Source organism: Pseudophryne corroboree, chromosome 1, assembly GCF_028390025.1.
Source record: "Pseudophryne corroboree isolate aPseCor3 chromosome 1, aPseCor3.hap2, whole genome shotgun sequence".
NCBI classification, from domain to species: Eukaryota; Metazoa; Chordata; class Amphibia; order Anura; family Myobatrachidae; genus Pseudophryne; species Pseudophryne corroboree.
In genome coordinates, this window is record NC_086444.1 from 833,231,833 (window position 1) to 833,376,011 (window position 144,179).

The window sequence follows — 144,179 nt, forward strand, 5'->3', positions numbered from 1 at the left end:
ATACACGCAAATGTTTTGCAGTGTATGTTCTTGCTCCCCTAGATCAAGTGCCGGCAGTCTTATGGGCAGCAGGCTGATCATAATGTAGTTGGTAGCAGTATGATTTTCATCAGACAGGTAGCCTTATTAACTGTACACAGCATGTAATCACATACTTACTGTGTATATCACAAAGCACACTTCGAATCATCAGCAGATATAACATACAGTGTAGTCCCCAATAATCAATTTTCCACAGTACCTGGGAGATACATTACTGGATATGCAATACCTTGATCAAATTTTTTCGTGAGACTCACCAACTGCGGGCCGCCTTCACGGAGCTACAGCTGCTAGCCTTAAACTGCTTTGACTGCCTGGACAGCGACAGACTAGGAAGGAGAGCAGGTGTGGGGAGAGGTGTTCAGACCGGAGGGGGCCGGGCTAAGACGCTGCAGTACAAGGACATTTTATTTTCCTGTCTACAGCAGCTTAGAGATCTGCAGTGCTGTGGGCCTATGTGGTCGGTGGGCCTGGAGCTGCAGCTGCATGAGGCACATTGTTAATCTGGCCCTTCCGTAATGCCCATTACACATAATGCCACACACCATAATGCCCATTACACATTATTCCACACACCATAATGTTCATTACACAAAATGCCACACACTGTAATTCCCATGACACATTATGCCCCACAGTAAGGCTTCTAATTGCTTTTAAATTACCTGCACGTTGTCAGTGGTCTCATGCTTGTTGTCAGGGGTTTCATGCTCTGGGTTCCATGCTCGTTACCAGGGCTTTCATGCTTTGGGTTCCATGCTCTTTGCCAGGGGGTTCATGTTCATTGCCAGGTGTTTCATGCTAATTGCCAGGGATTACATGCTCAGTGCCAGGGGTTACATGCTCATTGTCAGGGGTTTCATGCTTGTTGTCAGGGATTTCCTGGCACTTCCCTGTAACGCTATACCGCTGTGCTTCCCTGACAGATGCCAGAGTTCAAGTAAGACCTCTAGCATCTGCCTCCTACTAGGCAGTGGCCATTTTTGGAGGGACACTTTCAGCAAATTACATGCGGATGGCTAGACCACATGAAACCTGCATAAACACTGCATCAGCACCAGAGCCACCAAGCCACCACAGGGGTTGATGCTACGCCACAGGTGCAGGTAGTGAGGGTCGCACCTGGGTGTCATCTGCCAAGGGGCAACACCAAAATGCTGGCTCACTGAGGAGGAGCCAGGTGCCGCACTGTAACATTACATGCATCTCTAGGTCTGCCACAGCATAAGAGCCGGCTCTGCAGACAGCATCTCCGGGATGAAAAAACAATTTGTGTTCCCTAATGCACACAGAGTGAAAAATATTACTACATAATAGTCAGATAATACAGAGATCTTAGTTGCGTATATCTGCAGATATAGGGTTAAGCCCCCAGGCCGATCGACAAGGCTTCTCCGTCACTGGGGGGTCCCTAATACTAGTTATGGGTCCGGGGTGCAGGACCCCATAACGTCGGCACAGGCCGGCTACCCAAGGTCAGCACACAGGTGAGAATTAATAAGGGTTAATAAGAAGCACAGAAGTGCTATGTAAGTGGTGTGATTAAAATAATACAAAAAAATATATACAAAGTGATAGGGAAAATAATAAGTGTTAATAAAGTGTTAGGGTGTGCCGACCTGAAGCCGCCCAGCCATACCGACAAAGGGGCCACCGCACCCAACACCCACCCCATAAATAATTACAAATATGTCTGGGTTAAATTCCCAGTGTAGGGCCACATGATAATGGCTCCTACAGCATCTGAGAGCCAGCTTACCTGGAGATACCCCTAGCTTCTCCAATGGCACTCTGGAGTCAGCAATCCCTCCTAATGCTGACCCATCCATGCCTCTCTAAATACAATGCACAAAATGGTAAGCTGCTCAATCAGGTCAGCACACCCTAACACAGGGGCGGCCAGACTTTTGGAGTCGGTGATCTACTGTGAAAGCAAAAAAGCTTTTGTGATCTACCTAGGAGGAATAGTAGCGCGCGTCGTAGGCGCGCGTGCTAAAAAAGGGGTGTGGCAAAAAAGTGGGCGTGGTATAACAAAAAAGTGGGCGTGGTAGAACTAAAAAAGGGACGTAGCCTTGCTGCGCAGAGTGTAATGACTGCCTCATACGAAATAACACATTGGCCCCCACAGGTAAAAACCTCAAACACATGCCCCCACAGTGCCATGTGCCTACAGTGCCAGATATGCCCCCACAGTGCCAGATACAGATATGCCCCCACAGTGCCAGATATGCCCCCACAGTGCCATGTGCCCACAGTGCCAGATATGCCCCCACAGTGCCAGATACAGATATGCCCCCACAGTGCCATGTGCCCACAGTGCCAGATATGCCCCCACAGTGCCAGATTACAGATATGCCCCCACAGTGCCAGATATGCCCCCACAGTGCCATGTGCCCGCAGAGCCAGATATGCCCCCAGTGCCACATATGACCCCACAGTGCCAGATATGCCCCCACAGTGCCAGATTACAGATATGCCCCCACAGCGCCAGATTACAGATATGCCCCCACAGTGCCATGTGCCCGCAGTGCCACATATGACCCCCACAGTTCCAGATATGCGCCCACAGTGCCAGATACAGATATGCCCCCACAGTGCCATGTGCCCACAGTGCCAGATATGCCCCCACAGTGCCAGATACACATGCCCCCACAGTGCCAGATACGCCCCCACAGTGCCAGATACAGATATGCCCCCACAGTGCCATGTGCCCACAGTGCCAGATATGCCCCCACAGTGCCAGATTACAGATATGCCCCCACAGTGCCAGATATGCCCCCACAGTGCCATGTGCCCGGAGAGCCAGATATGCCCCCAGTGCCACATATGACCCCACAGTGCCAGATATGCCCCCACAGTGCCAGATTACAGATATGCCCCCACAGCGCCAGATTACAGATATGCCCCCACAGTGCCATGTGCCCGCAGTGCCACATATGACCCCCACAGTTCCAGATATGCGCCCACAGTGCCAGATATGCCCCCACAGTGCCAGATACAGATATGCCCCCACAGTGCCAGATTACAGATATGCCCCCACAGTGCCACATATGACCCCACAGTGCCAGATATGCCCCCACAGTGCCAGATTACAGATATGCCCCCACAGCGCCAGATTACAGATAAGGCCCCACAGTGCCATGTGCCCGCAGTGCCACATATGACCCCACAGTGCCAGATATGCCCCCACAGTGCCAGATATGCCCCTACAGTGCCAGATACAGATATGCCCCCAGAGCGCCAGATTACAGATATGCCCCCACAGTGCCAGATATGCCCCCACAGTGCCATGTGCCCGCAGAGCCAGATATGCCCCCACAGTGCCACATATGACCCCACAGTGCCACATATGACCCCACAGTGCCAGATTACAGATATGCCCCCACAGCGCCAGATTACAGATATGCCCCCACAGTGCCATGTGCCCGCAGAGCCAGATATGCCCCCAGTGCCACATATGACCCCACAGTGCCAGATATGCCCCCACAGTGCCAGATATGCCCCCACAGTGCCATGTGCCCAGTGCCAGATATGCCCTCAGTGCCATGTGCCCACAGTGCCAGATATGCCCCCACAGTGCCAGATATGCCCCACAGTGCCATGTGCCCGCAGAGCCAGATATGCCCCCAGTGCCACATATGACCCCACAGTGCCAGATATGCCCCCACAGTGCCATGTGCCCAGTGCCAGATATGCCCTCACAGTGCCATGTGCCCACAGTGCCAGATATGCCCCCACAGTGCCATGTGCCCGCAGAGCCAGATATGCCCCCAGTGCCACATATGACCCCACAGTGCCAGATATGCCCCCACTGAGCTATGTGCCCCCACAGTGCCAGATATGCCCCCATAGAAGAGCTCACCGTGCTGTGTGTGGAGAGCGCAGCGCGCGCTTCTCCTGTCTGCCGCTCTGCCTCCTCAGTCTGATCTCCGGCGGTGACGGCAGCGTGTATGGCTCAAATCAGGTGCCGGTCCGCGAGCTCTCATTGGCTAACGAACCGGCACCTGATTTGAGCTATACACTCGGCCGTCACTGCCGCAGACCAGACTGAGGAGGCAGAGCGGCAGGCAGGAGAGGCGCGGCTTCGGGTGGCTGGGCGGCGGATCGCGATCGACTGGTCGCATGTCCGCGATCGACCAGTCGATCGCGATCGACTGTTTGGCCACGCCTGCCCTAACACTTTATTAACACTTATGATTTTCCCTATCACTTTGTATATATTTTTTTGTATTATTTTAATCACACCACTTACATAGCACTTCTGTGCTTCTTATTAACCCTTATTAATTCTCACCTGTGTGCTGACCTGGGGTAGCTGGCCTGTGCCGATGTTATGGGGTCCTGCACCCCGGACCCATACCTAGTATTAGGGACCCACAGTGACGGAGAAGCCTTGTCGATCATCCTGGGGGCTTAACCCTATATCTGCAGATATACGCAACTAAGATCTCCGTATTATCTGACTATTATGTAGTAATATTTTTCACTCGGTGTGAATTAGGGAACACAAATTGTTTTTTCCTACACAGAATTACCCCTCCCTTTTAGCACCTGAGTGACATCACAATCTGATTGAGCAGCTTACCATTTTGTGCATTGTATTTAGAGAGGCATGGATGGGTCAGCATTAGGAGGGATTGCTGACTCCAGAGTGCCATTGGAGAAGCTAGGGGTATCTCCAGGTAAGCTGGCTCTAAGATGCTGTAGGAGCCATTATCATGTGGCCCTACACTGGGAATTTAACCCAGACATATTTGTAATTATTTATGGGGTGGGTGTGGGGTGCGGTGGCCCCTGTGTCGGTATGGCTGAGCGGCTTCAGGTCGGCACACCCTAACACTTTATTAACACTTATGATTTTCCCTATCACTTTGTATATATTTTTTTTGTATTATTTTAATCACACCACTTACATAGCACTTCTGTGCTTCTTATTAACCCTTATTAATTCTCACCTGTGTGCTGACCTGGGGTAGCCGGCCTGTGCCGACGTTATGGGGTCCTGCACCCCGGACCCATACCTAGTATTAGGGACCCCCAGTGACGGAGAAGCCTTGTCGATCGGCCTGGGGGCTTAATCCTACATCTGCAGATATACGCAACTAAGATCTCCGTATTATCTGACTTTTATGTAGTAATATTTTTCACTCGGTGTGCATTAGGGAACACAAATTGTCTTTTTCTACACAGAATTACCCCTCCCTTTTAGCACCTGAGTGACATCACAATCTGATTGAGCAGCTTACCATTTTGTGCATTGTATTTAGAGAGGCATGGATGGGTCAGCATTAGGAGGGATTGCTGACTCCAGAGTGCCATTGGAGAAGCTAGGGGTATCTCCAGGTAAGCTGGCTCTCAGATGCTGTAGGAGCCATTATCATGTGGCCCTACACTGGGAATTTAACCCATACATATTTGTAATTATTTATAGGGTGGGTGTGGGGTGCGGTGGCCCCTGTGTCGGTATGGCTGGGCGGCTTCAGGTCAGCACACCCTAACACTTTATTAACACTTATGATTTTTCCTATCACTTTGTATATATTTTTTTGTATTATTTTAATCACACCACTTACATAGCACTTCTGTGCTTCTTATTAACCCTTATTAATTCTCACCTGTGTGCTGACCTGGGGTAGCCGGCCTGTGCCGACGTTATGGGGTCCTGCCCCCCGGACCCATACCTAGTATTAGGGACCCCCAGTGACGGAAAAGCCTTGTCGATCGGCCTGGGGGCTTAACCCTATATCTGCAGATATACGCAACTAAGATCTCCGTATTATCTGACTATTATGTAGTAATATTTTTCACTCTGTGTGCGTTAGGGAACACAAATAGTTTTTACCTACACAGAATTACCCCTCCCTTTTAGCACCTGAGTGACATCACAATCTGATTGAGCAGTTTACCATTTTGTGCATAGCATCTCTGGGAGGCTTGGAGCAATGAAAACAGTGGTTGAGCATGAGGCCACAACCAGTTTCTGCAAGGTGACGCCCCTTCCAACAAGGCCACACCCCAAAGGTCATCTTTTCATATTTGTGCATGTCACAGTCAAACATCAATTATTTGTTTAGCGGTACCCACACAAATTCTACCTTTTATTAGAAGACTTTGTATTTTGAGAAAATACCATTAGTGGTTTTACTTATTCTAGCATGTCAAAATTAACCCAAAACACCAAAAAGTGTTTTTTATTGAAAGTTCATGAAAGGGAACATCACAAAAGAATACCTGAGCGGATAGCATTTTTGACGCTGATTCCAAAACAGTAATCAGATTTTCTCTAGCACATATAGTTTTTATGATGAAGGTATATACATACAGGTTGAGTATCCCATATCCAAATATTCTGATATACAGAATATTCCAAAATACGGAATTTTTTGAGTGAGAGTGAGATAGTAAAACCTTTGTTTTCTGATGGCTCAATGTACACAAACTTTGTTTAATACACAAAGTTATTAAAAATATTGTCTAAAATGACCTTCCGGCTGTGTGTATAAGGTGTATATGAAACATAAATGTATTCTGTGCTTAGACTTAGGTCCCATAGCCATGATATCTCATTATAGTATGCAATTATTCCAAAATACGGAAAAATCCCATATCCAAAATACTTCTGGTCCCAAGCATTTTGGATAAGGGATACTCAACCTGTATATAATATTACATAGATTTGGGTTTCTCTACATTTTAAAGTGACTACCTTGACTCGTATTGTAATAGAAATCTTATTTCTCTTACGTCCTAGAGGATGCTGGGGCCCACATTAGTACCATGGGGTATAGACGGGTCCACTAGGAGCCACTGGCACTTTAAGAGTGGAATAGTGTGGGCTGGCTCCTCCCTCTATGCCCCTCCTACCAGACTCAGTTTAGAAAATGTGCCCAGAGGAGGCGGTCACAGCTAGGGAAGCTCCATAGGAGTTTTTCTAGTTTTATTATTTTTCTTAGAGTTAGGCACAGGGAGGCTGTTGGCAACAGCCTCCCTGCTTCGTGGGACTTAGGGGGCGAGTAGTGTCCAACCCTGAGAGGTTAATGGCCACTATCTTCGCTGACAGGACACTGAGCTCCTGAGGGTTAGGACAGGACACTGAGCGCCCGAGGCGCCGGCTCACTCCTGTAGCATGCCGCCACCCCCTTACAGAGCCAGAAGATTCTGGTGGCGAGTGAGTCACCGCCGGTGTGAATGGCGGCAACAGGGTAGGAGAGCAGTACTAACTGCGCTCCGGAGAGATTAGCGGTACACAGTGCAGCGCTATGAGGAGCGCCCTGAGCCAGCGCAGACACCCTACACTGGTCACTCAAGGCTGTCAGGGACCCCGGTAACGCTGCCAGCCATACTTCAGGCCAGCATAAAAATGTAAAGTGTGGGAAGACGCGCCATGTTCAAGTGGCGGAGCTTCTCCTCAGAGGTGACCCAGCGGCTTCCAGCACCATTTTCTCCCTGCAGATACAGCTACAAAGACACTGACTGGGAGTGCTGTCCCTCCACACGACTCCAACTATCCTGTGTGGTACCAGGGGTTTGTAGAAGGGGGGAGGCTGTAAATTACTGTGTAGTCTATTAAGGGTACACAGTCAGCACCAGGTATTTTGTTTACAACTGCCTAATTAAGCGCTGTGTGTGTGCTGGCTCCAAGCTCTGTGTTTCTCTGAAAGTACTTGGGGGGAAAACCGTGTCTGACTTTCCCTGTGTGTGTGTGTGTGTGTGTGTGTGTGTGTGTGTGTGTGTGTGTATATGTTTTCTCACATAGCGATGTCCAGGGACTCTGTGTCTGATGCTGCAGAGGAAGTTTCTTCTCCAGAGGAATCCATCCCCTGTACCCAGGAATATAATGTCTTGGCTCAGGTTTCTATCTCTGAACCAGAATGGCTGACTTCAATTAAGGGAATGATCTCTCAGATTGCTACTAGGGTAGCTCATACTGAGTCTGAAACTCAGGTTTTAAAGAATCCTGTGGCAGTTTGGTCAGCTTCTGTTCTTATTCCTTCTAAAGCCCCTAGCATATACCTACAGAAAAGTGCGCTTGCCCAGATTATGCAAGCCGACACAGATACCAACTCTGATATAGTAGACGGTGATGCGGATGTGCTGAGGGGGGCGGCATCCCTTGCAAAGGGGGTGCAGCTCATGATTGAGGCCATTAGAGAAGTATTAAACATTACTGACACACCATCCCGGGATTGAAAAAACGGCCCGGGATTGGCCTCCCTAGTTTCAACTGGGACGATTTCTCCTCTTCCTACAAGCAGGTGTGGATATGGGCCTGAGGTTGGGATCCGTAAATGTCCAGATTTCAGCCTTATCCATTTTCTTCCAGAAAGAACTGGCTTCCCTCCCTGAGGTTCAGACTTTCTTGAAAGGGGTTCTGCACATCCAGCCTCCCTTTGTGCCACCTACGGCGCCCTGGGATCTTAACGTGGTGTTGCAGTTTCTTTGATCGGATTGGTTTGAGCCTCTACAGGAGTTTGAGGTCAAGTTTCTCACGTGGAAGCCTGTCACTTTGTTGGCCTTAGCTTCTGCTAGACGCGTGTCGGAGTTGGGGGCTTTGTCTTGTAAAAGTCCCTACTTGATCTTCCATGAAGATAGAGCTGAGCTCCGGACACGTCAGCACTTCCTTCCAAAGATTGTGTCGGCATTTCATATCAATCAACCTATTGTGGTGCTAGTTGCTACTGACTCCTCAATTCCATCAAAGTCCTTGAATGGTGTAAGGGCTCTGAAAATGTATGTGAAGAGAACTGCTCATCACAGAAAGTCTGACTCTCCTTTTGTCCTGTATGACCCCAAGAAAATTGGGTGTCCTGCTTCTAAGCAGACGATCACCCGCTGGATCAGGGTCCAGCATGCGTATTCAACGGCAGTATTGCCGTGTCCAAAATCTGTTAAGGCACACTCTACTTGTACGGTGGGTTCTTCCTGGGCGGCTGCCTGGGGTGTCTCGGTTTTACAGCTTTGCCGAGCGGCTACATGGTCTGGGTAGAACACGTTTGCGAAGTTATACAAGTTCGATACTTTGGCCGCTGAGGACCTAAAATTTGGTCAATCAGTTCTGCAGGAGCCTCCGCTCTCTCCCTCCCGATTTGGGAGCTTTGGTACTTTCCCATGGTACTAATGTGGACCCCAGCATCCTCTAGGACGTAAGAGAAAATAGGATTTTAATTACCTACCGGTAAATCCTTTTCTCGTAGTCCGTAGAGGATGCTGGGCGCCCGCCCAGCGTTTCGTTATCCTGCAGTGGTTACTTGGTTCAGTACTGCGTTGTTCTTTGTTAAGTACTGCGTTATTACTTGGTTCGGTAATGTTATTCAGCTATTGCTTAGTTTTCAAGCTAGTTAGCTTGGTTTGCCTTGTTTGTGTGAGCTGGTGTGAATCTCGCCACTATCTGTGTAATATCCTTCTCTTGAAGTTGTCTGTCTTCTCTGGCACAGTTTCTAGACTGAGTCTGGTAGGAGGGGCATAGAGGGAGGAGCCAGCCCACACAATTAAACTCTTAAAGTGCCAGTGGCTCCTAGTGGACCCGTCTATGGCCCTCATTCCGAGTTGAACGCTCGCTAGCTGCTTTTAGCAGCACTGCAAACGCTAGGCCGCCGCCCTCTGGGAGTGTATCTTAGCTTAGCAGAAGTGCAAACAAAAGATTAGCAGAATTGCTCGAAAATCTTTTCCTTCAGTTTCTGAGTAGCTCCAGACCTACTCCTAGATTGCGATCACCTCAGTCCGTTTAGTTCCTGCTTTGACGTCACAAACACGCCCTGCGTTCGGCCAGCCACTCCCCCGTTTCCCCAGCCACTCCTGCATTTTAGCCTGACATGCCTGCATTTTTAAGCACACTCCCGGAAAACTCTCAGTTACCACCCAGAAACACCCACTTCCTGTAAATCACACACCGATCAGCAGAGCGACTGAAAAGCGTTGCTTGCCCCTGTGTAAAATTGCTTAGTTTTGTGTGAAATTACTTGGCGGGTGCGCCCTGCGACCCATACGTATGTGCAGAACAGATGATTTTTAGCCTGATCGCTATGCTGCGAAAAACGGCAGCGAGCGATCAACTCGGAATGACCCCCTATATCCCATGGTACTAATGTGGACCCCAGCATCCTCTACGGACTATGAGAAAAGGATTTACTGGTAAGTAATTAAAATGCTATTTTTTTATTTCAGTAAGCACAATAGCCACCTCCCATCTCTGTGAACAGCATGCTCCAGTTTGTCTCTTTCTACTGTCATGTGAAGTGCGCTGCTATTGTTTATTTGTTGAGAATAATTTGTTGAGATTAAATCCTTGTGAATACACTAAACTCCATTCTCCCTGCCCTCATCCACATGAATCAGGTGGGCTTTGTGCCTGTCCGACAAGCCCTTGATAATACCAGGCATATGTTGTCTTAATTCACCTTCTTCTAGCCTGAGATACCGTTCGATAGAGTATCACGGCCTTTTATGACCCACACCCTCCTGAGCTTTGGTTTTGAAGGTACATTTCTTCAGGCCATCAAGGCCCTCTATTATAATCCCTCCTCCTAAATTCTAGCAAAGGACATTCTTTCAGACTCCTTTAGCATCTGTAATGGACAAGGCAAGGGTTCCCACTCTGACTGCTCATCTTTGCTCTGGTCATTGATCTCCTCGGCTGTTGGATCCAGACTAAACAAGACATCTCCGGCATTTCTATTGGCAGCTTTCAGCGTACTATAAACTCTCCCTTTCTGACAATGATGTCCTCCTTACCCTCACCAATCCTCTGATCTCCCTTCCAAACCTCTTTATGGGCAGTTGTCAAGCTACAATGTCAACCATGGCAAATCAGAAGCTTTGCCTCTACATATTCCAAAATTGGTTCAGGATTTTTATCAACTAAACTTTTACAAGGATGAAGGACTCCATAAAATATTTCGGGATCCATCTTACTAAAACCTAAGTTATTTTATATAAAACCAATTACCCTCACCTCTTCCCTGCAATTAAACAGGATATCTCTCGTTGGCTGGGTTTCTTTAAATCCAGGATAGGGCATATAAATACGATCAAAATGAATCTCCTTCACAAATTACTGCACTCTAGCAGTCCCTTCCTAAGTTCTTACTTCTCCTCAATCCTTTTATTGCAAATTCATTTGAATGATGAGAGAACCCAACTCCGAAGAGATGTCCTCTTCGAAAGGGCGATAGTTGGGGGTCTTGGCTTTTCTTCAATATCTAAATATTACTAGTCCTCCAGACTCAGTCAGTTGGTAGCCTTGCACTGCCCCCAAGGGTCCTAAATGTTGGGTTGACTTGGAGAGTGATCTTTGTAAGGTGGCCTCTGTATCTGATCTTCTTTGGCTCCTATATAAACACAGACCTCTCTCCGCTCTATCAGTCCCTTCAGTTGCTCTCACCCTCTCTATTTGTGATTCTCTCACCTCCAAATTTGCTTTCTTTACCTATACCTCAGCTCAACCACCCCTCTTTACCCCCTGGTCATTCTTCCCACATTGGTTCTCTCTGGACTGCAGCTGACATCACCCACTTTTGTCATGTCCATGGCAGATTGCCCCACAACCTATTGCAGATATACAGGAGAGACATCTCCTACTACGCTCTTCCTTCTACCAGTATCTCCAGATTCAGAATTTTGTTAACTCTTCCCTTGCAGCAACGTCACGGAGATGGGACACCTTTGTATCTGCTGTCCTATGTACAGAGGCTTAAACTCTAAGTTATACCATTCCATTTTGACTTTTGATCACCCTCTTGGGAACTGAGCCTGAGTACATCACTGGCGGACAACTAGGAGGCAATTCATTTAAACATAACAAAATGCTTTATTAGTGTCTCCATCAAGAATAACTCCTACAAAATTTACACCTATTGTACCTTGTCCTGGAACACCTACACCATACCACCTAACATGCCTGAATTCTGTTGGTATCAATGTGACTAAGTATGTTAATATTTTCACTTTTGGTGGACAGAGACGGACTGGGGCTCTTAGACAGCCCTGGCACTCTACTGTGCCACAAAAAAATGGCATGGTGAAGACGCAAGAGTAACAGGAGCCTGGCCTCACAACACGCTCCATCTCTCTGTATGCTGGTCAGCCAAGCAGAGCACTATGAGGCAGAGCTGCTTGGCCTGCCCTGGTCATTATGTGTGCCATGCAGCCAGATGGGCCTATCAAGCAATAGGCCCTTCTGGTATTTGCCAGAAGTGCCATATGGCCAGTCCAGCCCTGCTGGTGGACTTGCCCACATATTGGGCCTTTTGTATGGCTCAATCACTCATAACCTTTGTAACCTCTGTAAACTCTCCTCTCATGCCTAGCTTATAACTGATTCTGCAGTTAGCTTGTGAGAACAAATATCAAATTGTTCCACGCAGTTTAGTCACCCTGGTATAAAAATCCTAATATGACCCTTCTTGGCCTTGCATAACCATATATTCTTTGTCTTCACCATCTTTATCACCAGAGCCATAATTAGGGCTGTGCCAGTGGTGCCTGGCACATAGCGCACATGCAGCGTATATGCACTGTGGGTTCAGAACTGCTGGCAACACCCGCAGGGCCACCTGCGCTGCACTAGAATTGTCTGCCTGCCATAGATCACACTAACAAACTCCTCATTGCTGCTTAGCACCCACCTCAGGCTGTCACTCCCCCAATTGTTCACTTAGAGCTGGCCCAGGATTGGCTGGTCTGTCAATACTGCTACTTTTACTTTTGGGTGCTGTGCTCTCTGCACCATTTGCCTTGCTCTGTCTTCACTATACCCCATAGTTGCTGCTGCCGTTTACAGCTCAGCTCTCTTGCAAGCAGTGCAGGCAGCTAGAGGGATGTGAGCACACTCAGGAAGAACAGCAGTCTGGTCTCTATTAGAGATAAGTGGAGAACCACTAGAACCAACACCCCCCCCCCCCCCCCCCCCATCCCGAACATCACGCTCCGAGCCAGTATCCGAGTCCGGCTCGGGACTTCCCGCCAGACTCAGAAACTAGAACGAGGCAAAATGTCATCATCCTGTTGTGGGTTTTGGATTCCATATAAACAGCCGCTCACTGCCACCATTTTCACTCTGAACTTGGAGAGTGAGGGAGACAGACCTATGTCTTTCTCTGTGGGTGGTGGCGTCGGCTGTGGTCAATGTGTGCTCTGTAGGGGTGCTGTTCCTGTCCCTGTGCTGTTAGGGGTGCTGCAGCTGTACATGGCTGTTGCTGTCCTGGCTGTCACTGCGTTGTACAGGGGGCAGGGGCACTGTCCTCCTGTATGCTGTGAAAATACAGGGGTGCTGACAATGTCTTATATGCTGTAAATATTCAGGGGTGTAGTGAAAATAAGGGTCTGCTATGTTATGCCAGCTGTTGGGATCCAGGCGTCCAGCATACCAGTGCCGGGATCCCGACTGCCAGCATGCCAGCAGCGGGGCGAGTGCAACAGAGCCCCTTGTGGGCACGGTGGTGCACTACGTGTGCCATGCTATTTATTCTACCACCAGGGGTGTCATGGACACCCCAAGAGGGAGAATAGTTGTCAGCATGCTGGCTGTCGGGGTCCCGTCACCGGTATGTTGAGCGCCGGGATCCTGACATTTGGCATATCAAATGCCTCCCGAAAATACAAGTACACTGGTCCTGTATGCTGTAAAAATACAGGGGTGCTGTTGTTAAAAAAAAAGTACACTGGCCCTGTATGCTGTAAATATTCAGGGGTGCTGTTAAAATAAAAGCACACTGGTCCTGTATGCTGTAAAAATTCAGGGGTGCTGCTGTTAAAATAAAAGCACACTGGTCCTATATGGTGTAAAAATACAGGGGTGATGTTAAAACAAAAGTACACTGGCCCTGTATGCTGTAAAAATTTAGGGGTGCTGTTGTTAAAATAAAAGTACACCGGTCCTGTGTGCTGTAAAAATACAGGGGTGTTGTTGTTAAAATAAAAGTACACTGGTCCTGTATGCTGTAAAAATACATGGGTGCTGTTGTTAAAATAAAAGTACACTGGCCCTGTATGCTGTAAAAATTCAGGGGTAATGTTGTTAAAATAAAATTACACTGTCCCTGTATGCTGTAAAAATTCAGGGGTGTTGTGAAAATAAAGGGACACTTCTGTGTGCTGTAATAAAGGGGTGCTGTCCTGTGAAATGAAGAACACAAATTTGGAGGAAAAAATAGTGGAAGATCAGAAATCACTTCCAGTTCCTAGTTACTAGTGCTGAAGCTGCTGCTGCCACCAGTCATTACATTGACGATGCAATTCCATCAACATCGTCTGCTAAGTTTGATGCCCAATGTCATAGAGGGCATGTAAAATCCAAGAAGCAAAAATTAATAATCAGAAAAAAAGAAATTACCTGCCATTCACGACACGAAGTGGCAAGGATAGGCTAAGGCCTTTGCCTATATTTATGACTGGTGGCTCAGCTTCTCAGGGGGATGGAAGCCCTCCTCCCTCTCGAAAAAAAATAAAAATGAAGCTTGTTAAAGCACAGGAAAAAACAGCTGTGCATTCAGAGATATAACAAATCCTCAAGGAGAGTACAAGTGTGTCCGCGGTTGCGAGGTCTAGGACTGACCTTCCCAAGACTATATGGAAAGATGAAGCTCCTACCGCCATTTACATGCCCCCTGCAAGTGCTGGGAGGAGCACCGCCAGTCCAGTTGCTGATATTGAGAATGAGGATGTCACTGTAGACGTACACCAGGATGAGGAAGATATTGATGTAGCTGGCACTGAGGAGGAAGTTGACGATGAGGATTCTGATGGTGATGTGGTTTGTTTGAATAAGGCACCAGTTGTTGTCCATGGGATGAGAAAGCCCATTGTCATGCCTGGTCAAAATACCAAAAAAGCCACCTCTTCGGTGTGGAATTAGTTCTCTACAAATCCGGACAACAGGTGTCAAGCCGTGTGTTGCCTTTGTCAATCCATAATAAGTAGGGGTAAGGACATTGACTACCTATATACCTCCCTTATACGTCACCTGCAGCGCATTCATCAGAAGTCATTGTCAAGTTCAGAAACTTTGGGTAATAGCGTAAGCAGTCCACTAACAACTACATCCCTTCCTGTTGTATCCAAGCTCCTGCAAGCCACACCACCAACTCCCTCAACGTCAATTTCCTCCTCAGTCAGGAACGTAAGTAGTCCTGCAGGCCATGTCACCCGCATGACTGACGAGTCCTCTCCTACCGGGATTCCTCCGGAGGATCCTTGAGTGGTACGCCTTCTGCTGCTGCCGCTGCTGTTGTTGCTGCTGGGAGTCGATCGTCATCCCAGAGAGGAAGTTGGAAGACCTCTTGTACTACTTCTAAGCAATTGACTGTCCATCAGTCCTTTGCGAGGAAGATGAAATATGACAGCAGTCACCCTGTTGCAAAGCGGATTACTGAGACCATAACAACTATGCTGGTGTTAGACTTGCATCTGGTATCTGCCACTAGTGCAGTGGGATTTAGAAAGTTGATGGACGTACTGTGTCCCCGGTACCAAATCCCGTCTAGATGCCACTTCACTAGGCAAGCGATTCCCACCTGTACAGGGACATTAAGAAAAGTGTCCTCAGTGTCCTCAAAAATGCGGTTGTACCCATTGTCCACTTAACCAAGGACATGTGGACAAGTGGGCCATGGTAAACTAAGGACTACATGACTGTGATAGCCCACTGGGTAGATGTATTGCCTCCCACAGCAACAAGAGCAGTGGCACCAGAAACAGCACAAACGTCAACTCGTTCCTAGGCAGGCTATTCTGTGTATCACCGGTTTCTGTAAGAGGCACATCGCTGACAACCTTTTACGGAAACGGAGGGACATCATTGCACAATGGCTTACCCCACTTAGACTCTCCTGGGGATTTGTGATATCGGACAACGCCACCAATATTGTGCGTGCATTGATCTGGGCAAATTCCAGCATGTCCCATGTTTTGCACATACAATAAATTTGGTGGTGCAGAATTTTTTGAAAAATGACAGGGGTGTGCAGGAGACGCTGTCGGTGGCCCAAAATATTGCGGGCCACTTTCGACATTCATTCACTGCATGCTGAAGACTTGAGCGCTAGCAAACACTCCTGGACCTGCCCTGCCATCAGCTGAAGCAAGAGGTGGTAACGAGGTGGAATTCAACACTCTATATGTTTCAGAGGATGGAGGAGCAGCAAAAGAAAATTCAAGCCTATACATCCACCTACGATATAGGCAAAGGAGGGGGAATGCACTTGACTCAAGCGCAGTTGAAAATGATTTCCGTGTTGTGCAAGATTCTCCAACCCTTCAGACTTGCCACACGTCAGCTCAGACACTGCCAGCTTGAGTCAGGTCATTCCCCTCATCAGGATTTTGCAGAAGCAGCTGGGGAAATTGAAGGAGGAGCTAAGACAGAGCAATTCCGCTAAGTATGTGGGACTTGTGGATGGATCCCTTTATTCACTTTGCCAGGATTCAAGGGTGGTCAAGTTGTTGAAATCAGAGCACTACATTTTGGCCACCGTGCTCGATCCTAGGTTTAAAGCCTATGTTTTATCTCTCTTTCTGGCAGACACAAGCCTGCAGAGGTTCAAAGACCTGCTGGTGAGAAAATTGTCAACTCAAGCGGAACGTGACCCGTCAACAGCTCCTCCTTCATTTTCTCCCGCAATTGGGGGCTGCGAGGAAAGTAATAAAATTTCCTAGCCCACCGCTGGCGGTAATGCAGGGCAGTCAGGAGCAAGTATTGACATCTGGTCCGGACTGAAGGAGCTGCCAACAATTACTGACATGTCTACTGTCAATGCATATTATGCTGTCACCATTGAAAGAATGGTGGAGGATTATCTGGGTGACAGCACCCAAGCAGGCATGTCAGACATTCCGTATGTATACTGGCAGGAAAAAGAGGCAATTTGGAGGCCCTTGCACAAATTGGCTTTATTTTATCACAGTTGCCCCCCCCCCCCCCCCCCTCCAGTGTGTACTGCACAAGAGTGCAAAGACTGACACTGTGCTTTCCATGCCTATTTCCAGATCGTTGATAAATATGTTGAACAGTAGTGGCCCAAGTACGGACCCTTGTGGTATTCTGCTGACTACTGGTGCCCAGCTGGAAGACATCCCATTGACCACTACTCGCTGTACCCTGTTATCCACCCAATTAATTATCCATGTACAAATTGTTTTTCCTAGGCCAAGCTGCTTTAATTTGATGATCAGTCTCCTGTGAGGCACTGTATCGAAGGCTTTTGCAAAATCTAAGTATACCACATCCACTGCTTTTCCTTGGTCAAGATTGTCGCTCACTTCCTCATAGAAGCGAACTAAGTTAGTTTGACATGATCTGTCCCTTACAAACCCATGCTGGTTCTTGCTAATAAACTTAGCGGCATGCAGATACTTCTGTATGCTATCCCTTAAAATTCCCTCCAATAATATCCCCACTATAGATGTCAAACTAACTGGTGTGTAATTTCCTGGATGATTTTTAGATCCCTTTTAAATACTGGCACTACCTTAGCTATACGCCAATCCATTGGTACCATGCCTGATCTAATAGAACTATTGAAAATCAAGTATATGGGTCTTGCTAGTTGTGACCTAAGATCCATAAGAACCCTCGGGTGAAGTCCATCTGGTCCAGGTGATTTATTCATCTTAATTTTGTTTAGTTTCTAAGTATCTAGCCAGGATTTATTGCTTTCACTATCGTTATGCACTACTCCCACCGTCACTTCTTCTCTGGTGAACACCGATGAAAAAAATTTGTTAATTGTTTCCGCTTTTGTTTCATCATTTATCAATACTCCAAATTCATCTTTTATTGGACCTACGTTCTCCTTTCTTAACCTTTTACTGTTTATGTATTTAACAAACTTCTTAGGAATCGTTCTGCTCTCTATAGCGATATGCTTTTCATTTTCAATTTTAGCTCCTCTAATTGCTTTTTTGCATTTTTTATTGCATTCCTTGTAGTACTAAAATGACTCCTCCGTCCCATTAGATTTAAATGCTTTGAAAGCACGCTTCTTATTATTCATTACTTCCTTGACCTTCTTAAGCCACATCAGTTTCAGTTTAGTACTCCTGCGTTTGCTGCTCATGGGAATGAATTTGTCAATATTGCTATTTAACAACCCTTTTAATGCAACCCACATTTCCGTAGTGTTGCCATGAAACAAATCATCCCAGTCAATGTTGTTAAGTGCACCTCTCAGCATACTGAAGTTAGCCTTCCCAATGTTAAATATTTTGGTTGATCCGTTGTAGTGATGTTTCTTGAAACTGATGTCGAAAGTGATCATATAGTGATCACTGTTACCCAAGGTCTCTCCAACTTTTGTGCTTGATACTAGTGATGAGCACCGGAAATTTTTCGGGTTTTGTGTTTTGGTTTTGGGTTCGGTTCCGCGGCCGTGTTTTGGGTTCTAACGCGTTTTGGCAAAACCTCACCTAATTTTTTTTGTCGGATTCGGGTGTGTTTTGGATTCGGGTTTTTTTTCCAAAAAACCCTAAAAAACAGCTTAAATCATAGAATTTGGGGGTCATTTTGATCCCAAAGTATTATTAACCTCAATAACCATAATTTCCACTCATTTTCAGTCTATTCTGAACACCTCACACCTCACAATATTATTTTTAGTCCTAAAATTTGCACTGCGGTTGCTGGATGACTAAGCTCAGCGACCCAAGTGGCCGACACAAACACCTGGCCCATCTAGGAGTGGCACTGCAGTGTCACGCAGGATGGCCCTTCAAAAAACTACTCCCCAAACAGCACATGACGCAAAGAAGAAAAAAAAGAGGCGCAATGAGGTAGCTGTGTGACTAAGATAAGCGACCCTAGTGGCCGACACAAACACCTGGCCCATCTAGGAGTGGCACTGCAGTGTCACGCAGGATGGCCCTTCCAAAAAACACCCCCCAAACAGCACATGACGCAAAGAAAAAAAAGAGGCGCAATGAGGTAGCTGTGTGACTAAGATAAGCGACCCAAGTGGCCGACACAAACACCTGGCCCATCTAGGAGTGGCACTGCAGTGTCACGCAGGATGGCCCTTCCAAAAAACACCCCCCAAACAGCACGACGCAAAGAAAAAAAGAGGCGCAATGAGGTAGCTGTGTGACTAAGATAAGCGACCCAAGTGGCCGACACAAACACCTGGCCCATCTAGGAGTGGCACTGCAGTGTCACGCAGGATGGCCCTTCCAAAAACTACTCCCCAAACAGCACATGACGCAAAGAAAAATGAAAGAAAAAAGAGGTGCAAGATGGAATTGTCCTTGGGCCCTCCCACCCACCCTTATGTTGTATAAACAGGACATGCACACTTTAACCAACCCATCATTTCAGTGACAGGGTCTGCCACACGACTGTGACTGAAATGACGGGTTGGTTTGTACCCCCACCAAAAAAGAAGCAATTAATCTCTCCTTGCACAAACTGGCTCTACAGAGGCAAGATGTCCACCTCATCATCATCCTCCGATATATCACCGTGTACATCCCCCTCCTCACAGATTATCAATTCGTCCCCACTGGAATCCACCATCTCAGCTCCCTGTGTACTTTGTGGAGGCAATTGCTGCTGGTCAATGTCTCCACGGAGGAATTGATTATAATTCATTTTAATGAACATCATCTTCTCCACATTTTCTGGATGTAACCTCGTACGCCGATTGCTGACAAGGTGAGCGGCGGCACTAAACACTCTTTCGGAGTACACACTTGTGGGAGGGCAACTTAGGTAAAATAAAGCCAGTTTGTGCAAGGGCCTCCAAATTGCCTCTTTTTCCTGCCAGTATAAGTACGGACTGTCTGACGTGCCTACTTGGATGCGGTCACTCATATAATCCTCCACCATTCTTTCAATGGGGAGAGAATCATATGCAGTGACAGTAGACGACATGTTCGTAATCGTTGTCAGGTCCTTCAGTCCGGACCAGATGTCAGCATCAGCAGTCGCTCCAGACTGCCCTGCATCACCGCCAGCGGGTGGGCTCGGAATTCTGAGCCTTTTCCTCGCACCCCCAGTTGCGGGAGAATGTGAAGGAGGAGATGTTGACAGGTCGCGTTCCGCTTGACTTGACAATTTTGTCACCAGCAGTTCTTTGAACCCCAGCAGACTTGTGTCTGCCGGAAAGAGAGATTCAAGGTAGGTTTTAAATCTAGGATCGAGCACGGTGGACAAAATGTAGTGCTCTGATTTCAACAGATTGACCACCCGTGAATCCTTGTTAAGCGAATTAAGGGCTCCATCCACAAGTCCCACATGCCTAGCGGAATTGCTCTGTGTTAGCTCCTCCTTCAATGTCTCCAGCTTCTTCTGCAAAAGCCTGATGAGGGGAATGACCTGACTCAGGCTGGCAGTGTCTGAACTGACTTCACGTGTGGCAAGTTCAAAAGGTTGCAGAACCTTGCACAATGTTGAAATCATTCTCCACTGCGCTTGAGACAGGTGCATTCCACCTCCTATATCGTGCTCAGTTGTATAGGCTTGAATGGCCTTTTGCTGCTCCTCCAACCTCTGAAGCATATAGAGGGTTGAATTCCACCTCGTTACCACTTCTTGCTTCAGATGATGGCAGGGCAGGTTCAGGCGTTTTTGGTGGTGCTCCAGTCTTCTGTACGTGGTGCCTGTACGCCGAAAGTGTCCCGCAATTCTTCTGGCCACCGACAGCATCTCTTGCATGCCCCTCTCGTTTTTTAAATAATTCTGCACCACCAAATTCAAGGTATGTGCAAAACATGGGACGTGCTGGAATTTGCCCAGATTTAATGCACACACAATATTGCTGGCGTTGTCCGATGCCACAAATCCACAGGAGAGTCCAATTGGGGTAAGCCATTCTGCGATGATCTTCCTCAGTTGCCGTAAGAGGTTTTTAGCTGTGTGCGTATTCTGGAAAGCGGTGATACAAAGCGTAGCCTGCCTAGGAAAGAGTTGGCGTTTGCGAGATGCTGCTACTGGTGCCGCCGCTGCGGCGGGAGTCCATACATCTACCCAGTGGGCTGTCACAGTCATATAGTCCTGAGCCTGCCCTGCTCCACTTGTCCACATGTCCGTGGTTAAGTGGACATTGGGTACAACTGCATTTTTTAGGACACTGGTGAGTCTTTTTCTGAGGTCTGTGTACATTTTCGGTATCGCCTGCCTAGAGAAATGGAACCTAGATGGTATTTGGTACCGGGGACACAGTACCTCCAACAAGTCTCTAGTTGGCTCTGCAGTAATGATGGATACCGGAACCACGTTTCTCACCGCCCAGGATGCCAAGGCCTCAGTTATCCGCTTTGCAGCAGGATGACTGCTGTGATATTTCATCTTCCTCGCAAAGGACTGTTGGACAGTCAATTGCTTGGTGGAAGTAGTAAAAGTGGTCTTACGAGTACGACTTCCCCTCTGGGATGACCATCGACTCCCAGCAGCAACAACAGCAGCGCCAGCAGCAGTAGGCGTTACACGCAAGGATGCATCGGAGGAATCCCAGGCAGGAGAGGACTCGTCAGAATTGCCAGTGACATGGCCTGCAGGACTATTGGCATTCCTGGGGAAGGAGGAAATTGACACTGAGGGAGTTGGTGGGGTGGTTTGCGTGAGCTTGGTTACAAGAGGAAGGGATTTACTGGTCAGTGGACTGCTTCCGCTGTCGCCCAAAGTTTTTGAACTTGTCACTGACTTATGATGAATGCGCTGCAGGTGACGTATAAGGGAGGATGTTCCGAGGTGGTTAACGTCCTTACCCCTACTTATTACAGCTTGACAAAGGCAACACACGGCTTGACAAATGTTGTCCGCATTTCTGTTGAAATATTTCTACACCGAAGAGCTGATTTTTTTGGTATTTTCACCAGGCATGTCAATGGCCCTATTCCTCCCACGGACAACAGGTGTCTCCCCGGGTGCCTGACTTAAACAAACCACCTCACCATCAGAATCCTCCTGGTCAATTTCCTCCCCAGCGCCAGCAACACCCATATCCTCCTCATCCTGGTGTACTTCAACACTGACATCTTCAATCTGACTATCAGGAACTGGACTGCGGGTGCTCCTTCCAGCACTTGCAGGGGGCGTGCAAATGGTGGAAGGCGCATGCTCTTCACGTCCAGTGTTGGGAAGGTCAGGCATCGCAAACGACACAATTGGACTCTCCTTGTGGATTTGTAATTTCAAAAAACGCAGTTCTTTGCTGTGCTTTTGCCAGCTTGAGTCTTTTCATTTTTCTAGCGAGAGGCTGAGTGCTTCCATCCTCATGTGAAGCTGAACCACTAGCCATGAACATAGGCCAGGGCCTCAGCCGTTCCTTGCCACTCCGTGTGGTAAATGGCATATTGGCAAGTTTACGCTTCTCCTCCGACAATTTTATTTTAGATTTTTGAGTCCTTTTTTTACTGATATTTGGTGTTTTGGATTTTACATGCTCTGTACTATGACATTGGGCATCGGCCTTGGCAGACGACTTTGATGGCATTTCATCGTCTCGGCCATGACTAGTGGCAGCAGCTTCAGCACGAGGTGGAAGTCGATCTTGATCTTTCCTTATTTTTGGAACCTCAACATTTTTGTTCTCCATATTTTAATAGGCACAACTAAAAGGCACCTCAGGTAAACAATGGAGATGGATGGATACTAGTATACTTATGGATGGACGAGCGACTGCCGACACAGAGGTAGCTACAGCCGTGGACTACCGTACTGCGTCTGCTGCTAATATAGACTGGATGATAATGATATAAAAAATATATATATATCACTACTGCAGCCGGACAGGTATATATTATATAATGACGGACCTGCTGGACACTGTCAGCACTGCAGACTCCTAAAGTAAGCTACTAGTATCAAGAAGATAGAAAAAAAAAACACCACAAGTAGGTGGTATACAATTATGGATGGACGAGCGACTGCCGACACAGAGGTAGCTACAGCCGTGGACTACCGTACTGCGTCTGCTGCTAATATAGACTGGATGATAATGATATAAAAAATATATATATATCACTACTGCAGCCGGACAGGTATATATTATATAATGACGGACCTGCTGGACACTGTCAGCACTGCAGACTCCTAAAGTAAGCTACTAGTATCAAGAAGATAGAAAAAAAAAACACCACAGGTAGGTGGTATACAATTATGGATGGACGAGCGACTGCCGACACAGAGGTAGCTACAGCCGTGGACTACCGTACTGCGTCTGCTGCTAATATAGACTGGATGATAATGATATAAAAAATATATATATATCACTACTGCAGCCGGACAGGTATATATTATATAATGACGGACCTGCTGGACACTGTCAGCACTGCAGACTCCTAAAGTAAGCTACTAGTATCAAGAAGATAGAAAAAAAAAACACAACAGGTAGGTGGTATACAATTATGGATGGACGAGCGACTGCCGACACAGGTAGCTACAGCCGTGGACTACCGTACTGCGTCTGCTGCTAATATAGACTGGATGATAATGATATAAAAAATATATATATATCACTACTGCAGCCGGACAGGTATATATTATATAATGACGGACCTGCTGGACACTGTCAGCACTGCAGACTCCTAAAGTAAGCTACTAGTATCAAGAAGATAGAAAAAAAAACACACAACAGGTAGGTGGTATACAATTATGGATGGACGAGCGACTGCCGACACAGAGGTAGCTACAGCCGTGGACTACCGTACTGCGTCTGCTGCTAATATAGACTGGATGATAATGATATAAAAAATATATATATATCACTACTGCAGCCGGACAGGTATATATTATATAATGACGGACCTGCTGGACACTGTCAGCACTGCAGACTCCTAAAGTAAGCTACTAGTATCAAGAAGATAGAAAAAAAAAAACACAACAGGTAGGTGGTATACAATTATGGATGGACGAGCGACTGCCGACACAGAGGTAGCTACAGCCGTGGACTACCGTACTGCGTCTGCTGCTAATATAGACTGGATGATAATGATATAAAAAATATATATATATCACTACTGCAGCCGGACAGGTATATATTATATAATGACGGACCTGCTGGACACTGTCAGCACTGCAGACTCCTAAAGTTAACTACTAGTATGAAGAAGATAGAAAAAAAAACCCCACCACAGGTAGGTATACAATTATGGACGAGCGACTGCCGACACAGAGGTAGCTACAGCCGTGGACTACCGTACTGCGTCTGCTGCTAGTATAGACTGGATGATAATGATATAAAAAATATATATATATCACTACTGCAGGACAGGTATATATTATATAATGACGGACCTGCTAAACACTGTCAGCAGAATGCGTTTATAGAATAAAAACACCACACGACGAGTGTTTAACTTTTTCAGGCAGACAATCACAATATACTGGTGGTCACTGGTCACTGGTCAGTCACACTGGCAGTGGCACTCTGGCAGCAAAAGTGTGCACTGTTAAATATATGTACTCCTGCTATAACTGCTCCCCAGTCTCCCCCACAATTAAGCTGTGTGAGCAGTGAGCACTCAGCACAGTCAGATATACATAGATGATGCAGCACACTGAGGCTGAGCACAGATATGGTATACTGTGTCACTGTATCGTTTTTTTTCAGGCAGAGAACGGATTATATTAAATAATAATAAAACTGCACTGGTGGTCACTGGTCAGTCACTAGTAAACTCTGCACTCTCTGAGTACTCCTAAGCTCCAGTAAATCAAGTGTCTCACTCTCACTATCTATTTCTATTCTAAACGGAGAGGACGCCAGCCACGTCCTCTCCCTATCAATCTCAATGCACGTGTGAAAATGGCGGCGACGCGCGGCTCCTTATATAGAATCCGAGTCTCGCGATAGAATACGAGCCTCGCGAGAATCCGACAGCTGGATGATGACGTTCGGGCGCGCTCGGGTTAGCCGAGCAAGGCGGGAAGATCCGAGTCTGCCTCGGACCCGTGTAAAAAGCGTGAAGTTCGGGGGGGTTCGGTTTCCGAGAAACCGAACCCGCTCATCACTACTTGATACAATGTCCACATTATTAGTAATTACTAGATCCAGAGTAGTTTTACCTCTAGTTGGAACCTCAACTAATTGAGACAAGTAGTGATACTTTAACGTGTTTAGAAACCTGTTGCCCCTAGCTTTAACACATGAATCATTACTTCAGTTTATATCAGGATAATTAAAATCCCCAATCACTAGGATGTCTCCCAATCCCGCATCCTTTTCAATTTGCAGCAAGAGTTGTTCTTCCTCATGTATGCCAATATCCGGCTGTTTGTAGCATGTACCTATGACTAGTTTTTTTGCATCAATACACCTACTTGAGATTTCAACCCATAGTGACTCCATATTATCTCCAGTCCCTTCATAAATAACCTCCTTTAAGTATGGTTTAAGAGATGGTATAACATAAAGACACACACCTCCACCTCTTTTGTTAGCCCTGTCCATTCTGAAAAGATAATACCCCTCCAGGTTTGCAACCCAATCGTGAGAGTCGTCCCACCATGTTTCCGTAATACCTATAATATCATACTGAGCCTCCAGAAAGTACACAGGGACATGAGATGGTGGATTCCAGTGGGGACAAATTAATACTCTATGAGGATGAGGATGTACACACTGAAAGGGGTGAGGTATCGGAGGATGAGGACGACATCTTGCCTCTGTAGAGCCAGTTTTTGCAAGGAGAGAATAATTGCTTCTTTTTTTGTGGAGGCCCAAACAAACAAGACCCTTTCGCTAAAATGATTGGTTTGTTAAAGTGTGTATGTCCTGTTTATACAACATAAGGGTGGGTGGGAGGGCCCAAGGACAATTCTATCTTGCACCTATTTTTTTTTTCTTTGCATTATGTGCTCTTTGGGGCCTAGTTTTTAAAACTGTCATCCTGTCTGACACTGCAGTTCCACTCCTAGATGGGCCAGATGTTTGTTCAGCCCACTTGTGTCACTTAGCTTAGTCATCCAGCGACCTTGGTGCAACCCTTTTAGCCTAGAAACAATATTGTGAGGTGTTCAGAATAGACTGGAAATTAGTGTAAATGAATGTTATTGACGTTAATAATACCGTAGGATCAAAATGACCCCCAAATGCTGTGATTTTAGCTATTTTTATGTTTTTTTCAGAAAAAATCTAGATCCAAAACGAAAAGCTGAAAGGATGGTTTTGGCAAAACCAAGCCAAAACCAAAACACGAGTGAAGATCCAAATTCAAAACCAAAACACAAAACCCGAAAAGTGTCCGCTGCACATCTCTAGTCTCTATAACAGCTGGGATGCTTATATACTACTCTGAGAGTGGCCATGCGGCACCCCTTTTTCCCACATGTGTCCTGTTGGTCCCCCATACTCTGTACATGCGGGCTCTGGAAGCTTCCTACAGAACCCCTTCAGCACCATAGAATCCCCTGATGGTGCGTTCAGGCTGCCATACAAGTGCTAATGACTGGCATAACAACATTACCAATCTATGCGATTGATTCAGAGCTGATCGTTGGGCTGCTAACTTTGCTGTACTGCGTTCAGATAGTTGCCGCCTCCAGGGGGAGTGTTAATTCGCTGTGCAATTGTGCAATCACATGTGTACGCCGAGCTGCAAAAATCCACTTTGTGCAGTGTCTGCGCAGCCCAGGACTTACTCCTACAGTGCGATGAGAACAGGCTGATCGGGGTCGGAGCTGACGTCAGACACCCTCCCTGAAAACGCTTGGGAACACCAGCGTTTTTCCAGACACTCCCAATAAACGGTCAGTTACCACCCACAAACGGCCTCCTCCTTTCAAACACCTTGCGAAAGCCTGTATGATCAGAATTTATGCACCATCCTGTCGCTGAACAGCAATGCCCTTTGTTGTTGTATGACGCGCGTGTGCATTGCGGTGCACATGCATGCGCAGTTAGGACCTGAACGCCCGCTGTGCACAAATGCACAGCAGTGATCAGGAATAAATCAGGCCCTATATACGGGAGTAAAATAATTACAATACACACATTTCTCATAAGTATTTATTATTAAATTACAGAAATATACAAATTACTTTTTATTAGAGAGGATGTTTATATCTCAAAGCCCTATGTACCATTTGTATATAGAGCCCTACATCTGTATGTGGGGAATAGTGCAGCCCTGGCACTGTGTAGTTAACAGCAGTCAGCGCTGCGTAGTGAGAGAGGCATCCTCCGTGTGGGCTGCCCTGTGTGTTGTGTAGGAAGAGCAATGTATTGGCAGGCGTTGGAGGAGGTTGTTGTGCAGTGCAGTGCTGTTGTCTGGGGAATGGATGCTGGTTGAAAGGACCGAGACAGACAGACCCCCTCCCCCCACACACATACCTTTCTCTCCCTGTCTCTCTCTTCTACCTGGCGTAATTAGTATAAAAAGATCCACCTGATGTAGTGTATAAGAGGCTCTACCTGGCATAATGTGTGTACGGGGCTCTAGCAGGTGTAATGTGTGTAAGAGGGGCTACCTGACATAATGTTTGTAAGGAGTTTTACCTGGCATAATGTGTGTAAGGGGCTCTACCTGGCATAATGTGTATAAAAGGCTCTACCTGGAGTAATGTGTATAAGAGGCGCTACCTGGCGTAATGTGTATATGGAGTTTTACCTGATGTAATGTGTATGAGAGGTCTACCTGGTGTAATGTGTATAAGTGGCTCTTCCTGGCATAATCAGTATAAGAGCCCAGGGGCTCGACATGGCGTAACGTGTGTTAGGGGTACTACTGTGTGGTGTAATGTGACTAATGGACACTACTGTGTGGTGTAATTGAATTGGTACTATTATGTGGCCACACCCCTTCCCCATGAAGCCACACCCCTATATTACCCTAATCCAGGCACATCTCTAATATTTATAAACGCGCCTTTCAGGCGCACTGTACCTGTTTTAAATATTGGGGGGTGGGGCACCGATTCTCTTCCTGGCACAGGTCACTAAAATGCCTAGCTACAGCTCTGTTCATCACTTATTCTTCCTACTTATTTATTTATTAACCGTTTCTTATATAGCGCAGCAAATTCTGTTGCGCTTTACAAATAGAATAAACAGTGATAAAACAAAACTGGGTAATAACAGTCATAGAGGTGGGAAGGCCCTGCTCGCATGCTTTCAATCTATAGTAACTAACTCCCCGGCCCCGCCTTTATCTCTACTCTGTTCTCCTTATCATCCCTCCTCCTCCTGTCTTCACTAGCTCTAACCAACTTCTCTCTCTCTTTTAACAATTCCTATCTCGATTCCCCCCACTGTCTCGGATTGCAGAGCACATATACATAAGATCTTTTGGCTCCATCATTCGACTTCGCATCTGCAAACCCTTTTATTATTGATAGTTAACTAGCTACGCGACCCCCGGTGGTCCGCGTCCAGCTTCTTAGAGGGACAAGTGGCGTTCAGCCACACGAGATCGAGCAATAACAGGTCTGTGATGCCCTTATTATATAACAAATGGAGTTATACATTCGAGAAACTTCAGAAAACCCACTGATTGTAACAGTTATATATATAGAGATAGCTTACATCATGACAGCTGGCTTAATGGGATCCCCTTTGGTCAATAGAGTAGGATCAAGAGAAACTGCTCAGAACCCGAAGTATGCTAGGAATTAATCAAAGAAACAAGAAATAGGTTCCTAGAAAAGGGATATAAAAAGGATGCTCTGGAGAAGGCGAAGAAAAGATTAGATGAAGGAAGTGACGGGAGAGAGAGTCACAATCGCAGTGTTTGGCACCCAGAAACACAGGAAGCGGGAGGAGCAACTAAATTGTTTATGGTATAAATATCTGCTTCTGAGGAAGGACCATAATTCTGCAGGTCCGAAACGCGTTAAGCAAGGTGCCTTTTTCCGTGGAAGTTTGAAGGGGTCGAACTGGAACTCTACACCGGATGTGGTTATCCACGACATTTGGGACATACATTCCGCAGTTTGTGAGGACCATAAATTCCCCATGTGCTTTTTATGCTGTCAATTTTAATGTTGAATGTGAGTGTATTTTAAATAAAATATGTATGAAAGTCCTACAGTGTTGCACGAAGTATATTTCCCTCCGAGGTGTTGATCTGAAGAAATACAGGAAGGGATCCTCTGTTTGAACACATCGTGAAATCCTATATATGCTTTGTTCTTACTCCTACATGTGAGTGGAATATATTAATAAATCGAGATTTCATTTATCAAACAGTGTTGCACTAAAATCCTTTTCTTTTGTGGTGACAACACTTGGAGTGGATATGTTTTTATCAAGAGACTGACAACCACATCTACTTATAGAAGTGAATCAGGTTGTGATATTCTTATGCATGTTCTCTTTTTATGCGCCACTGGTTTTATTCTCTTTTACTATATTTCACACTGTCTATGGGTTTTGGTGAACCTATTGATTAAAACTGGGCTGCACTAAAAGGGTTTATTGCGCAAAAATAAGGTTTCTTTCCTAATTATTGATAGTTATCATCCAACCTATCTGGGGATTTTGCTCCCCTTAACCCCCTGCCCTTTCCCTATTTTGTGTTTGCCCCTATGTCAGGCTTGTTACCACTCTGTTGTCTCTCCATAAGTGTACACAGTGATCTGTCATCCCTCTTCCTACCTGCTACCCTCCCCCCTTTCTATACTTCTCATATCTCACCTACTATTCCAATTGAATTAAATGTTATCATTCTTATGTTGCTACTCTCATATTATGTCAATACAATTCTACAATTTAATTTAAGAAAAGCCTAAGCCTGAGATTCCTTTAAAAATCAGTGTTCTAGAGAGGATGCTCTCATCAGCTTGATCAGTAGCTACGAAGAAGCTGGTAGCAAAGTTTAGACCACTGGTCCCGGACTATGTGCATGTACTTTAGCCCTGGTTGAGGGCCCAGAAATATCTATCAAAGGTAAAGAACACTACAGGTTGCCACCGCCTTGCCCCATGCACAAAAAGGTGTTACCATGTTCATAACCACTTTCAGTTCATTTCATCTGCTCTTGCTGCATTCTTGCCTATTTATCAAGTATTGCTGTGGTACTTGTAATAGGATTACGACCTTTCTACTTTCATATTCCCAGACGGTGTGGCTGAAACTGCAGTAGAGTTATAATCATTTTATTTGTCAGAAACCCCAAATTATTGGTCCCTTTGTACAAAATAAATGATTATTACAATTTGTATAAATTATTACTACAGTTTTATACTGCATTTCTCCGACTCTAGGCCCTGGTCTATGTATGTATAAAAACACATAAACACCATTTCTCTGACGTCCTAGTGGATGCTGGGGACTCCGTAAGGACCATGGGGAATAGACGGGCTCCGCAGGAGACTGGGCACTCTAAAAGAAAGATTAGGTACTATCTGGTGTGCACTGGCTCCTCCCTCTATGCCCCTCCTCCAGACCTCAGTTAGAATCTGTGCCCGGCCAGAGCTGGATGCACCTAGTGGGCTCTCCTGAGCCTGCTAGTTAAAGAAAGTATTTGTTAGGTTTTTTATTTTCAGTGAGCTTCTGCTGGCAACAGACTCACTGCTATGTGGGACCGAGGGGAGAGAAGCAAACGTACCTGTTCACAGCTAGGTTGCGCTTCTTAGGCTACTGGACACCATTAGCTCCAGAGGGTTCGAACACAGGCAGCTGTCCTCGATCGTCCGTTCCCGGAGCCGCGCCGCCGTCCCCCTCGCAGAGCCAGAAGATCAGAAGCTGGAAGAAGGTGAAATCGGCGGCTGAAGACTCCTGTCTTCATTGAAGGTAGCGCACAGCACCGCAGCTGTGCACCATTGCTCCCACTGCACACCACACACTCCGGTCACTGTCAGGTGCAGGGCGCTGGGGGCGCCCTGGGCAGCAATTAGAGTACCTTTGGCATAATATACACATAATACAGTCAGGTACTGCATATGTGTAAACTCCCCCGCCATTTTTCAGTCACAGACGGCGGGACAGAAGCCCGCCGCTGAGGGGGCGGGGCCTTCTTCCTCAGCACACCAGCGCCATTTTTTCTTCACAGCTCCGCTGGAAGGACGCTCCCCAGGCTCTTCCCTGCAGTCTCCTGGCACTAGAAGGGTAAAAAGAGAGGGGGGGCACATAAATGTAGGCACAAAAGGTGTATATTAAGCAGCTATTGGGAAATCACTTGTGTAGTGTGTATCCCTGAGTTATATAGCGCTGTGGTGTGTGCTGGCATACTCTTTCTCTGTCTCCCCAAAGACCTTGTGGGGTCCTGTCCTCAGTCAGAGCATTCCCTGTGTGTGTGCTGTGAGTCGGTACGGCTGTGTCGACATGTTTGATGAGGAGGGTTACGTGGAGGCGGAGCAAGTGCAGATAAATGTGGTGTCGCCGCCGTCGGTGCCGACACCGGATTGGATGGATATGTGGAAGGTCTTAAATGACAATGTAAACTCATTACACAAAAGGTTTGATAATGTTGCAGCCAGGGGACAGCCGGGCCCTCAACCCGGGCCTGCCCAGGCGCCTCAGAGGCCGTCAGGGTCTTAAAAACGCCCACTATCTCAGTTGGTTGACACGGATGTCGACACGGAGTCCGACTCCAGTGTCAACGATGATGAGGCACAATTACAGCCTAAAATGACCAAGGCCATCCGATACATGATTATTGCAATGAAAAATGTATTACACATTTCAGAGATTGACCCTGTCCCTGACAAGAGGGTAAATATGTTTGGGGAGAAAAAGCAGCCAGTGACTTTTCCCCCATCACATGAATTAAATGAGTTATGTGAAGAAGCGTGGTCATCCCCTGATAAGAAAGTGGTGATTCCCAAGAGAATAATAATGGCGTACCCTTTCCCGCCAACGGATAGGTTACGCTGGGAATCCTCCCCTAGGGTTGACAAGGCGCTGACGCGCTTATCTAAGAGGGTGGCCTTGCCGTCTCAGGATACGGCCGCTCTAAAGGAGCATGCGGATAGAAAGCAGGAAGGTATCTTGAAGTCAGTGTATACACACTCTGGTACTCTACTGAGACCGGCTATTGCTTCAGCCTGGATGTGCAGTGCTGTAGCAGCATGGACAGATACTCTGTCAGAGGAGTTAGATACCCTGGACAGGGATACCGTATTGCTGACTCTTGGCCATATTAAAGATGTCGTCTTGTATATGCGGGATGCCCAGAGGGATATTTGCCTGCTGGGCTTTAGAATAAATGCAATGTCCATTTCTGCCAGGAGGGTCTTATGGACTCGGCAATGGACAGGGGATGCCGACTCTAAAAAAACACATGGAGGTTTTGCCTTATAAGGGTGAGGAGTTGTTTGGGGACGGTCTATCGGACCTCGTTTCCACAGCGACAGCTGGAAAGTCGACTTTCTTGCCACAGGTTTCCTCACAGCCTAAGAAAGCACCGTATTACCAAATGAGGTCCTTTCGTTCTCAAAGAAGCAAGAAAGTCAGAGGTGCATCCTTTCTTGCCAGAGGCAGGGGTAGAGGAAAGAAGCTGCACCATGCAGCTAGTTCCCAGGAACAAAAGTCCTCCCCGGCTTCCATTAAGTCCACCGCATGATGCTGGGGCTCCACAGGCGGAGCCAGGAGCGGTGGGGGCGCGTCTCCGAAACTTCAGCAATCAGTGGGTTCGCTCACAGGTGGATCCTTGGGCTATACAGATTGTATCGCAGGGATACAAGCTGGAGTTCGAAGTGACCCCCCCTCACCGTTACCTAAAATCTGCCTTACCGGCTTCTCCCACGGAGAGGGAGGTAGTCCTGGCGGCAATCCACAAGCTGTACCTCCAGCAAGTGATAATAATGGTACCCCCCCTTCAGCAGGGAAAGGGTTACTATTCAACACTGTTTGAGGTACCGAAACCGGACGGTTCGGTAAGACCCATTCTAAATTTAAAATCCTTGAACATCTACATGAAAAAGTTCAAGTTCAAAATGGAATCGCTCAGAGCGGTCATTGCAAGCCTGGAAGAGGGGGATTTTATGGTATCTCTGGACATCAAGGATGCGTACTTGCATGTCCCCATTTATCCACCTCACCAGGAGTACCTCAGGTTTGTGGTACAGGACTGTCATTATCAATTCCAGACGTTGCCGTTTGGTCTGTCCACGGCACCGAGAGTATTTACCAAGGTAATGGCCGAAATGATGGTACTCCTGCGGAAGCAAGGAGTTACAGTTATCCCGTACTTGGACGATCTCCTCATAAAGGCGAGGTCCAGGGAGCAGTTGTTGATCAGCGTAGCACACTCTCAGGAAGTGTTGCTACGGCACGGCTGGATTCTGAATATTCCAAAGTCGCAGCTGATTCCTACGACGCGTCTGCCCTTCCTGGGTATGATTCTGGACACAGAACAGAAGAAGGTGTTTCTCCCGGAGGAGAAGGCTCAGGAGTTGGTGATTCTGGTCAGGGACCTCCTGAAACCAAAACGGGTGTCGGTGCATCACTGCACGCGAATCCTGGGAAAGATGGTAGCGTCTTACGAAGCCATTCCTTTCGGCAGGTTCCATGCCAGGATCTCTCAGTGGGATCTGTTGGACAAGTGGTCCGGATCGCATCTTCAGATGCATCGGCTGATCACCCTGTCCCCAAGGACCAGGGTGTCTCTTCTGTGGTGGCTGCAGAATGCTCCTCTTCTCCAGGGCCGCAGGTTCGGCATACAGGACTGGGTCCTGGTGACCACGGATGCAAGCCTCCGCGGATGGAGGGCAGTCACTCAGGGAAGAAACTTCCAAGGCCTGTGGTCAAGTCAGGAGACTTGTCTGCACATAAACATACTGGAATTAACGGCCATATACAACGCCCTGAGTCAAGCGGAGCCCCTGCTTCGAGACCAACCAGTGCTGATTCAGTCAGACAACATCACGGCAGTCGCCCATGTAAACCGCCAGGGCGGCACAAGAAGCAGGGTGGCAATGGCGGAAGCCACAAGGATTCTTCGTTGGGCGGAGAATCACGTGCAAACACTGTCAGCAGTGTTCATTCCGGGAGTGGACAACTGGGAAGCAGACTTCCTCAGCAGGCACGACCTCCACCCGGGAGAGTGGGGACTTCATCAAGAAGTCTTCGAGCAGATTGCAAATCGGTGGGAACGGCCACAGGTGGACATGATGGCGTCCCGCTTAAACAAAAAGCTAAAAAGATATTGCGCTAGGTCGAGGGACCCTCAGGCGATAGCTGTGGACGCACTGGTAACACCGTGGGTGTTCCAGTCGGTCTATGTGTTTCCTCCTCTTCCTCTCATACACAAGGTGCTGAGAATAGTAAGAAAAAGAGGAGTGAGAACAATTCTCATCGTTCCGGATTGGCCAAGACGGACTTGGTACCCAGAGCTACAAGAGATGATCACAGAGGACCCATGGCCTCTGCCTCTCAGACAGGACTTGTTGCAACAGGGGCCCTGTCTGTTCCAAGACTTACTGCGACTGCGTTTGACGGCATGGCGGTTGAACGCCGGATCCTAGCAGAAAAGGGTATTCCGGAGGAAGTAATTCCTACGCTGATAAGAGCTAGGAAGGATGTGACAGCAAAGCATTATCACCGCATATGGCGAAAATATGTTGCTTGGTGTGAGGCCAGTAAGGCCCCTACAGAGGAATTCCAGTTGGGTCGATTTCTGCACTTCCTACAGTCAGGTGTGACTATGGGCCTCAAATTAGGGTCCATAAAGGTCCAGATCTCGGCCCTATCCATTTTCTTTCAAAAAGAACTGGCTTCACTGCCTGAGGTTCAGACATTTGTAAAGGGAGTGCTGCATGTTCAGCCTCCTTTTGTGCCACCAGTGGCACCTTGGGATCTTAATGTTGTGTTGGATTTCCTGAAATCCCACTGGTTTGAGCCACTTAAGACCGTGGAGCTAAAATACCTCACGTGGAAAGTGGTCATGCTGTTGGCCTTAGCATCGTCTAGGCGGGTGTCAGAATTGGCGGCTTTGTCATGTAAAAGCCCCTATCTGATCTTCCATATGGACAGGGCGGAATTGCGGACTCGTCCCCAATTTCTCCCTATGGTGGTATCATCGTTTCATTTGAACCAACCTATTGTGGTGCCTGCGGCTACGCGTGACTTGGAGGAATCCAAGTTGCTGGACGTAGTTCGGGCTTTGAAGATTTATGTAACTAGAACGGCTAGTGTCAGGAAGACTGACTCGCTGTTTATCCTGTATGCACCCAACAAGCTGGGTGCCCCTGCTTCAAAGCAAACTATTGCTCGCTGGATCTGTAACATGATTCAGCAGGCTCATTCTGCGGCAGGATTGCCGCATCCAAAATCAGTGAAAGCCCATTCCACAAGGAAGGTGGGCTCGTCTTGGGCGGCTGCCCGAGGGGTCTCGGCTTTACAGCTTTGCCGAGCAGCTACTTGGTCGGGTTCAAACACATTTGCTAAGTTCTACAAGTTTGATACCCTGGCTGAGGAGGACCTTGAGTTTGCTCATTCGGTGCTGCAGAGTCATCCGCACTCTCCCGCCCGTTTGGGAGCTTTGGTATAATCCCCATGGTCCTTACGGAGTCCCCAGCATCCACTAGGACGTCATAGAAAATAAGAATTTACTCACCGGTAATTCTATTTCTCGTAGTCCGTAGTGGATGCTGGGCGCCCGTCCCAAGTGCGGACTTCTTCTGCAATACGTGTATATAGTTATTGCTTACTAAAGGGTTATTGTTATGAGCCATCCGTTGAATGAGGCTCAGTTGTTGTTCATACTGTTAACTGGGTTTGGTTATCACAAGTTGTACGGTGTGATTGGTGCGTCTGGTATGAGTCTTACCCTGGATTCCAAATCCTTTCCTTGTAGTGTCAGCTCTTCCGGGCACAGTTTCCCTAACTGAGGTCTGGAGGAGGGGCATAGAGGGAGGAGCCAGTGCACACCAGATAGTACCTAATCTTTCTTTTAGAGTACTCAGTCTCCTGCGGAGCCCGTCTATTCCCCATGGTCCTTACGGAGTCCCCAGCATCCACTACGGACTACGAGAAATAGAATTACTGGTGAGTAAATTCTTATTATTTGCATTTCTAGTTTTTATTAATATGTAGATTGTATATTGCTGGATACACTGAGTGGCTAAATTATTATGACCACTGGGTTAGTACTTTGGTTGGCCACCTTTAATACTGCATGGATTCTACTAGATGTTGGTATGTGGGCAGTATTAGCCCAACTGCGATGAGCTGCATCTGCATAATGTTACTCCACCAGCTGGTAAAGTTGAAATGATGTAAAAAGGTTTTCATGCTGTTGTCTCCATGTCCTCAACCTATCATCTGCATGGTGTAATTAAAAAATGTTATTAATCAGACCACATGACCTGTTTACAATCGTTTGCTGTCCAATTCATGTGTACCTGAGCAAAAAGGAGGTGTTTCACCCTGGTTTGCAGCAGATAGCTTCTGTAGCCCATGCAATGGTAATGTGAGGTGTACTGCTTGTTGAGTGGTCATCTCATCTACAGAGTCAGATATCCTACATCAGCATTAACTGTGGAAACCTACTTTGCAAAATCACCTAGTGGCCATATTAATTTGCCCACTTTGTATTTTACCAGTAGGTAAATTCCTAGACAAGCCGTGTTCGGGATTACTGGGATCCCACACTCCAGACAGATGTCCTGATTTCTGGATTGTCCAATGCAATCCCAGATGGGCGGCTACCCTAACTGTACCTCCCCAATCCCTATGGTTAATGACACCCGAGGATCGTGTAAATCCAGTGAAAAACATATTATCCTACCACCTATGCTCTCTACATAATCAGATATTTGCATAGACATACAGTAGCTTATGCTGGGTGCACACTAGGATGAGATGTTGGCAGACCTAATGTCACACTGTCAGCAGTTGATCCAGATAAGTACTGCATATACAGCAAAAATATCTTCAGATACATTGCCCGTCGGCTGTGCTGCGCCGACGCAATATGTCTGTGAATGAGGTCATTCACAGACATATTGTTTGTACCCACGCATAGACCCGCTTGTGATATACATTCGGAGCCATGCTAGTCGTGGCTCCGTCTGTGCCTGGGCGTGCCTAACACCAAGAGCGTCTCCATCCAGGCGGCTTGCCCATGACCGAGACATGCCCCATTCACTAGAATGGGAGAGCGTCTCCGTCCGTGGCGCGTACGTGTCCGTGACGGAGATGCTGATGGAGACGCGCCCCATTCTAGTGAATGGGAGAGTGTCTCTGTGCACTTCCGGTGGGGCTAGGCGGACAGATAGCCTAGTCACACCGGGAGTGCACGCCTGCAATAGAACCGCCTCAGGTGAGCGCGGCTCCATCTGTATCAGTTGTTTGATTGGACATCCGATCTATCGCTCAGGATGTACCAAGCATTAGACATGTGACACCACCTTGTTTTCTTTCTTCGACTATTTCTCTTTCTTATGCTTTTCTATTGGCACATATTTTATATTAGCAACTGCAACTGATAGAAAGCATTTCATTGTGCTAGTGTAGCATTTACACTAGAAAGCTATCTCCATCTTCCAGCAGATCCTTATGTGAAAGACGCAGCTACACAGACCATACATAGCCCTGAAGTTTCATCCGATTCTACTAAGCCAGGCAGTTACTGATCCAAACCAATAAAATATTGCTCTGCCCCCACCCACCTACTCACCAGCCCAGTCCGCCCTATTTTATTCTGACCAAACATACTAATTTTTGATAGTTTTCATGTAGTAATTAGCATCCCAGGGGGCCACCCCTGTCCCAGCTTGCATTTATAAAGGTGTGTTGCAAAAACCATCCGGAGTTACCAGGAACAGGTAATTCAATACACGTGCAACACAAAAAAAAACTCCCCTAGACTGTGATCACACACTTGGCTCACTCAGCCGAAAGACTGGAAACTAACACAAAAAGAAAAGGTGAGTCGTATTATGCACCTTCCATGGGTGTTTCATTTCCTTGTTTCTTCTCTGCTGACTAGGGTGTTAATTAATTCCTGGATGGCTGCCAGAGAGTTGAAAGGGAAAGTGATAATGAGCAGTACATCCAATAATGCTGGGAAGACACAGGCTTTATACCTATATTTCATGAAAAAGCACAAAGATGGAAACGAGGGAATGTAGTTCCACTACACAAAAGTGGAAGCAAGAAAGAGACAAACAACTACCAACCAGTAAGCCTTACATTAGTAGGGAGGAAATTGATAGAAACACTCTTAAAAGAAAGAGTTGTATAATATCTCAACTCTAGCAACTTACAGGATCCCAAACAGTATGGATAGGGGAAAATCCTGTCAAACAAATCTTATTTACTTTTTTGACTGAGTGACTTAAGTAATATATCATGGAAGGGGGGGGGGGTAGATGTAGCTTATTGAGACTTTAGTAAGGCTTTTTACAATATCCCACATCAAAGACTGTTGTCTAAACTTGAAAGTTTGGGATTGGATTCTAAGATAGTTGAATGGGTAAGATCTTGGTTGTAGGATAGAAAATAGAGAGTTGTATTAAATGGAGTGCATTTACAGTTATGAAAGGTTACCAGTGGAGTACCCCAGGGATCTGTACTTGAACCAGTGAATTTTAACATCTTTATTGGTGACATTGCACAAATGGCACTGAAGGAAAAGGATGGTTTTCTGCAGATGACACATAGGACAGTGTAGACACACCAGGAGGAGTAAAACAAATGATTGATGATTCATATAGACTAGCGACATATAGACTAGACTAGTGGTAAGAGCATGGCAACTACAGTATAATGGCAAAAAAAATGCAAAATTGTGCACTTGGGTCTCAAAAATCCAAAGGCTAAATATAGTATTAATGGCACTATAATGGAAACTACTGAGGAGGAAATGATCTAGGTGTCACTATTTTAGGTGACTTAACAGCAGGTTAGCAATGCAACAAAGCAATAAGGGAAGGCAAGTCTGATTCTTGGTTGTATAGGGAGAGGAATCAGAAACAGCAAGTAAGAAAGATAGAAATAAGTAATAATGCCAATGCATACTGTAGGTCAGTAGTACTGCATCATCTAGAATACTGTGTTCAGTTCTGGAGGCCATATCTTCAGACGGATGTTAATAGATCCGAACACACCGTGATAGTACAAATTTATTAAAACACACTTACACACTCATACATACTTACCTACATCCCATGCCGGGCAATCACGTCCCCTTCTCCGTGTAGAATCCAAACGTTTACCTGCAAATCCAAAATTCCAATATGCTCACCTATTATCCAGTGATGATCGCGGTCCTCTTCTTGCCAGAAGTAAAAAAAAGAAAAAACGAAAGTCCGATCCACGCAACTGTCACTGGAGATCCCAGCAGCCAATCAGGGAGCACCATGTCAAATATACCTAATAGCCCGGTGCTGGTTGTCTAAATACTGGGGGATTTCTCTGTCTCAGAGGTGGTCGCTAGGAAACAAAAGCTGCCATGCGCCGGCGCACTGCGGCACCGGCGCATGCCAGTTCCGACCCGATCGCTGCGCTGCGACAAACTGCAGTAGTGATCGGGTTGGAATGACCCGCCATATTCCTTTTAATAATGAAAGTTCTACATACGCCACTGCTTGTATCTCTACATAGTATAAAATAAAGTCCTCGGCAGGTCTGTTTGTTTGGGCTAATCTCTAGAACCACTGGATGGATTTTGATGTGGTTTTCACAATTTTATAGAGCATTTGTCGATTAAGGTTTAGGTGTTAGAAACATTAATTTATGACAAAGGCAGCAGATCAGTTATTATTTTAGGGAAGTACGTCTGCCCCCATGCAAAGTAGTATAAATACAGTATATATATAATACACTCATAAACGGGAACTAAAAGGGGCAAGATAGATTCTGCAATGGCTGCATTACTGCAAATAACCCATATATGCACAGCCTTACAGTGCAGCACTGCACATAGCATTTAAATCGTCCGATTCAGTTCATTGTGATTAGCAGCCGGACATCGCCACAATTCCTAACTGTGCACACAGTGGCCATTATGAACCAATAGGTGGGAGGGGGGGAGCATGGACCTATAGACAGATCACAGGACCATCACTGGGTTAGTCCACCTGTGGCTCTAGCTGTAGTAGGACTACAAGAACCTGTATACTCTGATGTCCTATGGGCAAAAAGTTGCCTCAGTGTTGGTCAGGTCAGGGCCGGATTAAGGGCCACATGGGCCTGGAGCTGAAAATATTCAAGGGCCTATTGAGAGAAATGGGGGAGATGTTATCAGTGCTGTGTGGGTGTGGCCAGAGCCATGTGGGCGTGTACATCCCCTACACTATCAGCTCCAATGTGTCTCTAAATATGTAAAAATATAAAAATTGCATAATTTTGTAAGAAAGATAGAAATGCAATCTTAATAGTTAGGATTTATGGTCAACCGTATGGTCAGCTGGTGGCTAGTGATCATCATGCTGCCATGATGATGGGCCTATTTTTATGTGGAGGCCTGGAGCTGTAGCTCCAATCGTCCCATTGTTAATCTGACCCTGGGTCAGTCTTGATGGCTGGGGGGATCTGTGTGTGGGAGGAGGCCTGTTGCTGGAGAGATGCATGGGCTGAAAGTGCTGGGAGAGGGTATCCCTGGGCAGCAGATAAAGAGTGCAAACATTTCCTGGGAACATCGGAATACTTACTGGTTAGTAGGGGGAGTGCACTGAGTGGGATCTCCTTCTTCTCTTCCTTTGCCGGGCCCAGCACCAGACCATTGAAGGAAAACAGCGGCATCAGGAGAAAGGACTGGCGTCTGGGACACTTGTGGCCAACAGCACCAACTTCCTACCTTCTGTCATCACCCCAAGAGCGTCGGGAACTGCGGACAGCCTGGAGGGGTGTGTGCAGTGACCTCTCTGCCTTCCGCTCATTGGCCATCGCAGTTGCCGCTGGGGAGTGGGCGGGGACTGCAGAGGAGAACTGGACTGCAGGCAGCGCAATGCTGTCCTGCCCTTCATGAATATACTAATTGTGGGGACTGTGTGGTGGGCCCCCTATGTGTAGGAACCCCGCGGTGACTGCCCCTGGTGCACCCCACACACACAGACACCCCACACCTATAACCGGCCCAGCCATCTTCAATTTCTACGCAATCTTTACCAACCATAAATCCATGTACTTTGCTGGAAAATCACATGTAGGCACAAAGGAGCACATTTTGAAGCACAGCATCGCCTAAGAGGATCTTGTGCTGTTTTTCATCAGTTTTATGCTTCTAACCTGAGTCCCTTAGGTCTGTTTTCAATAAGTGTCGGAAGCTGCCATCTTGTTGGAAAGACAGCAGCTTCTGACAGATTTAGGTCAGAAGGGGTACCGACCTATTCATTAGGGCCCCGTTATTTACGACAAGTCGGGAAATCCGGCTTGTTGAAAGCCTGTCTGAATACACGCGGATCGGCGGCTTCATCCGCTGAGCTGCGTGTATTGTCGGAAGCGTGCCCAAACCCGACAGGTTTTAGCCCCGCTTCTGACAATGTCAATCCAACTTTACAAAAAGTTGGATTGCCATTGTCAGGAACGAGCCAAACATACCGGGCTTGGCTGCGGCACTGAATACTGACCTTGCGGATCCTTTCTGTTAGAAAAGATCCGACAGGTACTGAATATACCCCTTAGTTTACACATTGCCCTACTTTCATGTATACGAAAATTTTTAATATTCTGCATATATTTTAGAGCAATTACAAATGTGAACTAAATAACTAGGGATCTAGTATTTAATCATCTGGTTGTGGCAAATAATTAGTTAAATATACCTAATAGCATACTTCATCACATCAGTCATCACACATCATCCCATACTTCATTAACAAGTTGTGGGCATTTGGGAAAAGTGAGTCATTAGAAAATACCACAATCTCCTTAGTACCATAGTATTATTAGACGGAGCATGCCTTCATGAATAGTTTCATATCTAAACAAATAAGTAAACCCAGACGTGCGTCTAGATAAATAATATTGTTTGGGAGGTATACAGTCATATTCAGGAGTGGTTTATAATTCAATGACTGGAACAATTTTCCATGTTTCTGTGATGAGTCTGTTACCAGGAAGATTTTGTTTTGTTTATTTAAATGATTCAGTGTACATTTTCTTGGTTTTCCATTTTCCATTTTTCACATGATAGTACAGTAGTGATTAAAAGTTTGTAAAATATGTTTTGAAAACAAATGTTTTTGACCCAGATTTATTAAGCCTTGGTGATAAAGTACCAACCAGCCAGCTCCTAACTGTGATGTTACAGGCTATTGGGCAGATGTATTAAGCCTGGAGAAGGGATAAAGAAGTGATAAAGCAGTGATAAGTGCAAGGTGATAACGCACCAGCCAATCAGCTCCTGTCATTTTTCAAATCCGTAATGATTGGCTGGTGCATTATCACCTTGTGCCTATCACTGCTTTATCACTTCTTTATCCCTTCTCCAGGTTAAAAATGACAGGAGCTGGTTGGTTGGTTGGTTGGTTGGTTGGTTGGTACTATACTTTCTGTGCAGATCACATGGGCCCGTAGAAATAAAGGCGTCCACAACTGGGAGCAGTATAATGACTGCAGTGGCAAACGCAGGATTTTAAAAGGGGGGTTCCAAATAATGCGTTGTGTGCTCTGGGGGACATCGCCGGAGGCTTCAGCAGACAATATGTTAATACATCTTGTTGCTGTCCCTAGTCCCTTCCTGCTTCGCCTCGTTAATGAGGCGAAGCAGGAAGTGTTATAGCAGCACGATGCGTGCCACTATAATACATTTACCACATAGACTGATGCACCACGAATCTCCCCCCTCAGCCACATAGACTGATGCACCATGACTACCCACCCTCCCCACACAGACTGAGGCACCACAAACACCCCCCTCCCCCACATAGACTGATGCACCATGACTACACACCCTCCCCACATAGACTGATGCACCACGAACCTCCCCCCTCAGCCACATAGACTGATGCACCATGACTACCCACCCTCCCCACATAGACTGATGCACCACAAACACCCCCCTCCCCCACATAGACTGAAGCACCATGACTACCCACCCTTCCCACACAGACTGATGCACCACAAAGACCTCCCCTCCCCCACAGAGATTGATGCACCACAAACACCCCCCAACATAGACTGATGCACTACAACCATCCCCCCCCCATATATAGACAGCACGCAGGCACCATGATCATTCTCCTCCCCCCTCCCTTCCTCCATAAACTGGCAGCACAGGCATCACGACCATCCCTCCACCCCCCACCCCCCTTCCCCCCTCCACACACACGGACAGGCAGACAGCACCCGTCTCACACTCATGTTGGCACATCAAAGCATAATTTATTATGAAATACCGGCGCCCGCTCTCCCACTGATGCTGGCGCCGATGACATCATAATTTAATATGAAGTACTGGCGCCCCCTCCCCTTCCCCCCACCCCCGGTCCCCACACAAATGCTGGCCGATGACAGCATAGTCTGTTATTAAATACTGGCTCCCGCCTATCCGCCCCCGGCATATTCACACACACAATCACCTCCTAGTCCCCGCTGGAGCACACTGAGCTCAGTGCCGTAGGCTGGCCGCTAGCGGGGAGTGAACATGCTCTATGTGCCTTTCACCTCTCAGCCTGAGAGAAGCTGCAGCACTCCCTACATGCAGTAGACAGCCTCTCAGTACATGTATGAGGCGGCTGCTGCAGCTGCGCAGGGAGACTGTCACACTGTGAGGCTCAAGTGGCAGTCAGCCTGCGTAATGCATTAAAAAAAATAAGAAAATCGTTAAACTGCTGTGTGATAGATCGGCAGTTTGGGGGGGAGGTACTTGGAAACCCCCTTGCGTGTGCGTGTGAATGACTGGAAGGGACCCGTGGTAGCAGCGCCATGTGTTCAAATAAAGAGTGATAAAATCAATCAACAAACTTCAAGTTGGCGCCACGCCGCTGCAGCTGTCCCTCTAGCTACAGATGTGTTCTCACACATCTTTGCTTTAAATAGCCTGCTGGCGGGGCATTGGAGCAATGCGTATGCATCGCAGCATAACGTATGCATGCTCCCACGATCACACGGAGTGAAACTGCATCCTATTCCTGGCTGCGGGCACACAGCTCCCCGCTGCCTGTATCTCATAAGTGCCATGACCCCACCCCACCCCTGTGTAATCGGGCAGTGGGAGACTCACTCTCCTGCAGCCTGCGGCCGCATTGTGCTGAATCCCGTAACGGAGTAGCATACACACTCTCAAAAGTGAAACGAAGATTGCGAGCCTGGCCTGCTCATCCAACATCAGTGCCTGACCTCATAAATGCTCTACAGAATGAATGGGCACAAATACCCACAGAAACACTCCAAAACTTGTGGAAAGCCTTCCAAGAAGAGTGTAAGCTGTTATATCTGCAAAAGGGGACAAAAACCATATTAATGTATATGTATATTAATATATTGTATACAAAGTTCCTGCAATGGTCAGGTGTCCAGATACTTTTTATCCATATAGTGTGTGTGTTTATATATATATATATATATTTATATATAGGAAAGGAAAGAAGCAGCGGCACTCCGTCGGTATAAACAATCAGATATGTATTCAAATCAAACACATAACAGTGGTCACATACAAAACCAACGTTTCGGGGTCCTGAGACCCCTTTATCACGCCTTGACAAAGGGGTCTCAGGACCCCGAAACGTTGGTTTTGTATGTGACCACTGTTATGTGTTTGATTTGAATACATATCTAATTGTTTATACCAACGGAGTGCCGCTGCTTCTTTCCTTTCCTGCATTATTGCCGACTGCGGAGGGCACCCGGTCTTTGCCACAGTACACTGGGAGTGCCGGGCATTCCTATACATATATATATATATATATATACATACATACATACAGTATATGTATATATACAGAGAACCCTGCACTCTCCTTAGTAGTTTCATTCACCTTAATGCTTTAATATACAACTGGATAAACAGTGGGGTTTTACTTCATGAATTGTACAATGCATTTAAGCTTGCAGCCCACTTCACGGGACCCCATTTTACTGCAGATTTTTTGGAGACCTGGCACAACTACTATCTCAAAGGAGAAAATGTGCTTACCTGGTTTAAAGCTCACCTGCCATACTTATGGCTTTTAAAAGGTAAGACAGTCAACAACACACCTAGGCAGCAGCTGACCCAGGTTTAAAACTGTCCCTAAAACTGTCAGTGGTAGACAGTTTGGGCCTTATTCTGAGTTGTATGCATTTGTGAAAATGGACATATCTCCCAGTTACTAGATGACTGCACGTGTCTGAATTGCAAAACATGGTTTGCGTGTGTGTCACACAATGTGCCTGAAGTTGCAAGAACAGATGTGTCCTCATACACTCTAGATACAGTCATTCCAAATAGCCCTTCTCGGTGTGCCAGGTCCCGTGCAACTTTTTCACTCAAATGTGCATTTTAGTCACACAAAATAAACAAAACCGTTTAACGAGACTGCACTGGTTAATTTGACATGTAATATTTGTACATACAGTATGTGAGCGAATGAGTCTGAATCTGTATACAAAGTGAGGACACATCTGTAGGTGTGAACATGCTGCATCTTGTTTGAATGGAGACTGGCATGAAGTAAGCGTTTCTGCGCGATTATCTGATGTGAGAGTGTCATGGGAGTGTGGTGGGCATGTATGTACATCTCCATGTGAGTTGTGTGTGTGGGAAAGGGATGTCTATTTCTGGTGGATCTCTTGCCCCTGGCATTGAGCTGGTGCAAGTGCCATTACTAATGATGGCTGTTACATCTGCAGACACCAGTGTGGGCAGGATAGGTTGTACTTTCAGACACACAGTTAGGCTGACTGGTGCATTAACATATGAAAGTGAGTACAGTGTCACATAGGGCCAGGCCACGGAAGCATGCGACTTAGTGTCAGCGCTGTGTGAACATCTAGTTATCCCTCATACTTACATTTCACTCTTTTATGAAGGGGAAGAGGCTTTCATGTCTATGAGCAATCACACAGCAATGTATACTGTCACCTTTAGATACAGGTATTGACATGTCAGGAATGCAATCCAAAAAACACTGTCAAGATTTAGTTCACCAGTATAAACAGATTAGGGTGTGTCTGCATCTATTGTGCACGTGAGTTACAATTCTGTTTCTCAACGTCATAGTGACAACTGGTCATCCACCTGATGTATATGAAAAGTTTATAACTGATCTTATAAGAGAGGTTAGTATCTGATTTCTAGCAGGTCTGTCAGTGCAGAATACCAGGTATTGTGAAAATGAATGGTACCTCTGAGAGCGACATGAAAGTTAAGGATTCCAACAAAATGTTATTTGATATTGAAATAAAATATTTTAGGGGAGACCTTAATGATTAATGTAATGTATATAAATGGGCGTAGATAATGCAAACTTACCTGGAGAATGCATAAAACTGAATGGTCACACACAAGGGAGGCCACCACTTCCACTGCATCTTACCTTGGGAAATTTTCGGGAGGTACCCGCAAATATCAAGTACCACCTAGATTTTTGTTTTCCCATCTCCATTTCTGTCAATTATTTTCGTTCATTGATTTATGGTTATTTCAGGTCATTGAATTATGGATATTTCTGTCAGTCATTACAGTTCATTAAAGTTTTCATTCAAATCCATGTCCTGGTAGGCCCAGAACAGGTTCCCTATGTTAAAGTTCTGCCAAGTGTACACCAAAAGGACGTCCAACTGGGACCCCAACCTCCTAGTATGTCTTCTGGGTTCTAATGTCACCACTCTGTGCAGTTTTCTTCCAAATCCATCCAGTGTAAAGCCCAGTACAGGCTCCCTGGGTCAAGTTCTGTCCAGCGCATTCCGCCATCTTGGTAGTTATATGGTAATAAGTCTCCTCGTCTTGAGGTAATATGTATACCAAAATAGGAAAGAGATCTCTCCTGCCATGTATATTTAAAACTTGATTTTAAGTTTAACACTATGTTTATCACAATTTATAGGTAATGCCTCAGTTTTAGCTGTATTCAGCTTATAAAAGTAAATATTTGCATATGCTTTCAGGACTTTATGGAGGGCTGGTAATAAGGGGTAACAAAATAACACTATTAAATGATGTTGATTTGCATTGTATACAACAGGGCTGTGCATCAGTTTTTATTGATATTCTAACCAATATCTATGGCCAACATGGGAGGTTACAAGCAGCTGTTATTCTCCCAGAGATTGCCTTTGGCTTTGGTGTACATGCTATCTCCTGGGAAGATACAAGAACTTTTGGAAATTGTATGTAGGGAATTACTCCGGTTCTCATTCTCATTCACAGTCAACTAGATTCAGTGTATTTGGATGAAAATGTCTTTGGGGCATGAAAGTGAAGTCAAGGGATGACCATACACAGCCCACTAGAATTATTTTTCTGACTGCATTTATCAACATGCCTGATAATAATCCCATAGCACACACTGCAATAATGAGCCATTGACATTAAATCGCTGAAGTATACAGTATATGGCCAAAGTGACTATAAACTGTAAACTAATTAGGGATGGCCATCGACCATCGAAGATTTTAAATCATCGATGGTCTATGACTGATGGTAACTACTTTTACCATTGATGGGGGAGAACCAAATGGTTTCCCACCATTGATAGTAAAGAGCTATCTAATTTTTTTTTTATATATATAGGGTGTCAATGACACAGAGCATAGCTCCACCCCTTGACACCCGCGATGCCACACCCCTGGGCTCTGATTGGCCCACACCTAATTCAATACTAAAGTAATGGTGACCATTGATGGGCAAAACCATCGATAGTTCCCATTCAGATGGTTTCCCACAATCGAAGTTATCCACTGCTGGTACCATCGATGGATAACCCACTGATGGTCATTCCTAAAACCAACTATACGTTTTTATATTCATATGTATTACATACAGTATATTTAGATGATAGAGACCCAAATGATACTCATTAATCCTGCATTGTTAATATAATCTAGATATGTATGGATTGGGATAGCACAATAAATGGAGAAAAAGAGGCCACCTAATGAGACCAAGCTGTTGGTCATACAGAGACTCATCTGAACGTTAAATACATGGGGTTCCAAATAAAGCTGGATCGTCACAATGATTACAGAAAACAGATGTATTTTATTATTTTTATTTTTTTATATATAAATTATGGCAAATTGTTACTTAATATTAACATCATGGCTAACATTAACATTTTCATCATAGTATCTGTTTGAATATTATTTACCTACAGAGTTCTAATCTATTTTAGCTGTCTTCTTTTTGTTTGTTTTTTAGGATGAACAGAGTCAAGTAATACAACCTTATTAAGCAATGCAAATATTCAAATCTAATACAAATAATTCACACTCCCTCTTAACAAAATGGATAATGTGCCATTTCATTGGCTACATGTATCTCATTACCATATATTCTAATATATCCTGGCAAATGGTTTCTGCTTAAACCAATTTAATTAAGGAAGTAGCTGTAATATGCCTATTTAAACACCTGAACCTTCTGCCTTATACACTATCTTATACTGTCACAGTTACCTGCTGTTCAGGACTTGTCAGACGAGTTTTGCGCAATTCACTTTTTTCTTTTTTGTTGGCGTGTTCACGGATTGTCCAACCCTTGGGCTCAGAATTGTTAAGAAACGTTCCTGTACCAATCAGGGATTCACAGCTTCAAAATCAAGACAAAAGAAGGAGCATTCCGCAAAATCATTCTCCCAGGTAAAGTTTATGCTACTCTTTCATTGCTCGGGGTAAAATGATGATGGGTAGATGAGATCAGATAATTATAATTAATACTGGAGCTGTGCCTAGCCCAGACGTTCCAGTAAATGTTTAATTTAGGAATATGGTGATGTTTGCAGCAGCAAATTAACTGTTTAAAAATGTATTACATATAATGTTAACTGTTTATTATATATTTGTACAGTACACAAAGTGTTATCTTTTTTATGAATGTATTATTTTAATACGCAATATTTATTTTGGTATCCATCATTCATTTTGCTACTACATACTGTATTACCCAACAACTTAAAATATCGGAATGGACCACTTTACCAGAAGTCTAATATGCTGTATGAAGCATTTTGTAGTTGTATGATATGCTGTCATGTTAAATATTTATCTACAGTAATAATATTAGAAAGTTCACAGAATATTAAAATAAAATTGGGGCAGATGTAGCCTCCTAAGCCTTTGAGTCTGATAGGGAGGAGAGAGATAAACTACCAACCAATCAGCTACATTTTTCAAACAGCCTGTAACATAGCAACTTGGAGTTGATTTGCTGCTACTTTATCTGTCTCCAAGGATTAGTACATATCCCCCATTGCGAGAATATACTGTGCAATAAGAGTACTTGTAATTTGCAGTTGGTCAGGGTTTAGTTCCCAAGATTTGTTTCTGGAAATTAGAGACAGTTGACAATTATATTGTTATATAGTTTTGTTGCTGGACTATGTGTTTTAAATATATATGTCTTTAAATGTACAGTAGGTGTGAAGTTGTTAATAATGTGGATTTAGTCCTCAAAGTATATGTATTTCTGTTGTTTTGTATTTTGTAGAACATATATGAATAAGAATATCAGGCTACATTTATTTATAATACACTTTTAGAGCTCAATAAAATTTCTGTGTATAGGCAACGCTCACTGTTTATGTATATTATCATCCAGCGCTGACATCATGCTATCCCTTCATATGGAATTTGTCAACTTGTGGAGATGAAATTGTTGATTCAAGGCATACTGTATATAAATAAACAGTACCAAACAGATGTTATAGATGATTTCTAGTGTTTAGAATGCTAATACAGGTTGAGTCTCCCTTATCAAAAATGCTTGGGACCAGAGGTATTTTGGATATCGGATTTTTCCGTATTTTGGAATAATTGCATACCACAATGAGATATCATGGTGATGGGACCTAAATCTAAGCACAGGATGCATTTATGTTACATATACACCTTATACACACAGCCTGAAGGTCATTTTAGCCAATATTTTTTATAACTTTGTGCATTAAACAAAGTGTGTGTACATTCACACAATTAATTTATGTTTCATGTACACCTTATACACAAAGCCTGAAGGTCATTTAAGACAATATTTTTAATAACTTTGTGTATTAAACAAAGTTTGTGTACATTGAGCCTTCAAAAAACAAAGGTTTCACTATCTCACTCTCACTCAAAAAAGTCCGTATTTCGGAATATTCCGTATTTCGGAATATTTGGATATGGGATACTCAACCTGTAGCAGGTCACAGAATCTTCAAGAACACAGCCATAGTACTAGGGAGGCCAATCCCGGGGCATTTTTTAAATCCCGGGATTCGGGATTGAAAAATGCTCAATCCCGGGATCCCGGGATTGCAGTAGGGATCAGTGTAGGGAGCAGGGAGAGTATATGTGGAGGCCAGCGAGCGGTGGAAGGTAGCGAGGGAGGGAGGGTGGGTGTAGGGAGCAAGGGAGTGTGGGTGTAGGGAGCATGTAAGGAGCAGGAAGGGAGGGTGGGTGTAGGGAGCATGTAGGGAGCAGGAAGGGAGGGTGGGTGTAGGGAGCAGCGGAACAGTGGGTGTGTAGGGAGCATGTAAGGAGCGGGAAGGGAAGGTGGGTGTAGCGTGCAGGGAGGATGTCTGGAGCAGTGGCTGTTTGGACACATCAAAGAGACTGTTTATAGCTTTGTGCTTCTTTCAGATGTCTAATTGCTGTGCGCAGTACATGAGTACACTGCTAACTGTAGTATATAAGCACCTGCTACTCCATGTTTTTCTATCCCCCCCCCCCCCCCCCCAACAATAATGAGTCACTCACTTTGCCTGGCACAGATTAAACTGGAACGAGGGAGAAAGCAAATCACTAATTGTGCAGTTTAATAGGGCATATACAAAGGCCCTCTGGCTGCGAGTACAAAGAAGAGTTTAGTAGTAGCATAAAGCCTAGTGCCAGACAAGCAAAGTGACATCAGCTAATCATAGTACACAACGGTAGTGATACCACTTACTAGTTGGGCGGGCCGCGGGCAGCAGCCATGGACACACACACACACACTGACCGCGCTGGCCGCATTTCAAATGTAGCGCTGGCTGCCAGCCAGTCAGAACTGGCAGTCCGGCAGCCAACCAGGAGCCGCTGCCGCTTCCCTGATTGGCTGCCGGTCTGCCAGCTCTGATTGGCTGGCGGCCGGCGCTACATTTGAAATGCCGCCAACGCGGTCAGTGTGTGTGTGGACTGTTAAACTACCTCGCTGATAGCCAGGCAACGCTGTGCTATAGTGCTCAGCGCTGTCCGGTAAAAACTGCGCATGCACACTCTAATCTCGTGAATCCCGGGATTGGAGGCTCCAATCCCGGGATTCAAATCCCGGCATTTTTGGGCCCAAATCCCGGGATCCCGCCGATCCCGATCCCGGGATTCAGCCTCCCTACATAGTACTGATAAGCAGAAATGACAAAAAAAAATTCCCCCCAAAAAACAATGTGCAATGACTTTAAGATTGGACTCTTCTGTAATGTTCACCATGGTATTGGGTATTCATGCAGTAAATAACACATATACTGTATCCAGTCATAGGGGGGAATTCAATTAGCCCCAATAACTTAATGGCTGTGAAAACAGGGAAAGGGAGGGGGGGGGGGGTTGCCTCAATCTTTTCCACATTTTTTAGCTTCAGGCTATTCAATTACAGCCAGTTTTATGCCCCCATTCAATTATCAGTTTTTGAGCGTTAACACATGGGGGGAGATTCAATTCTTTTCACCCCTTTTCACACCCATTCTGTTTCTGCCCTCAGGGGCGTGGTATCATTATTTTAGCTTGCTACCTCCGGAGTATAGAGGCACCCAACCCTTTACACAGCTAAACCTGATCACTATGGGCGCAATATGCGCAATAACGGAGATCATTTTAGAAGGAAATTGGGCGTGATATGTCATTTGAATCTCACCCATAGAATCCATGATAAGTTCATGGTCCTATGTGCAGCTAATGCCTCCCATAGTCTTTAACCTCCTTGTTTGTTTTCATTTACCAAAATCAACCTAATTGGATCCACCTGATGAATAATCCAATGTTGGTTTAAACAGTGTTGCAATCCAGATGTCCCAGACAGACTATGTTTATTTTTCCCACTTTAAAGCAGGACAACCTTTAGACAAAAAAACATAACAAGGTACAATAGACCATCTATACCCCCTCTTGCAGGATGGGCTGTTTAACTTCCCCCCTCCCCCCCAAAAAAACAACAACAACAAACAAACAAACAAACAAAAAACAGACACCTAGGGGTAAATTTACTAAAGTGTGGGTTCTTAGAAGAGGAGATGTTACCCATAGCAACCAATCAGATTGTACTTATCATTTATTTAGCCACTTCTAGAAGATAATTGATCTAATCTGATTGGTTGCTATGGGCACCATCTCCACTTTTAAAACCCGCACTTTAGTAAATATACCCCTTCTGTTCAGTACAACCTAATTATGTGTATAAATTCTCTGCTTTTAATGTACTGTATTACAGTTGTAATATAAAGCTAGCTCGACAACAAAATGATGTGAGCATTTAATGTATATAAAGTAAAAGAATACACAAATCAAAGTTAATACAACAATATTTGTTGTACAAAAACTAGCCTGACACTCCTTCCCTGCTGCTGCATGGATTGCTCTAATCAATACTGCTATGCACTCCACTGCGGTACAGACAATGCTTACTGCTATGGAAGCCCACAATGGAAAAATATTATCCAATGCGTTTCATCACTCAGCGACATTGTCAAGGGATTGTGTATAAGTCTATGAAGCTGGTAGCCTCCTTCTATACAGCTTGAAGTTACCACATTCCTTTAGCTGGGTGTAGTATGAGTTGCCGGCGGTCGGGCTCCCAGCGGAGAGCAAACCGGCGCCGGAATCCCGACCGCCAGCATACCGACAGCTGGGCGAGCGCAAATGAGCCCCTTGGGGACTTGCTGCGCTCGCCACACTGCGGGCATGGTGGCACGCTATCTATTCTCCCTCCAGGGGGGGTCGTGGACCCCCAAGAGGGAGAACTCCAGGGGGGGGTCGTGGACCCCCAAGAGGGAGAAAAGCTGTCGGTATGCCGGCGGTCGGGATTCCAGCACCGGTAGGCTGGTCGTCGGGAGCCCGGCCGCTGGCAAACTGAAGACCACCCCTTTTGGGGTGTAGTATGTTATGCCTGCGGTCGGGTTTCCGGCGGCCAGCATACCGGCGCCGGAATCCCGACCACCGGCATATCGACAGCTGGGCGAGCGCATATGAGCCCCTTGTGGGCTCGCTGCTAACTGACATTGGTTAGCTGCCTTGAATAAGTGACATATCCGTACATAGTGAAAAATAAAATCATTGCTACTGAATTGCAAGGATGTGACTTCTGTATCACCTGATTCTTCTATTGCTAATAACATAATAGCAGGTAAAATTTATGCTAAACACAACAGTAATTAAAACCCATTGGGAACACATTAATTACACTACAAGTGTTGCCATTAACTAAATACTCACTGCAGCAATCATGTGATTTCAAGTTCAAAACATGGTGACCTACATCTTATAAATTGGTGTTACATTAACATGAGTGATTACTGAAAGGTCGGTTATCCTTTACATATATAGAACATATATTCATAGAATCTAGCCTTGTAGAATATACTTTCAGTATTTATTACTACAGGTAGACAGCTCCAATTTTCAGTTATTTGTACTAAAATGTATCTTTTTGTGAATTTTAACAAAATAACTTGTAACCTGTTCTTTATAATCATAGTAAATCAGTTATTCCCCAGGACACTTATTCTTCAATTTCTGCCCACACTGCATATTGCCAAAAATTAGGAACACAGTTGTGTGTGTTGTTTAATGACATAAAACAATCTGTAGGTTATTATTATTATTATTATTATTATTCATACTTGCCTACCTGACCCTCTCCATGAGGGAGAAAATGCTCTGTTCCTGGACTTTCCTGGTAATGTGTGATTGCCATCACCTGTGGTGTAACACCTTTCTTATCAATTACCTAGCTCACCACAGGTGATGGCAATCATACATTACCAGGAAAGTCCAGGAACAGAGCATTTTCTCCCTCATGGAGAGGGTCAGGTAGGCAAGTATGTTATTATTATTATTATTATTATTATTAGTCTTTTTGTAATAATGTGCCGCAAAATGTCCTCAGTGTTACAGAGTAACAGAGTGCAATACCAATACAGGGCAGGTAACCATAGTGTAAGCACATAGCATATATATGATACATTACTATAACCAGACAGATTGATAGTACAAGTAGCTGGGTAAGGGTATGAAAACTTGCTGCAGGGCTGTAACTAGGGGTGGGTGAGCAGTAACTAGGGGTGGGTGAGCATTGTCATCTCCTAGAGGGCAGTACCACTGCTGCACTATGGCAACTATGTTTGGCTTGCAGGGTGCCTGGAAAAGCCAAAGGAGTCAACACAGAGTTCCCCTACCCTAGAGCCAGTGAGCAGAGCACTGGTGACATGCATAATCAGGGGTAGAACAGAAGGGAAGAGGGTTCTGCCTATGAGAACTTACATACTAAATGGAAAGTTTGAGGGTAAACTGGGAAGGATACAGAGTGCAAGGATAGACGAGATGTGGTCCAAAGATTGGGCAGCTGATAAGCTCTAATAAAGGGGTACATCCTAAAATGTTTTCTAATGTTTCTAAGAAGCTGAATGATTCTGACCTACATATGAAACTAGTTGTATCACGTGTCATAAAACGTTTGATGCTGAAATCCTTGTTGATATTTGATATTAAACTATTCACAGCTTATTGTCTAACTAGTCCTTCCAGTATCATATTTAAATACTTAGATATTTAATAAGGAGTCACCATAAAACAAGTTGTTTCTACTGAATCAATGCTGATTGCAAGCTTGTGAATATTACCTTACTGTGAGATGCCGTCATGAAGTCGACAGTGTCAGTTTCAGCATTTCTAATGTTGACACCAGAATGTTGACAGTTATGATGTTGACATGGTTAGCATGTTATGATGTTGACACCAGGAAAATGTCAACGTGGACAGAATGGCAACATATGAAATATTGACATTGTCAGAATGCTGACATTTGCGTTAGGCTCAGGGTAAGGCTTAGATTTAGGGATACCATTTGGGTTAAGAACAGGCTGACCTTAAAAACACGACATTCCAACCATGTTGATATTACATCAGTGTCAACATGCTAATGTCAGTTATGAACATGCTCAATGTCGACATGAATGGTGATATAATATACACTCCCCCCAGTTACTTCCTTGCCTGTCTATCAATATCTGGTTTTATTTTATTTTATGTTTGTTCCACATTGTAAGCTCTGCATATAAATAATTAAGTAAAGGCTGTCAAGGCAAAACAGATATTCCACACATTAGTACAGTTAATAAATGCATCAAAGTGAATGGCGGAATGTTTTTATTATGACATAATATGATTAAAAATGTTCCTATGCCCACCAATATCTCCGCAGCCAATTTACACTGGGTCTTCTTGATTAACAGATTAAAGATGCATTGTAAAGGGCCCTACTCACTGGGCGACCCGCCGCCGAGCTGCCCGACGGCGGATACGGCCGACGAGCGACCCGGCGGCGGGGGGGCAGTGACGGGGGGAGTGAAGTTTCTTCACTCCCCCCGTCACGCGGCTGCATTGAAGTGCAGGCAAATATGGATGAGATCGTCCATATTGGCCTGCATGCACAGCCGACGGGAGACCAGCGATGAACGAGCGCGGGGACGCACATCGTTCATCGCTGGAGTCTCCACACTGAAAGATATGAACGAGTTCTCGTTCATTTATGAACGAGATCGTTCATATCTTTCAGAAAATCGGCCAGTGTGTAGGGCCTATTAAAGTGCTCTGAGATATCTGCTGCTATCACCTGTTCTCCATCGCAAAAGCAGTCCCCCTATAGGCTACACTCCACCAAAGGTACTGGGAGAGGGATTCTTATGATCCTTCCCCGGCTCTCTCCGCAGTAGCATGGTTGGTCCCTTAAACTGAAAGTAAAGTGATCACATTAACGATCACTTTACTTTTACACATTGCAGGGATGGGCCCCTATCAGATACATGCTGGTGGTACAGAACTTCTTATTGCAGCGATAACAAATTATAATGATCGGGTCTAACACCTGGTAATTAATAAATGGACACCATAGTGAGAAATGAGTTATAACCTTGTGTTTGTTGATAATAATTGTCTAATCCCTAAAGCAATTAGTCTAAGTAATATATACTAAAACGGATGCATTTTGGGCCTAAATCAGATCTGTATGTAAATCCGATGGTTCACTTACAAATTCCAATGGTTGTGGGTCTGTACAGGTGCAAGACCCGTTCTGCGCATGTGTAGAATGGGTCTTGTGATATCACTCGCAGCTCCCTGTCAGCCCCAGCAAGATTGAAATGCTGTGTAGTTTGGGGGGTGGATCGGAGGCGGTAACCAACACCGTTCTTCAAAATGGGGCGTGGTGGACGCAGACTTCCTGGACCTGTGTGTCCGGTCCTAGAGCCGGTCTGGGAAAGCTGCCTGAAAACACTGCAAATTGCAACCGATGGTGTTTCTGAGGCTGCATACTCAGACGCAGAACTCGGATATTGTCAATGCATGCAGGAGGCGTCATCCTACAGACACTTCCTGCTGCATTTGAATTGTAATTGCACATAATTGCACAGTCGCTTCCCTGCGGCTGTGCAATTCCTTATAAAATATAAGTTATGCCCTTTGTGTTCACAACTGTCAACGGAACGCATACTAACTAATTCAGCTGGGTAACACAAAATATGGGTCACATCATGTGGGCATAGTCCACTAATTATAGGCATGAAGCAAATTAATTATATATACAGGAAATCCAGTGCATGTTTAAAAGTATCCCACTTTCTCTAATGATGTGACCAAAAATTATTTCTCAATTTAAGAGACAGGGGTATCTTGCTATAAAATGATAATACAGGTAAACATTGTAATTAGTGATACTGAAATCAGCTCACTTGGCTAATAAAGAATAAGTGATGTCTTTAATTGGCCAAGTGAGCAGATTTTAGCAGCACTAATTACAAAGTTGCTACAGTAGTAGCATGTGTGCCCTGATCAGCATTAATATACATTGCTCAATCATAATTTTGCTTGTTTGGAAAGGGCAATTACCTTTCAGGGCAGAAATAATTTTCTTCACAGTGTAATGTTGTTTGTGGAAATAGAAAGGTATACTTCTTACTGGGGAATTCAATTGACAGCAGGAAATTTTAAAAACCCTGTGGCGAAGATTTTTTTAAGCAGCTGCAGGGTTTCTCTATTCAATTTTCATGCACCCCCAGGAAAACCCTCAGGAAAAATCACTGAGACTTGCTTTCTGACCCATTTTTTCCACTCAAAATGCTACACACTATACCCCATAATGACAACGTGAAAAAAGTTTTTTTGAGATTTTTGCAAATTTATTAAAAATAAAAAACCAAGAAATCACATGTACATAAGTATTCACAGCCTTTGCCATGAAGCTCAGAATTGTGCTCAGGTGCATCCTGCTTCCACTGATAATCCTTGAGATGTTCCTACAGCCTAATTGGAGTCCACCTGTGGTAAATTCAGTTGATTGGACATGATTTGGAAAGGCACACACCTGACTTTATAAGATCCCACAATTGACAGTACATGTTGGAGCACAAACCAAGCATTAAGTCAAAGGAATTGTCTCTAGACCTCCGAGACAGTATTGTCTCGAGGCACAAATCTGGGGAAGGGTACAGAAAAAAATCTGCTGCTTTGAGGGTCCCAATGAGCACAGTGGCCTCTATTATCCGTAAATGGAAGAAGTTTGGAACCACAAGGACTCTTCCTAGAGCTGCCCGGCCGTCTATACGAACGATCAGGGGAGAAGGGCTCTAGTCAGGGAGGTGACCAAGAACCCGATGGTTACTCTGTCAGACCTACAGCATTCCTCTGTGGAGAAAGGAGAACCTTCCAGAAGGACAACTATCTCTGCAGCAATCCACCAATCAGGCCACTCCTTAGTAAAAAGCACATGGCAGCAGTGGTGGAAGTTGTGAGTGGTGGGGCCAGGAGCAAAAATATGCTTTGGGCCCCCCTCCTCCACCCCAGCGTGTCAGGGTGAGGTACAGGATGACGAAGATGAGGCAGAGGATGACGGGGATGAGGCAGAGGGTGACAGGGAAATGGAGAGTTGGTGAAAGGTTGAGACAAAGGGTGATGAGGAGAGGGTGGAAGGGCGAAGCAGTGGGTGCTAGAGAAAGGCATTGGAGGATGAAAAAAGGCAGGAAAAAAAACCAAGCAGCTTTAACATGAGATCTGAGGAAAGACAATACTAGTGGAAGAATTTACTAAAAGGATAGAAGAGGAATTATGGTTAGGAAAAGGGAAAAGGAGAGTGAGGGAGAGATGGAGGGAGGGAGGGAGGGAGAGAGAGAGAGAGAGAGAGAGAGAGAGAGAGAGAGAGAAGGGGTGAAGAGGAAAGAAGATAGGTGCAGGGGAACAGAGAGAGATGGGAGATGGAGGGAGAGAGAGGGGTGGAAATGGAGAGAGAGAGGGGTGGAGAAGGAGAGGAAGGGGGAGACAGAGAGGGGGAAGACAGAGCAAGAGGGGGAGGCTGAGAAAGAGAGAGAGGCGGAGACAGAGAATGACAGAGGCAGAGAGAGAGGGGGAGATGGAGAGAGAGAAAGAGGAGTGAAGATGAAGGAAGAGAGGTGCAAGAGAACAGAGAGGGAGAGATGGGAGACGGAGGGAGAGAGAAAGAGGAGGGGGATGGAGAGAGAGGGGTGAAGACGGAGAGAGGGGCGGAGACGGAGAGAGGGAGGAGGAGACGGAGATGGAGAGAGGGAGGAGGAGACACAGAAGAGCAGAGATGGAGAGAGAGAGACAGAGAAAGGAAAGACGGAGAGAGGGAGAGACTGAGAAAGAGAGACAGAGGGTATAGGTGGAGAGAGAGAGACAGACTAATAAAAAGGGAGATGGAAAGAGGGTAGATGCTACAATCAAGTTGGAAAAAGGACGTCTGATGTCAGGGGGGCCACGACACCAGGGGGTGGAGCTAGGCCAGCGGGATAGTTCTTCTACTATCCACGCCACCAACTACTCCCTTTGGGGGTGGCGAGTAAAGCGAGCCTGCGAGGGTACATTTTGGGTACTCTGGTTTGGCATGGCGCCTCCCCCTGGTGACGTGGCTCCAACTTGGTTTTAGCCATAACCATGGAGAGAGACAGGAGGAGATGGATCAAAGAAGAGAGGGGGAGACCGAGAAAGAGATGGGAATTATGGAGAGAGAGAGGCAGAAAGAGAGAGGGGGGAGAGGGAGGGAGGGAGAGAGAAAGGGGGAGAGGGAGGGAGGGAGAGAGAGGGGTGAAGAGGAAGGAAGAGGGGGAGACTGAGAAAGAGAGAGAGGCTGCGCAGTACTTGCCACATTCTCATACTCTAGCATTGCTTTTTTCCCTACCTGAAGTCTGTGGCTTGTGCAATCCAGGGCTGCTGCTGGGCGTGGATATGGCCAGTGTCTCTGCTTCCCTCCAATTTATTTCTGGTGCCACGGACAGCAGGGGATGGGGAGAGGGAGGAATATAAATATGAAAGGGGAGTGAGGAGCTGAGAGGGCGTGCTCTCCTCCCCTTCCGGTCAGGCAGTCCCACACAACCAGCTTAAATGAATATGGTGGGAGGAGCAGAGAGAGAGGCCCCTCCTCCCTGATCGGAAGGGCATTCAACAGACAATTGGCAGCACTACAACGTCTGGGAGGAGGGGGAGGCTCTCGAGAACCTGTATCGTGGCACCAGTAAGTCCGTGGGGCAGGCGGACACGCTTGAGCGGGGAGGAGAGGGAAGAGCGGCCCCTCCTCTCCGGCCGGGACCCTGGTTATGTGTTGCATTATTATTTGGAACTGGGGCACTGGCGACAGACGCAGCACTGGAAGTGGCAGCATTACAATGAGTCAGTGTGACTCTTTGTAATGCCGGCAGCTGTGGGCCCCTTCACAGCGGCGGGCCTCGGTGCAATGAACCGCTGCTAGTTCCGCCACTGCATAGCAGCCTGCCTGGAGTTTGCCAAAATGAACCTGAAGGACTCTCAGACCATAAGAAACAAAATTCTCTAGTCTGATGAGAAAAAGATTGAACTCTTTGGCGTGAATGCCAGGCGTAATGTTTGGAGGAAACCAGGCACCGCTCATCACCAGGCCAATACTATCCCTACAGTGAAGCATGGTGGTGACAGCATCATGCTGTGGGGATGTTTTTCAGCGTTAGGAACTGGGAGACTAGTCAGGATAGAGGGAAAGATGAATGCAGCAATGTACAGAGACATCCTGGATGACAGCCTTCTCCAGAGCGCTCTTGACCTCAGATAGGGGGCGACGGTTCATCTTTCAGCAGGGCAATGACCATAAGCACACAACCAAGATATCAAAGGAGTCGTTTCAGGACAACTCTGTGGATGTCCTTGTGTGGCCCAGCCAGAGCCCAGACTTGAAACCTATTGAACATCTCTGGAGAGATCTGACTTGAGGCTGTAATTGCTGCCAAAGATGCATCAACAAAAGTATTGAGCAAAGGCTGTGAATACTTATGTACATGTGATTTCTTAGTTTTTTATTTTTAATAAATTTGTAAAAAAATCTAAAAAACACTTTTTTCACGTCATTACGAGGTATTGTGTGTAAAATTTTGAGGGAATAAATGAATTTATTACAGTTTGGAATAAGGTTGTAACATAACAAAATGTGGAAAAAGTGAAGCGCTGTGAATACTTTCCGGATGCACTGTATATATTTATATATAGATATAAAAATACATCAGCAAGCAAAATAATGACAGTACTCCTGACATCAGCAGTCACACTCACAAACAGTAGCACTCACAGACATTTTCTTCTGGAACAAACCAGTAAGAACGAGTGCCAGATGGCAGTGTTGTCAATTCTGATATTGGAAAAGAAACAATAAACCCTAATTCTACTCTAGCTGGAATGTAATAGGAACCAATCTCCCACAAACAGGTGCTGAAGGATCAAATGGTTAATCACCAAGAAAATCCACTCACCGATATTAAAAGGGTATGGGTCATTAGGTCAACCACACTTAGGGCGGCAGTCATTAGGTCGACCTCTATTGATCGACATGCAGTAGGTCGACATGGTCAATAGGTCGACATGTACTAGGTCAACATGAGTTTTTGTACTGTTTTTGGTGTCGTTTTCTTCGTAAAGTGATGGGGAACCCCAATTAGTGCACAGTATCCTCTTGCTTCGGGCAAGGTGCCTCGCTCCGCTGCTGCTGCGCTCGGCACAGGTTACTATTCCCAAATGTAGTCCACGTGGATCGTAAAGTATGAAAAATGAATAAAAAAAAAAAAAAACTCATGTCGACCTAGTACATGTCGCCCTATTGACCATGCCAACCTAATGCATGTTGACCAATAGTGGTCAACCTAATGACTGCCAACCTAATGTCTGTATCCCTATTAAAAGCTGCAATAGCCTGATAGAGTGCATAGTAGCTTAATGATACATAAAAAGCATGCAAAACCAATAATCTGAGGATGGCACTGCACTCTTTATAATGAACAGCTTGACATGGCAGAATCAAACAATCAAGACACTTTATAAAATTAATGAGTATGCAATTGACAACTAACATTATAAAAAAGATTTAAATGTGACATACAATGGTAATGTAAAGCACAATAATATTTATACATTATATAGTGTGCATAGTAGATTCCTGGCTCTTGCAAATAAATATGAATACATAAATATCTCCACTGACAAATGTGCCTTCTGCAGAAATGTATTTAAGTGGCACATAGGTAAAATGTCAATCAATAACGCAGATCCAGTATTGTGAGGAGACTAATTACCAGTCAATTCTGGCGTTGCTCAGATGCTGCCGTACTGAAGAGCTTGTATTCCTTAGATGTGTAGTCCTGTTTGCTGCTTCTCTGGAACCCAGTTTAATGTGCAGTTCACTGACCAGAGAGTAGACAGCAGATACTGTACTTATGGGGCTGATATATCCAAATACCAATTGCCCAGTCCCATACTGCTGTTGAATGGACCGGAAAATGGGGGTTACTCAAAGATATACGCAGCCAGATCTGCATTTATCTTCGTACATGCTGGGAGCCGCCCAGCACCGGGTAAGGCTGACCAGCATGTGTGAGGCCGTCCTCTGATGCTTCCGCAATTAGATTGCGGAGGCATCGGCTCTAAGGTTGACCCCTGGTAACGCAGCCTGGCTGTGCTGTCAGGCAGTCGGCGGCCATAGTTTTTTTCGGAGCGGCTGCATGTTACATCATGCAGCCACTCTGAAAACACTACCAACACGCCCCGTTTGGTACGCCCCGCCCCCCAACGCCGCAACGCCGCTCCTCTGATGGTTACCGCTGTCAATCACACTGCGGCCGCATCCTTCCTGGATGCAGCCGCAATGTGTAAGGTCGCGCACGCACACTGCGGTCAGCGCACGTGCATGGACCAGATGGATGTGGCTGCCTCATCTCTGAATTAGGCCCAATGTGTTGCCAGCACAACCACAGAGATGCAGGAGAAAGGAATGGCACGTGAACCCCAGTTTTGCTTCTATATGGAAGCTTCATCAAAAAGTAATAAGCTGTATATACTGGCAACTTACATACTGGCTTGCAAATTACCTCATATAAAAGCTGTAGATTTAGAGGCTGAAATTCAAGATGTCGGTGATGTGCATCAGGCCTAAAGCCCACTCAATGCTGGTGGCTTGGGCTATTCCAGCATATTTGCTGCATTTACAAAAAATAAAATAAAATCAGTGGGCAAAGTGACTGGGAAATTGCTGCTACCAGCATTAGGCTCAGCTAGCCAGGGTTTGTGGCACTGCTATAATACCAAGCCAACCATGGGATGGTTGGTTCAGGTCTGTATTCCGTAGGGAGATTTGGCCCACAATAAATGTATGCCCACTTCAAGGAAAAACTATCCCCTTACCACACCCCTGGGCAGTGGGTGGGTGTGCAGTAATTCAGTTGTTAATAATACAATAAGTGTGTTATTTGCTGCCAATGAAAGAGGAATTAGGGTTCTCTGTGTGTTACAGCCATCAATGACCTCTTGAATGCCACAGCCTAGACACTATTAATACCACAAGCGCATTATATTGACCTGTGTGGAGCAGAATGATAACCTATCATCAAAAGAACATACCTTGCAAAATGCCCTAGTAAATCCATTATTTCTACAATGTGACGTGAATCGGAGGGATCTGTTCAATTTCCCGTCTGTTGGGATCCTGGCGGTCAGGATACCGACGTTAGATTTCCGACAACCCGGCAATGTCACCAGCTGGAAATCCGGTAAAACGGGACTATTCCCACTCGTGGGTTTCCATGACACCCATAGAGTGGGAATATATCCGGTGCGAGCCCTCAAGGGGACTCTTTGCGCTTGCCACACTGCCGGCATTCTGGCGGGCGGGATGCCGCTGCCGGGTTATAGACAGCCGGCATCCCACCCGCCAGTAAATCCAATGTACTGTATTCCGACTCAAACACATAGGTGAATATTCATGGTCAAATCTATTAGACTTCCTCAGTTTCTAAAATGATTTGAAAAATATTGGAGGATTTTTGAATTATAGTCTATTTGTTGACTTTTTAGAAAATCCAAATGTGGCTAATTAAAGCATCTTTACTCATGTCAAATTGTTGTGAAGCACACCTCTATAGGATCACAGTTCATGCATACAATTTATCTTGCTTTGATATACCAGTTTTGAGCAATCACAAGTATAACATGTTTTCCTGTTCTATATGTTACCTTCTTTTTCCAGGCAAGAGATCTTTTTCTTTATTTAATTGAAATGTTATTTGTTTAATATTAACAAATTTTAATTATGCATGTAGCTATATGCACATATACTTATGTTATATATGTATAAATATACTCACCATATGATTTGATTTGATTTGATTTAGAATGTCTGAAATTGAATCAGAGGTGCCAGTGAAATCTTCCAGAAGGATCACAATAGCGGTCATCATCTTGGCCATTTTCATAATTGTGGCAGCAATTATTTCAGCCATCGTTATTGGAGTTGTACTTGGTAAGAATGTGTATATTAAATTCAGTGATTACCGAAGGTTCTTTGTAACTATATATCCATACAATGTGTTTTATACAGGTTAAGTGAGAATATATTTCTATTTACTAGGATTTCCAAGTGAATGTCCCATCATATTGTTTTTCTCATGACAGACATCTTAGGAGGTCAGAAGAGACTGTGGGGAACTCTGCAAATATAAAAATATTGTTGTACCCCCTTTGTTAAAACCACTGGTAATAGTTTTGGCCATTTTTCTGGAATCTCAGTCCAGGGTTAGGTTATTTATAAACAGTTGTTTCCCATGATAAAGCCCATCATCAATAGGCCACAAAATCTGTAAGAAATAAATAAAGCCCCATCCCTATAGCTATGCACTACATATCTGAACAGACATCTTGGGCAAAATGTAATAGCCTCCGAGAATTCCTGAGTCTGACGATATTTTAAAGGGCAATCATTTACATAGCAAAACCAGCCTGGTTTTGCCTTGGAAATGACTGCAGCTTTAAAAATACGTAGGAATTCCAGAACAGCCTGCATCTCGCAGGATGTTACATTTTGCCCCTTATCTATGTATGTGTTTAATTGGTAGTAGGCACTTCAGTATAAAAAAAAAAAAAAATGAAACTATTGTAAGCCACCGTATCTATATTTTGAATATATTCAGTACTATTTATTAAGTAAAATCTGGCTGTAATTTATTTCATAAATATATAGGGGGAGATTCAAATGTTTGAAAAGTCAGTTTGGAGTATGTTTTTTGCTATCTAATAGACAGGAAAAAACAGACACCCAACCGACTTTTCAAACATTTGAATTTCACCCAATAAATTATTAAAGCTGATGGACCCACCATGGAAAAAAAAGCAGACTACTGTATTTTCCAGCGTCCTGGTTTAAAAGCCATTTCAAATACTTAAAACAGCAGAGTGCTCTGGTCTAATGGCATGTGATGATCCAGGGAGTGCTTCATGGGATTACTCACATACTATACCATAGTCTTTCATTAAGAAATTACTGATGACTGTATTTCATTCAGATGCAGAGAGGAAGAGTAATCACTTCTTTCTCAGGGTGATAGTCCATATATAACCTCCTTATGGGAACAGTGCCACCAAGTGGATAGTTAAAAATCAGAATTGTAAGAAACTTTTCTTGGAATCACTGTAAAATGTTAGTTATACATTAAGTTACAGTGGTTCAGTATAAAACATCTTCCATAAAATGTATAAGATCTTGAAAGAAATGACAAGTTTTAGTTTTCAATTAGTTTCCCTTTAATATACATTTTCCTTTCAACTCTTTCTGCATTCTTCTAGTTTGTACTATAACTACCATGGGTACCAGACAACTTTGGTGGCATAACTCTCAGGATGTACTGTACCAAACCCATCAAATGATCGTGTCAATAACTCAATACTGTGGTGCATCTTCAGTTCATGAAATGTATCTGAGCCAGCACCAGCATCAGACTACAAGGCTGTAGAGAAGAGAACAGGACAGCAGTAAATGCTAATTTATTTATTGCTGGTTATAGAGCAGACTGCAGTTTTGTCCTGTGCTTGGTTCAGCAGAATAATTGTTAATAATCACAGCACTAGCTTTAAATGCATATTGGTCCATTTTTGGTACAGTACCTTCCTTATGAGAGATCCTGGAAGATAGATCCAAAAGCAATAGCGACACCTTTTATGTCATTATGGTATCCTTCTATGAACCGGGAGAGTCCGGGAAATTGGCAAGCACTCAAAAGTTTTACAGGTCCCCACATTTCCAGAGATAATAGACAATTACAGGTTGAGTATTGTCGGGTTACACAGATGTGGTTATAGAGCAGACTGCAGTTTTGTCCTGTGCTTGGTTCAGCAGAATAATTGTTAATAATCACAGCACTAGCTTTAAATGCATATTGGTCCATTTTTGGTACAGTACCTTCCTTATGAGAGATCCTGGAAGATAGATCCAAAAGCAATAGCGACACCTTTTATGTCATTATGGTATCCTTCTATGAACCGGGAGAGTCCGGGAAATTGGCAAGCACTCAAAAGTTTTACAGGTCCCCACATTTCCAGAGATAATAGACAATTACAGGTTGAGTATTGTCGGGTTACACAGATGTTTAGATTTTATGCAAGTGATAAGTCTTTACCATTTATTTGGAGCAATGTCTATTTTTCTGTCTGCAGAAAAAAAAGGCCCAGCACGTACCTCTCATTACTATAGAGGATCATTCCGAATAGCCAACTTAATTTACAGTGATGATTACAGGAAAAGCAATAGCGCTGAATACAGAGCACTGGCGGCTCAGACGGAATCAATCGTAAGTATATATTTAATAATACTACTGTCTATTATTACACTGGCTTCTTAATTCACTCTGGATGAACGTTAAGGTCCACAGGAAGTTGACCCAAGTACTGTTATTTAGCTGGCAGGTGCGAGGCTGAACCGTATTAGTTGCTGAGTGGTGAGCCCTGCTATGCAGCGCATCATGGCTGATTGGTTACACTTTGCTTTATTCTTTCATTATTATGGGGGTACATTTATTTAAATATACTAATTTATTGTACCTTGTGTGTCAACAGGTTAAAGCAACATTTGCATACTCAGAGCTCAAGAGCCTCTATGATATGACCAAAGTGATCAGTTTTAGGTAAGCCAAACTTCAATAGACAAAGTGAAGGGAAGCTTAAACTGTGAGAAATGTAAATTAACAACAAAAAAGAAAATGTGTGTGTGTGTGTGTATATATATATATAAGATTGTAGAGGTTTGGCACTCCTCGTGTATTGCACATAATGCTCCAGTGCCCTGTCATTTGAAAGTAGTATATAGACAGCATGCGACTGACACTCAGAGACTTGTAAGAAAAAAGCTGACACAGTTGCTTATGCCAACGTTTCAGAGCTTGCGCCCTTTTATCAAGACAAACTGTTTGTCTTGATAAAAGGGCGCAAGTTCTGAAACGTTGGCATAAGCAACTGTGTCAGCTTTTGTCTTAAAGTCTCTGAGTGCCAGTCGCATGCTGACTATATATATATATATACAGTACTGTGTAAAAGCTTTAGGTATGTGTGGAAAAAATTCTGCAAAGTAAGAATGCTTTAAAAAATAGAGTTGCAAATTGTTTATTTTTTTAGCAATTAGCAAAATGCAAAGTGTATGAACAGAAGAGAAATCTAAATCGCCCTTTGCCTTCAATACAGCATCAATTCTTCTAGGTACACTTGCACAAAGTCATGGATTTTTTTAGGATTATAGTCAGGTGTATGATTAACCAATCATACCACACAGGTGATAATGATCATCATTTTCATATGTAGGTTGAAACACAGTCATTAACTGAAACAGTCCATATTTGTCCAATTATTACAATCAGTGCTGGTTTCCTTATTGTTCTTGCATTAACTGAAACAGCTGTGTAGGAGGCTTAAAACTGGTTTAGGAACAGCCAAACTCTACTGCAAAGGGGAGGTTGTTGAAGAAAGTTTCATTTAACACATCATACACCATGGCAAGACTGAGCACAGCAGCAAGACACAGTGTAGTTATACTGCATCAGCAAGGTCTCTCCAAGGCATAGATTTTCAAGCAGACTGCAGTTTCAAGATGTGCTGTTAAGGTCTATTGATGAAGCACAAAGAAACGGGCAACATTGAGGATCTTAGATGCAGAGGTTGGCCAAGGAAATTTGCATCAGATGAAAGACACATCACGCTAACTTCCCTTCTAAATCAGAATGAGAATGTAATCAGACTAGTACTATATTATATAGGACGTACACTTCCTATCCATGGAATAGATACGAAAGGTCTCAAACTGCATTAACTTTAGAAGATTATGATATAAAATGCTCGGAATGCAGTATCAGGGATTTTTTTCTGCATATTCACAAAGGTCATCATTGTAATATCCCATAAATTATGCCTTAACAACAATGGATCATGACTGTGCATATTTTGTCATATAAACTGATAGAAATAACTGATGCATCCAAATTAGGGTTAGGGGGGGGGGGGAAAGGTATTCCACAAGCTTGAAATGATCATTAAATCAGTCTGTCCCAGATCAAAAGTATAGATTGAATGGTTGAATGGGCATCACATAGGCTATGGCTGGCCTTTGAAACTTTGGCAAACATGGGTCCCATGTTTACCAAAGTTTCAAAGACCAGCCATAGCCATGATGGGAAGAACTTGACCCATCGTCTTGTACAAAAGCATTTTCAATGTCAACCCATTTTTTAAGTCCTAGTGTAGAATGCCAGGCTGAAACGTGACTCAATTGTATGGCATGGAAAGTATTCTGAATTAAAGGCAGCAGGCTTTGTCACAGTAATATGTATCACGAGACATACCACAAATATTGTTGATGAAATTAAGTCTATTTATTGTAAACATACAAGGATTAACAAGGTTGGGAAGTCAATTTGGCTAGAGAGGTGAATATAGATTGCACACATGAAGCAAAGTGTCATGATTCAGGATTACACACAAATAGCAGTGTCAGGACTCACTGGTTACAAGTTCTGCAGATACACAGGATAGTCATGTCATGACCTCTGGGAAAGCAGCCATGTGATCCCATATACTCACTCAATGACCTAACCCAGACTGCTGGAAGAGCCAGGGTTTTAAAAGCCAAACATAGGTGCAGATTCAATTGCTGGAGGAAGAGATTAACTATTCCATAGCTGGAATTACATGAGTCCAACACATAGCAGCACCTTTGGTGAAAGCTTAGAGACTGCACCAACAAAGTTCCAAGTCCACGGAAAACATGAATCAAATTTAATAGGTGGCAAACTTTTAGTTGGGACGATTTAATAGTTTTTTTGTGGCCAAGCTAATTAGGGGGCACCTGACCAAGCAATTCAGTTGTTGCTCCGTTCAGGCGCAAATAGCCGCGCACACATTTCAGCTATCATCCTCAGGTATAGCGAGCTGAATGTGTGAAAGTCAGCTGCTTGGGCTCCTAGACAGCATGTTTAGCGTTGCGCCCATGAGTTTAGATGGGTTTATCTGCTTTTCTTTTGAATATAGCACTCGATCTCCCGTCAATTTAGTTGGGAGTTCGGACGCAATAGACAATTGAATGGCCCCCAGTGAGTCTCAATACACCAGAAATTGCAGTGACATTCCGTTGAGTTTCCACTCAAAGTCACCAGAAATACTGTGATAGAAGGAGATTTTGAGGCTTAGCATGAAAATAGATGGTGAAAATGGTTCTGGCCAATAAGACTGCTCAAAATGGCAGGCTTATTCAGGTGCGGTTGTTTTTGCTGCTGCCGTTGGTGTCTTTTGCCGTATGCAATAGCTTTTATTATTATTATTATTATTATTATTTATTATTTATTATTATTATTATCCTTTATTTACATGGCGCCACAAGGGTTCCGCAGCGCCCAATTACAGAGTACATATGCACATAATCAAAACAGGAAAACAGTGACTTACAGTTGATGACAATTTAGGACAAGTACAGGGTAACTAAGCATAACTACACCAGTAAATGACAGAGAAGTTCCAGGTGGCCAAAAAACTGCTTGATTTGGGCAGTTGAGGATTATTAAAGTAAGAAAAGGATAAGCACATGAGGGAAGAGGGCCCTACTAGTGAGAGTTTACAATCTAAGGGATTATATGCTAATATGGGCAGAAGCTAACCTGAGCATAGGGAGTCTCACTCTCATTTCCTTCCAACTGCATAAAATTGCTGATACATTGGTACCATCGTTGCAAATTGGGTCATGCCGCAGAGTCTAAATGTCTCTGTTGATGCGCAAACTGAGCTGCTCTCCAGGGGTGCAGAGAGCTTTACAGTAGCAAGTAAGATCACAACTGCTAATTTATGCACTTCCAAAAAACGCCATATGAATGGGCAGTACACATCTGCGTTTATCCAACCACTCCGCATTCCCACCCTCAGACGCTCACTTTGCAACTCATTCCTCAGTGTGACCGCAATCACAATTCACTCGCTGTACGTGCACATTGCAGCTCAGACGTATGAGCAGTATGAAAACAATGTCCGATTTGCGTACAATTGCATCTTTGCTACCGCACTTGAAAGAGCCTCTACATGCATTCTGAGCTATATGGCACAACAAAATAAAGAGCCACATTAAATCTATTTATTACTTTTTAAATAATTAATACTGAAAGGCCCACAAAAATAAAAATAAATATTGATGATCGCTTATTATTTTGAGATTTTGTTATTGGAGCAATAATGTTTAAAAATAATGATGTAATGATAATTAACCCCTCCCTGGGTGTACATCCACAAAGTTGCTGCATGGTTTGGTTGCAAGCCAAACACACCTGCTGAACTTTGTGGATCTGAGTAGAACTGAGTCTCAGCTTGGGTCACTTTTGGGGATCCGTGTGGGCCGAGTCACGAGTCGGGTCTTCCCGTGAGTTCGGAACTTGGATTTAAAAAACAATTCTCATGTTTTGAATTGCATATCAATAATATTTTGATTTCAGGTGCCATTTCACACAGGAGAGTGTATGATGAGGTGGACAAAACTGACGGAAAATTACTGGAAATCAATAATATTATTATTGCTGGGTGTAGTATGGTATGCCGGCGGTCGGGCTCCCGGCGACCAGCATACCGGCGCCGGGAGCCCGACCGTCGGCATACTGACAGTGTGGTGAGCGCAAATGAGCCCCTTGCGGGCTCGCTGCGCTCGCCACGCTAAGCGTGCCACTCTATTTTATTCTCCCTCCAGGGGGGTCGTGGACCCCCACGAGGGAGAATAAGTGTCGGTATGCCAGCTGTCGGGATTCCGGCGCCGGTATACTGTGAGGCGGGATCCCGACAGCCGGCATACTGAAGACCACCCACTGTTGCTAATACTATAGGCAAAGCCGGCCCTAACCAATATGATGCCCTAGGCAAGATTTTGTCTGGTGCCCAATATCTCTGCCGCTAGTTTTGCCTCTGACCCTACACCCCTTTCCCAGCACCATCACCCCTCACCCATAGCAGTCCTCATTTTGGTGCTCCTACCCCCTATATTTTAAATAGGAACAGTGCGCACATTCGGCGCACATCTCAAAAAGGGACATGTTCTTGCAGGGAAGCGGAATGGCCACACAATAGTACCCCCAATTTAAATTACACCACACAGTAGCGCAACCGTATTCACATTTTATCATGTGATAGTGCCCCTTATTCACATTACATCACACTGAATTGCTCCTTATTCACATTATACCACAACAGATTGCTCTTTATTCACATTAGACCACACAGTAGTGACCTTTCTGTACGTTACGCCACACAGTAGAGCACCTTATACACATAATGTCACACATTAATAATTCATTTACTGTATACACATAATACCACACAGTAATGCCCCTTACACATATGACACATTATTAATGTCCTTATGAACATAATGCGCCTTACACATTATGCCAACCTTTATTAATGCCCTTATAAACATAATGTCCCTTAGACATATGCCGCATATTATTAATTCCCTTATACACATAATGACACACATAATGTCCCTTTCACATATGCAGCATATTATTAGTGCACACTATTGCACAACCAACCCACCTGCACACAGTACTCACATGGCCGCTTATACTGTGATCTCTGCCTCTGCTTGGATACAGATGTGTCCTCATACATCTTGCCTCAATACGCCATGCAGCAGGAGATGCCTGGAGTGAATTAGCTGGTAGCTCTGCTAACGTTGGGTGCCTTTTTTTGATGAAAATGCATCTTATTTGCATTACTGTATGACTATGACGCACAAGCAGCTTCTGCTGATTAAAATGATATGCCTATATTCTGGGTGCAGCTGTGGCTGTATCTGCACATGAAATGCTACGTTACAGTGATTTCCAGGAATACACTGTAATGAAGCATTTCGTATGCAGATACCTAGGGCTCTGTCTCTAGGGACAAAAACAGGCCCAAGTTACATGATTTTAGCTGTTTTTATCGATTTTAATTGATCTTGAAAGAAATCCAGATTTAAATCCAAACCCAAAACACTTAAGGGTGGTTTTTGCAAAACAAAACCAAAATCTATTAGCTTATGTCATTTATCTATGCTCCACTTTATCTCCCTCTGAGGCTTGATACATCACTCCTCCAAAGGCGCAGGAAAATGTGTAATGTGTTGGCTACCATAACACTACCATAACACTCGGCCGTGTGTGCAGGTACACATTACATAACTGGATATGATTGTAAATGGATTTGACCCCTGATTCTATATTCTATATGCGATTATGACAGCTATCCCATTAAAAGCTGTCCTTTGCGAACTAGGAACTTCCATGTTTTTTGGCCCCGGGTACCACTGTACGCATGCCGATTGGATCCCTCTACGGAAAGAAGCACATATGCTTCTGTAGGGTGACACCAGCAAAAGCAGCGTTACTCTCCACAACTGGAGTTTTTTTGGGTTTTGGCTGCATTTCCACTTTAGTACATCCCGCCCTATTTGTGTCTTTGGTTTTTAACAATTTAATGCTTTACTTCCTCTGTATATCTACATATACTCTCCCTTCCTATATAATTCTAATCAATAATTAGGCAATATTTAAAGATAGTTATATAATAGTTAAACTGTAGTTAGGTGATTATATTTATATTCCTTCTATTAATATAATCAGACAATTGTTAGTATATTTAGCAAAAACTTGTATTAACTGTAATCATGTAATATAGCAGAACTATGTGTACATTTACTTATTATTCTTGTATAATTTTGCTGTGCTAGTTATTTTAGGGCCTAGCCGAGACGTGCTTGTGTCCAACCAAAGTAAGCGTCTGACTGAGAGTGAGAGTACTATAACATTTGTTCCCTAGGAGGCGCCATATCTCTAGGTTTGGGATCAAAAGCCCTGTACAACTTTTGGTTGACAAGTTACTAATCTGATAGATTTGGGAATAATATCGTAAATAAGATAATTAAATAAGCTTTTTTTATACAGAAAGAAAACCCTATTTTCTATGTTTATGGCTTAAAAGAAGAGTTCTCAGAAGAGAAGTTTTATCCACAATTTTCTTTGCCATTAAATACTGCTGGCCAGCAAGTAACCTTTCAGCCTGATATATTTAGGATTTATTAATTATCTATTGGCTATATTATATACTGATGTATATACTGATGTATATACTGATGTTATTTGTAGCACAATACTTATTAAATTGTTTTTATTCTATTTACCGGCTCTGATTATATTATATTATATTTTTTTGTCTTGGTTGGAAAAGTATTATGTGACTTCTGATTTTACTACTCATTGTCATTTCTGTATATTGGCCAGGAAGACTTAATATTATGTGACATGTGAATATTGCATGAATGCTTAACTTTTCCAAATGTCCTTATGTCTTAAACACATCTTGAGCGAAGCATTGAGGATACATTCTGAGGGGGGAATTCAGTTGTCTGCGAAGGAGACGTATTGCCGTTGCCGCTGCGTTTAAACATCGGCAACAGCACCCTGTCTCCAGGGCCAGCCCTAGCTTAATCTTTTTGGCAAGAAAATATAGATTTTGGCACTCCTTTATAAAGCGAGTGCTGAAGAAAGGGGTGTGGTCTAACAAGGAAGGGACATGTCCAGACAGTAGTACTCCCAAGGGTATAGGGCAGTGGTTCCCAAACTATGTGCCGTGGCACCCTGGGGTGCCGCGAGGCACTTGCAGGGGTGCCTCAGGTTGGTTGTCAAGGACCAATTCAAACTATTTATTGTCAATTTAATAGGCAAAACCAGTGCTGGTGGCTGCCAATTATAAAATATGTGGACATACAGAAGCAAATCTTGTCCCTCACCACACAACTGACCCTAAGGATGACATATACAAATAATTTACTTAATCTAATATTTTTTTCTAAATTTCTCAATAAGAAACTTGTGGCCTAGGGGTGCCGTGAAAAAAAAATCTGACACTCCAGGGTGCCGTGACTCACAAAAGTTTGGGAACCACTGGTATAGGGAGATAGTAGGTGAAAGGGAGATGATAGGTGACTGGAGAGGCAGTGGTGACAGGGAGATAGTGGGTGACCGAGGAGGCAGGGATGACAGGGAGATATTGGGTGACATGGAAAGGGTGCCGGGAGGCAGTGGTCAAAAAGGGAGGCAGTGGGTGACAGTTGTGAGGTGACTACAGGCAGTGACATTCATAAGTTTACTTACTCCTGCCTCTTACATCAAGAACAGGCTGCACAACCTGAACATGATCAGCACAGTACTGCTTCCTAGACCATAAGGTGATATAATGAAATTACAAGTCACCTATTTTACAAGTCACCTATTTTATCTTTTCACTTATACTGCTGGATAAAAGTTACTGAGCAATAGCACATTGTATACTTAAAGGATTGCGTCTGACCCATAGTGACACAATGCTCTGCTATATGACGGACTGCAGACAAGAGGCCCATTTATCATAGATCGCATATTTAATGCAATCTGGGCACGATCTTACTGCCCATGATCACATTGCAATAAGCAATCACTTTGAGCAGATGTATTAACAAGCACAAGCAGGGACAGGAGCCCGTTCCTGCGATGTGCTGTGTGTGCTGCCGGGGGTGCTGCGCATGTGCGGTTAGCGCGACTGCACAAGCACAACAGCCATTTTTGGGGAGGGTTCTTGGGGAACCCTCTGCCAGCATCAAATGCTGGGAGTAGCCCATAGGCTACAATGGGCTACCGACATATTCAGATGGCAATAGCTGCGGGGTCCAATATTGGGAATGCATTGTATTCTGGATATTGGTAAATCTGTCAGCATTTCATCCCCCCTAGAAACCTATGAGGTATGTAGCTGTCAGCGGTAATGGAGGGATCACAGCAGGTATCGGAGATATCTGCTGCAGTCCCTCCTTCATACAATCAGGTCATACCTAATATTTGTGACTAACCCTCGAAAATGTGTGTTTTCAGGGAAATAGATGCAAATATGCTATAATAAATGGGCCCCTGTGGCCCGACTGAAAAGTGCGATAGGACCATCCTAGCAGCAGCTGATGGCCACATCACCAGCACATGGGAAGATGACTGAGAAATGCACACCACGCAGGCATTATTCACTGTGTACTAATACCAGCAAACAAGAGAAGTATTTCCAATAAGTACGGAGAAGTGGGAACACAACATACAGAACTACATAACATTTCTTATCCAGCATAGAGAGGTGACCATATGTTTGCAGTGCACAACAGTTCAGAGACCACCCGTTCAGCCACATAGGATAACTGAAACCTGCTCTGATCACTACTGCATACTCGCACAGCAGACCAATGGCTATACACACACCACATCCACCCACAAGACCATTCCCTAATATCCACTGTTCCTTCCCTGCAGAACATAACTTAAAGATATCTTTGCTGGTACCAATATAGAATTTGAGTCCCATTTAATGCACAGAGAATATATAAAATGTGTGATGCCATTTATTAAAGATGTACTTTTTTTTTTTTTTTTTTAAATCATAGTATGTTTTTCATTTCTGAAAACACCAGCTTATATAACAGGCAAGTAACTCATTTTGATGCATTTTTTTCATGCACTAAATTTTATGTATGTGGATATACTGTAGGTCTATATTATTTTGACTTGGGGGTGGAAGTTATCTGAAGAAAAATTGGTCTAATCTGCACAGTCCTGCTTCCATGTACAATGTGAGAATAGCCACAGTCTAAAAGGGTAGGCAATCATGAGACCTGTCTGTGTCCTGGCAGCCACAAAGCCAACGCCGCAATCCCGACAGGGGGTGAAATGCCACCACAGGAATACCGGGCGCCACAAGCTTTGGGTATCCATGACACCCATGGAGGGAGAATAGATCCTGTGGCGAGCGCAGCGAGCCACCGTGCCCGCAGTGTGGTAAGAGCAGCGAGCCTGCAAGGGGCTTTGTAGCGCTTTCCCCGCTGCCGGCATAATGGTGACAGCTGAGATCCTGGTCTCCAGTAAAAGGTATGTATTTCTCTAAAAGATACTCATGTTCAAGAGCCCTAAGACAAAAGTTCTTGCTATGTAACCACAGTTGCTAGAAATATTGCTAATGTATGTTGACAGAATTATGACCTGAATAACCGGCTTCACCTTCAAAAATTATGCAAATTTCTCAAACTTGAAATGTTTCTGTGATTAAGTAAAGGCATTTGCTTAAAGGAATTTGTAACAATGCTTAATGTACTTTAGCATAAGCTTACTTCTATATGGTGTACGAAGAAATGAAAAGCATTAGTATTACCCTTCTACAAATTTCCATTTACAGGGTGGCTTGTATGCTTTACAAATGACCTTTATTTGGTTTGAATGGTTTTTACTGTGTTGTTACTTTTATTTTTTCATAAATGTCATTGCATTGCAAACTGGTCTTGTAGGAGGTTTATGTGGGTCACCTTATTATGTTTAACGCTCCGCTGTATGCTGTTTTCTATCTTACCGGAGGCTTAGAAGTACATTTACAATGACATTTGCTCAAGAATCTTCACCCTGACACAGATCTGTCTTTCTGGACATTCTAAAGCAGGGGTGGCCAACCAGGCAGAGACAAAGAGACAACAAATCTTGTTAGGTACGTCAAAGAGCCGACATCGAGCCGAAGGCGTGTGTGCAAAAATGGGGTGTGGCTTTATGCCAGCTAGGACATACCCCTGGTATAAAATACATTGAAAAAGACAGATCCAGCATAAGATACATTTTAAAGCCAGATCCAACATAAAATACATTGAAATAGTCACTTTCACATAAAATAATTGAAAAAGACAAATCCATATAAAATATATTGAAAAAGCCAGATTCAAATAATACACTTCAGCTCCCCCATGTGTCACTCCAACCAGCTCCAACATATGTCACCCCAGCCAGCACCCTCCTACAGTATGTCACTACAGTTAGCTCCCCCATTGTGTCTCTCCTGCCAGAACACTCCTGTGTCACTCCAGCCAGCCCCGACTTGTGTCACACCAGCCCACCCTCATATGTCACTGCAGTCCCCCCAACTTGTGCCCAGGGGCTGGCTGGGAAGGGGGGGCAAGGTGCCATCTGACCCCTGGGCCAGTGCAATATAAGTGTTCCAGGACCACTTGACTGCAGATTCCCTATAAAAAACAGGGCCGCTTGCTTGAGTCTGCCCCCCAGGCTAAAGGTTGCCACCAAGCCCCTGATTGCAGCAGCCCCTTATGTGTCCTCTATTTGCCAGTGGATGTCTCACCTATAGTATTTGGCTCCCTCAGTTTTCAGTCCCTGTAGTGTTGCTGCGTGTCTGGCTGGAGTGCAGAGGTTTCTGTATCTGTTGTGGTCACGTGACTGAGTGTTGGGAGCCACATTTGGGTAAAGAAAGAGCCACATGTGGCTCAATAGCCATGGGTTGGCCACCGCTGTTCTAAAGCATCCATGAATTCGTATATAATGAACACATAATAGACACAGTAAAACGCCCTACCTTAGGTAGTGCTAGTAGGCATGTACTGTCAGGCAGGGTTGGACTGGCCCACAGGGGTGCAGGGGAAACCACCAGTGGGCCCCAGTGCCTTAGGGCCCACTCCTTCCTTTAGGGATCAGGTTCCAGACTGTGCACTTGTATTATACATAGTAGATATGTTGCATTACACTGCACAAGACAATTGTGTATTTGAAGCCTCTGTGGAGGCTGGCTACACCCCCTTTGTAGACTGGCCACACCCTTAAGTATGGGCCCCTATCACTGCATTCCCCCGGTGGGCCCTTCATGCCCCAGTCCGACACTGCTGTCAGACATATATTTTTTTATTAGAGGTGAGCGGTACGGTTTTGACTCGGTTCTTCCTGCTGTATTTACTTGTATGCCAAATTGCAAGCATTTGTGCTACGTCACTGCCTCGAATCACACGTGTGCTTGTGGAAATTGCCACAATCATTATCATTGCGCACTTGCACCAGCTCTATACCTGCTGGCTGCTGCAAGAAAACTAAATTCAGATTTAACTACCTGACTACACTATGCCCTCACTGAACTTAGGTTACATGCTATCTCCCCTTACCCACCCAGTTACACACCTTTAAGTAGATGCACTGCGGTGTTGCTTATGTTTGGCTACGGAACAGATCCTTCCACAATACAGACTTGCGTGCAGCAGCCACTATATGTTTACATCCAAAGTTTTAGAAGAAAGCCAATGCAAAGAACTCCATAACAAAAAATAATATGTACCTTTTATCTTCCAAGAGCATATAAATATTAGGTGTATGTGAACATAAAAAGAAAGATAAAAACCCAATAGTGTAAACTGTGTGCACTGCTAATAGTGTTGAAAAAAATGGTTCTAAGAACTAATTACCTTATATTGACAAGGAGATAGCCTTAACCATTTATTAGTGATTGTTTTCAATAGCCCTGTGTACATGGAGGTGATTGTCATCTCTTTGATTTGAGGGCAGGCTGTCCCCAGGGCCACGAGGCTGTTATCACTGGAACCACGAACAAGACCATGACTAGAACCTTGGACAAGACCAACATCTCTGAGACTCAATTCTCTGGCAGGGAAGTAATTTCTAAAACATCAAGCAGGGCTTTAACCTCTGCATCCCTGAGCAAGGCAATGGTAGAACCACTGGCACATCAGACTACTCAGACTGGGCCGGACTGCTCTGGGCAGATATTTCAGATACTGTACCACAGCCTGGGCAGATAACTGAGACAGCTCAAACTGGGAAGTCATCTTAGACACCTTGTACACAGCAGTCAAATTAGGCACCTCATAGAGGGCAATCGTTTCAGACAGGACAGTTACCTCAGACACCTTGGATGGGGCAATCATCCCAGATGCCTGAGGATGAAAGGCTGTAACTGGATTCTTAGGACATGAGGCAGCAAATGGACTTTCAAGACAAGAATACAATGACTGGACCTTCGGAACAGGAGGCAATGAATGGACCTGTGGGACCGGAGGACATAACTCGAACCTTTAAACAAGAGGACATGACTGGAACCTCAAAACCAGAGGACAGAAGAGGACACTCATAACTAGAGTACATGACTGGAACGTTGGAACTGGAGGACACAACTGGAACCTCAGGAAAGTAGGATACAACCTCAGAACAAGAGGATAATACTGGAACTTGGAAGCTGAGAACACTCCTAAAACCTTTTAACAAGAGGACATGATTGGAATCTTAGAATAGGAGGACACAACTGGAATTTTGGAACAAAAGGACACAAATGGACCCTCAAAATCCATTCTCCTATTCAAAATCACTTCTGAACATAGATCAGAAACTTATAAAAAATTTGATCTTGATACAAAACCTAATATCTAATTTTGTGTTTAATAAAAAAAAAATGCAATTTGTTTTAAAATACGGTAAAAAGGTTTTCAGACTGAACCAAAACTAGTGAACACAATCTCATGTCAATTATCCTCCTAGTTATTAAATGTTGTAATTGGAAACACTATTAATTCTTGTATGTTTGTAATTGTTTTATTTAGGTCTATACTTGTATTTTGCCCATTTAATATTTCTCTATATTTTTGTTTTAAAGTGATCTTCAGGATATATTCAGTTTTAAAACCGGCTATAATTATATTATTTGTTTTTAAATATGTACTTTGGATATTATGCACTTCATCGCCTTAAAAACTTGTGGACCTTGCTCCCAATTTTGGATTATCGTCGGTATGCATGCTCCCGATACCTTCGGAATCTAATTTGAAAAAAAATTTCAAGATTTTCAGCTTTGAAAACCTTGCAAACAAAATTTTGTTTTAAAAAATGTATTCTTACCGATATGGTGGTTTCCGGTAGTGGCTCCCTACGGTCTCCATCTTTGCAGTGGATAGGGGGCTGCTGGGAGGCGAGGAGGCTGCTGGTAAAGGAGGTGGCTGCTGGGAGTCATGCACACACTCACCCATACTTACACACACTCACACATACTGTAAACATGCTCACACACACACTTACACACCCTCACACACATATTTGCACACACCACTGCTGTAGGAGTCCGGATCCTGACGCTGCATGAAGAAGACACTGCTTGGGAAGGGTGTATAATTACTGACTAGTTAAGTGCTAATTGGAAACTTTGAATTGCTTAACTGGTCCTTAGAGGGGTGGGGGTTCTGCAAGGGGAGCAGATTTTTCCAAAAATTTTAGGAAAAAACAGACCTGCTCTGGAGGCGATTGAAAAACTTTGATTTCTATAGAAATCACCCCATCTCATTTTTTCTCCTTTAATTGAACAGGAAAACCCCTTTGAATATTTTTTTCAGGTCATAATGTCAAATGTGTAAAATCACTCCCGTCAGAGGATTAGACTATAAATCCCTGACCTGCATTCAGTAACACCACATAAGAAGTAAGATAAACTATACTGTAATATTCTTTCTTTTAGGGTCCTCTGTGACATTTTTATTCTGAAAGCAAATGCTTAAAAAAATAATTTGACAAGTTATTTTAATTGGCAATTTTTTTTACTACAATATATTTGTAAACTATCCTTGTTGTAGTACGCTTTTAACAAACATATGTCTGACAGTATACCAGGGCCATCTTAATGGATAGGCACACTGGCCAGCTGCCGGAATGACCAGAAGGGCTGATGGCCTGTTGGGCCAGTCCGGCCACACAGAGAGCCGGGATGGCTGCGCACAGCGCAGATTTCAGCTCTCTATTAGCCCACAGCCCTGTGTAAAAGAAAATTGTGGGTGTGCAGTAAGGCCAGGTGTCCCCCCCCCCCCCCCGACTCATGGCATGACCCCGTGAGCATTGGTCGCGCGCCCCCTGTAACTTGCACGTGTGCATTTTCAACACGTGCACATGATCAAATGCCAGGGCTGAAAAGCAGCCCCAGTCTGTCCCTGCCAGCTGCCAAGGGCCCCACAATTCTAGGAGACTTTGAACAATGGTGGGCTGGTCTGGGGTGGTGCCTTTGGAGTTTCTTAGAAGGCAGGTAGAGAATACTGTCCGGCCACTATGACAGTGAATTACACCCAGAGTGGCCAGGCAGCATTATCTACATGCCTGTCAGGTTGCACCAAGACACTGAATGGCTATCAGCTTGCTGATTGGTGGATGGCTGGAGCTATTCACCAATCAGAGTGCAACATTCTTTATCTGCCTCCTAGCCTGTAGCCAGACCGTGAATAGTTGTCAGCATGCTGATTGGTGGATGGCTCAGAGTGCTGACAACCATTCACTATACGGACGCATGTGGAGAGACGATGTGGGACCACAGGAGATGTAAGTTATGATTTCTTTATAAATGTATTCCCATGAAAGGGTTGGCAGGTGCCCCAATGCAATGTTTTGCCCAGTGCCTACAATGCTGTTAAGACAGCCCTGCAGTATATTCCTATTGACACTAGCAATGGCTAAGTCATGGATCATGGGTACATTAGAATGTATAGAAAGGTCTATATTAGGCTGAAAAGTCTTGAACAGCAGGATTTTCTCCTCCATGAAAACAAATGTATATATATACATGCATGCATGCTGTGATTCCAAAGGAACTTAGGGACTAATTCAGACCGAATCGTAGCAGCAAATTTGTTAGCAGATGGGCAAAACCATGGGGCTAATTCAGACCTGGTCGCATGCAGGCTATTTTTTTGCACTGCTGCGACCAGGTAAAAAAAAAAAAGTTTGTGCAGTTTCTGCATAGCCCAGGACTTACTCAGCCGCTGCGACGATCCGGGATGTTGCTGACGTCAGGAACCCTCCCTGGAAATGGCTGGACACGCCTGCGTTTTACTGGACACTCCCAGAAAACGGTGAGTTGCTGCCCACGAGCGCCCTCTTCCTGTCAATCTTCTTGCGATCGCCGGTGCGATCGCTTTCTTCATTTGTTTCATCGCTGCCCAGTGACGCCCATTGCGCCTGCGTGTCACACGCATGCGCAGTACAGACCCGATTGCACGGCTGCGAAAAATGCAGCGTGCGATCAGGTCTGAATGACCCCCATGTGCACTGCAGAGGAGACAGATATAACATGTGCAGAGAGAGTTATATTTGGGTGAGGTGTGTTCAAACTGAAATCTAAATTGCAGTGTAAAAATAAAGCAGCCAGTATTTACCCCATACTTACCGACTTTTGGGCTGCTCTCTCCGGGAGAGAGCAGCCGGTCGGCTCAGCAGGGCAGGCGGGCAGTGTGGTGACGTGCTGAGGGGGGTGGGCCAGAGGCGGAACGGGGGCGGACCAGAGGCGAAATGGGGGCGTGGCTGCTGGACGTGCCATGTAAGCCACGCCCCCGCTGTGTAATGCCGCTATTACCGGCATTATACAGCAGGGGGTGTGGCTATGATGACGCGATTCAACAAGAATCGCGTCATCGCCTGCCCAGACCGCTCACTTTACTCGCTAAGTGGGCGGCCGGGCAGGGGGTGACCCCTGAAATCGGGAGAATTGCCTGCTCTTCCGGGGGGCCGGGAGGGTCACCCAAATTTCGGGAGCCTCCCGCCCATTCCGGGAGGGTAGGCAAGTATGATTTACCCTGCACAGAAACAATATAACCCACCCAAATCTATCTCTCTCTTCACGTTATATATGCCCCCCTGCAGTGCACGTAAGGGTGATTCAGACCTGATCGCACGCAGGCGATTTTTGTAGTGCTGCGATCAGGTAGTTGCCGCCTACAGGGGGAGGGGGTAGTTGATGTGCAGGGGTGTGAACACTTGTGCAGAGAGCTACACAAACAAAAGTTTGTGCAGTCTCTGCACAGCTCAGGACTTACTCAGCCGCTGCAATGATCCGGCCTGGAGCTGACGTCAGGAATCCTCCCTTTAAACTGACAGGGCACGCCTACATTTTTCCGGACACTCCCTAGAAATGGACAGTTGACACCCACAATCGGCCTCTTCCTGTCAATCTTCTTGAGATTGCCAGTGCGATCGCTTTCTTCATAAAATCCGTCGCTGTCTGGCGGTCACCGGCGGCCAACGCGCCTGCGCATTGCGGAGCATATGCATGCACAGTTCTGAACTGATCGCACCACTGCAAAAAAAGCTAGCGTGTGATCGGGTCTGAATGACCCCAATGGTTTTCTTATCTGGTAACAAATGTGCTGCTACGATCAGGTCTGAATTAGGCCTTTAGGCCATTTTACATATAACATCATAACCTCATACACTTGTTCAGATTATGTGATCACTGTTTCTGGTGGAACATGCAGCTAAAATATAGATCTCACTATGGGCCTGATTCAGACCTGATCGCTGTGCTGCAGTGCTGCAAATTTGCAGAGGTCTGCGATCAGATAGTCGCCGCCCAGGGAGAGTAAAAACCCGCCCCGTGCAAGTGTGTGAATGCATGTGTATGCCGTGCAGTCTATGCATAGCACAGGTCTTACTACTATAGTGCGATACAAACAGGCTGATCGGGGCCAGAGCTGATGTCACACACTCGCCCTGAAAACGCTTGGGAACGCCTGCGTTTTTCCAGACACTCCCAGAAAACGTCCAGTTACCACCCCCAAATGTCCTCTCCCTGTCAATCATCTTGTGATTGAAATTTTTGCACCATCTTGTCGCTGTTTGGCATCGCGCCAGCGCATTGCGGTGCATATGCATGTGCAGTCATTCACTAATCGGACGCTGTGCGATTTCGCACAACAGCGATCGATCAGGTCTGAATCAGGCCTTATGTTTGCTGTCATTTTCCGTCTGTAGGATTTGGCCATACAAATCTGTCCATGAACTACTAGATGTCTCTGATTTCACTCCAAACCTTAGAAATGGTCCTACACAGATATACATGGCCTAAATTGAATATATGTGATTGCTTGGCAGGACATACTGTAGTAATGATAATCTCTTGAAGTGGGCTTCTGGCTTTAGTTGGCTGGTGATCACACACACTATGATAGTGGTCTTCAGCGGATCAAATTGTATGTTTATTTAGAATATTCTAACTGGCAACGAATACATAATAAAAGTTTTACTAATCTAGATGAAAACTATCAAACGGAATGCAGTGGTCTGCATGTGTGTGGTGAGCATTACAGGAAAGACTATATAGTCCAATGTTCCATTAAAGATCTGAAAAGACTGAATTCTAATACTGTGCTTGGAGAATGAAAAGAATGAAATATGATATACAGTCCGACATTAGCCATATATGATTTGTATGTACAGAGAACAATAAGCGTAATATGAGTAGATAGAGAGCTAAAGGGGTAACAATACTGTAGGTTAGTATTTCACATCATGTAAAATATAAATTGTACTTCACATGAAGAAATCTACTTCTGATGACCTCCAGTGTTCCTCCTCTCACCACTGGCAAACATTATTAAAGAAGTAGCAATAGCGAAGGGGCACCTTAAATAGACCACACACAGTGTAATAATAATGGCCACATATTTTTGTCTGAAACAATGATCAGATATAAATTGACAATTTTTTATTATTTGTGGCCTAACTGCTGTTGTTTATTCTGCCCGTATTTACAATATGTATAATCAGTAATACACTACAAGCGTGTTTTTATAAACTGTTTGATGTTAGTAATAACTAAGCAAATACAAATATGCCTATTTGGAAAGTGGTTGTATTAACATAATGAATTTATTGCTTACAGCTCTGGAAGTGTTATACCAGATTTTGTGGTGCTATTTGAAGTTCCCAGTTCTGAGAGTGAGAGGTTTTCCTCAGCCTCCGTCCAGAAAATATTCTCAGACAATTTCGTATATAATATGCAGCCAGGTTTTGTCATCGATCAAGGCTCACTTCAGGTCTCAGGCAAGTAGGCATTATTCTGTTTAAAAAACAAATCTACAATCTTTGTGAATGGATCATTTGAGAAAAGTAAAAAGTCAAATTATATGGTGACATTCAACATCCAGCCAAATTGCTCCATCAGGCTACAGGATATAGTATATAGGCCTAGATTTATAAAGCCTTTGAGAGTGATACATTGCACAGTGATAAAGTACCAACCAATCAGCTCATAACTGTCATTTTTTAAACCTAGCCTGTAACATGGCAATTAGGAGCTGATTGGCTGGTACTTTATCGCCATGCAATTTATCACTCTTCAAGGCTTGATAAATCTGGGCCATAATGTGCACAATGAGGTGAGATAGGAATCTCATCCCAGGCAGCATCTTTCAAAGGCCAGCAAAGACCAGTGGCCTTATTCAGAGTTGTTAGAAAACCAAAAAAGTTGGCAATTGGGCAAAACCATGTGCAGTGCAGGTGGGGCAGATGTAACATGTGCAGAGAGAGTTAGATTTGGGTGGGGTGTGTTCAAAATGAAATCTAAATTGCAGGGTAGAAATGAAGCAGCCAGTATTTACCCTGCACAGAAACAATATAATCCACCCAAATCTAACTCTCTCTGCACATGTTACATCTGCCACACCTGAACTACAACATGGTTTTGCCCAATTGCTAAACCTGAATAACACCCCAGGTTCTCACCCGCTTCCCAGCATAATTCCCTCACTAAATTGCTCTTATAGCCAGCTCTAATACAGTGATTGCTTGGGAAACACTGGGGAACACTGATCTGTTTGCTACTTATTGAGCATTTTTTCCTGCGCTCTGAAGCAGGGTATACACTGGAGCGACGTCGGCCCGATTTGCCGCTTCATAACGACAAATCGCCTACATTGCTCAGTGCGTATGGGTGATTACACACTCCCACGGTCACTAGTGATGGACACTAAGGGGTACATTTACTAAGCAGTGATAAGAGCGGAGAAGTGAGCCAGTGGAGAAGTTGCCCATGGCAACCAATCAGCACTGAAGTAACATCTATAATTTGCATACAATAAAATGATTCAGAGCTGCTGATTGGTTGATGGGGAAATTTCTCCACTGGCTCACTTCTCCGCTCCTATCACTGCTTAGTAAATGTTCCCCTATGTTTGATGTGCTGCGCATTAAACCTAGCGATATCGTTAGCAACCTTGTTTATGCTAATGAAGGACAAAACATGATTGTTCCGTCTTTCCTAAAACTCAATCCAGCATGTACACAGAATCTGGGCTCAAGGGCATTCATTCTGATGTTGGAACCAATACCTGTTGCTCCAGTATGCACCCAGCTTTAATATATGAAGAGCATAGGGGCAAGGAGAGTTCCTTCTTGTTAATGTAAATGAAAGGTTTTATGTCTTACTGATACATAGTAAAGTTACATTTGTACATGTATGACAAGGGTATGGTACCTGTTTCGCTTTACATAGATTGAATATGTAGGTGCAGCAAGAAGTATTCACGAAAGTCAAGGCTTTGGAAACTAAAATAAAGCAATTCTTCAGAGGCTTGTCTAGTATACACCTTCCTCAAAGCAGGAAGATGATTTTGATAGGGAAGATAGGGGGATTCCTTTTACCAAACAATTCTATATATATTATATCATCATTTAAGGCAAACAGTCTACGGAACAAACCGCAATGCTCAGTAGGTGGCTAATCGAGCAATAACTACAGGTTATAAAAGCCACTAGATCATTTTTGTTCAGAGGGTATTAAATAAATAAAATAATCAGAGATGTAAAAAAATTATATTTAATCCAGTTTACCAGAGGTTAAATATACTTTAAACCATTTCTTTTTAAAGCAAAACAAGAAAAAGTCAGGCACTAGCCTTCTGTGCAAGCCTATACTGACTGTGGCTTCTAATATATAGGGGACCACTGAAACCCCAATTGATCAAAACAACAAAAAGAATAGAACAAAAAGCAGTATTTAGCATTTAATACCCTAACACAAATTATTCAATACATTTACAAACAGCCAGTGTCACAAAATATACAGTATCACAATATACACTAAAATCAAGATAAATAAAATTGATATGGACAAATCCACAAGATCTATGTAAACAGCATAGTGGTTTTTTTTGTTTAGGCAGCATAAAATAGACAAAAGGTTAGTAAATACTGCTTTTTGAACAGACTGATTGTTAAAAATAATTAGTTCTACATGAACAGAAATTATCCAGTTAAGTAATCCTGTCCCAGATGGTTAATTATTCAAAACAAAACAAGAAGGTGCTCAATTTTCAATAATACAGAGATATTAGTCGAGTTTTAAGATCAAAGAAAGAGAGTTAATTATCTTAATTAGCTTAATCCAGCACATGTAAATTAGTATCCATATATTGTTATATAGCTCAGTCCAAACATACTGTAAACACCATTAGACAATATCCAGCAAAACACGTAGATCTTAAACAGCTATAGATAAGGTAGTATATCTGGTTTCTACTCCTTCCCGGAACTACAGCACATGACTTAGAATCAGCCCCTTTAGGTGGTGAAAACATACTGTATAAGAAATGTGGGATAGTCTTGAAATTCACTATAATTCATAAACAATGTGTATACATTAAAAAAGCAATATAAAACCCTTATTTTATAAAAAACCCCACAAACAAATAAAAATTCAATGCAACCATTCCAAAAAAAATATCTTTTCTAAAATATTGTTTTCAGTGCAGGTCTCTTGGCCAGTTTCTCACCTGATTGGGTAAAAAGAAAAAGTATAAACCACATTGGATATGTGGTCAATGGGGGTAATTCCAAGTTGATCGCAGCAGGAAATTTTTTAGCAGTTGGGCAAAACCATGTGCACTGCAGGTGTGGCAGATATAACATTTGCAGAGAGAGTTAGATGTGGGTGGGTTATTTTATTTCTGTGCAGGGTAAATACTGGCTGCATTATTTTTTCACTGCAAATTAGATTGCAGATTGAACACACCACACCCAAATCTAACTCTCTCTGCACATGTTATATCTGCCTCCCCTGCAGTGCACATGGTTTTGCCCAGTTGCTAACAGAATTCCTGCTGCGATCAACTTAGAATTACCCCCAATGGCCCTCATTCCGAGTTGTTCGCTCGCAAGCTGCTTTTAGCAGCTTTGCACACGCTAAGCCGCCGCCTACTGGGAGTGAATCTTAGCTTATCAAAGTTGCGAACGAAAGATTTGCAATATTGCGAAAAGACTTCTCTGTGCAGTTTCTGAGTAGCTCGAGACTTACTCTGCCAATGCGATCAGTTCAGTGCTTGTCGTTCCTGGTTTGACGTCACAAACACACCCAGCGTTCGCCCAGACACTCCTCCTTTTCTCCAGCCACTCCCGCGTTTTTCCCAGAAACGGTAGCGTTTTTTCAAACACTCCCATAAAACGGCCTGTTTCCGCCCAGAAACACCCACTTCCTGTCAATCACATTACGATCACCAGAACGAAGAAAAAACCTCGTAATGCCGTGAGTAAAATACCTAACTGCATAGAAAATTTACTTGGCGCAGTCGCAGTGCGAACATTGCGCATGTGCAATTAGCGGAAAATCGCTGCGATGCGAAGAAAATTACCGAGCGAACAACTCGGAATGACCACCAATATGCAGTATACCCACCGTTGATATGCTACAAATCTTGCACTTAGAAGCCCTGGAGCCATTCATGCACTTCTGGGCTGTAAGAGCCAGAGTAATGAAACGATTGGGACTCCTGAAGCAACATCTATTATTACCCGTTAGTCTTAGTATAATGGTACCTAAGACCCTGCTCATTATGCCAAAATAGTTATACATTTTAATATGTTTAATTAAAAAAAATCCCATTCACCACTTTATTAGAATTAAAATCATATTTCAGTAGTAAACACAAAATGAAAACCCTAAGAAGTATAAGGCACAGAATTATGAAAAAAGTTTAGGATAAAGATGTAATGGGAAAATGACACAAAAACAATTGTATTGCCTTAGGGGTTGGTTAAGGGAGGGAGTAGAGGTAATATGGGTGATAGAGGGAAAAAAGGTATTCGAATGATATACATGTTAGTGCATGAGAGTTTTCTCTAACGTCCTAGAGGATGCTGGGGACTCCGTAAGGACCATGGGGAATAGACGGGCTCCGCAGGAGATAGGGCACTTTAAGAAAGACTTTGGATTCTGGGTGTGCACTGGCTCCTCCCTCTATGCCCCTCCTCCAGACCTCAGTTTTAGACTGTGCCAAGAGGAGAATGGGTGCACTGCAGGGAGCTCTCCGGAGTTTCCTGCTTAGAAAGCATTTTTGTTTGGATTTTTTTCTCTTTTTCAGGGAGCACTGCTGGCAACAGGCTCCCTGCATCGAGGGACTGAGGAGAGAGGAGCAGACCTACTTAAATGATAGGCTCTGCTTCCTCGGCTACTGGACACCATTAGCTCCAGAGGGAGTGAACACAGGTTCGTCCTGGGCGTTCACCCCCAGAGCCGCGCCGCCGTTCTCCTCACAGAGCCAGAAGAAACAAAGCCAGAAGACGTCTAAGGCGGCAGAAGCCTTCGGTGCTTCACAGAGGTAACGCACAGCACTGCAGCTGTGCGTCATTGCTCCCATACACCTCACACACTCCGGTCACTGTACGGGTGCAGGGCGCAGGGGGGGGCGCCCTGGGCAGCAATAAAAACCTCTTATTTGGCAAAAGAGAGCATATATACAGCTGGACACTGTATATATGCATGAGCCCCCGCCAATTTTACACTTTTAGCGGGACTGAAGCCCGCCGCCGAGGGGGCGGGGCTTCTCCCTCAGCACTCACCAGCGCCATGTTTTTCTCCACAGCACCGCTGAGAGGAAGCTCCCCGGACTCTCCCCTGCTTATACCACTGTAGAAGAGAGGGTTTTAAAGAAGAGGGGGGGCACATAATTCGGCGCAGATAATAATAACAGCGCTACGGGGTAAACATTAAATTGCTGTGTTTTTCCTGGGTCATATTGCGCTGGGGTGGGTGCTGGCATACTCTCTCTCTGTCTCTCCAAAGGGCCTTGTGGGAGAACTGTCTTCAGAGAGCATTCCCTGAGTGTGGGGTGTGTCGGTACGTGTGTGTCGACATGTCTGAGGTAAAAGGCTTTCCTAAGGAGGAGATGGAGCAAATGTGTGTGTGTGTGTGTGTGTGTGGTGTCTCCGTCGACAACGCCGACGCCTGATTGGATATGTGAAATTAAGTGCTAAGATGAATTTATTACACAAAAGATTAGAGAACAGACAGGGAATCTACCCATGTCTGTCCCTATGTCACAGAGACCTTCAGAGTCTCACAACGCTCACTATCCAAAATAATAGACACTGATATCGACACGGAGTCTGACTCCAGTGTCGACTACGATAATGCAAAGTACAGCCAAAGCTGGCAAAAAAGTATTCAATATATGATTATTGTAATAAAAGATGTTTTGCATATCACTGATGACTCATCTGTCCCTGACACGAGGGTACACATGTTTAAGGGGAAGAAAACTGAGGTAAATTTCCCTCCTCTCATGAAGAAAAAGAGCGTGAATCTCCAGACAAGAAGCTGCAGCTTCCCAAAAAGAATTCTCAGGGAGTATCCTTTCCCTAATGGGGCCAGGATACGATGGGAATCTTCCCCTAGGGTGTACAAGGCATTGACACGTTTACCCAAAAAAGGTAGCGCTGACTTTACAGCTATCCTCAGGGATCCTGCAGATAGCATGCAGTAAAAGTACTTTGAAGTCCAGTTACACACATTCTGGTACACTACTCAGACCGGCGATCGTGTCGGCATGGGTTTATATCGCTGTAGCAGCGTAGACAGATACCTTATCAGCGGAGATTGAAACCCTAGATAAGGATACCATGTTATTGTCTCTAGTATATGTATATATATTTATATATATATATATATATATTTATATGTAAAAGATGTTGTCTTATATATATATATATATATATATATATATATATATATAAAAGACATGCCCAAAGAGACGTTAGTCTACTGGGTTCTAGAGTCAACGCTATGTCGATTTCTGCTAGACGTGTCCTGTGGAACATGCAATGGACAGGTGATGCCGACTAAAAGAGGCATATGGAGTTGTTGCCTTACAAGGGTGAGGAATTGTTCGGAGAGGGCCTCTCGGATCTCGTCTCCACGGCTACGGCAGGTAAATCAAATTTTTTGCCATATATTCCCTCACAATCTAAGAAAGCGCCTCATTATCGAATGCAGTCCTTTCGTTCCAATAAAAGCAAGACAGAACGTGGATCGTCCTTTCTTTCCAGAGGTAAGGGCAGAGGGAAAAAGCTGCACAACACAGCTAGTTCCCAGGAACAGAAGTCCTCCCCGGCCTCTGCTAAATCCACCGCATGACGCTGGGGCTCCCCTGAGGGAGTCAGCTCCTGTGGGGGCACGTCTTCGACTGTTCAGCCACGTCTGGGTCCACTCAAAGGTGGATCCATGGGCAATAGAAATTGTTTCCCAGGGTTACAAGCTGGAATTCGAAGAAGTGCCTCCTTGCCGATTTTTCAAATCGGCCCTACCGAAACAACCCCTGGAAAGGGAGATAGTGTTACATGCGATTCACAAATTGTGTATGCAACAAGTGGTGGTAGAGGTTCCCCTGCAAAGAGGGCAGGGGTGCTACTCAACTCTGTTTGTGGTTCCGAAACCGGACGGTTCGGTCAGACCCATTTTAAATTTAAAATCCCTGAACCTTTACTTAAAACGGTTCAAGTTCAAGATGGAATCACTCAGGGCGGTCATCGCCAGCCTAGAATGGGGAGATATTTTGGTATCTCTGGACATAAAGGATGCATACCTGCATGTCCCCATATATCCTCCTCATCAGGCGTACCTGAGATTGGCGGTACAGGATTGTCATTACCAATTTCAAACGTTGCCGTTTGGGCTTTCCACGGGCCCGAGAATTTTCACCAAGGTAATGGCGGAAATGATGGTGCTCCTGCGCTAGCAGGGTGTCACAATTATCCCGTACTTGGACGATCTCCTCATAAAAGCAAGATCACGGGTGAAGTTGCTGAGCAGCGTATCACTTTCACTGAATGTGTTACAGCGACACGGCTGGATTCTCGATATTCCAAAGTCGCAGCTCAATCCTACAACTCGTCTGCCCTTCTTGGGCATGATTCTGGACACAGACCAGAAATGGGTTTTTCTTCCGAAGGAAAAAGCGCAGGAACTCATGACTCTAGTCATGAACTTGTTGAAACCAAAACAAGTGTCAGTACATCATTGCACTCAAGTTCTGGGAAAGATGGTGGCAACATACGAAGCCATTCCATACGGCAGATTCCATGCAAGGGCCTTCCAATGGGACCTATTGGCCAAATGGTCCGGGTCGTATCTGCAATTGCATCAGCGGATCACCCTGTCCCCCAGGGCCAGAGTATCTCTCCTGTGGTGGCTAAACAGTGCTCACCTTCTAGAGGGCTGCAGGTTCGGCATTCAGGACTGGATCCTGGTGACCACGGACGCGAGCCTCCGAGGTTGGAGAGCGGTCACACAGGGAAGAAATTTCCAAGGACTTTGGTCAAGTCAAGAGACTTGTCTTCACATCAACATCCTGGAACTAAGGGCCATATACAACGCCCTATGTCAAGCGGAGATCTTACTTCGCAGTCGACCAGTTCTGATCCAGTCAGACAACATCACCGCAGTAGCTTATGTAAACCGCCAAGGCGGCACAAGGAGCAGAGTGGCAATGGCGGAAGCCACCAGAGTTCTTCGCTGGGCGGAGAATCATGTAAGCGATCTGTCAGCAGTGTTCATTCTGGGAGTGGACAACTGGGAAGCAGACTTCCTCAGCAGACACGATCTGCATCCGGGAGAGTGGGGACTTCGTCAGGAAGTCTTCGCGCAGATTGCACGTCGGTGGGGGCTACCCCAAATAGACATGATGGCATCCCGTCTCAACAAAAAGCTACAAAGGTATTGCGCCAGGTCAAGAGACCCTCAGGCGGTAGCTGTGGACGCCCTAGTGACACCGTGGGTGTTCCATTCGGTATATGTGTTTCCTCCTCTTCCTCTCATACCCAAGGTGTTGAGGATATTAAGAAAAAGAGGAGTGAGAACAATTCTCATTGTTCCAGATTGGCCACGAAGGACCTGGTATCCGGATCTGCAAGAAATGCTCACAGAAGATCCGTGGCCTCTTCCTCTAAGGCAGGACTTGTTACAACAAGGTCCCTGTCTGTTCCAAGACTTACCGCGGCTGCGTTTGACGGCATGGCGGTTGAACGCCGGATCCTAGCGGTAAAAGGTATTCCGGATGAGGTCATTCCTACGCTAATAAAGGCTAGGAAGGACATGACATCTAAACATTATCACCGAATATGGAGAAAATATGTTTTTTGGTGTGACTTCCTACAAACTGGAGTGAATTTGGGTCTAAAATTAGGCTCCATTAAAAGTTCAGATTTCGGCCTTATCCATTTTCTGTCAAAAGGAATTGGCCTCATTACCGGAAGTACAGACTTTTGTGAAGGGAGTACTGCATATTCAGCCTCCTTTTGTACCTCCGGTGGCGCCTTGGGACCTTAACGTGGTGTTAAGTTTCCTTGAACCACTTAAGACAGTGGAGTGGAAATATCTCACCTGGAAGGTGGTCATGTTGTTAGCCTTGGCTTCGGCTAGGCGAGTTTCGGAATTGGCGGCTTTATCACATAAAAGCCCCTATCTGGTTTTCCATATGGATAGAGCGGAATTGCGGACCCGTCCTCAATTCCTGCCTACGGTGGTCTCATCCTTTCATATGAACCAACCTATTGTCGTGCCTGTGGCTACACGTGACTTGGAGGATTCCGAGTCCCTTGATGTGGTCAGGGCTTTGAAAATTTACGTGGCCAGAACGGCTGGGATCAGAAAAACAGAAGCACTGTTTGTCCTGTAAGTAGCCAACAAAGCAGACTATTGCTTGCTGGATCTGTAACACGATTCAGCAGGCGCATTCTACGGCAGGATTGCCGTTACCAAAATCAGTAAAGGCCCATTCCACTAGGAAGGTGGGCTCTTCTTGGGCGGCTGCCCGAGGGGTCTCGGCACTACAACTATGCCGAGCTGCTACTTGGTCGGGGTCAAACACCTTTGCAAAGTTCTATAAGTTTGATACCCTGGCTGAGGAGGACCTCCTGTTTGCTCAATCGGTGCTGCAGAGTCATCCGCACTCTCCCGCCCGTTTGGGAACCTTGGTATTATCCCCATGGTCCTTACGGAGTCCCCAGCATCCTCTAGGACGTTAGAGAAAATAAGATTTTACTTACCGGTAAATCTTTTTCTCGTAGTCCGTAGAGGATGCTGGGCACCCGTCCCAAGTGCGGACTTCTTCTGCAAGACTTGTATATAGTTATTGCTTACATAAGGGTTATGTTATAGTTTCATCGGTTTGAACCGAGACTATGTTGTTGTTCATGCTGTTAACTGGGTAGTTTATCACAGGTTATATGGTATGATTGGTGTGGGCTGGTATGAATCTTGCCCTTGGATTAACTAAAATCCTTTCCTCGTACTGTCCGTCTCCTCTGGGCACAGTTTCCCTAACTGAGGTCTGGAGGAGGGGCATAGAGGGAGGAGCCAGTGCACACCCAGAATCCAAAGTCTTTCTTAAAGTGCCCTATCTCCTGCGGAGCCCGTCTATTCCCCATGGTCCTTACGGAGTCCCCAGCATCCTCTACGGACTACGAGAAATAGATTTACCGGTAAGTAAAATCTTATTATAACAAAGGGGAAGGGGAGGGGGAGAAGAGGGGAAAAGAAAAGAAAAATTGAATATGAACCCACAATATTCTTGACAAAGGAAGACACAGTGTCATATAAAGGTTAATAAAATGTAACTGGGAAATAACTATAAAATCATGAATGATAAGTCCTCATAGATAAAGTTAATATAATACCCCTTTCAGACCGCAAATGGCAGGTCACACCTGGGAGCCGTAAACGGGTGCTTCCCTGGTGCAACCTCGGCCCGTTTCACACTGGCGTCCCCAGACCGGCATATTGCCAGGATGATGACGTCAGCGGTGACACTTGCAGAGGCAGCGTTTGGCGCCACTATGGGTTGCATCGACCTGGCCACCTGTTTACACCGCACAGCCTCCCGGGATGAAAACGTATTCACCCCTGGTCGCTACCAGGGTTGAAATACCGGGTCGCTCGACCTGGGATATTTCCCCTGGGCCCTTTTAGATTGCACAGCTCATGTGCAATAACCCGAGTTACAAGCTTGCGGTCTGAAAGGGGTATCATTGGATTGGACTACATTGTCATGTAGCTCTTAAAAAGGGGAGGGGGAGAGTGGAAAGGGAAGGAGAGATTATTAGAATTTATATTTATTTTTTGGAGGGGGGATGACTCTTTATAACGTGTATGTAAATGTATGTAATGTGTTAATGTTTTGTATGTATCTTATAAAACTTAATTAAAAAAAGAAATAATATCATATTTCCTTGTTCTAGATCATAGTTTAATGGGAAATTCTTTTTATTACACAAATCTAATGTGAGGAAAAAAAAAACTAGCTGCTAAAAGACTGTGACCTGATGTTCCTTAGCCGCTAGCCATTAACAAGCAGCCAGAGGTAAAATGCTAGCTGAGCAGATAATGGGACACTCCGGTTACAGTAGTTCAGAGATGCACATTTGTAGCCAGTAGTTAGATCTATTTTTTTTCTATTGTGGAACTGCATATGCCAGTAGCAAACAATAACTGGAAAAACATGCTTGTGTTTGTTGTCCAACAAGCACCAGCATGCCTTTCTAGTCACTGACTGCCAATGCATGTTATAGATGCAAAACTTGCGTGAGGAAATTCCCTGCATCCAAATTCCGCATTCTTTGCACAATTTTCAGTGAGCAGATAAGCTTATCGGATCTGGTCATCAGCTGCAATATGTAAAACTAAGGTGTGAAAGGGCTTTTTTTCTTTCCCAGCAGCAAAAAGTTTCCTTCATAGCATTGAACTGAATATTATTTATTTTATTACCAGTTATTTATATAGCGCACACATGTTCTGCAGCGCTTTACAGAGAATATTTGGCCATTCACATCAGTCCCTGCCCCAGTGGAGCTTACAATCTATATTCCCTACCACATGTACACACAGACACATTCACTAGGGTTCATTTTGGTTGGGAGCCAATTAACCTACCAGTATATTTTTGGATTGTGGGAGGAAACCGGAATACCCGGAGGAAACCCACGCAAGTACGGGGAGAATATACAAACTCCACACAGTTAGGGCCATAGTAGGAATCAAAACCATAACCTCAGTGCTGTGAGGCAGTAATGCTAACCCTTACACCATCCGTACTGCCCAATATATATATATACCCCTATATGTCCAAAGTGCAGTTTAAAAATGCGTCAAATTCTCATCTGCTTGCTTGCTGGGAAAGATTTAAAGTGCACATTATAAAATCTTGATACTAATTTTTCTATTCTCCAACTAAAAGATTGCTTGTAGGAACCTTAGTGAAATTTACTTTAAGCAAATGTGCATACAGTATACTTAACTCAGTGTTGCACTGTTGCCATCTAGTAAACGTAATATTCACCACAGAAGCTTATTTAACATGCATATTCCCATGGAAAGCCCTCAGAAATCGTTTCCATTTTGTGTACCATTGTTATCTGGAAATGTCCCTTATACATAGTCTCTCATGAATTTATATACAGTAAAGCTTCTATGTGATAAATTGGCGTTACCCTATAAAATCCTAGGGCTTCTTTCCGCATTCTGCTCTGAAAGAGATCCAATCGGATCCCTCCAAGCACCCCCGCTGCTGCCACGTCCCTCTGCGAGCTGAAACCAGGAAGTGCAGTGACCGCACAGGACAGCTCTTATTGGGAGAGCTGTCCTTTGCATTACTAATCGCATATGTAAGTACATTAGTATAGTTTGCTATACTATAGTACATCCCACCCACAGTGTGTACCCCTGATATATTGTTTCTGGCTGTAGTTCTAATGATGATCCGGCGATACATTGCACCGTTTTACAGCGGATCGTGGCGTATGCGGAGCATACAATATGGGGGTAATTCCAAGTGGATCGCAGCAGGATTTTTGTTAGCAATTGGGCAAAACCATGTGCACTGCAGGGTGGGGCAGATGTAACAAGTGCAGAGAGAGACAGATTTGGGTGGGGTGTGTTCAATCTGCAATCTAATTTGTAGTGTAAAAATAAAGCAGCCAGTATTTACCCTGCACAGAAATAAAATAACCCACCCAAATCTAACTCTCTCTGCACATGTTATATCTGCCTCCCCTGCAGTGCACATGGTTTTGCCCAATTGCTATCAAAAATCCTGCTGCGATCAACTTGGAATTACCCCCTATATCCTTACATCGCATAGTAGGATCGCGCCGTCGGATGATGTGTATCCGGCTTAAGTACACTGAAGCAAAAAGAAAGCCTAAAGGTTAATGGACACATTTTATGTAAAACCACATTTAAATGATACTAAAGTAAATTAAATAATTTCTGAAAAGTGCTCTGCATTATCTGTAACAAAACTAAAGGATCACATGTCTGCTACAAATGCGATTAATATAAAAGTGTTTAACTGCCTCATTTCTCTATGTAACACTACAGCAGCTATTGTTCTTTCATAATGAATAAAATGTTGATGTTTTCCAGCTATTGTTCTTTCATAATGAATAAAATGTTGATGTTTTCTTTTAGAAATCCCAATATCGGTAGCAGAGAATCTCCTCTATCAGGGTAAGATCCTGAAACCTACAATAGTCTATTGTTATTCCTTAAATAAATATATACCTAGGAGTATATTTATTAAAGTGCGGGTTTATAGAAGTGGAGATGTTGGCCAATCAGATTCTAGTTATTATCTTCAAAAAGGTGGGCTAGATAAATGATAAATAGACTCTGATAGGTTGCTTTGGGCAGCATCTCCAGTTCTACAAACCCGCAGTATACCCCTTACAGTTCATAGTATAGATATAGCTTGGTAAGGATTTAAGAATCTGTGCAGCTGATTTACCACTTGGGAGCACAAGTACATTACCTCCTGACGTACTCTGCGGATGATGGAATAAGAACAGCTGAAATTAGAACATGCTATTCTTTCCCACATTCCTGTTCCATCATCTGCTCTGTAGTCAGATTAGGACACTGTACTGTACCTGTGCTTCTCCTGGCTGATCTTCTCCCATTCCAATGTCACAAATAAAGGATTGGTGGGAAGGTGGGTTATAGGAAATCATAGTGCAAAGGCTGGAGGGGTATCTAAGAAGTGTTCGAGATATTCTCTCATCATGGGTCCCATTTCACATGCTATTTCCTATAATTATCACACACTGATGCCGTCATTTCATAACTTATATTTTCTATGGAACACATCTGACTTTTCAACACACAGCAAGTCCCTTGGATCCTGGGCCAGATGTAATGATGCCCGAGATCGCCAGAGGTGCGAGATGCCGGCCAATCTCGGACATTTTTTTTAAAGAGGCAATCTTTTACAATGCATGGTTTTGCCTTGTAAGTGATTGCCCCTTTAAAAAAAAGTCTGAAATTGGCCGGCATCTCACACCTCTGGCGATCTCGGGCGTCATTACATCCGACCCCCTGTGTTTAAAAAAAAACATACAGCAATCCCAATACTTCTGCATGCATATTCAATTACCTGCGGCCATACCAATTCAATTAGCGGGGATTTCCCTGTGCGTGAATGCCCAATGGTGTACTTTTCCTCACAGCTTCATAAGCTGCAAGGAAAAGTCTGTAAGAAAATAGCAAATTCGGGGGTTCACGTGCAGGGAAAACCCATTGGTTGTACAGATTATGTGGAATCTGTGGGTTTTCGCATGGTAATCCATGATTGTAGGCACAGGAACAAGGCTATTTAACTGCATTTAACTATGCCTGCTATTATTTTGTAATAAGTTCATTGGCATACACACCAGTTCCCTCACCCGATACTCAGTGCATCTTCTTTCACATTTTCTTACATCAGTGAATAGCAAGGCCCCATTGGTGCACTGATCCCCTATTGTTGTATTCAGTATGTACACTCGTATAAGGTAAAAGTATTATACTCAGATGGGTGTGAACACGTGAACATTTGGAATGTTGACATCATAATGTTGACATGTTCTGATTACATATGCTCATACATTACGTAACAAAGACATACAGACAAGCCTCACGTGTATCCATAATATCCTGGTTGTTTCCCTCAAAACTCAGTATTCATCTCTACTGTGTGCATTCAGGCAAATTGGCACTGGGATTAGTACATTGTGTCCATGCTCCACTATTCCTCTACCTTGTGTAAGACTGAGGCTTGGGGGCAGCAACAGCACAAGAATGTTAGTTTGTCCAATGGGCTGGCCAATCTATTAAAAAATATATAACAGGATCTGATGACCATGACTTGGGAGGTCTGCAGTTACCTGTGCACAGGTTTTCATGAGTAAGACAATTGTACATGAGTAAGTTATCTGTAAGCGTACAGTATAGTCAACACGTCTGCTCTTGTCATGTTTTGGTCTCCAAAATCAGATATAAGTATCTAGAGTAGCATTTACCCATTAAGGACCAATCAGCATAGATCTACCTGTTCAGCAAATCTTTTATAACATGCACTGAACCTTTTCTGTACACTTTCCAGGTGAATCATGCAAGCTCAAACCGGCCTGAACACATTTCAGTTATATTTGGACAACATGTGTGGGTTGATTATAAGTCCTCACAAGTTCACTCTGACTTTGAATCCCATTGCTGATGGTAAATGTCACCATACCTAAACCACAGCGCCTGGTGCTACAGTACCCAGCTGAATGGTAAATGTCACCATACCTAAACCACGGCGCCTGGGGCTACAGTACCCAGCTGGATGGTAAATGTCACCATACCTAAACCACAGCACCTGGGGCTACAGTACCCAACTGACTGGTAAATGTCACCATACCTAAACCACAGCGCCTGGGGCTACAGTACCCAGCTGGATGGTAAATGTCACCATACCTAAACCACAGCGCCTGGGGCTACAGTACCCAGCTGGATGGTAAATGTCACCATACCTAAACCACAGCGCCTGGGGCTACAGTACTCAGCTGGATGGTAAATGTCACCATACCTAAACCACAGCGCCTAGGGCTACAGTACCCAGCTGGATGGTAAATGTCACCATACCTAAACCACAGCGCCTGGGGCTACAGTACCCAGCTGGATGGTAAATGTCACCATACCTAAACCACAGCGCCTGGGGCTACAGTACCCAGCTGGATGGTAAATGTCACCATACCTAAACCACAGCGCCTGGGGCTACAGTACCCAGCTGGATGGTAAATGTCACCATACCTAAACCACAGCGCCTGGGGCTACAGTACCCAGCTGGATGGTAAATGTCACCATACCTAAACCACAGCACCTGGGGCTACAGTACCCAGCTTGATGGTAAATGTCACCATACCTAAACCACAGTGCCTGGGGCTACAGTACACAGCTGGATGGTAAATGTCACCATACCTAAACCACAGCACCTGGGGCTACAGTACCCAGCTGGTTGGTAAATGTCACCATACCTAAACCACAGCGCCTGGGGCTACAGTACCCAGCTGGATGGTAAATGTCACCATACCTAAACCACAGCGCCTGGGGCTACAGTACCCAGCTGGATGGTAAATGTCACCATACCTAAACCACAGCGCCTGGGGCTACAGTACCCAGCTGGATGGTAAATGTCACCATACCTAAACCACAGCGCCTGGGGCTACAGTACCCAGCTGGATGGTAAATGTCACCATACCTAAACCACAGCGCCTGGGGCTACAGTACCCAGCTGGATGGTAAATGTCACCATACCTAAACCACAGCACCTGGGGCTACAGTACCCAGCTGGAATAAGTAGGGGGTTATGTAAGCATTTCTCATGGGTAGGATTTTGCACCTAGATAGTTCTCTGATTTAAAATATGAATATTTTATTTAAAATAAATACTTCAATCAAATTAACCTTAATGATTATAAAACATATTAACTATGCGGGCTTCAGGTTAGACACTAGTCCATCCTATACTTCATCCAGTCCTTTCAATTGTGCTTATACAGTATGCATTCTAATTCCTCAGTGTTGGATTCCAGTTGGTTGTTGGTTGCGGTTAAAATACCGCCAGTCGGGATCCTAGCGGTCACAATATCGATGCCGGAATCCCAACATGCGAGGAAATGCCGGTGCCGGAATACCGTGACACAGGCTATTCTCCTTCTGTGGGTGTCCACAACACCCATAGAGGGAGAATATAAACCTGTGGTGAGCTCAGCGAACCACCGTGCCCACAGCATGGTGAGCGCAGCAAGCACTCAAGGGGATTTCTAGCGCTCGCACCGCCACCAGCATTCTGGCGGACGGCATCCCGACCGCCGTGAAATCATACGTATATCTCTGCAGGGATAGGAATCCGATATCCACTTGTTTGCCCATGCTGAAGGCCCATGGGTATTGGTGCTAAGTTCAGAGGGCATGGATGTTATTGTCAAGACTTATCAGCAGGGAAGTTGTCCCCTCTAGCTCACTGCTGGAACTGGATCTATTGAGTCTGTGATAGATCCTGGATCAAAATGGAGAAGGGAAACATGGAGAAGCCTATTTAGTAAGGGTCACTGTAATAATCTGAGTTATGTTGCCATCCTGGCGAGCATCGTTAAACCCTTAATGTCGTTGCAAAACATATTGACAAACACAGAGTTGCAGGATACACAACCACTGAATCACCCACCTGTTCTCGCCTCCACCCCTCTACCCCTGCATTACACAAAGCAATAATCACAACCCATTCACACATATTTCCCACATGTGTAAAGAAAACACAGATGCAATGACAATGAAATGGAATATTTATTCTAATTTGACATGCTGACTATAACACTAACAATTGTGTCATACCATATGCAGTAAGCCCTATTTTACAAAAGTAGAAGTGTACTTTATAATCGTATATTATGCTGATATTTAAACAGATTGTGGTGTTGGAGGACCTTTTGTATCAAGTAGAATAGTAGGAGGAACATCAGCAGCTATGAATGCATGGCCGTGGCAGGCCAGCCTGAGACTGAATGGCAGACATGTATGTGGAGCCTCACTGATCAGCAATACCTGGCTTGTGACTGCTGCTCACTGCTTTGATTATATGTAAGTGGTTCAATACATTACACTAAGTGATCATAAACCATTACGTATAGGGAATCCAACCTCAAAAAATATATTTCTACAATTGTGCTTATTGTGTATATACCAAACATATTGTTTATGTTAACCTCTTTTCAGGCAATTAGTAAATTTGGATGACTGTGTCTTTGACTGCTTTCTCTATTATCACCCCATTAGTGTTATACCCTGCCAGGGTTACATCTAGATTATCTTTTAGGGGTGGTTGTATAAAGATTGACCTAACTCTTCCCCTTTCCCCCTCAACTACTACCATTTCCAATCCTGACTCCTCCTTTTTTCCATGTCTGATCCCTCCCCTTTCCAATCCTGTTGGTCTTGCACATTACTACACTAAGGTTTAGATTTAATTAAGCGTAGTGCATGCATTAACTCACAGTAGCTGATTTCTACTTACAGTCTCTGGAGTGCAAGCAGAAATCATTTATCGTAACTACAGAAAAAGAGCAGCTTCATTGAATCTACCCCTAAATATCACACACATTAATGTATTTTATTCTAATAGTTGATTACGTTTGTTCTTTGCTTTATTTTACCTAAAACACTATATAGCAAAAGAAAAAAACAACCAACAATAAGGCTGAACGTAAGTCAAACGTTATTGCACCCATATTGCGTGCATGTAAGTAAATGTGTATAATCCCAGTGAAGTATAGATTCAATAAATTGAACTAGAAATATAGTAAATAAACCATTTCCCAAATTAACTGCAGTGTCCCATCAATATGAGAAAGGCAGAATATGTACTTATACAGAAAATAAATTATTAGGAAATAAAGTCTGGGGCCATCTATAAGTAATGACTGGAATGTAGAACAACTGGTATTTTCGATACAAAAGACTGGCAATGTACTTATAATACATTGTGACAGAAAAAATAATGTTTCTTTGGAAAGTTATTAGTCATAAGTCAGGCATGGTGTGGTGTAATTTAATGACTGGTAAGTTAAAAAGACTTAAAAGGTCATGTAAAAGAGAAGTACAACAGTTGTATTTAAAATAGATCACACAACATTCTAGAAGGTTTTCATATTGGGCCAGATTCAGTAAGGATTGCAGTTTCTGCTAAAAAGCAGTTTCTGTGATCAAATAGTTGCCACCCAGAAATAGAGAAAACACTGCCCCTTTAAAAAACATTTTTTTGAAAGGGGCAGTCATTTAAACCATTACATCCTGCCTCTGTATGTAGTGACTGGTGAAATATGTGGGTAGAGGTACAAATATAGAAACTGCATGAGCTGGTTAGATATTCATCCTTTGCTATTTGCATTAGACAAATACTAGGAATAAATAAAAGACAATTAGGAGAGTGATAAAGTAGACAGACATAAAGTACCAGCCAATTAGCTCCTAATGCCATGTTACAGGCTATGTTAGAGAAATGACAATTAGGAGCTGATTGGTGGTAGTTTATCTCTCTCCGCTTTATCACGCTCCAAGGCATAGTACATATGCTCCATAGTGTAAGAGCACTTTTAAGGTTAAAAGGATAAGTCTTTTATACTGTAGATCATCGAGTCATTCCAGTTGTGACCATAATACAGTATATGTATATGAAAAATACATGAAAATTAACACATGAATAAATTAAGGAAACAAGTCCATGTATGCTTCCAGTCAGTTCTACAAGGCACTGGCAACACTGTCTGTATAGCGCAAAGTGACCTCTGATTCCATCAGCACCCGGCCACTGCCTATCAGATGATAGTTTTGACAGAAGAAAAGTACGTTTTGGTGATCATTGCAGTCTTGGTAATTGTACAACTGCACCAATTGTGCCTAATAAGATCCAGCCATTTGTCCGTACCTTCTTATACATGAAGTGGAGAAGTGGAGAAGTTACCTATAGTAACCAATCATTTTGTAGAATGTACTAGCTAGAAGCTGATTAGCTTCTATGGGCAACTTCTCCACTGGTGGCGGCTAGGGCTAATAGGGCTAATCCTAGGGGGGTGGCAGCTATGGCAAAATTTTGGGGGGGCGGTGGCTACGGCTAACCACCCCCCTAGTGCCTAACCCTAACACCATAATAATGCCTAACCCCAAGCATATCCCCGCCCCCCCTCCCCCCGGATCCTAAACCTAATATTGGGGGGAGGGGGGGATACTTACCCTCTGGATCCCGGTGGTGGGTGTTCTGGCGCCGGTGTCCTGAGTGGTGTCAGGATTCCGGCGTTGGTCACATGACCACCGGCATTCTGCCCGCTGGGGTGCAAAACGCATTCCGCATCTATCTATCTATCTATCTATCTATCTATCTATCTATCTATCTATCTATCTATCTATCTATCTCTATGTAATATGCCTCTTTAACATAAAGATCACTTATAGTTTCATATTAAACGTGTGTATTGTTCTCTGTACAGTATATTTATTGATTTCCTTCCTTTCTATGTCTCTTCAGTAATAATGATATAAATATATGGACAGTGGTATTAGGTACGCTTTCATCAAGCCCTGAATCTGGACTAAAGCTACAGAGAATCATAGTACATGAAAATTATGAAGCTCGAACCCAACAAAATGACATTGCTGTTCTAGAGTTAGCCAATCCAGTCAATTTTAAAGCCGCAATCCGCCCTGTGTGCCTACCAAAGAGGTCTGATGTCTTTCCTGACAACGTGCCGTGTTACATCACTGGATGGGGAGCTCTCGAATCTGATGGTCAGTTCATTGTAGTATACAAAAATGTGTAACATGTTGCATTGAGATATCACTTCCATTAGACTAATTGCCTTGCATCAGGAACCCATATTATTACAAAATCCTGTATTTTAGAGGACTAATTTGGCCCATGACTTTCTGGGTTCCAAAATGATGTTGTCTGATGTTTTAATGTAATATGTTTGTTTTAATAATGGGATTGAATATATATGGTTTAATGTATTTGAATTGTTAAGGTAGAAGTGGTATGTCGTGACTTGACTCATCATTTTGTTTTCGCATATCACCCATGCACATACTAAAACATGTTACTAAATAACTCCAGATTAGAAACTGGTGAAATAAATATAGTCAGTCTACTGCTATATCAATGGCGGTATGCAGCTGAGTTGCCGGCACTCGGGATCCCGGCAGTCAGGATCTCGACACCGGGATCCCAACCGCTGGCAATGCCGACAGCCGGAATCCCGGCTAATAGGGCCTATTCCCACTCCTGGGTGTCCACGACACCCATAGAGTGCGAATAGAACCTGTGGCGAGTGGAGCGAGCCTGCAAGGGGACTCTTTGCGCTCGTCCTGCTGCCGGCATACTGACTATTGGGATGCCGTTGTCGTTATACAGACGGATGGCATCCCGACCATCAGTAAATCATACTGATCCCCCATTGACAACAGGTACTCTATCTTACATGCAGACTAGGGAGAGAGACTAAGGATTAAAGATGTAGCCGTGCTAGTGTGTATGCACTTGGTGATGCGGGCTCCCCAGCCAGGTCCTGTCACCCGCTATGTCATGCTGGGTACACATCATTAAGTGTGTACCTAGTTTAGGAGATGCAGATTATATGCACAGATAGATCACACTGCTCAGTTATCCTACACTCAGAACAAGGAGGCATAATGACAATTATATGCAGCATCCATAATAAGGCATATCTCCCTGTAACCTGTAACCTGCATATAGAAGGCCTGACTGACTTAGACCCAGTGGCAATGTTGGATGCAGCGTATCGATGGTTTTCATCTGCATATGCACCTGAGTCACACCATGCATGTGTCCCGCCGTTGTTCATAAAACGGCACAGAACAAATTTAGATGCACAGTATCTGAAAGTAGCTAAAAAGTGGTTGTGCACAGAGACGCACAACCATTCAAAAGGCCATACTCAGAGAGATAGTACCTATACCTACCATAGGGCTATTGCAAGATGGTGGTGCGACTGATTGTGCATTTAAAGACACAGCAGATGGTAATGCAGAATCTATTCTATAGACCAGAGGTTCCCAAACTGTGTGCCGTGGCTCCCTGGGGTGCCTCGGGACACTTGCAGGGGTGCCCTGGGTTGGTGGTCTAGGACCAATTCAAATTATTCATGGTCAATATAATAGGCAAAACCAGTGCTGGTGGCTGCCAGTCATAAAATATGTGGCCAAACAGAAGTAAATCTTGTCCCTCACCACACAACTAACCCTAAGGATGACATATAAACGCAATCTACTTAATGTAATACTTATTTCTAAATTTCTCAATAAGAAATTTTTGGCCTAGGGATGTCGTGAAAATAATTCTAATATTCTAGGGCGCTGTGATTCAAAAAAGTTTGGAAACCACTGCTATAGACACTGCAAGTGATTGTCTCAGTCCTTACCAGTGGCGTGCGGTGAGGTCAGTGGCTGGTGAGGCATGCCCACTAAAGCCGCCACTATGGCCGCTGCCAGAGGTGAGTTTAGACCTCATGGGGCCCTAAGTAACACACCGATTTGGGGCCCCCTTCCTCATACAATCCATAGCACTATATCATGTCATCACCGCCCCTGGCTGTGCCTGCTATGCTTGTGTCTCCTACCAGCACTACAGTAGTAGGGGGCAGATTCTGGAGCCTCCTTTTGGGCAGCATGGGGACAGAATCTGCTCACCTCCATTCTCCGCCAGCAGCAGCAGGTCTGCCAGGACAACTGCTGCTTGTGGTGGAGGCTGGAGACAAGAAGAGTCATCCCTGGCCAGCAGTACTAGTTTAGGAGTGGGCTCTACCTGGCGCAGTTTAGGAACAGGCTGCAGGCAGGGAGGGTTAGGGGGGGGGGTTGGAGATTAGAGTTAGGGCTTTACCCTAACAGTTGTCGGGATCCTGCACATCGGGATGACGCTGTCGGTATTCTGACCGTCGTCCTCTCAAGCGCCAGGATTTTGATACCATCCCTCACAGAGATAGAAGTGGAATTTTGAAGTGTGGATATGGAAGAGTGAAGGTTGTAATTATGTGCGCGCCAAAGGCGCGCTCTGGATAAGGGGGCGTGGCCACTCGCAAGGGGGCGTGTCCTTCAGTGTAGTTTACCACACCATATACCGCTTAGACACCGCAATAGTAGGACCCCTTATACTGTCTAGTACTGGTGCCCATTTCACATTATTCCACACTGAATGAGCCGAAATTCACATTATAGCACACTGAGTGAGCCGAAATTCACCTTGTAGCACACGGCATGAGCTGAGATTCACATTGTAGCACACTGAATGAGCCGGAATTCACATTATAGCACACGTATGAGCAGAAATTCACATTATAGCACACTGAATGAGCCGAAATTCACATTGTAGCACACTGAATGAGCCGAAATTCACATTGTAGCACACTGAATGAGCCGTAATTCACATTATAGCACACGTATGAGCAGAAATTCACATTATACCACACTGAATGAGCCGAAATTCACATTATAGCACACTGAGTGAGCCGAAATTCACCTTGTAGCACACGGCATGAGCTGACATTCACATTGTAGCACACTGAATGAGCCGGAATTCACATTATAGCACACGTATGAGCAGAAATTCACATTATAGCACACTGAATGATCCGAAATTCACATTGTAGCACACTGAATGAGCCGACAGTCACATTGTAGCACACTGAATGAGCCGAAATTCACATTGTAGCACACTGAATGAGCCGACATTCACATTATAGCACACTGAATGAGCCAAAATTCACATTGTAGCACACTGAATGAGCCGACATTCACATTATAGCACACTGAATGAGCCGAAATTCACCTTGTAGCACACTGAATGAGCCGAAATTCATATTATAGCAGACTGAATGAGCCGAAATTCACATTGTAGCACACTGAATGAGCCGACAGTCACCTTGTAGCACACTGAATGAGCCGAAATTCACGTTATGCCACATGGAATGAGAAAAAATTCAGGGAAAGTGACAGCAGGGACATAGGGACAGGGAAAGTGACAGAGAGAGGGACAGTAGGGACAGGGAGAATGACAGAGGGACAGGGAAAGTGACAGCAGGGACATAGGCACAGGGAGAGGGACAGGGAACGTGACAGCAGGGACATAGGGACAGGGAGAGTGACAGAGGGAGGAACAGCAAGGGCATACAGTAGGGACTAGGGAGAGAGAAAGGCAGCAGGGTAAGATTACCTCTTTAGTAGCGGCGGTGCTGAGGATGCAGTGGTCTGCAGTGCAGTGGATGAGGATGCTGTGGTCGGCATGGTTCGGAGGAGGCAGAGGTGCAGAGAAGGACTGAGGGCGGCCTGCGCGGCTGAGGTGTAGCGAGGAGGAGGCAGAGGGCGGCGGCGGTGCAAGGAGGAGGCTGTGGTTGGCGGCACTGCAGCTCCTATGACTGCGGCGCTACTATTTCAAATCTGCTGTGGACTGGCACCCTATCAGGAGCGGTACACAACAGAAGAGACGCTTATACACATTACACAACAGAAGAGACGCTTATACAAGTCACACCACAGAAGAGACGCTTATACACGTTACACCACAGAAGAGACGCTTATACAAGTCACACCACAGAAGAGACGCTTATACACGTTACACCACAGAAGAGACGCTTATACAAGTCACACCACAGAAGAGACGCTTATACAAGTCACACCACAGAAGAGACTCTTATACACGTTACACCACAGAAGAGACGCTTATACAAGTCACACCACAGAAGAGACGCTTATACAAGTCACACCACAGAAGAGACGCTTACACACATTACACCACAGGAGAGACCCTTATACACGTTACACTACGGAAGAGACGCTTGGGGGGAGGGATGGAGCTGAGGGGAGAGAAGGCAAAATAGCAGTATGGGGAGGTGCTGCCGATGGGATGGGGGTGGGGGCATAGGCGCTGATTCCGTGGGTGTTTAGGCTCGGGAGCACCCACGGAATCAGCGCCTATGGTGAGCACCCACGGGGTCACCTGGCCATGTGCAGGTCCTTATAGTCACCCGCTCACCCCTGCTGACGGCTCATCTGGTGTACGACTATGCTGCGCTCACCCCCGCTGGCGACTCATGTGGTGTATACATACATCACATGAGCCGCCAGCGGGGGTGAGTGCAGCAGTCTCAGCGGCGCCCCAGGCACAGCACTGCGGCTTTCCTCAGCCGACACTCAATGAGCCGCCAGCGGGGGGTGAGCACAGGATAGTGTCAGTGAAGCCCCGGGCACGGCCCGGCACTACAGCTTCCCCAGCCGCCCAATGACCTAGAGACCAGGAGGCTGACTTTGAGCTGGGGGTGGAGCAACGGGCCGTAAATTCCTCGGCCCGCGGTTCCTCCCCCAGCTCACAGCCTCCTGGTCTGTTGCGTGTGCAGCCGCGGCGACGTAATTACGTCACGGCACCCATTGGCAAAAAGATAGATCGGCACCACAGGGTGGGGGGGAGTTTGGGAGTTTACAAGCTACTCACCTGTCAATAGCGGCTGTGGTCTCTCACATATTGCCAGATGCTGCGGCCAAGACTCTGCAACTTCTCCTACGTTCGCTCCAGCTGACAGGTGAACGGCGGGCGGCAGTGGGGGTGGGGTGGGGGAGTGAGCAGTGAGCGGCGCTGAGCTGGGGGTGATGAGGGGGGGTGATGAGCAGTGAGCGGCGGTAAGCGGGTGGACTGGGGGTGATGCTTAGTGAGCAGATGTTATGAGTAGCGGTGAGCGCGGGGGGGGGGGGGGGGGGGCGGTGATGAGCGGCGCCTGCGGCCGGGGAGTGATGAGCGGCGCTGAGCAAGGGGTGGGGGTGGGGGGGGGGGTGAATTCAGCCGCGTAGTCAGGGAGGTCAGGGGAGCAGAGGCCACCAGGGTCTGGCTGGCCGGAGGAATGGAGAGTTGGGAGAAAAGCCGCAGGCCGGGGTTGATCGGTGATCGGTAGGCTGGTCCACAGGGTGGGCTTAAATTCTGGTGCCCAATCATATTTGCAGCAGTGACAGTGGCGTGCTTTCATATGTGCTGAAAGCACGCCCCTGTCACTGAGGCACTCACACTGGTGCCGCTTGTCATGCTTTTTGGAATGGGCTTTTACAGCCCTCTCCTTGGCCGCCACCCCTGCCCGCCCCCCACATCCGGCCCTTTAACATTATCCGCAGGAGGCACCGCTCTCGGTGCCTCCAAAACAAATTTACAAATCATTCCAATAACATAAAGCATATACTTAGGACACAGAATATGTGTCATAAGTATTTTCTTTATATTATTGTAATCATTAATGACAGGGGAAAATGACAGGGGAGGCACTGCCTCCCCTGCCTCCCCTGACTGCACGTCCCTGGTCCTTACATGTTTGGACGCACAGATGTACACCAAGGAAAGGTGGGATTGGCATAAAGTCACAGTCAGGGCAAGGAGAGAGAGATCACAATGTGCAGTTGTCTATACTTTTCAGGAGAAACACAGTGGGCTAAATGTAATAGAGTGAGAGTTTCAAAAAGTGAGGGATTTGGTAAGTGGCAATCATTTACACAGCAAGATAAACCTGGTTTTGCAGTGTAAATGATTGCCACTTTAAAAAAACAAACGGAAAAACCTTACCAAAACTCTCACTTGCTGAAACTCTCACTCTATTACATTTGGCCCAGTATATTTTACTGGCCTTTTGTACGGGTGGTCTTCAGTATGCCGGCGGTCGGGCTCCCGGCGACCAGCATACCGGCACCGGGAGCCCGACAGCCGGCATACCGACACTTATTCTCCCTCGTGGGGGTCCACGACACCCCTGGAGGGAGAATAAAATAGTGTGGCGCGCGTAGCGTGCCACCATGCCCGTAGCGTGGCGAGCGCAGCGAGCCCGCAAGGGGCTCATTTGCGCTCGCCACACTGTCGGTAAGCCGGCGGTCGGGCTCCCGGCGCCGGTAAGCCGGCGGTCGGGCTCCCGGCGCCGGTATGCTGGTCGCCGGGAGCCCGACCGCCGGCATATCGTAGTGAACCCTTTTGAACAACCTCTTCTTAATTTGCTGGATTGTGCCTTCCATAGATCACAACAGAGCTACATTGTAGTTCTCCTTAGCACTGTATGGTAGAGATGATATGGGCAGCTACAGTGTAGACAGGGACTATTTAGTATACTGGGGGGATTCCTGCTGGGACAATGCCCCTTGTTTGCTATAAATAGAAGGAAGCTTAGATTATGAATCTGATGTACAAAAGTGGTCAGCTGCTTTATGGTTATATCTAGCACACCAAACAAGGGAAATTGCACCACTCAGTCTGTTAGAACTAAAACAATCCTTTCCCTGTAATAAGAACTGTGAATTGGACATGCAGCTATGAAGCAATAGATAAAACATTTACTTTTACTTACAGGTCCAGCATCGCCAGTTCTTCAGCAGGCTGAAGTTCGGATAATAAATGCCGATATATGTAGCAGTCCTCAGGTGTATGGTGATTCAATAGGTCCATCTATGCTATGTGCTGGCTATATGGAGGGAAAAGTAGATTCCTGTCGGGTGAGTTGTGTTAGCATTAAGAACTCTGTTTAATTTGCATATAATTGTCATTTGGGTTTTACATTCATTTTGTATTGCAGATTATAGATTTTAACATTAGTGAGATGGAGAGGATAAAGATAAAGAGTTAATTCAAAATATTACATCATTCTGACACTACTGTACTGGGGCGTTTTAAGGGCCTAATTCAGACCTGATTGCTCGCTAGGGTTTTTTGCACTGCTGCGAACAGATAGTCGCCGACCGTAGGGGAGTATATTTTCACTTTGCAAGTGTGGGAACGCATGTGTAGCAGAGCTGTACGAACAGATCTTGTGTAGTTTCTGATTAGCCCAGGACTTACTCAGCCGCTGCGATCACTTCAGCCTGTCCGGGACCGGAATTGACGTCAGGAACCCTCCCTGCAAATGCTTGGACTCGCCTGCGTTTTTCCAACCACTCCCAGAAAACGGTCAGTTGCCACCCACAAATGGCTTCTTCCTGTCAATCTCCTTGCGATAGCCCGTGCGAATGGATTCTTCGCACAAACCCATCGCTGAGCGGCGATCCACTTTGTACCTCTGCGATGCGCCTGTGCATTGCGGTTCATACTGACCTGATCGCAGCACTGTAAAAAACGCTAGCGAGTGATCAGGTCTGAATTACCCCCCAAGAGAGGAGGGGACCCACGTGCAGCCTACGTTGCAGGCCCCCTTCTCTCCGGCAGCAGTAGACTCTGGCATCATGCCAGTCTACGGTGCATGTGCAGGTCTCCGGAACATGGCGCCCTTGCGTTGTTCCCGGGACATCTCCAGTGAACATGCGAAAATAACTCAGAAATAGCCGCAGTGGCCATTTTCAGAGTGATTTCTGTCCACAGTGCAGGGACGCCGTTGCAGGACTCAGGAGAGGTAAGTATAATATATGGGTGCAGTGTGTGCGGTTTGGTTCCCCCTGGACCCCGTGGCTGCGTGCACCGTACAGACTGCACCCATTATAGAAACGCCTATACTACTGTAACCATTCCCTGCAGCAGTGGTTTTCAGACAAAATGCAATCATGCCTGTAGTGAATGTGAGAATCCTCCCTCCAATGCTAAGGGTGGCTGAGGTAGGGTTCTCATGCTCAGACTGTTCCTGGCTCATCTGTTCCCCTATGCCAGTCATTGTGCTTTTGAATTATCGATGGATTGCAGCAGGCAGTTAGTTGCCATACTTACAACAAGCAGCTGCATTTTCTCTTGCAAGCACTAAATTAGCAGAGTGGTGACTGACTTCACTAGTAGAATTAATAAGGGACCATTCTAAACACACACACACACACACACACACACACACACACACACACACACACACACACACACACACACACACACACACACACACACACACACACACACACACACTGCTAATACAGTGACTGTATTGGGAAGCACAGCTTATATGACTGTTCTAACCAGTGGAAGAATAGGAGGAAGAGAGAGGATTCTGTGGAGGTGTAGTGACTCAAGTGGTATAAACAGGGCTGTCAAGAGAAATTCTGGGCCCCGGTACAACAACTTACTGGGATCACCATTGATGGTCTCCATCGATAGTGCCATTAGTGCTTTACATTAATTTCATGAAACCATGATTGTAAAACATCAATGGTTTGAACCATCTATGGGCATCCCTGCTGTGGGACATAGCAGGCAGCGTGCCAATGAGGGAAGTGGGAGCTGCTAAGTGCTGCGTCCACTGCGCCAGGACAAAAACCCAATGGCTGCATCTCTGCTATTGATAGTGGAGAACCATTAGACCTCCACCATCAGTGGTAATCAATCGGTTGCTAACCATCGATGATCAATGGCCTTTCCTAATAGACAGGGCTTTCCACCTCTCAAGATACGTCCCCATTATTCTATATTTTAATCTTTACTTAGTACTGCCAAACAATATGTTCAATTTTAGGCAATTATGTAATTTCACAGCAATTCCATTTTTATTGAAATTATAAACATCAGTAGCATTTGTTAACTGCACACAGTGGAAGCAGCCATTTTGTGGGTTGAATCAACATTGATCAGGATAATACTATTAATTCAATAAGAATTTAATGATATAATCTAGATTTTGGGCCAAAAAAGTGAATATCCCGACTCCAGCTGAAATACTGGCGGTCGGAGTCCCGACCGCCGGCTGGTAACCCCTCTTGGGCAGTGGTCCACGCCACCACCCGGAGGTGAATAAAACCCTTTCCATCGAGCCCGAAGCGTGGCGAGCGTAGCGAGACCACAAGGGGACATGCTGCGCTCACCACAGGGATCCCGGCTGTTAGGATCCCGGCTGTCGGTATCCCGGCATCGGTCTCCTGACCCCCGGGATCCCGACCGCCGGGATCTTGTACTGATGCCTATAGTAGAAGTGTATTATCTATAATCATTTCACCTCCTTCTTCAACAGTTATAGGGGGTCATTCCGAGTTGTTCGCTCACACACGCTAAGCCGCCGCCTACTGGGAGTGAATCTTAGCTTATAAAAATTGCGAACGAAAGATTAGCAGAATTGCGAATAGACACTTCTTAGCAGTTTCTGAGTAGCTCGGGACTTACTCGGCATCTGCGATCAGTTCAGTCAGTTTCGTTCCTGGTTTGACGTCACAAACACACCCAGCGTTCGGCCAGACACTCCCCCGTTTCTCCAGCCACTCCCGCGTTTTTCCCAGAAACGGTAGCGTTTTTTCGCACACACCCATAAAACGGCCAGTTTCCGCCCAGAAACACCCACTTCCTGTCAATCACATTACGATCACCAGAACGAAGAAAAAACCTTGTAATGCCGTGAGTAAAATTCCTAACTGCATAGCAAATTTACTTGGCGCAGTCGCACTGCGGACATTGCGCATGCGCATTAGCGACTATTCGCTCCGTTGCGACAGAAAAATAATGAGCGAACAACTCGGAATGACCCCCATACTTACTTGTTATCTTATATGTGAACAGAATAATACATATTACTCTTACATGTTACTCTTATTATATTACATGTTACTCTTATTCCAATCTAGGGTGATTCTGGAGGTCCTCTGGTTTCCAAACAAAATAATGACAAGTGGGTTCTAGTCGGAATTGCAAGCTTTGGAGAAAAATGCGCTTTACCAAACAAGCCCGGTGTCTATGCCAAGGTTATGTATCTTCGTAGCTGGATCACAGACAAGACTGGCCTGTAATGTGCAAGAGTCCTGATATTTTACTATGATGTTATGCTTGCGCCACAACAATAAGAACATTCATAAACCAAACATCATGCAGTCTCTGGCAAAATGTATTTAATTCATAACACAATTCATCACTTGAACCGGAGGGTGTGTAGCTCTGGTGATCTGCCTGTGCTACCCAAGCTTTTAAAACAGTGCTGGATAATGAGACCACTCTCAGTAGAAGTGATCATGTCAGTGTTTGATTCTATGAGGTCTATTCATGTAGCAGTGACAATTGTGGAGAAGTGAGCCAGTGGAGAAGTCTCCCATGGCAACTTCAGCATTGCAGTAACATTTATATTTTGCATACTATACAATTGTACGAAGCAGCTGATTGGTTGCCATGGGCAAATTCTCCACAGGCTCACTTCTCCACTCTTTTCACTGCATGAATAGACCCCATATATCCTCCTGTCCTGCTATCTCAATGGCATAAAAGATTCCAGTATTGAGAAATACTGGGACAGGACAGTGTATAAATGAAAACTACCATCATGGAAACTTTGCAGACGTCTTGCTTACAGCATTTAATAAAAAATGCAAAAACATTTAAGTAAACTTGAATTTCCTGTAAACTGTGGTGTTTGTAAATGTAATTCATTTTTAATTTAAGCATCCTATTTATTTAATATTTGTTATCACATTATTTAAAGAGTATAGAGGACAATAAAGTTGATTCTAAAGGATGTTATATAACAAATGTATATAAAAAAGTTAATCATACTGTATGTGACAATTTAATTTAGCACCTTATGCTACAATTTTAGATATCTCCTGTTATACAGGATTGTGTGTGAGTCATTGCTTTTAGTCAATGTAAATTTATTATTTATGAATTCAACAATGGTGCAATAATTATAGTACAAATTATTATTATTATTTTTTATTGCAAATTTTCCACGTGCACATTTATTCAACAACAAAAACAAGTTACTGTAACACTCTGGGAAATCCGTAGTGTGTTAGGGATGCGGTTATGACCGCCAGTCACCATACCGATGCCGGGGTTCCGAACGGTGAACAGCGGCCGGTCGACATGCCGACCAACAGGGACTGTTCGTGGGTGTCTACGACACCTATAGAGTGGGAATAGAACCTGTGATAACCGAGTCCGCTGCGTGGTGAGCACAGCAAGCCCACAAGGAGCTTCGTTTCGCTCTGCCCCCTCGCCGGCCATCCAAAAGCCGGGATCCCGCCGTCGGTATGGTGAACAGCGATCTCCCAAACTCCGGTCACACAAACTCAACCCGTGTGTTATACTGTTACACTGATAAGCTATTGTACTTAACTGTTAACTGTTACCTGCTCTAATTACACCATTTACTGCATCTAGGTCGTATTTTGTATACATTCAGTAGCCATGTTTAAACTTAAGTGTTTCCCAAAAACTGTTGAATTTGATACTATTTGTAGTGTATATAAATTTTTTACTTACTGAAAAGATTAAACATTTCTTTTTAAATACACTAAATTGTCCTGTTATGTTTTTGATGTTTTGAAATGTTATTACTGGGTGTGGCATTGAAAGTCGACAGTAACTAGGTCGACAATGTCTAGGTCGACCACTATTGGTCGACAGTAACTAGGTCGGCAGGGTGTCTAGGTCGACAGGGTCTTTAGGTCGATGTGTTCTAGGTTGACAGGTCAAAAGGTCGACATGAGTTTTTAATGTTATTTTGGTGTTGTTTTTTCCGTAGAGTGACCGGGAACCCCAATTAGTGCACCGCGTCCCCTCGCATGGCTCGCTTCGCTCGCCATGCTTCGAGCATGGTGCCTTCGCTCGGCACAGATTACCGTTCCAATCGTAGTCCACGTGGATCGTTAAATATGAAAAGGTTCAAAAAAATAATTAAAAAAAAAAACCTCATGTCGACCTTTTGACCTGTCGACCTAGAACATGTCGACCTAAAGACCCTGTCGACCTAGACACCCTGTCGACCTAGTTACTGTCGACCAATAGTGGTCGACCTAGACATTGTCGACCTAGTTACTGTCGACTTTCAATCCGGATCCCGTTATTACTATAGGAAAGAGTGAATGAAGCAACACTAATATCTATGATCTGCAGCACAGACAGTATTAGATGTTATTAAGGGGGGTACTCACGGAGCGATAATCTAAGCAATCTGACTCTTGGCAAGTGGCTCAAATTATGAAAACAATAGCAGTGGTATATAACACGATAACTAGAGCTACCACCACATAAGGCAGTTTAAGGGACAGAGCAGAGCTGCTGCACATGCCCAGTGGTAGCATCTTCAAGTTTGCTGTATGAATCCTCAATCAGTACACTGGACAAGAGAGTAGCTACCAGGAAGAAAAGACAGGAGACTTACCATGAGGTGGGAGAATGAGTGCTTAAAAAGTGCAGGACTGGTTCTATTATGTTTGTAATATTGATTTATTTATTTATTATGGTATGTTTAACCATTTTCCTGACCAATTATTTATATTATATAAATGTGTGATACAGCCTATACTGTAGACCATCTATAGTGTTAAATATTAATACTATATTACATACAGTATACATTAATGTCCAGGGTCTTTACTAGGTTCTTCTACCACTCCCCCAGACTCCCACAATTGCTCCAACGTTCCGCAGAGTGGAAGATCCTGCGTTTGCCACTGTGGCTCATACAATTTGGGGTTGGTGGTGTGTGCCTAGGTGGTGCAGTTGGTGGTCAGGCTGTACAGCAACACACCACAAAGCTTTAGCCCAATAGGATGATAGAGTCCTCAGGAGCCCCGGTTCACAGCAAGCAGCACAATGTGTTTTAGGTAATAAAACATCCTTTTTCAAGTGCATCTTGAAAAAGGATGTTTTATCATCTGAAATGCATTGTGCTGCTTGCTGTGAACCGAGGCTCCTGAACTCCTGAATTATTTTGATGTGATGGTCAGTTACCATCGCATCAAAATATTCCATGGCAAAAGCCCAGCCATAATTTGATGGTTGGCTTCCAATGTCCATCCCTACAGTGGAGTAGCAGCTGCTGCTAGGAAGCTGGTAATCCTCTCAGCTCCCACTGCTGGCGCCTAGAGGCAAATGCTTCTTATTGCAGGATATACTAAAGTGAAAATGTGGGAAAACCCTGTTTTCAGGGTTTTTACAGCATTTTCATATGTACTTACCTCTGTCTGCCTGATCTCTGCCGTACAGGGTAACGCACGCTTTTGAAGGCATGACGCTGTAGAACGATTTTCGCAGGACAGTCCCGTTTTTTGGGGGGCAGTTGGGAGGCTCTGTCTCTCGCTGCCCTGCTTAGCAGAGCAGCGGTGAATAGACACAGCGTCTATTCACTGGAGTCAGAGAGAGAGGGGGCATGCCAGCAGCTCACAGAGCGCTGGGCATGCCCCCTCAGTGACAAAAATGGGGCGTGGCTCGTGATCGTGGGTCCTCCCACGAAGCCACGCCCCTTTCTTAGGCCACACCCCCTTTTCAGGAGCGCGAGGCTTCACCGCACGTGTGTACCTCTTTATAGATTTTAAAAGTTGGGAGGTATGCTGTAGAAGCCTATAGGGCTTCTTCCGCAATGCGATGGGGAGAGGGTTCCGTCATGGAACCCTCTCAGCATCCCTTGTGGCTGCTGCTGGTCTGCACATAGGCCCAGAAGTCCAGCAGCTGCAGCTCATACCGAAGGACAGCTCTGAACGCAAGAGCTGTCCTTCACAACACTAATCGCATACGTTAGTATGTATGTGATTAGTGTCGGCGCGATGTGTGGCGGGATGTACTGCAACAGGCTGGTACAGTCCGCACTCAGTGATTCCGACAGTGTTTTCCTTCTTCTATATAGCCAGATCTAGTTGTGACTGCGGCTATGCTCCAGAGCCGGTTTGCAGGGGGCAGACCACAGGCCCCTTGAGACCCTCTGGGCCCTAGGCAGATGCCTACATTGCCTAGCAGTAAATCTGACTCTGCTCCAGCCCTCAGCCCTTCAAGTCAACTCCCAACAGCTTTCTCTCTATTATATATAGGTTTGCACCATCCACCAATTGTCTCCTGGCATGTGGTGCTTCTAGAAAACTCCCCGCTTCCTCCTCACACTACCACCCGGCAGTTTCCCAGGGCTCAACATGAACTATCATTGAAATTTCCTATCCTGGTGCTGCTGTGAGTCTGTTTAACTCCTTAATGTAGGCTGACCATATTATCCCTTTAACCTTCGACACTCATGAATTACACAGGTTCTGTAGCTGCTTAAACCAGGTAAAATACAGTCTTGTAGTCAGCCAGCCACAGAACCTGTGTGATTCATAAGTGTCCCAGGTTAAAGGGATAATATGATCAGCCTACTTAATGGCAGTTTGATACTGTCCCTGTCTATAGATGCAGTGCCACTGTGCTGGCTCTCCTTTACAAACAAGCAGCTCTGAAGTCATCACATACTTGTTCAGTACATAAATATGATGCAATCTGGGCCCTCATTCCGAGTTGATCGCTAGCTGCCGTTGCTCGCTGCGTAGCTATCATAAACCGGCAAAACTACGCATGCGTATGAGCCGCAATGCATACAGGTACAAAAAGAATAGTTGTTTTGCACTGCTTCTAGCGACGATTCCATTCGCACAGCCGATCACAAGGAGATTGACATGAAGTGGGAGTTTATGGGTGTCAACTGACCGTTTTCTGGGAGTGGTTGGAAAAATGCAGGCGTGTCCAGGCGTTTGCAGGGCGGGTATCTGACGTCAATTCCGGGACTTACATCACAGCAATCAGCAATCAACTCGGAATGAGGGCCCTGGAAAAGGTGGCCTGCTGTGTTGCTCCCAGCAAGTGCAACATTAGCAGGTTTTGTGTAATTATATGTAACCTAGGGCCCAGCAATGACTATTGATATGAGGAACATAAATGCACCTTACCCCTTGTGTGTACTGAGGATTACTGTAACACATGTATGCCACATGTATCCCAACACTTGTATGCCAACACATGTATGCCAACAATTACAAAGTGAGCATAGATAACATTATTTACACTCACTAGACCATGGAGGGGCATCAGAATCATGGACGTTGAGTTGCTGGATCACTTAGGCAGGAATGATGGCACGCATGGGTTCTTCATATTGTAGGTAGTAAATTTGTGTATTGCAGCCTCTCTCTCCTCCGTCATTTTAGCTTTCACTTTTCTTTTGATATCCACAACCTGCTCTATGTGACATATGGAATCAAACACCCTGCTCTACATATTTGCATCCTCCGGGTCCCTATGGTCTCCAATATAGCACAGCATAGATTTTCACTACAGCATTCACTAAGGCCACATTCTCATCAAAACTGAACCTAATGTTCCATTCAGCTGTGGTTTTGGTCAGTGACGTCACTAGACATTTTAGCGCTGTGTGCAAGAAATAGCATCGGCGACCCCCCCCATATGTAAAATAGGGCTAGTGCGTGCCTTAGTTGTGCAACAAAAATAAAGGGGCATGGCCACAAAAATAATATCAATTCATATTATGCTGTACATTAGTCTCCAATATTCAAATTACGCACAGTAGTGCCTCTTACACACATTACACCAGGTAGAGCCCCTTTTACATATTACGACAGGTAGTGTACCTGTCACACATTACACCAGGTAGAGCTCCTGTCACACATTATGCCAGGTGGATCCCCATTTTACACATTACTCCAGGTAGAGCCCCTATCACACATTACGCCAGGTAGAGTCCCCTTTTACACATTACGGCAGGTAGAGCTCCCTTTTACACATTACGGCAGGTAGAGTCCCATTTTACACATTAAGGGCCTAATTCAGACCTGATCGCTAGGCTGCGTTTTCTCACAGCCTGCAATCAGATCTGAACTGCGCATGCGTATTGTAAATACCAAATTGCTTTCTAACAAATATTTAAAATGCCTGCTCTAATATAAACTATGGACGCCAGGCGCATCTTATTACCATATATGATAAAAGTGCGCTGTACGTCGTAAAACACTACATCCTTTAAGAGAAAACAATACACGCATACATTGTCTGAGTTCCAAAGCTCATCGATGTATATATTTGTTATTAAAAGGATATGTATTCAATATATCACAATGTACAGTATATATATAGTTACAAGGTTACAATTTATACAGTAAGCAGTTAATACAAACTAAATCAAATACATACATGGCCAGAGATACAATTACCATATTTTGCTCAATGCTTTCTACGCTCCAGTTCCTCCAGCTTTAGCTGTGTCTCAACTCCAGCTAACAGTAGCAAAATATTACCAGCACTCCATCTCGCTCAGGACCCAGGGGGAAAAGAGCTCTCTTGTGTCTGCAATCAGCTATATACTATGTAGTTTGGGGGAGTGCACAGACTAGTCTAGGGGAGGGAACTTTCTCATTCATGATGAGTCACTGGTCAATTCATATGCAAACAAGGTTCAGCCTTGATGGACAAATTACAGGAGATAGCCACTGGTCAGGCATGCTGTCTTCCAGGAAATCCATTGTTCTAATAAGAGTGACTTTAGCTTTCATACAGTTAATCATATCTACTTGTTGCAATGAGCTACAACTTAATAACAGGCATCAAATTGATATACACATTAATCTGGTTGCTTTAATACCAAATACGACATGTCCATCTTGCTTCATTCCAATAATACACATACATGACGTTACTCCATTAAATACATTTAAAACATTATGATGTCTGGCGCTTGATATGTTATAATTATGTGCTGTATGAAATATGTGTCGAATCTATCTCTGTGGCATGTCTGTGTAAATGCATATATATAGCAGTACGGTACAGTAGTCCATTGCTCTACCTCTGTGTCATCAAGTATACTATCCATATCTGTGCTGCATTGTAGTTGTGCGCAGTATATAGTAGGAGGACAGTGCAGAATTTTGCTGACCACCAGTATATATATATACACTGCTCAAAAAAATAAAGGGAACACTAAAATAACACATCCTAGATCTGAATGAATGAAATATTCTTATTAAATACTTTGTTCTTTACATAGTTGAATGTGCTGACAACAAAATCACACAAAAATTATCAGTGGAAATCAAACTTATTAACCCATGGAGGTCTGGATTTGGAGTCACACTCAAAATTAAAGTGGAAAAACACACTACCAATCCAACTTTGATGTAATGTCCTTAAAACAAGTCAAAATGAGGCTCAGTAGTGTGTGTGGCCTCCACGTGCCTGTATGACCTCCCTACAATGCCTGGGCATGCTCCTGATGAGGTGGCGGATGGTTTCCTGAGGGATCTCCTCCCAGACCTGGACTAAAGCATCCGCCAACTCCTGGACAGTCTGTGGTGCAACGTGGCGTTGGTGGATGGAGAGAGACATGATGTCCCAGATATGCTCAGTTGGATTCAGGTCTGGGGAACGGGCGGGCCAGTCCATAGCATCAATGCCTTCGTCTTGCAGGAACTGCTGACACACTCCAGCCACATGAGGTCTAGCATTGTCTTACATTAGGAGGAACCCAGGGCCAACCGCACCAGCATATGGTCTCACAAGGGGTCTGAGGATCTCATCTCGGTACCTAATGGCAGTCAGGCTACCTCTGGCGAGCACATGGAGGGCTGTGCGGCCCCCCAAAGAAATGCCACCCTACACCATTACTGACCCACTGCCAAACCGGTCATGCTGGAGGATGTTGCAGGCAGCAGAACATTCTCCTTGGCGTCTCCAGACTCTGTCACGTCTGTCACATGTGGTCAGTGAGAACCTGCTTTCATCTGTGAAGAGCACAGGGTGCCAGTGGCAAATTTGCCAATCTTGGTGTTCTCTGGCAAATGTCAAATGTCCTGCACGGTGTTGGGCTGTAAGCTCAACCCCCACCTGTGGATGTCAGGCCCTCATACCACCCTCATGGAGTCTGTTTCTGATCGTTTGAGTAGACACATGCACATTTGTGGCTTGCTGGAGGTCATTTTGCAGGGCTCTGGCAGTGCTCCTCCTGTCCCTCCTTGCACAAAGGCGGAGGTAGCGGTCCTGCTGCTGGGTTGTTGCCCTCCTATGGCCTCCTCCACATCTCCTGATGTACTGGCCTGTCTTCTGGTAGCGCCTCCATGCTCTGGACACTACGCTGACAGACACAGCAAACCTTCTTGCCACAGCTCGCATTGATGTGCCATCCTGGATGAGCTGCACTACCTGAGCCACTTGTGTGGGTTGTAGACTCCGTCTCATGCTACCACTAGAGTGAAAGCACCGCCAGCTTCCAAAAGTGACCAAAACATCAGCCAGAAAGCATAGGACCTGAGAAGTGGTCTGTGGTCACCACCTGTAGAACAACTCCTTTATTGGGTGTGTCTTGCTAATTGCCTATAATTCCCACCTGTTGTCTATTCCATTTGTACAACAGCATGTGAAATTGATTGTCAATCAGTGTTGCTTCCTAAGTGGACAGTTTGAATTCACAGAAGTGTGATTGACTTGGAGTTACATTGTGTTGTTTAAGTGTTCCCTTTATTTTTTTGAGCAGTGTATATATAGCAGTACGGTACAGTAGGCCATTGCTATTGATATATTACTGGCATTTAATTCCACACATTAAAAGATGGAGAACAAAAATGTGGAGGGAGGCCGCCCACTTGGGTCGCTTAGCTTAGCCATCCAGCGACCTTGGTGCACCTCTTTTTTCTTTGCATCATGTGCTGTTTGGGGACAATTTTTTTAAGTGCCATCCTGTCTGACACTGCAGTGCCACTCCTAGATGGGCCAGGTGTTTGTGCCGCCCACTTGGGTCGCTTAGCTTAGCCATCCAGTGACCTCGGTGCACCTCTTTTTTTCTTTGCATCATGTGCTGTTTGGGGACAATTTTTTTAAGTGCCATCCTGTCTGACACTGCAGTGCCATGCCAGGTGTTTGTGTCGGCCACTTGGGTCGCTTAGCTTAGCCATCCAGCGACCTTGGTGCACCTCTTTTTTTCTTTGCATCATGTGCTGTTTGGGGACAATTTTTTTAAGTGCCATCCTGTCTGACACTGCAGTGCCACTCCTAGATGGGCCAAGTGTTTGTGTCGCCCACTTGGGTCGCTTAGCTTAGTCATCCAGCGACCTCGGTGCAAATTTTAGGACTAAAAATAATATTGTGAGGTGTGAGGTGTGAGGTGTTCAGAATAGACTGGAAATGAGTGGAAATTATGGTTATTGAGGTTAATAATACTATGGGATCAAAATGACCCCCAAATTCTATGATTTAAGCTGTTTTTGAGGGGTTTTTGAAAAAAAAACACCCGAATCCAAAACACACCCGAATCCGACAAAAAATTTTCAGGGAGGTTTTGCCAAAACGCGTCCGAATCCAAAACACGGCCGCGGAACCAAATCCGAAACCAAAACACAAAACCCGAAAAATTTCCGGTGCAGATCACTACTTCAAATATGGGGTCACAATAACTACAAAATACAGTATTCCTCAGACAATAGCCTATCACGTTACCTCCGAACTCCATAACTACTAGACCTTTGATTTTCTCTGGCTTTAACAAACTGATCGGCTAATCTTGGGATCCTATAAGGAAATCACTCCTTCCTCCAGAACCAGTTCCAGTCCCACACTCGACTCCTCATGAAAAACCTCGCAAAAATAGAATGACCTGAAAAAATGTTTGTCAGCGGGAAAGAGGGAAAAAAGAAATAGAACAAAATAACTCTTGTTCATAGCAAATCAATTACAATGACTGGTCTTTCTGTGATCCTTTAGCATGCTCAGGTAGTGTTCAACCTCTCAGTCTTCACGGAACAGACTCTCTGGTGATACTTTTGTGATCTCACTCCATTTACGAGTTCCTTCCGGACTACCGACTTTCCTGCAATGGGAATCGTGGACCCAAGTCGCTCTCTCGGCTACTTTTACTGGCATAGTGCTGTCAACAAAACTTGGTATGGTCCTTCCCGCCTGTCTATTAGGCAACCTGAGTGTAAGAACAATCACACAGTCTCTTGGTTCACAATCAAAACAGTTAATATTTGGTAGTGATGAGCGGGTTCGGTTTCTCGGAATCCGAACCCCCCGAACTTCACCCATTTTACACGGTTCCGAGGCAGACTCGGATCCTCCCGCCTTGCTCGGTTAACCCGAGCGCGCCTGAACGTCATCATCCCGCTGTCGGATTCTCGCGAGATTCGTATTCTATATAAGGAGCCGCGCCTCGCCGCCATTTTCACTCGTGCATTGGAGATGCAGCGTTCTCTCAGTTTCTGTGTTCAGTGTGCTGCAAATATCTGTGTTCAGTGTGCTGCAAATATCTGTGCTCAGTGTGCTGAAAATATCTACGTTCTCTGCCTGAAAAACGCTCCATATCTGTGCTGCATTGTAGTATAGGAGGACAGTGCAGAATTTTGCTGACCAGTGACCACCAGTATTATATAGCAGTACGGTACAGTAGGCCACTGCTCTACCTACCTCTGTGTCGTCAAGTATACTATCCATCCATACCTGTGGTGCATTTTTGTTGTGCGCAGTATATATAGTAGGAGGACAGTGCAGAATTTTGCTCACCACCAGTATATAATATATAGCAGTACGGTACAGTAGTCCACTGCTCTACCTACCTCTGTGTCGTCAAGTATACTATCCATCCATACCTGTGGTGCATTTTAGTTGTGCGCAGTATTACATAGTAGGAGGACAGTGCAGAATTTTGCTGACCACCAGTATATAATATATAGCAGTATGGTACAGTAGGCCACTGCTCTACCTACCTCTGTGTCATCAAGTATACTATCCATCCATACCTGTGGTGCATTTTAGTTGTGTGCAGTATTATATAGTAGGGGGACAGTGTAGAATTTTGCTGACCACCAGTATATAATATATAGCAGTACGGTACAGCAGTCCACTGCTCTACTTACCTCTGTGTCGTCAAGTATACTATCCATCCATACCTGTGGTGCATTTTAGTTGTGCGCAGTATTATATAGTAGGAGGACAGTGCAGAATTTTGCTGACCACCAGTATAAAATATATAGCAGTATGGTACAGTAGGCCACTGCTCTACCTACCTCTGTGTCGTCAAGTATACTATCCATCCATACCTGTGGTGCATTTTAGTTGTGCGCAGTATATATAGTAGGAGGACAGTGCAGAATTTTGCTGACCACCAGTACATAATATATAGCAGTACGGTACAGTAGGCCACTGCTCTTTCTACCTCTGTGTCGTCAAGTATACTATCCATCCATACCTGTGGTGCATTTTAGTTGTGCGCAGTATTATATAGTAGGAGGACAGTGCAGAATTTTGCTGACAACCAGTATATAATATATAGCAGTACGGTACAGTAGGCCATTGCTATTGATATATTACTGGCATATAATTCCACACATTAAAAAATGGAGAACAAAAATGTGGAGGGTAAAATAGGGAAAGATCAAGATCCACTTCCACCTCGTGCTGAAGCTGCTGCCACTAGTCATGGCCGAGACAATAAAATGCCATCAACGTCGTCTGCCAAGGCCGATGCCCAATGTCATAGTAGAGAGCATTTAAAATCCAAAAAACTAAAGTTCAGTAAAATGACCCAAAAATCTAAATTAAAAGCGTCTGAGTAGAAGCGTAAACTTGCCAATATGCCATTTACGACACGGAGTGGCAAGGAACGGCTGAGGCCCTGGCCTATGTTCATAGCTAGTGGTTCAGATTCACATGAGGATGGAAGCACTCATCCTCTCGCTAGAAAAATTAAAAGACTTAAGCTGGCAAAAGCACAGCAAAGAACTGTGCGTTCTTCTAAATCACAAATCCCCAAGGAGAGTCCAATTGTGTCGGTTGTGATGCCTGACCTTTCCAACACTGGACGGGAAGAGGTGGCGCCTTCCACCATTTGCACGCCCCCTGCAAGTGCTGGAAGGAGCACCCGCAGTCCAGTTCCTGATAGTCAAATTAAAGATGTCACTGTTGATGTACATCAGGATGAGGATATGGGTGTTGCTAGCGCAGAGGAAGAAATTGCAAAGAAGGATTCTGATGGTGAGGTGGTTTGTTTAAGTCAGGCACCCGGGGAGACACCTGTTGTCCGTGGGACGAATATGGCCATTGACATGCCTGGTCAAATTACAAAAAAAATCACCTCGTCGGTGTGGAATTATTTTAACAGAAATGCGTACAACATGTGTCAAGCCGTGTGTTGCCTTTGTCAAGCTGTAATAAGTAGGGGTAAGGACGTTAACCACTTAGGAACATTCTCCCTTATACGTCACCTGGAGCGCATTCATCACAAGTCATTGACAAGTTCAAAAACTGTGGGTGACAGCGGAAGCAGTCCACTGACAACTAAATCCCTTCCTCTTGTAACCAAGCTCCTGCAAACCACACCACCAACTCCCTCAGTGTCAATTTCCTCCTTACACAGGAAAGCCAATAGTCCTGCAGGCCATGTCACTGGCAAGTATGACGAGTCCTCTCCTGCCTGGGATTCCTCCGATGCATCCTTGAGTGTAACGCCTACTGCTGCTGGCGCTGCTGTTGTTGCTGCTGGGAGTCGATCGCCATCCCAGAGGGGAAGTCGGAAGGGGTGGTCTTCTGTTTGCCGGCGGTCGGGCTCCCGGCGCTCAGTATACCGGCGCCGGGAGCCCGACAGCCGGCATACCGACACTTATTTTCCCTCGTGGGGGTCCACGACCCCCATAGAGGGAGAATAAAATAGTGTGGCGCGCGTAGCGCGCCACCGTGCCCGTAGCGTGGCGAGCGCAGCGAGCCCGCAAGGGGCTCATTTGCGCTCGCCAAGCTGTCGGTAAGCCGGCGGTCGGGCTCCCGGCGCCGGGATGCTGGTCGCCGGGAGCCCGACCGCCGGCCAGCCGTAGTGAACCCGTCGGAAGACCACTTGTACTACTTCCAGTAAGCAATTGACTGTCCAACAGTCCTTTGCGAGGAAGATGAAATATCACAGCAGTCATCCTGCTGCAAGGCAGTTAACTCAGGCCTTGGCTGCCTGGGTGGTGTTAAACGTGGTTCCGGTATCCACCGTTAATTCGCAGGGAATTAGACAATTTATTGAGTTGGTGTGCCCCCGGTACCAAATACCATCTAGGTTCCACTTCTCTAGGCAGGCGATACCGAGAATGTACACAGACCTCAGAAAAAGAGTCACCAGTGTTCTAAAAAATGCAGTTGTACCCAATGTCCACTTAACCACGGACATGTGGACAAGTGGAGCAGGGCAGACTCAGGACTATATGACTGTGACAGCCCACTGGGTAGATGTATTGCCTCCCGCAGCAAGAACAGCAGCGGCGGCACCAGTAGTAGTATCTCGCAAACGCCAACTCGTTCCTAGGCAGGCTATGCTTTGTATCACCGCTTTCCATAAGAGGCACACAGCTAACAACCTCTTACGGAAACTGAGGAACATCATTGCAGAATGGCTTACCCCAATTGGACTCTCCTGGGGATTTGTGACATCGGACAACGCCACCAATATTGTGCGTGCATTACATGTGGGCAAATTCCAGCACGTCCCATGTTTTGCACATACATTGAATTTGGTGGCGCAGAATCTTAAAAAAAACGACAGGGGCGTGCAAGAGATGCTGTCGGTGGCCCGAAGAATTGCGGGCCACTTTCGGCATTCAGCCACCGCATGACAAAGGCTGGAGCACCAGCGAACACTCCTGAACCTGCCCCACCATCATCTGAAGCAAGAGGTGGTAACGAGGTGGAATTGAACCCTCTATATGCTTCAGAGGATGGAGGAGCAGCAAAAGGCCATTCAAGCCTATACAGCTACCTACGATATAGGCAAAGGAGGGGGAATGCACCTGACTCAAGCGCAGTGGAGAATGATTTCAACGTTGTGCAAGGTTCTGCAACCCTTTGAACTTGCCACACGTGAAGTCAGTTCAGACACTGCCAGCCTGAGTCAGGTCATTCCCCTCATCAGGCTTTTGCAGAAGAAGCTGGAGAGATTGAAGGAGGAGCTAAAAACAGAGCGATTCCGCTAGGCATGTGGGACTTGTGGATGGAGCCCTTAATTCGCTTAACCAGGATTCACGGGTGGTCAATCTGTTGAAATCAGAGCACTACATTTTGGCCACCGTGCTCGATCCTAGGTTTAAAGCCTACGTTGTATCTCTCTTTCCGGCAGACACAAGTCTGCAGAGGTGCAAAGACCTGCTGGTGAGACACTTGTCAAGTCAAGCGGAATGTGACCCATCAACAGCTCCTCCTTCACATTCTCCCGCAACTGGGGCTGCGAGGAAAAGGCTAAGAATTCCGAGCCCACCCGCTGGCGGTGATGCAGGGCAGTCTGGAGCGAGTGCTGACATCTGGTCAGGACTGAAGGACCTGCCAACGTTAACTGACATGTCGTCTACTGTCACTGCATATGATTCTGTCACCATTGAAAGAATGGTGGAGGATTATATGAGTGACAGCATCCAAGTAGGCACGTCAGACAGTCCGTACGTATACTGGCAGGAAAAAGAGGCAATTTGGAGGCCCTTGAACAAACTGGCTTTATTTTACCTAAGTTGCCCCCCCTCCAGTGTGTACTCTGAAAGAGTGTTTAGTGCAGCCGCTCACCTTGTCAGCAATCGGCGTACGAGGTTACTTCCAGAAAATGTGGAGAAGATGATGTTCATCAAAATGAATTATAATCAATTCGTCCGTCGAGACATTCACCAGCAATTGCCTCCAGAAAGTACACAGGGACCTGAGATGGTGGATTCCAGTGGGGACGAAATTAATAATCTGTGAGGAGGGGGATGTACAAAGTGAAAGGGGTGAGGAATCGGAGGATGAGGGGGAGGTGGACATCTTGCCTCTATAGAGCCAGTTTGTGCAAGGAGAGATTGATTGCTTCTTTTTTGGTGGGGGCCCAAACCAACCAGTCATTTCAGTCACAGTCGTGTGGCAGACCCTGTCGCTGAAATAATGGGTTTGTTAAAGTGTGCATGTCCTGTTTATACAACATAAGGGTGGGTGGGAGGGCCCAAGGACAATTCCATCTTGCACCTCTTTTTTCTTTCATTTATCTTTGCATCATGTGCTGTTTGGGGACAATTTTTTGAAGTGCCATCCTGTCTGACACTGCAGTGCCACTCCTAGATGGGCCAGGTGTTTGTGTCGGCCACTTGGGTCGCTTAGCTTAGCCATCCAGCGACCTTGGTGCACCTCTTTTTTTCTTCGCATCACGTGCTGTTTGGGGACTATTTTTTAAATCGGCCATCCTGTCTGACACTGCAGTGCCACTCCTAGATGGGCCAGCTGTTTGTGTCGGCCACTTGGGTCACTTAGCTTAGCCATCCAGCGAACCTTGGTGCACCTCTATTTTTCTTTGCATCGTGCTGTTTGGGGACTATTTTTTAAATCGCCCATCCTGTCTGACACTGCAGTGCCGCTCCTAGATGGGCCAGGTGTTTGTGTCGGCTACTTGGGTCGCTTAGCTTAGTCATGCAGCGACCTTGTTGCAAATTTTAGGACTAAAAATAATATTGTGAGGTGCGAGGTGTTCAGAATAGACTGGAAATGAGTGGAAATTATGGTTATTGAGGTTAATAATACTATGGGATCAAAATGACCCCCAAATTCTATAATTTAAGCTGTTTTTGAGGGTTTTTTGTAAAAAAAAAAAAAAGAATCCAAAACACACCCGAATCCGACAAAAAAAAATTCAGGGAGGTTTTGCCAAAACGCGTCCGAATCCAAAACACGGCTGCGAAACTGAATCCAAAACCAAAACACAAAACCCAAAAAATTTCCGGTGCACATCACTAATATTTGGCATACCAGGAATCAACAGTTTCAAGTTCTTTTATCAAGTTCTCAAATGCTGGCTCATCTCAATAGGGTACTGTACTGTCACCTCATTGGTGTATTTCTGATCATTGTGCGGATCAATCATGACATGAGGTTGTCTTCCAAAACCCAAAAAAGCACAAATACCAAAACCAAAACAAAAATTTCAAAGAAGGTGATTCGTTAAGTGAAGATCTGGCAGTGGTTCCGATGCTACATAATACTAGTAGAGATGAGCGGGTTCGGTTCGTCGAGCTCCGAACCCCCCCGAACTTCACCTATTTTACACGGGTCCGAGGCAGCCTTGGATCTTCCCGCCTTGCTCGGTTAACCCGATCGCGGGCGAACGTCATCATCCCGCTGTCGGATTCTCGCGAGATTCGTATTCTATATAAAGAGCCGCGCGTCGCCGCCATTTTCACTCGTGCATTGGAGACTGAACGGAGAGGACGTGGCTGCGTTCTCTCCCTGAAAAGCTCCGTAATCTGTTCTCAGTGTGCTGCAAATATCTGTGCTGAGTGTGCTGCAAGTATCTGTGCTCACTGTGCTGAAAATATCTACGTTCTCTTCCTGAAAACGCTCCATATCTGTGCTCAGTGTGCTGCAAATATATGTGCTCAGTGTGCTTTATTGTGGGGACTGGGGACCACCAGTATATAATTATACTTATAGTTGTACAGTACAGTAGGCCATTGCTGTATCTTGCAGCTCTGTGTCACTGCAAGTATCCATTCCATATCTGTGCAGCATTTTTATGAGCAGTATATACAGTATTACAGTGCAGCATTTTTGTGACCCAACAGTATATAGTTGTGTACAGTAGGCCATTGCTGTATCTTGCAGCTCTGTGTCACTGCAAGTATCCATTCCATATCTGTGCTGCATTTTTGTGAGCAGTATATATAGTATTACAGTGCAGCATTTTGGTGACCAAACAGTATATAGTTGTGTACAGTAGGCCATTGCTGTATCTTGCAGCTCTGTGTCACTGCAAGTATCCATTCCATATCTGTGCTGCATTATTATGAGTAGTATATAGTAGGACAGTGCAGCATTTTGGTGACCAGCAGTATACATATATAGTACAGTACAGTAGGCCATTGCTGTATCTTGCAGCTCTGTGTCACTTCTAGTATCCTGATCAGTGCTCAATATCTGCTGCATTGTTGTGACCAGTTTGTATACTCTACTGTGCGAAGTGTGTTATACACCTGGTGATTATACATCCTGTAATCTGTACTGAGCGATGTGTGAGATACACCTGGGGATTATACACCCTATATACTGTACTGTGTGATGTGTAAGATACACCTGGGGATTATACACCCTATGTTGTTATTATTATTATTATTATTATTATCCTTTATTTATATGGCGCCACAAGGTTTCTGCAGTGCCCAATTACAGAGTACATAAATAATCAAACAGGAAAACAGCAACTTACAGTTGATGACAGTATAGGACAAGTACAGGGTAAATACACACAGTTACATCAGCAGATGACACTGGAATAAGTATCAGGTGGCAGAAGACTGCTGGATGTTGTACAGTTGAAGATTATTAAAGTAAGACAAAGGATAAGCACATGAGGGCAGAGGGCCCTGATCGTGAGAGTTTACAATCTAAAGGGAAGGGGTAAACAGACATAGGTGACACAGATGGGGTGCATAGAGAACGTGGAACAGAGGGTTAGGATGAGATTTGGCTGGGTTTTGGTGAAGAAGTGGACCCCCAGAAGGCACAAGTCAATACTTAACATTGCAACATTTTACTGGGCTATGCAGGAGAAAATTAAAAATAGGGTAAAATAAAAATAAAAAAAAGAATCGATAACTTCTACCGCTTTCAAAAAGGTCAATGGAAGATGAAATAATGGAAGCCAGATACAGTATACCAAACAGTACTTAGCAGAGTTAGGAATGAGTGCTTATGAAATACAGTAACATTTTGTCATAATATTTCAGAAAGTGCATGGCTGGTCTCTTGCACTCTTTTGCTCTAATATACCACCTGCTTTAGGATTTATATTCAAAAACATTATGTCTCCATAATCCCAAAAACGTCAGTCTTCTTGAACAGTGGTTTGTTCATTTGTAAAGGAAAGAGAACAAACGTTCTCAAACAACGGTTTCTCAATTTCCTTTTCCTCTGGGAAGGGATTATGGATTCGCAGGAATATCTGAGCATTTCTGTAATCAGAAAGCAGTGACTTTCTACAAATGTTTACGAATAATTCCAGTGATTTTGTCATTTTCTTCCAGTGATTTGGACCAATAATACCATTGATTAGAACGAATAATTCCAGTGATTTTGTCATTTTCTTCCAGTGATTTGGACCAATAATACCATTGATTAGAACAAATAATTCCAGTGATGTTTTCATTTTCTTACAGTGATTTGGACCAATAATACCATTGATTAGAACAAATAATTCCTGTGATATTGAGGTGTTTGTGTCGCTTAGTTTAGCCGTCCAGCGACCACAGTGCACCTCTTTTTCTCTTTTCTTTGCATCATGTGCAGTTTGGGGCCAATTTTTTTAAGTGCCATCCTGTCTGACACTTCTGTATATGTCCAGTGGTACTGCCATTTGATGTAATTCCCGACATTACTGCCATTTAATTCCAGTGATTTTGTCATTTTCTTCCAGTGATTTGGACCAATAATACCATTGATTAGAACGAATAATTCCAGTGATTTTGTCATTTTCTTCCAGTGATTTGGACCAATAATACCATTGATTAGAATGAATAATTCCTGTGATATTGAGGTGTTTGTGTCGCTTAGCTTAGCCGTCCAGCGTCCACAGTGTACCTCTTTTTCTCTTTTCCTTGCATCATGTGCTGTTTGGGGCCAATTTTTTTAAGTGCCATCCTGTCTGACACTGCAGTGCCACTACTAGATGGGCCAGGTGTTTGTGCCGCCCTCTTGAGTCGCTTTGCTTAGTCATCCAGCGACCTCGGTGCAAATTTTAGGACTAAAAATAGTATTGTGAGGTGTGAGGTGTACAGAATAGACTGGAAATGAGTGGACATTGTGGTTATTGAGGTTAATAATACTATAGGATCACAATTACCCCCAAATTCTATGATTTAAGCTGTTTTTGAGGGGTTTGTGAAAAAAAAACACCTGAATCCAAAACACACCCGAATCCGACAAAAATTTTCAGGGAGGTTTTGCCAAAACGCGTCCGAATCCAAAACACAGCCGCGGAACCGAATCCAAAACCAAAACACAAAACCTGAAAAATTTCCGGTGCACATCTCTAAATACTAGTGGCAGAGTCTATGATCACAATAGTACAATTTCAAGCTTTGCTCCTACTTCTAGGGGTACCATTATCTACACACAAATTTCTGTGCAATTTTTCTTTGCGGTAAACATCCGTGGCGGCAGGAAATGCCTCTACCCAGTTTGAGAAAACATCAGTGCACACCAATACATAACAATAATTCCTAAAGGGTGTTAACTGTACGAAGTCGATTTGTATTACCTGAAAAGGTCCATCTGCAGGAGGGATATGGGATGGCTCTGTTGGTATTGCCTTACCAATATTCTTCCTCAAGCAAGTAAGACATGCCATTGCTTCCTTACCTGCATGAGAAGAAAACCCTGGTGCACTCCAGTAGGCTCTTACCAGCTTGCACATACCTTCCTTACCCTAGGTGAGTCAGACCATATGCCGCCTCAGCTAGGCTTGGGAGACATGCTCTGGGGGCCACTGGCTTACCTTGTCCATCTCTCCAGAGTCCTGGGGACTCCTAACCATACCCCTTCGACTTCCAGACCTCCTTTTGCTGTAGGGAACACAAATTTGTATCTTAATTTAACTGTTGTGTGTTTGCAATGTAGAGTACCATGAGCATAACAAAAAAAAAACACCTCTAGAGGAGAGAAAGAAGGAGAAAATTAAAAAGAAAATGTCAGGTTTGCCATTCACCAACAGGCATATCAGTGTCTATACAAAATTTCCCTTCACCAGTATTCTCATCCTTCCTCCACCCTTTATGCATGACAAGGCACACTGCAGTAATACTGGTGTTATCGTGCTGGTGAGATATACTGGGTTCGGGCAGAACTGTGAAGGACCTGCATGTAGTGTTTGAACTGTAATCGGGTCCATGTATTGTACCACTCTGTGTGAACGCAAAAGATGAAGAGGAAACTGTGGAGAAACAGAATAGAGGTTGGTGACAGATGAGTTTGTAGAGGTGGAGAAGATTTTATAAAAATTTGACAACTGGATTGGGCACTACGGGGAAGTGATTCTCTACTTGGTCTACTCTCCTTAAAAAACTTCTGTTTGTTGTATCGCTATTGGGACTATCCCAGCGATCAATCCAGTGTCCTGTCCATCCTAAGTTCATAGGGAACCCGGTATCTGTGAGATAATTTTCTCTACATGTGATGGACATGAATCTAGAACAGTGAAATGTAACATTAGTCTTCGTGGGTGTCTAACATACTTTGTACTTTCTGAGCGGGAGCACATTATATGTATATCATATCTAACAAAGCTCCTGTTAAGTTAATCAGGGGCCATTTCTGCTAGGAAAAAGAAGCAAAAGTTTAGAGGCCCCATCTTAACCCCAGCAAGTTTTGTCAAAGGGTAATGTTGCATTTATTTTGTTCTTCCCATTAGCCGAATCTGTGTTTTCTATATGGCTTGTGATTCCTTACTATATGTCCCTTTGTCCCTTCTATGTGTTTAATAATGTGGCTTCTGTTTTCTGTTTAGGGGGTCTATATTGACTATGTGTCCTATTACTCCTACAATCTCTGGCAAAATGCCCTTCCTTCCTACAAGTGTAACATATTATTGACCTTGACTTACCATTAGGGATCTGGGGTTTGGACTGATGGGTCTTTCCTGTATGTGCCTGCATACTTACCGTCCTCAACCTCTCCACCTGTTGTTTTCTGCGCCTAGCAATATTCTTGTGATGTTCAATAGCGCACTCTCTAAGATTAGCTACTGTGACCCCTTTCCAATTTGGCAAAGAAGTCTGTACCCTGACCCTCAATGCCTTATTGAGCCCGTCCATTAGCACAGAGAAAGCCACCTCCCATTTGCCGAATTAGTGTTTACCAGTGATCTTATCCAGACGGAGAGTTTTCTATTACTGCAAAAGACAAAATTTTTTTTTTTTAACAAGCTTCTAGGTCATGCGAAGTATTCATTCAATCCTTCTCATCCCGTATTAAGGGTCTGTACATGGTCCAACAAACATTTCCGAGCTCATCTTGACTAAGGGCATTACTAGGAATGAATACTTCTTTTATGGTAACTAAAAGAAATACTCGGAGGTTACGCTGTCTGTGTCCGCTTTCCTACTGGCAAATACTAATGTGCGGACAGGTTTTTCTCCATTTCTGACGTTACTTTCTTGATTTTTATTTTATTTTTGGGTTTTACTATATATGTACACGAATGATACCATACTTACCAGTTCCACTGGTCTCAGCCACTTCCCCCGCAGGCTGATACTCCTCTGAGTGCATGAGAAATGGCTGAAACCAATCAGGTCACCTTCTCCTCCTAAATGAAACTTCAACATTCATTAGTACATATATAGGTTACAGTCATATTTTTCATATTTTTATTATTTTCTATAGTTTGTATGCTGGCCGTAACTGCTTTCACATCTACATATGGCGGTGTACTTGCTTTCTCTTTTTCTTCCTACTTGTATATTGTTGCTACAAGTTCAAACAGTTCTTATATTTCTGTTCTTGTCTTATATGACTTTGGTTAGACATACCACTTGCAATACCTTAGGATCAAACTCACCAACCCCAGAGAATGATGCCCTATCATCAGCAGTCATACGTACCCATTCAGAACAAAAAGGCTCCGAGTGTGGACCATATTTTCCACACATAATAAACCTCGCTGACCCCTTGGGCCGTGGCTCTTCAACCTAAACCCTGGCTACCATACGTCCACCGCTTGTGCAATTGGATCCCATCGCAAACTTTTTCCTTTTACGCAATCCCCAATGCACGACATGAATAGACAGTAAAAGTTCTTAGAGCGCTTCCACCCACTCCTTCTCCGCTGATGTTCCACGACTCACTCCATTAGTGACCACTGCGTACCCAGTGAGGTCCCTAACTGGTTTCTATTCACTGTAAGTTTTAGGAGTGACTTACCTTTTCCAGTGAATATCCACCATTGGAGATTTTCCTGAGAGAGACCCGCGAAAACTCTCTATGCACTTATACACAAATCACGCTTGCGTATGCTCTAAACGGCGCTAATGATACCACGGTTTTGTGCAAAAAGTTCGCACAAGGGTATCAAGTTGCGTCACGTATTGCACCCACAAACCCACGGTCAATCGCACAGCGTATAGGTACTTGTTACCTATCCGCTCTACGACCACTGGAGTCGAATATACAAGCTGCAATCCTCAGCCGGAGCGTAACAAAAAACCTTTACTTCAATACTACACAATGCACAATTCCCTATTATGCTCCTCTGCAAATCTCCTCACGATTTGCGTACTTTACTATCTATACTAACGTGAGTCAGCCTCCTCACGCCGCCAAGCCTCCACTTACTTGGTGTACCAACGACGGGATCCTGAATTCCGGGGTTCAAATACACTCACTCCACTTTCAGCACACACAAATACACAGTGTTTTTCTGTACAGAAAATTCCACTTCCCTTAGGTTGGTGGTTTTAACCCAGAAGCAGTACCGTTTAAACAAAGTCTTACACTAATCTGCTTTTGAAATCGGATAGTTATGTGCTATTGAATTAAACGTACACTATCCCGCCTTTAATTGAACAACTATCATGTGATTTGTACTTTGCGCCCGCAATCCTATGCAACCTTGCGTAAACACGTGACCGTGCGTGCCTTTTACGCCGCATGTGCGACCCTGTACTTTGTCCGTACCACGTGTACAACGTACGTCCGCAATTCAACAAACCACACAGTCTCTATAAATGTGAGCAATACTAACTATAATTGCTCACTTAACACAACACCCAGTTTTTCTGTATAAACCGTTAACGACTAGGCCAGAACTGCGTTTCATGTCTTTATAATTACTCCCTTAATACACTTATTTCAAATTTATCTATATAGCAAACAAATGTATCCGATTTTACACAGATCTATAATGACTAATAACCTATAATTTAAATGCTATGATTCAGATTGGCTAGCCATCTTGTAGAACATACACTGATATAAATATACATATAATTACAATAATATTATATATATGTACCATTCACTATGAGACACCTTCATATGTATTTGTGGGCACACTGAATGACTTGTTTCTCTCAGGGCCTCTAATTTGCATATCAAAGATATTTGCCTTGCCTATACTAAAAAAAAGTAGTCACACAAGTTAAATTGCATTTTAATGGCTGTACTCCACAAGTCTTGGAAGAAAAGAAAGAAAGAAAAAAACTCTTTTTTTTTCTTTTTCACAGACAAGAAGGAAAAAAAACAACATTCACTTATCTCACCATTTACTCTCACTAGGCCCAATTGAAACTATTTAATTGACTATGGCATGGGTTAAATAAATGCATTGGTAACTCATAAATGGCGCTGGATGTGACAAAGGAAAATGATTGTTCTGAGCACACTGAAAATCAGCTATTTAGAAAGTGACCTTCCAAAAATGGGCACTGCTCCTCCCCCTTCCACATCCATGAGGTTTACACAAGATGGTGGACACACCATGTGGCTAGTCCAAAATGGAGGACAGACCATGCGGCTCCCTTGTCACAAAGAAATCACACTCCACACAGGCACCAATGTTACTTTAGGCCTGAGTTTAAAAAAAAACAGAACTATATCATGGCTATGTAGCAACTTTTAAATGTATTTTTAAATTCTACTTAACAGATAAACAATCCAATCTGAATCAAACACAATATGACTTATTTGAACTTTGTTTTGCAACAATAAAAATACGTTTTAGCATTTTAAATATTGTGAGAAACACACTGTCCCTTGAATTTCATATCAGCGGCTTACTGATAACACAACAGAACACACGGATGTGATTTGTCAGCGTCACGATGTGTCCACCATTAGCTGATCGACCACAGTGTCGCATTTGTAATGTACAGTGCATCATCAAGAACGTGATATCCCAGATGAGCCCCATCTGTAAATACCAAATTGCTTAAGAGAAAACAATACACGCACACATTGTCTGAGTTCCAAAGCTCATCGATGTATATATTTGTTATTAAAAGGATATGTATTCAATATATCACAATGTACAGTATATATATAGTTACATGGTTACAATTTATACAGTAAGCAGTTAATACAAACTAAATCAAATACATACATGGCCAGCGATACAATTACCATATTTTGCTCAATGCTTTCTATGCTCCAGTTCCTTTATCTTTAACTGTGTCTCAACTCCAGCTAACAGAAGCAAAATATTACCAACACTCCATCTCGCTCAGGACCCAGGGGAAAAAGAACAGAGAGCTCTCTTGTGTCTGCAATCATCTATATACTATGAAGTTTGGGGGAGTGCACAGACTAGTCTAGGGGAGGGAACTTTCTCATTCATGATGAGTCACTGGTCAATTCATATGCAAACAAGGTTCAGCCTTGATGGACAAATTACAAGAGATAGCCACTGGTCAGGCATGCTGTCTTCAAGGAAATCCATTGTTCTAATAAGAGTGACTTTAGCTTTCATACATTTAATCATATCTACTTGTTGCAATGAGCTACAACTTAATAACAGGCATCAAATTGATATACACATTAATCTGGTTGCTTTAATACCAAATATGACATGTCCATCTTGCTTCATTCCAATAATACACATACATGACGTTTCTCCATTAAATACATTTAAAACATTATGATGTCTGGCGCTTGATATGTTATAATTATGTGCTGTATGAAATATGTGTCGAATCTATCTCTGTGGCATGTCTGTGTAAATGCATATGTTACCATATATTGCTGTGCTTGCTGCGTGTATTTGCAAGCTTAGCGACTCATATGTGTGGAGTCTGTATGTTCTCTCTATGTAATATTTTTGACTTTGACAGTATGCACCGCAATGCGCAGGCGCGATGGACCACAGCAACGGGGATCGCCAGTCAGCTACTGGATGGTGTGAAATTTCCGAACGCACGGAGATTGACAGGAAGGGGGCATTTGTGGGTGGCAACAGACCATTTTCAAGGAGTGTCCGAGAAAACGCAGGAGGGACCAGGCATTTGGAGGGAGGTATTCTGATGTCAGCTCTGGCCCCGATCATTGCAGTGGCTGAGTAAGTGCTGGGCTGAGCAGAAACTGCACAATCTGATGTTTGTGCAGTTCTGCTACAAATGTGATCACACACCTGCACACACTCCATACTCTTCCCCTGTAGGCGGCAACTACCTGATCGCAGGGTGTTAGAAAATGCACCTTAGCAATCAGGTCTTAATTAAGGCAGGTAGCGTCCCATTTTACACATTATGGCTGGTAGAGCTCCCATCTACACATTACGGCAGGTAGAGTCCCCTTTTTACACATTACGGCAGGCAGAGTCCCCCTTTTACACATTACGGCAGCAGAGTCCCCTTTTTACACATTACACAGGCAGAGTCCCCTTTTTATACATTACGGCAGGCAGAGTTCCCTTTTTACACATTACAGCAGCAGAGCCCAATTTTTAAACATTACAGCAGCAGAGTCCCCCTTTTTACACATTACGCAGACAGAGTCCCCTTTTTTACACATTACATTAGCAGAGTCCACTTTTTACACATTATGGCAGGCTTTTACAAAGGGAAGGTGGGTGAGAGAGTGAGAGAGAAAAAGAGAGAGAGGGAGAGAAGGAGAGACAGAGAGTGTGTTATACTTACGTTTGCTCTGGGACAGCAATAAGAGCACAGTAGGCACCTGGTAGCATCCTCCACCACCGCACTGCAGTCTGACACAATGTCCCTGATGCCATGGTACTGGCCCGCGGAGAGATTCTCCTCTATCTTCAGCAGTGCTATGGGGAGGGGGGGGTAGCATCGTCCAAGATAGGTACCTGGCTAACAGGAGAGCAGCATCTCTGCCTCCACATCCTGCTCCCTGTGGCCGGGCTCTGGGATCAACGCTGCTGCATGTTATCAGGAGCTAGTCTGCGCTCCCCTTCATTGGCTGCCATCTCTGCTGCCCTAGTATCCAGCCAGAGGAGGAGGCGGAGCACAAAGGACAGGCAGCCCACTGTACTGTATATCGGTAGCAGTGCTCCCAGGATAGAGGAGCCGGGTGCACTGCTACTGTTATACATTTCAGTGGGTGGAAGACACTCAGCAGTGCATAAACATATTGGTGACCACAGGGTGAGGTGGACGGTTGCGCCCACAGAGCAACTGTGCTGTGTGCAATGCACCATCCATACTGCCCTAGTTACAGCTCCTAGTTACTCTCCAGGATTTGGTGGTAACCCTCCAGGAGACTTTTCCTCTCTCCCGGATTCCGTAATTCTCCTGTAATAAGGGGACCAGCCCCGCCCCCTTCCGCACGTCACCACTCACAAACTCATTGTACAGTGCCACAGCGTGCCCTTTGCGCTGTGGCCGCCGGCTGATAACAGGAAAGGAGGTACCTCCTCCACCCCACCCGTCCGTCCGAAAGAGGTCTGCGTCACTGTGCGCCAAACTTCGTTGACGTCTTCACGTGGACCTAGGAGGACGGGAAGGTCACGCACTCTTTCGTGGACACAGTTGAGAAAGAGGTGAAACAGGTGAGAGAGCATTTACTGTACTGTTGTGCTGCTAATGCTGCAGGGAAGAGACTGACAGAAGGTGCTGCCTGTACCCACCACACAGGGCAGCATGTACTGTATAGCAGTCATTGTTATGAGTTGTGGCTTTCTTTGTTTCCCTATACCCTGTATATGTATACAGAGAGAGAGAATATAACAGGACCATCTATTAATGAGCATGGCAGTCTGCAGTTGCTATGTGTAAATATTGTCATGAGAAAATCTCTGCTTGGCACTACGTTCAAAACAAATCTTTTTGCCTGTCAGTAAGGAAAAGTATGAGTCAGTTAAATAAGTACATTCAGCATCTGATCATTGCAATTGGACACCTTCACCCCAGACCAACATTTTTTTTTTTTTATTATTTTTTTGGGGGGGGGGGGGGGGGGGGGAGTGGTACCCAGAAATTAACTGTTCCTGGAACAAACAACTTTACTTCCTATTTTATAGTGGGTATGATAATTTATTGGCAAGGGAAATGTATTTTGCCGGTGGAAGCTATGTATGATAAATATGGTACATCATTTTATTGACATGAACATTGCTTGGTGTTGGTGTTGGAAAAGGAGGGGGGGGGGGTTGGGATTGATGGGGTGGATCTCCAGGAATCGATGATGCACGAGGTAGCATCCCTAGTTGCAGCCCTGGTTTTGGTGGGCTGACTCTCCTCCTCTTCCTCCTCTAACTCCAAATCCCCTTCCTGCACTTCTTTCCCTGTGAGGGGTGTGCAATAAGTTTCTGGATGCCCGAAAAGTATTATATTTACAAAGTGAACATTAAATATTTTCTAAGTATTCGCCAGAGGAGTCTTTGCAAAGTTGCATGCGCTCAAACAACTTGGTGAAGCAGCTGGACCAGTCTGAAGCAGGTACATCTTCTACATGCAGAATGAAAGTCTCCACTGCAGCTTCCAGTGTCTCCAAACAAATCTCACACATCTTGTACTTGATTTGTGGGAACACGAAGAAGTCACAGGGTGCCAGGTCTAGACTGTATGGTGGATCACCAAGATCCTGAATGCGTTCATGTGCCGGAAAATCCACCACTTTCCTGGACTTGTGGGTAGGTGCATCGTCATAATGGAGAAGGGCACCACGAGTGTGAGTCCTTGTACGATGCCTGGAAATGGCTTACAGTTCTTGTGGCAGGCATTGGTTGGCGCACCAGTCCCCAATGATGGTGTTCTGCTGCGAGAGTGGTACAGTAGCTACATGACCAGTCATGGCCACAAAAACAGCCACCATCTGCTTGGCCAAACTGCGCTCACTTCTGTGACAGCGCACCGCCACCTGGGGTCCACTGGGCTAACTGTTATTTTGTCTCGTGGGTCGAAAACTGTAGATCCACGATGTATCGCCAATGATGATCTCCCAGACAGAGTTTGAGCGATCGCCATCAAACCTGGCCAGCATGTTGTGGCACCAAGTCACCCAAGCATCCTGCTCTCGAGTCAGATAAGGAGGCATCCAGCGTACACAAACCTTGTGCAGGCTAAGCTGTTCATGGAGCATGTTCATGTTCTGTTCGTGGATGGAACTCAATGAGATGCTTCTCTAATTGGATAACGATCACCCTGGTATCCACCTCAACTATGGCCCGCCCAGCAGCAATGTTGTCCTCGGTGTGGAAAAAGATTGGCTGCAGAGCTCCTTGTCTTTCAGGGACCGTCTCCTGCGCTGAAATTATGCAAACCTCTCAAACACAGTGGTTCAGGCCTGTGCTTTCTCTCCTAAAGCAGTTTGCAGTAGTTCAAAACTCTCCTGCTGTCGCAGATCACTCTTGTAGAAGATCATAGCTGTTCAGTGGCCTCTATTGAGCTCCATAAGAAATTGTGAAGGAAGTGAACATGCTTTTGTTTACTTTACCTGAGCACTACACATCCGGAAACCTTATTGCACAGTATCTGGGGCTCAGGCTCTCTCTCCTACTTCCTATTCCTTCTCCTCTCCCACTCCATACTAGCACAAAAAAACCCCCAAGAAAACCTATACTAACAGTAGACTCTACAGTACACAAGCAAACCACAGACACACACAAATAAACACTGACCAGACAGAATTAATAATGCCAAAAGTGACAAAAAATAGGATACAGGGGATCGGTATGAAATCCCGCCAATCATAATCCCGACGGTCTATATACCGACACCCATTGACCGATGGTCGAAATCCCGACAAGGTCTAAATACCGACACGGACTAAATACCGACATGTAAAATACCGACAAGGTCTAAATACCGACATGTAAAATGCCGACAGGTCGAAATACCGACATGCATTTTTTGATGTTTTTTGTGTGTATGTCGACATAAATCAACATGGACACCATATAAAGTGTACCGCGTCCCCTCGCATGGCTCGCTGCGCTCGCCATGCTTCGGGCACGGTGCCTCGCTGCGCTCGGCACACTATTATATTCCCCCTCCAGGTCCACTGGGACGGTAAAGTATGAACAAGTCGGTTTTAATGAAAAAAATCATGAAAAACTTGTGTCGGTATTTCGACCTGTCGGCATTTTACATGTCGGTATTTAGACCTTGTCGGTATTTTACATGTCGGTATTTAGTCCGTGTCGGTATTTAGACCTTGTCGGGATTTCGACCATCGGTCAATGGGTGTCGGTATATAGTCCGTCGGGATTATGATTGGAGGTAAAGTGACTGCATCCCGGATACACTTATACATGAGGCTAGACAAGACAGCAAAACACTCCTCTGTACTCTCTCCTAAACCAACAACCTACCACCTCAATGCACTCTTGTGTTGGCACATTAGGGGCATTTTTATAAAGGGTTTGCGATGTCAGAATAGCATGTGCTTGTTTACCAATAGAAAAGTTTTAGTGAGCGTTCACTGGTTTCTGTGGTTTTCATCCGATTACTATTTGACTGTAGATTCTTTAGCAAACAGATATATTTGATGAAGTTTTAGACAGAAAATTTACCATGGACATCACCCTCAGAGTTCTATTGATGCTCGAATTCGATGCTCAGTAAATACTTTATTGTTAGCCTGCAATTCAACTTCGATGTTCAGTAGATTGCAATAGATGGTAAAACTGATGCTTTGTAAATCTGTCCAAGAGTGTTTCATTCACTGTACCTAACATTGCGCTTAATAAAACGCTAATGGTCATATTTATCACAATCCACTTCTCAGATACGGGTGGGATGTGATAAATTTGCAGAGATGTATTAATTATT

At 44.7% G+C, this 144,179-nt stretch overlaps 1 protein-coding gene across 1 annotated transcript; it reads left to right on the forward strand.

Annotated features, from left to right (window-relative positions):
• The first annotated feature begins 47,012 nt into the window (after positions 1-47,012).
• Positions 47,013-114,544, forward strand: LOC135049922 (transmembrane protease serine 11A-like). Its single transcript, XM_063955939.1, has 12 exons — positions 47,013-47,108; positions 48,139-48,153; positions 63,537-63,664; positions 63,854-63,981; positions 66,168-66,301; positions 66,567-66,634; positions 84,534-84,694; positions 97,386-97,424; positions 101,684-101,855; positions 104,296-104,555; positions 111,148-111,290; positions 114,315-114,544. Exons 1-12 carry the CDS (start codon positions 47,013-47,015, stop codon positions 114,474-114,476), a joined length of 1,506 nt encoding a protein of 501 aa, XP_063812009.1. The 3' UTR covers positions 114,477-114,544.
• Positions 114,545-144,179: the final 29,635 nt, after the last annotated feature.

Excerpts from the sequence above, each read along its gene's own strand:
- LOC135049922 (XM_063955939.1), top strand. The coding sequence starts at position 47,013 with ATGGGAGGTTACAAGCAGCTGTTATTCTCCCAGAGATTGCCTTTGGCT. Across the intron at positions 104,556-111,147 it reads GGGAGCTCTCGAATCTGATG|GTCCAGCATCGCCAGTTCTT; the intron begins GTCAGTTCATTG and ends TTTTACTTACAG. Across the intron at positions 111,291-114,314 it reads GAAAAGTAGATTCCTGTCGG|GGTGATTCTGGAGGTCCTCT; the intron begins GTGAGTTGTGTT and ends ATTCCAATCTAG.